The sequence below is a fragment of the Cryptotermes secundus genome, unplaced genomic scaffold (assembly GCF_002891405.2).
Source record: "Cryptotermes secundus unplaced genomic scaffold, Csec_1.0 scaffold1361, whole genome shotgun sequence".
In the NCBI taxonomy this organism is placed as follows: domain Eukaryota; kingdom Metazoa; phylum Arthropoda; class Insecta; order Blattodea; family Kalotermitidae; genus Cryptotermes; species Cryptotermes secundus.
The window spans coordinates 434,127-547,948 of NW_019733337.1; the positions used below are offsets into that span (position 1 = coordinate 434,127).

Sequence of the window (113,822 nt, forward strand, 5' to 3'; positions counted from 1 at the left end):
CTTGTTCCCTGAATTTTTCCGCCCTTAAAAATTCGACGACCTCCGCCGGGTATTTGAACCCGCATACTACAAGTCATGAGGTGGGAACGTTACCTCTAGACTACGGAGGCCGCTATAATAATTTAGTGTTACTTCCAGCTACAATTTTGAGATCATCCATGTTGTGTGGAGAGATAGTTCTTTGCACTGGGCACTTTGCATCTGTGGATATACTCAGAAAGCATAAGCAAGTCCATAATGGGCTGACGATGTCTCCTTGAAATGTGCTTCTTTTAATATTTATACCCCCTATTTCAACATTGCACCGATCAAAGTGGCTGCGCAGTCTCAGGCATGAGCTGTTTTTGCCCGTTTCAACACTGGGATTGTGGGTTTGAATCCCACTCGAGGCATGGATGTCTGCGTGCATTTATTCTGTGTGTAGGTAGTGGCCTTGCAACAGGCTGATCCCCTGTCCAAGGAGTCCTACTGACTTTGTATAAATTAAGAAACTGAAAAGCAACAAAGATCCAAAAAAACAGCTGTAGAGCCATAGATGGATGGATGGATTTCAGCATTCCTCATTGTACTGCACATATTCATAATTTTTATTTTTACTATAATTAGATGAACCTTGTACTGTTCATGACATTTACTCAGCTGTGAATGAAGATTTCTATGTATAGCATCAATTCTGAGTTATTACAGCCTAACAACATATTCAGAGCAAACTCATGTTGCTCCATTGCCAGAATATTATTTTCATTCTTGTCGAGACAGCAGTAAACATTGAGATTTCCACATTTGTGTAAAGCGTATGCTTATTTGCATGTAAGAAATTACAGGATTTTTATTAGGATTTTTAAACCTGTGAAATCAGAACTTTTTTTCTTATGCATTGAGGTCTTTTTAAAGGCCTCCTTAAGATCTGTCTTGTACTGTCATTCAGCTACCCTGAAAATGGAGGCAGCGGGTTACTCTGAAACATTGGTTCCTGTCTGCTAAATCACACAGAACAACACATCCCAGAAGAGTTCAATGACAATGCAATGCCACACAACAAATGGCCGTTATGTATTTTTTTTCTTTGCAGAATGACGTAAGTTTGAAATTTGTCTTTTTTGATGGCGAGGAGGCATTTCAGCAGTGGGGTCCAACCGACTCGATTTATGGGGCACGGCACCTGGCTGCAAAATGGGAGCAAAGTGCATATCCAAAGGACAATGCCGATGGCACCAACCAGCTCCACAGAATAGTGAGTGGCATTCTGCTTGGTTCCATACCATGTTGTAGGTGAAGTTGCGTCCAAGATGAATTAATAACCAAGACATATAGATATATGGGGGAGTCTGGATATAAATCTCTGCATTGATAGGCTCAGTGCTAGATGAAGGCACATGATCAGTTTAATGAAAGCTGTCCCTGTTCTTAATGAATTCAGTAGCATGCCATGAAGATGTAGGGGAAGTGAAGGTAATATGACCTTAGCACTAGGAGGGGGTGAGTGGTCAGCTTCACGCCCTTGCCACTTTACCCTCGGGAGAAAGCTGCTGCTATCCATTGGATAGGAGGCTGGATGTGCCCTAGAGCTGGTCTGGACACTGTGGAGAAGAGAAAAACCTTGCTCTTGCCAGGAATCTAACCATGGCCATCCATCCCCTAGCCCATCACTTCTGTGGAAAGAGCCTGTAATAATGATTTGATAAGACGGTTACCCTAAAGCTGGTCTGATCATGGTGGTAAAGAGGGGTCAAACAGCAGTCACTTAGCTCTGCATGTTATGCAGTCAGAGCTATTAAACCATATGTAAATCAGGAAACTGTTGGAGCTGTCCCTGCTCATTACATGATTAACACAGGGAAATGTTCTCATAATTCTGTTGAACTAGAATGACAGGAAATGAACTATATGAATATGTTAATATCTAAAATTTAAAATCTGAAGTACAACCAATACTTGGTAATTAATAACTATCAGTTTACCTAAAATCCTGTATTACACACAATGAAGAAACTTTATACAGTATTCTAATTATAAATGTTTTTCACATTTCAATCTAATAATCAGTCATGATGATGACTGCTGCAGGCAAGACATGTCCTGATGTATCTTGCTAAAGCTGTATAGTTAGTGGTATAAATAGTAAACAGCTGAGTGTATTTTATTCAGTTTCAGTCTAACAATATACTCATATGTATAATTCTATGGTAACTAGACAGTTTCTACATTACGGCATGTTTTGGCCATCTTCATAGTTATAGAATTATACATATATTGTGAGACTGAAACTGAAATAAAATATTTTACACACAATATGACACTGAAATATAATACTGCTGTTAACAACTTCTGAGTCTAAATGGCACTGATGTTGATGATGGTGATGTATGTACAACAGAAAGACCATTGTTTTTGACAACTTTTGAGTCTTCTGTTGATGAAAAATGTATTGCGTTTGTAAATGAAGGCTCTACAGCAAAATTGTTTTATTTATTTTCATCGGCACTACTTATGTCATTAAATTTTCCGTTTGTGTTCTAAGTTTTTTGTCTTTTAGGACTACTTTATGCTTCACTAATCCAAATTATTACTTACTGTGGATGACCTCTCCCCCCACTTAAGCAGGATTAACAAGGGTTTTCTATTATTCTGAGCAAAATTTGTTAAGTGTGTATACCATTCACTTGGAAAACCCTATGTACACATCTGGTGATTTTCGTTTTCTCTTGAGACTAAGTAATTGCAATATTTATAGATTGTCATCATGATGTAGTGGTTTTAGTTTGACCTTTTATAACGTCATAGCTTTTACTTTGAACCAGGAAGTGAATTCATAAGTGAAATTCCAAAACACTGATTCAATGCCTAATTTAATCATTTTTTATGAATACTTTTACTACTGAAATTTCAGGGCTCCTGCCAGAGTTGATGGCACCTGTTTGCTGAAGGTCTTGTTACTAACCAAGGTTTTGCAATGAAGGACACAAACACATTCCATTACTTTTTTTTTCACTTCCTGTTAATGGTAATTATGTTTGTGATAGATAACCAGCTGCTGAGGTACAATTTTATATATATATATATCAGTCCATAACAGTAATGTTATGTATGTCATCGCTCATATGAGTCTACATAACACACAGCGACTGTTACTGTTTTCCACTTGTTCTCTTCAATTCCAGTCTCGAATATAGTGCAAAATCATCATCATGGAAAAATGGCTGGTCCAAGCAGTAGAATTCCAGCACAAGGGGGTATGGTAGTGAATGTTTTAAGTTATTTTAAGTTTAGTTTTTAATTTGAACTTATGGTATTTACAGTTGCAAATAAGCGCTGCAATCAGGATAAATACAAATCCTTTAAGAAACCAGGAAGTTCATACTTCGTCATCTGTCTTTGATGCCAGTAGACAGATACAAACACAGACACAATTCATTTGTAAGTGTGACTGCAGATGCACTGTCACTGTTTACAAGTGTGTTTTATCTTTTTTTAGGACATTTTAGTCTTGCTGGATCTACTTGGAGCCCCAGATCCAGTATTTTACAGTTACTTTAAAGAAACAGAAAACTGGTATCGTCGGATGATGGCAGCAGAGAGAAGCCTAGCCAGACTGGGGCAACTGGTACAATATTCAGTAGGCAAGCCTGATCAGTATTATTTTCAACAGATGTCGAGACGTGGCGGTATTGAAGATGATCATATTCCGTTCATGATTCGAGGTACGTCTGGTTTCATGACTAAGAAAGGCATTCTATCGAGGATCTTTCCCATATTTATTTATAGAAAAATACAGAATATTGGCACATTATTCTGGTGCAGTGTCATTTACTTGGAGGAGGCCCTGAAGTAATAATTATAAGTGATACAGTAATTGACCAATGTAGATGAAACTTGGCAGGTGCATACCTTGTTAGGTTGCTGTAATTGGTTTCCCTTCACGTGGACACAGAGGCCCACATTGTNAGCATACCTTGTTAGGTGTGGAGACAACTGGGTTATGGAAATGCTGTAATTGGTTTCCCTTCACGTGGACACAGAGGCCCACATTGTGCTCCATGTGTGCAAATGTTGCAGCTAGAATGGCCAGAGAGATTGCAGCAATTGTAGATATGATGTGATCTGGGCACGCAGACAGTGGGTCAGTGTTTCAAAGTTCACAGCATTGCCAAGTTTATTTTTCTTTAGTAAATCATTGCATGATTTTATAGAAGTTTTGACATGCACAATATCTGTCAGACATTTACTTTCTGCATAAATGAATTGCATTTTTACACAATCTTCATTCATGTATATAAGTCAGATCCATTTATTTGAATAAAACAACGAAACCCCGTATTTCAGTACGTTGAATGCAGTATCTTTCATTATGATGCTACGTTATAAAATATTGGCTATTTATTTCCAGGTGTCCCAATCTTGCATCTGATTCCAGTTCCCTTCCCATCGGCGTGGCATACAGAAGACGACAATCGTAATGCTGTTGACATAGCAACAGTTGAAAATCTGAACAAGATTCTAAGGCTCTTTGTGGCAGAATACCTTCATTTGCAGGTCTAAATCAAATCTGTTGTAGATTCACCTACTCAATCTCTTCAGCAAGGGGGTGAAGTTGAGGGTGTTGTATGATCAAAGCAATGTCCTTCTCATGTTAATACGCTGACTGCCATGGGAGGCATTTTCTGTGCTGTCGCATCAATTATAAATGTCTTCTGCAGACGCACCATCTCACAGCCATGGAGGATACTGGTGTTCACTGTCTAATGTCTGGATAGTTCTCATGTCACCACCATGTATCCATTGGTTCTATTTAAGCTTCAAAGTAATGCAGCCACTGTGGGTTGTGGGTACTGAAGTATTGTGCAGTGGCTGTGACGATTCACATGTCTCAACATGGTGGCCTGGAACAAAGTACAAAAATGTCAGTCATTGCATTATCAGCTTCACTACCAGCAACTTTGCTGCTGGCTTACCCCCCAGTCCAGCGATTTTTAGCTCTACATTAGTTACTTTCAATATTTCATGGTAACATAGTAAACAATCTACAAATACTGAAAGACTGTACAGGTTGGTGTAATGCTATGAACTTGTATTTTGGAAGCATTTTATTTGAGTCTCACCTGGGTTATCTTCTGTTCTGACTGAGGCTTTTTGTGGTCTACCCGAGTCCCTACAGGCACTTCACATTTTGTACATAATTATAATGAATTCATGTATAAACCCAAGAACATATATAAGTTTGGAAAAAGGGTGTTACAGAACAGCTCAAATGTATACAATTTTTTATGGTTTTATATTTAAACCGTTGTCTTTTAACCTCAAGTATCAAAGCATAATAATACATAGCATATTGCAGTGGTGCCTAAAAATGTATGCACCAGGGTTTTAATTTGAGAGATCTGAGGTTTTCTTGGTGGTGACTGTTAAACTAAATTATGGTCTCTGTTGATGCTGTATAGTTTGGTAGGCTGGTGTAAACATTTTGGAAGATCCTGCTGACTGTCTTCAGGGTAGAAGAATGGGTACCCACAAGACAGAGGAAGCAGGATCTCAGTGCTGTGAGATCCTAAACTATATAAACTTTCAATAACATATTTTGAAGTAGCCTTGAAAGAATCAAAACATTGAATACTTCAGTTACCATTTTTATATATTGCCTTCATATTGTTTACATGGATACTGTAAATATTCTAGTATATATATATATATATATATATGGATGAGTAAATAAAATATTCTTATATATAACTAATTACTTCACATTATTAAAATTATGATAATAGTAAATCTTGATTCTCATTTTGTCACTGTTTAAATACATGTATATAGAAACTTGGATTGCTCAGTTGGTATAATGAGAGCTATACAGGCTAGACAGCAGGGGAATCGGGGTTCAATTCCCAGCAGGGACAAGAGATTTTTCTCTTCTCCACAGTGTCCAGACTGGCTGTGGGGCCAACCCAGCCTTCTGTCCAGTGGGTGTCCAGGGCTCTTTCCCCAGGTGTAAAGTGGCCAGATTGTGAAGCTGACCACTCACCCCCATCTAGTGATGAGGTTGAGAACACATGGAGCTATACCTCCATTCCCCATACATTTTCATGGTATGGTGCTTAATTAATTAAACAAAGTGACAAATTACCTTTGATTTTATAATATAAAAACAGTGAAATCCAAGTGCAACAGATACTAAAACCCTTGAAGCACAAAGATCACCTAAGTAATGTCTGAAGACTGTTTGTACCCAGCAGAATGTGCACAGGTCTTCATTGCAAAGATCAAATGATGTTTAGGGAAATAATCACTACTCAAAGATTCATATATAAGACATGACTGTGTGGGCAAAATGAAGAGTTTCTGAATGTGCAAGCAGGTTGTGCACTGCTTTAAGGGGTTAATATTTTTTTATATAGTCAAGATAATTGGATGCACTGTTTGATAAGTAACTTCCAATACAAAGTCTCATTTATGGCAGAAATGTATTTTATACCAGCAGAACTAGGGTTCATCATTGATTTTAATAATGACACGTTATGCTTTTTAATGCTGAAAATATTCAGTTCCCATTACACAAAAATTGCCTTTCTGTTCTTTTAGAAATGTGATGAAAATATAATTGTTAAATGCAGCTCAAATGTTTGGGTGACATGTTTACACAGATCACAAAAAATTCCTGTTTTGGATTACTGTTCAAAATTTGACGAGCTTATTTCTCTGTGCATAAATAAAATTTAATAGATTACATTGAGAAAAAGGTATCAGTGGAAAGAATGAATGTTACATGTCATATGAAGAAGTTAACCATAACAACAGCATTTATAGGCTACGTACTTGCATATTTAAATCTGACAACCTTACACTAAATGTTAACTTACTCCTATATTAATTATGCAGTTACTGGTGCTGTTTCTAATACTCCATACCAGACTTCCACTTATCTCTTTCCAGATCCCGATAGTGACAATGGGGGCGAGTTCTTCACCACTTCTCTTCCTGTTACCACTGCTAACTCCTTCTCGTGTTCTGCTAGCCTATGCATAAGATGCCTGCGTTCATCTGGTCAAGCCGATCTTCATGAAGCTTCAAATCTTCATTTCCATAAATTCAAAACGTGGAATAACGGTACACTGAAACCAACCTGCTGTTTTCTTGACATTCTAAAACCTGTTCATCTGTTATGATACTAGTATTAACCCTTTGAAGCATGAATGTCTTCTGAATAATATTTAAATATTTGCTTCCTACCTCACAGTAAACTTATTATCTTCATTACAAAGACCAATCAGTAAATGCTGTTTAGGGGAATAATCACCGTTTACTGTGAGAGTCATAGAAAACACATAAATACACTGTGTGGGCAAAATGTAGAGTGTTTTTGGTGTTAAGGCGGTAAATATAGTTACATGCCATCATGGAGGACAGCAGTGTATGTGCAAAATACTTACCATGTCCCACAGCAGTCACTGGTCTGCATTCTCTTGGATATGTTTGTGTGCCACTGCTGTGTGTCTACTAGTTGTGCGCGCGTTTGGGGTGGGGGTACTACAGCAGTCATCAGTTTCTCTGACAATTGACAGTAATGTAAAAACAATATACATTTCGACACAGCTGGTGAAAACAAACAATGTAAAAACATTTAATACGGCATGGGGCAAAAGTTGTAAAAATCATAATGACACTCATCATGTTCACGTAAATTAATTCTGTGATGCATTTATGTGAATATCATTGTAAGCCACCAGTGTTAGAGTAAGTAAAGGTATCCCTGTAAGAGGCCGTGGAGGCCCATAGGGTTGTGAGACATGGAGGCTCCCACATTTTCTAGACAATCTGCTCATAGATGGCAGTGAGGTTGTCAGCCTTACAAGCTGGCCAGCTGCTCTTTACCCCAAGCAACCAGTCTTAGGGAATGAAATTGCATATTAAGAACAGTAAAATTGTGTGATATGTAGAACATGGGAAAAATACTCGGTTTGTAAGATACATCTTTCACTCCATATTGATATATAAAGTTGCTGGTATACTAGTCAATTTATCAGAGTTTGTACCATGCCATATGCAGCAATGCCTGTTATACTGAGGTCATGCAAAGGAGTCCCATGGATCTGCCCTCTCCTAATCTCCCTCAAGCTGTTATGCATCCCTGTCCAGTATAGTTCCCTGTATTCCCCCACCTCTCATAGAGCTGTTCTGTTCAAATGAATGTCTGTGATAACATTTGCCAGTGAAAAGTGATTTGGACAAGCTGACATAGGCCAGAGGGTCTGGGGGGAAATACAAGAGTAGGAAGAAAGGGATATCATCCCCAACATCCACAGTACTTCTTTCTGTGGCCTTGGTGGATTAAATTTGGCAATTGCTGTACTTGCATTTATACTCATTTTACTAAAGTAGGAACCATTCATTTAAATCCCATCACATTGCTGAAGTTAAAATCTAGAATGCATCATTCTCCACGCATTTAGGTTATTCAGCGACTGTCATATTAATGAGAAGAAATATTCCCAAAAGCATTTCATATGAGACCAGCCTTATATAAAGGTACAATGAAGGAGGCTGCCGAGGGCAGATCACAGAAGTAGGCCTATTTCTCACATGTGGTTTATCACGATTTTCTAGAGCCTCTCCAGACAGTTGCTGGAATATTTTCTTAAATTACGCTGTGATGGCATTCCTCCGCATATTTTCCATCTTCATCCGTTTTTACGTTTCATATATTTAAATACGTAATGATGCCCCACCATTCATGTCCTCGGCACTACATGGAGTTGAGCGCTCAGCTTCCTTTACCCACGGGGGCAACACCCCCTGCTACCACTGTATAGGCTCAGAAGTCCCAAAGCTGGTATACGTCGGTATGCGTACGATGCGTACTGTGGGAAAGAGAAAAGAATAGATTCGTCAGTAGCCGAACCTCCTACTTCGTCATACAAACGCCCAATCCGAATGACGACTATCCGATAGGTCGAATAATCACATCCTTTACACCTCGCGAATACGCATCCAGCCACAGCTAATCACTTCCTTTTCCTTACAATTAAATGAAAACAGTACTCGTCATACGAAATGAACGTCAATAAATAAAGCTGCTATGAATAAAATTATGGAGACTGTCTAATTTAATATAAATGTCTGTTTTAGATGTGGAATTGTGGAAATACTCAAGAAGTACAGCGATGAAAACGACAGTTCATTTGGTTTACGAGTAGCGCAACTTGATGCGCATTCGTTTTTGTGAGTTGTCAAAACATGGCGACAGATTTGGTGTTTGGTGGGTGGATTAGGCTATGTATTTGTCCATATATTGTAGTATGTGTGATGGTACATGTTGTTAATGCGGAGGGATGATTCTGTTATGTTGCTAAATACGCTTCTTATGTTTTTCCCTCAACACCTTGCCACTTACGTAATCTGCATGGAGAGAAATTTTTGCAATGCAGAAACTTGTTTGTAAATAGGATTTTAGGGTTAGGCAAACGATTACGTTAGGGGCTGTAAGAGTTTGAATTGTGATAAATAATATGTTTATGCTCTCTATTTCAGGGTCAGTACCTCCGTATTATCGTGAAGTTTTTAATATTATTTCACCATCTTCCAGTAATGTCAGTAAGGAACTGTTCACAAAGTTGCTTGTCAAATCAGGACTCCCATCGCAGACATTAAGTTTGGTAAGTCTTGAGGAAGTATTTTAAGCGAAATCAGAGATACCCCAGATCTGAGGGGGTGAACTCGGGTGTACCACTGTTATCTCGTTTTGGTATTGAATACTCCTACCTCTTTCCTGCTGTCTCTGATGTTTTTTTTTTTATTAATAATAGAGTCCTTTTTGCAATAATGGACAGTTGTGAAAGTTGAAATATTTGTATCGGTGTAATAATTTGAGGCGTAGGCTTTGTGAATATTATAAACAGAAATACAGAAAATAAAGGATTGTGTGTTAGAAATATGAGACATTGAACACAGTTTTATAGAGCTCAGTTGTATCATGTTTCATTTGATACGTTTGTGTATATTTCTAGATCTGGGAGCTTGTAGATACAAAGCAAGGGCCACTTTCTCGTAGCAGTTTGTACAAGGGTTTGGCATTGGTTGCCTGGGCGCAGCAGGGCAAACAGCCAAGTTCAAAACTTCTGGAGAATTTCTCTGGGGAAGGTAAATATTATTTCTGAAGTAAGTACTGGTATATAGGTTTCATTACTGCACACTACACAGTTTTAGTTGCATGAAATTTGTTTTACTACTTTGTAGAAATATGAAATAGGTTTAAATATTCTACTGTTAATCTTTTCCCATCTATTTCTGTTCCATGGATGTGACGTTGTAGTCACATTTTTCTAACCGTATTTATTATTATTATTATTATTATTATTATTATTATTGTTATTATTAATTATAGTGAAATAAAATTGTATAAAATATTTGTAGGATTAATGTGAAATTAAATTCTGGTAATGAGACATGGTAAAAAACCTCTCACAATATTTACAACTGTCTCAAATTCTGAGGCTGAGAAATTGTGTCCTGCTATTCTGACTGGATTGCCATTTTGTATGTGACTTCAGAATACTGAGTATGTTGAAAATGAAGATTTATTGAGGCCACAGCCTTATCATGAGCTTGTGCCTTCTTCCTTTAGCTTAGCTGACCTGCTTTTCTGTAGGGTACTCAACTCACATGCAAATAAGGACAGATAGGAAAAAGCATATGCCATAAATAAGGCCATGGTCCTTAGGGGACCATAGAACGAAGGGGTATGTAAGTAAATAAGTAAATGACATCGCCCGTTGGTCAGTTTTTTGGTGGGCCTACAGAAGAGGTGCCATCTCTGTGGGCTGCAGTGTGAGTCGGTAAAGGCCTCCATGCACGTACATTCAGTTGGTGCCTCAAAGCACGGCCGTAACAGTATATACTGCCTGCTTGAACATTATAAAGCACTGCATTTTGCCCAGTAAGTGTATAATTCTCGTAGTAAACAGCAAGCAGTTCTTTCCCTAAACAGCATTGACTGGTTGGTCTTCATAATGGAGACGTGTGAGGCAGGAACTGAATTTGTAAATATTATTTAGATGAAGTTTGTGCTTCAGATGTGAAAGTTTAGGTGTGATTGTGTTGGGTTATTATAGAGCTTCCACGACCAGATTTGGGTGACCTGTCAGACCTTTCACCAGCAGTGACAACAAGTCTGACACAGATTGGTCTACGTTATCCTGACATCTGCCAGATGGATACTATAGAAGTTGACTTGGTACCTGAAAAGAAAGGGCTGTTCCTAAAACATGTAGAATATCAAGTGTGCAGCAAGGTAAGAACAGTTGGGCTGTTATCAGTACAAATTTCTAGTGCCCATTGTGTGGGCTGCTCATCAGGTTTTAATCATATTGTGCCAGCTCTCAGCAAGTGTACGCCGGGCATACCCACCAGCCCAATCAGTTTTAGCAGTACATGGCTGTTTTTGCGGTTGCGGGACTTTCGATGCTTGAATAGACAATCACACATGAAACTATTGTAACAAATGCATATTGTTGCATTGGAGCTGTCATGGTCTGCTCTGATCAGCTGATGCTTGATTCCGTGTGGGTTTCTCCCCCAGAGTATTCTTCTACAAAGAAATGAATAGCAAATTGTCTGCGTACAGTCAAGGAATAACGAAAGGTAGCTGTCAGTACCATCTAGGGACAGGGGGAAGAAACTGCCCAAAGTGCGCTGTGAAAGAGAAATATTTTGTCTTGTCGCAGTTACTATCTCACCTTGGTTGGATATGGCAGTGTGGACAAAGCATTAGGTAACAAACATTCAGAATAGGAGAGCAACAGAGTAAGGTAAAGATAAAGTTATCCCTGGGCTCAATTAATTACCATGCCATGAAGGTGTATGGGGGACTGGAGATATAGCTGCACCTTTCTTAACCTTGGCAGTAGATGGAGGCCTTTGGTCAGCTTCATGCCTCTGCTGTTTTATCCCTGGGGAATCATCCCGTGCCCCGCATTGTATGGGGAGGAGGCTGAATGGGCCCCAGAACTGGTGTGGACGTTATAGAGAAGAGAAAAATCTTCCTGTGCTGCCGATTGAACCCCCGTTACATTTGTCGAGACCCTAACCTGGTAACTATGTCAACTGAGCTATCCTGGTTGGAGGAGCAAAACAGTTTGTGATAAAATGGAATATTTTTAGAGTAACAGTGGGTGCATTTGACTTATGGAGGCAGGTTTGAGCTTGTAATACAGAAATATGGGAATATATTATGCAAATTTAATTCATGTACTCACATGTCTGGAAATGAATTGACGATAAAGATTTCACTACCTCTTGTGGACTAATGATTGAATTTTGTGTTTTTATTGGCAGAGGTTTGGTTCTCTTGTAAGGAGGCGGTACAACGATTTTGTGGCACTTCACGAGCTCCTTCTTGGGAGATTTCCATATAGACTTATACCTAAGCTGCCACCAAAGAAAATGGTTGGAGGTATATATTGATTACTTGGGAAATGTTCATCAAAAACAATTAAAACTGATTTAATTTCTATGCATTAATCTCAGAGCAATATCGTGCCAGTGAATTGTTAAATGGTTTATTTCCAGCGGATTCCCACTTCATTGAGGAGCGACGCAAATCCTTAAGGAGATGGTTAACACTTGTAGCTCGTCACCCTGCGCTGAGTGGTGACCCACTGCTCAGCTTCTTCTTGACGTACTCTGGTGGTGACGTCCAACACAAGATCCGAGAAATATTCAGGCGGGTGCCCGATGAATTCACCACTTCAGAACTTGCTGCCCGTGCAAAGGTATAACACTTTGTATATTTTATCTATGGTTTATGAGAACCTGAAATTTTCCTTCATCTAAACTATATACAAATATAAGGTTGTTATTTATTTGCTATCACAGACATAATAGAGAACACCCACATACTGAGAATTTTTGGACTTTTTACATTGTCCAGTATTCTAGAGAGTAGAAAACATGATAAGATATCGGGTTTTCAGACTTTATCCATCGTCCTGGTTTTTAAGATAACTAAGAAAAACACGACGTTCCAGAAACTGGATCTGTTTCCATCCTAGCACTTTCTAAGGGACCCAACAGAATAGGTGTTTTCCCTCACCTGAGGACGGAAACAGATCCAGTTTCCGAAACGTAGTGTTTTTCTTAGTTATCTTAACCAGGACGATGGATAAAGTCTGAAAACCCAATATCTCTGTGTGTTATACACCATCGTCAGAATCCTATAGCAAGAAAACACAATGTTTGGAAACTGGATTTGTTTCCATCCTCAGGTGAGGGGGGGGAAGACACATACTCATTTGGGTCCCTTAGAAAGAACTAACCTCAATCAAGTGATCCAGTTTCCAAAATGTCATATTTTCTACTTTCTAGAATATCAGAAACCTAGTAATTCTGAGTGTTATACACCATCATCAAAATCCTTTAGAACCGGCCGGCACCCAAAGACGTTATCACATACAGCTGTTAAACACTGTGCAAGTGTTATAGAGTTTTTGTCTAGGATTTGAATCTTTATTTGCAATGTCATTTTCAGTTACACAAATAAACTTTTAACTTCATAACTTGCATGTTATTTCTTTGAAGTATTAGCTACTGTACGTTGCGATATTGACAAGGAAAGTCGCAGTATCTTACGCAAAGAACCAGTACTCTGATGGTTCTGAATATAATTTGTAGATTAAATGCTTAGCTGCTTCGTCTTACGTTGATTTTGACTTGTACTTTAATGTGTGAGGTGCCATGCAACTCCAGTCACAAACTTTGAGTGTCAAAATTATGAAGAATGAACAGAAGAAATGGAGTACATAACTGATAAGGCAACAGACGCATTGACGGACTAGTGTTATGAATAAAACTTCATTGTATAATGTTAACCCTTTCCCGTTCTCTGTCAGAAGTCTTCCAACATGATTTGCCTGTTCAGGCCTAATGTAAGAAGGCTTCCTCCACTAACTTTACAAAGTACGGTTATATCTTTGCTCTTTACTTTGAGATTTTGTCTGATAGTTCACCTGTGGTTCTGATGGCTGTTGCCACATTTACGTCAGAATTTAGTTACCAGTAAGAAATGGTGGAAGTTGTGTTGAGGACTTATGAGATACGACACTGTGTAGTTCAGTTCGTAGGTACCAAAATTTTGGATGAACTTGCTGCAGCCATCTTCAGGGTAGAAGAGTGAGCCAAGTGAATAAATAATGGTATGAGGTGTAGGGAAGGAAGGACTAGACCATGGCTTTGGGCAAGCTGGTGGGAGCCATCGGCTCTAAAGAGGGCTGTTTTCGTAATGGGAAGGGGGAGAAAGAATAATACGAGGGTGTACGTGGCAAGAAACGAAGGGAAGGAAGGGATAGAAGACAGGCCCTTATTAGCAGGCCTTAATGAGAGCCGTGTTAGCGATACTAGATCATGGCATATCTCCTCGGTCATTCTTTCCCTACATCGGGCATCAATTTCCTCTGAAATGTTGATGACAGTCTGTGATGCTGCATGGTGTCACTTTCCAGGAGACGGTGCTATTCATTGTCACCAATGTCAAAACATCAGTCCCAGAAGTTTTGAATAATCAGTATATATTCCTTTACCAGGAATTGGTACCTCCTGAAACACACAGCGAATTTGCCAACAGTCGAGACCAGATTAGAATTATACTTAATGGTATATCTCGCCTGAAGCAGATTGCTGATGTCTTGGCCTTGAGGTCACATGGGTAAGTATTTAACCCTTTGTACTACGGTTATCATCAGGAGCCGGTGTAGCTTGGCTGCTGTGGGCTGGTTGACCAAGAAATTGAAGTTAGATTCCTGGTAGGGGCTACAGATTTTTCTTTTTTCTGTAGCATTCTGACTGGCTCAGGGGTGCACCCAGCCTCCTTTCCATGGGTACCAGAGTCTGCCCGAGGTTGAAGCAGCATGACATGAATTTGACCACACACCTGCATCTAGTGCCAACATTAAGAATGGTGGAGCTATACCTCCACTCTCCCATATGTCTTCACGGTGTGATCCTTAATTAATTAAGCTGTGGGATAACTTTACCTGTAAAAGGTAAAGGTAAAGCTATCCCCGTAACAGGCCATGGAGGCCCATAGGGTTGTGAGATGTTGAGGCTCCCACATTATCTAGACCATTGGCTCACAGATGGCGGTAAGGTTGTCAGCCTACACACCAGCCGCCCTTTACCCCCAGGAAAATTCCTGGTACTCATTTCTGTTAGAGGCTGAGTCAACCCCAGGGCCATAGTGCAGCTGGAAGGATTAGGTCAATTGAAAAAGAATCAAATGACCTCATCGGGACTTGAACCCGCATAGTGCCTCAACCAACTACACTACCGCGTGCCCCAACTTTACCTGTTATTGCCCAAAAATGTTATACTCATTGCTTAGGTTTTGCTTTTTTAAGACATATTTCATGTAAAATGATGTAAGCTTTCTATCAGTTTTCTGCCTGTCTTTTCTTCCTTGCTGCAGACTAGAGAAAATCCTAAAATACCATGAAGTTTACTCTGTCCTGCTGTCAGTATGCAGAGTGTTCATGGATGTTGAAGCAAGATGCAGTACTGTGGCAGAGTTTGTGTGTACAGTTCAGATCCTCATTTCCAGTCATCTTTGTATTACCTGAGTAGATATTGTCTCAGTTTGAGTGTTATTCCTTCTAGCTGCTACATATTGATATCTAGGCAAAGAAAGTAGTCATTTCCTGGGCAAAGGATGGGTACTTCTGCTTCTATTGATACTTACACAATAAACATTTCAGATAATATGATTATGCGGTCTAGAAAACTGAAATTAACAGCCGTGAGGATCCGTTGCGCTGACCACGACACCTTCTATCCACTAAAGTTGTCACTAACTTCGCCGACAAGCAGTGGTCGCTCGGTTGCTATAGTTCCCTTGCGGACTACAGGCCATGGAGTTTGTTTTGATAATATGATTGTGTCTGTAATCTTGACATTTTTTTTTTCGTTCAGTTATGCAGCTGATATGGCTGAACTTGGATCTCAGCTAACCAGTTTAGCGAATGAACCCCATGGATCCTCAAATTGGGCTACAGGTGGTAACAGTGTCTGGGCTGACATGAAGAAAGGATTTCATATCATATCTAAGTGAGTCTATTTTTAAAGAACTGTCAACTTTGACTACAGAACATATTTTGTTGCAGTGGGTTCAGAGGAACTGATGCATGGCCATGAAGATTCATATGATGAGACTTGAGCATCTCACAGTAATGAATATTAAGATTATGGTCATCTGGGATGTGATGTATTTGTATTCATTTATTTGTGGTCCATTTAGTAACACTGTCAGCCAGTTTATTAAATGACATAATGAATAGATTAATGAATGATAAATTGGAAAAGGATGTAGAAAGCCATGGCCTATTTCAAGATACTGTCCTGGCATTCACCTGGAAGAACTAAAAAGAAAGAAAAACATGAAATATATGAATGAAGATAGTCAGTGTCCAAGCTGAGATTTGAACGAAGCATTTTCTGGATATAAGTCAGAACTGTTATCACCAACCTGCCGGCTTGCTTTGTGACACTGTGCGCAAGATAGGTACTGACATTTCACAGGAATGTGCAGAGTCCATCTTCAGGGACTAAACTACACTCACATCCCACAAGATCATACATAATCTTAATTCTCACTGTGGTCTGTCTTCTGGCTTAGGAAACTGTGTGGTCTTTTACATGTACATCTTGCATCTAATACAATTTGTTTCATTCCCAGAGAATTTGGTCTTCTCTCAAGCAAGGCGATGCAACAAGCTATAAGGGAAGAGGATGAGGTCTGTGAGAGACTGAACCTTTTGCTGGATATCCTGGTCGCTCATAGAGAACTTTGCGAGAGGCATGAGAAGGGTGTTGCGCAAGATCATAACAAGGCTTTAGCAAAGATGCTTTCTCTCAAGAAACGACAGATGCAAGGTGTCATCAGAGGCACAGATGTACGTACATTTCAACTGTAGTGTTTGAAGTGACTAAGAGTAAAGCCAGGCAAGCAGAGCTTGTTTTGTGCTGCTTCTTGCTTAGATTACTCTTCAACCCTGAAGATGGAGACAGTACATTCCACTGAAACGTCAGTGAACTTGTTACCAGATTACATAGCATTTTATCCCATAAGACAATATTCTTCTGCCATTGATATGTAAAACATTTTTCAGTGTGTTAATGGTTGAGATTTGCACAGTGGTGAGTATGAAATATAAATACTATCTTCTGGAATGTGACACATCATAGTCTGGTAGAAAGAAGTTCACCATTTCTCTGTAACATTTGTAAATTCATACCAGACTGTACAGTGTCACATCCCAGAATATAGTACTCTTCATTTTTCCATTTTAAATTTTATAACCATTTTATATCTCATAAACAGTCTGCATTGTGATATTGTATTGTAGCATTGTATTTTCACTTTTAATTCTATGGTCTTATGTGGAACAATTTATTGAAAGTTAAAGTGACTAGCTTTCATTATGTTTTAATAAATTGTTGCATGTAAGACTGTAGAATTAACTAAAAACACTAAGTATGCATTGTAAGCTGAGTTGTTTAAAGAAACTAAATTGTTTTTAATTATCTGCAGATTGTTTGGCTCTGGCTAGTTCTTATTGTAAAGGATTTCTACTTGATTCATTTAATAACTTGGCTATAAAGAGTACCATATTCTTGTTTCTTGCTGGTTTCCTGGTTGCCTCATTCTCTGACCCTGAAGGTGGAGTCACCATGTTCTTTTGAAACAGTGGCAAACTTCTACCGGACTGCATGGCATCACATACGAGAAGACAATACCATTCATAGTTACCAGTGTGAAAGTGTCAAATCCTGCCCAGTCCTGTTAAACATTGAGACATTCATGAGCCCAGTATGCAGCATCGTGTGTTTATGTGTTTATGTATGTATGTATGCTCAGAAGTACTAAAAATGTGTACTTTTCTTTCAGGCTGAATCTGTGGAACAGTTAGAGACAAAGATGATGGAACAGGAGTCTGTAATTGCCAATGTCGAGCTCCGCAATGCATTCTCTCTGCATTGTCTCCACTTAGAAACTCAATTGGTACATGCACATCTGGAGATTTTAGCAGCTGTACTGGGAACTCTAGTTGCTGTACAGATCAGGGGGCACTCTGAGGTAGGCATCACTAAGAAGCAGTGGTACAGGGGAGACTAAACTTATGTGGATGTTTGTTTATAATATTTACGTTATTCTTTGAAAATGACAAGTTTAGGGGACCACAGTGAAACTCCGAATTATTTTTAAGGGATAGATTTGAACATTAAACTGAGAAAAATTTTAAACAGAGGTGTTTTAACACTGAGATCATTGTCTTGGGGCCACTGAAATTGAGCATTAAAGGATGGAAATTCTTAAATTTGGGAATATTAAATGGGGGTTCATCTTAGAATAATTTCTTTATTAACAACCATATTTTTGGAGGGTGTTTTGGGCATGAATTTTTGGCAGTTTCATGAATGTGCAGAGGGGCCAGAAGCTTGTGGAAGGAGTCTATATCGCCAGCTGCTTGTGGAAATACAAGTATTTTTTGTGATTGGATTTGGTGCATGTGGAAATAAGTAACAATCTATTACTTCATGCAGTTTTGTCACATTCTTATTAACATTTTCTTGGATGCAATACCATGCAGCTATGTGGATATGTACTACACATTTTGGAAGAACCTGTGGATGTTCCACCGAAACAATCCGCCTACCAAACTTCACTGCACAAGATTGCAGCCTTTATAATTATCATGATGATGAACTTAAATCTTGTATACATTGTTACTTTTAAAACTATTTTTCTATTTTCCCCACTGTGTTCAGTGTTGTACCACTTTTGAGTCCATTATAGTCTGTATTTTCTCAGTTTATTAGTCCAACATCAGTGAGCCTCCATTGTGATGGTATTTGTAATACAAATTAATATAGTGGGTTACTAGACTCAGATGTCATTGTCCACTTACTCATAGGAATTCTAATTCCATACTTTTGAGTGAAAACTGGTCTGTGGAGGACAGCAGGAGGGAATGTAATGTACAGAGTGTGGAAGGTGTTGTGATCATGAAAACCAATTCAGAGATTTTTCGGCACCCCTGAATATGAAAAAGTATCTTTTAGAATGCCCTGTATCTGTACGTACCACTTACTAGCACCTAAACAATTGGGCACATTACTTTCATATTCAGTATTTTAGAATTCACCCATCATAAGTTGACTCCTGGTGAATATGAATATACTAGTTAAAAAAAACAAACAATTTTTCTTGAAATATCTATAAAGATTTTGATTAAATTGCAGTAATTTATGGAGTTTATGTGTCCTTAAATAAAACTATGTGGGTGGTATTTTCAGGAACATAATGGTGCATGCACTAGGGCAGTATCTTTGCACAGGATTTTTATGCATATTTTATGAAACGAATTATGTTTGTGGAAGACGTATGTAATATAAATTGAATGTGCAATGTGTAATGTTTGTTTTATCTTTATGATCTCTCAGGACACTGTTTGGACATGCAGGTTAGTATATGGTGTTACTACATTTTTAAAGGTTTTTAATTTGTCTTGACAATTTTGAAGATTAACTTTTAATTCATATGGAGGATGTTTCCCCACACATCCAGTATAATTTTTTTTTTATTTTGAAGGTTAAAAACATATGTAATAAAATTAAGAGAATAATATTGTCTTGGATACACAGAATTACTGGGGTTTTGGACTTTTTCCATCGTCCGGAATTTTAAGTAATAGAGGACATGACGTTTCAGAAACAGATCCAGTTTCTGAAATGTTGTGTCCTCTATTACCTAATATTCCAGACGATGGAAAAAGTCCAAAACCCCTGTAATTCTGTGTGTCATCCATTGCCAGAACCTTTTAGAATCTAATTGTCTTGGATGTTAGTGTTTGTAATATTCATCCTTTCATATACTTATTATTCAGTTTTTGTAATTTTATATTCTACATATAATTAACTTGTATTTGTAGATGGCGGATGTTTGGCAGCTGATCCAGCCGACAGTTGCAAAATGCTTACCAGATAAGAATCTGCAGGATCCTGTCAATGGAACTTCTCCACATGCAGACAAATGAATACTCGTAAGAATTGGTAAACATGATATATCACTGAGGAAGTGGATGGTCGCATGTTGCAAATTTGAGTTGCATTCTGTTGATGACCTGGGAACCGTAACACTTCTTGTAGGTTCTCAGGGCAATGAAGATGAAAATGAAGATTGCTGTCTTCCAGGATAATATGCTGTGTAGTCTTCTAGAAAGTTGCCAGTTACTTCTGTCGTTGGGGTAGAAGAGGCCTTCTGCCACAAAGATGAAGGCAACATGTTCCTCCAAAATGATGGAAGCTTTTTACCGGAACACGTTGCAATTCATTCTGGAAGGTGGCAGTCTTCATGCCAGGTATTTGTTATGTCTGTTGCAGCGAATAAATGACATTGAATGTGAAATGTCATTTGGTCAAATGAGCGGTAATTGACTTGTCAAGCCACCAATCGTGTGCTGATTTTAAACTGTTATTTATAGGAACTAATTTACTAAACACAAATATCATAATGTTATAGCAAGTTGTTATGGAGCACCTTGTTCTTACCTGGTTAAAGCCGTTGTCTTCTGTTATATGCATGTAGTTGGTCAGTTTTCAAGTATTTCCAGATGGACTTTTTTTTGGGGGGGGGGGTCAAAGCAGAGATTCAGGTACGTATCATAATAGTGCCATTATAGTGGTTGTTTCACCCTCTGAGATTATCAGAAATATTTTTATGTCAAACTTTTTATTTGTGGCATGTGAAGAGAATGCATCACATCATAAAAATATTAACGATTATTTTCTTTGCGTGTTAGTTTATAGTGAGTGTGATCCTATGACAATACTGTATATAATTCAAGGTGCAGGACTGCTGGAGGACAGATCAATGACAGATATAGTGCAAGGGCCATTAAATGATCATGTCTTTTAATCTACCTATCTAGTTTTAAATCAGATTAAAATAGCACTCTTGTTTAGTGATACCAGCAGATGGCTAATGTTAGTATGGTAAGCATTAGTTGCAATCAGAAAGGATGTAGCTGTGATTTTAATAACTTTGTTAGATGTGACATAAGCTATGGAATATAAGTCTGTTGTCTGGTTTTAAATTTTATAAGTTCGTTTACTGTAGGCCTGAAACATATCTATCGAGAGACTTGAGGTTTCAATTCAATTCAATTCACTTAGTTCCCAGCTCACTCACAGTTACTAATTATAAGATGAAACATCCATAGCTGTATCCTCTGGGAATTGAATGTACACTCGTGATATTTCTGACTGGGAATGACCTAAGAAATAAGAATGCTAAGTATTGATGTGAAGTCACTGGACACCTGCTGTATGCATCCATGGGAGGGGAGATGCAGCCTTGTCGGGGCAATACACACAGCAAACAGGAACCTTGATTTTTTTTATTAGAGACAGTGTCACATAACTTCGAACAAGGCCACGCATTCCCTGCATTCCTTCAACCCACCCCCTTGTTTGAAATTTTTCTTCTGCGCATTCAAGGTTACTCTTGGCGCTCTTGGCCTTGTTCGAAGTTTCGTGATACTTGCTATATCCATATTAAGAAGGCCAAGTTTGAACTAGAACAGTAAGCACAGACTTTTGCATTTCTTTATAAGATTTTATATCATGGAACAGTATTATTAACGTGCATTTACATGACATCCGCAGGGTAACATCACATAGAGCTAGTTTTATACCAAAACTTTCTTCTATGAAGAGAAAACATTTTATAAATTAATTATTTAATGTATGTATAGCAATTGATTTGAAAATCTTACATTCTTTTTCATAATAATGGGGTTCTGAACCAAACAAGATGTGAGATTTCATGTTCTACCCCCTTCTGGGATGTGACCTTATGTAGTCTGCTAAAGCATTATCAGTGTTTCAGAGGAGCCTGCTGTCTCTATCTCCTGACTAGGAATTGTTGGCTTTTTGGTGTAGAGTGTACAGAACTGTGTAAAAAGTCAAATGAGTAGATTTGTTTTATTGCAGTGTCTAGTCTTCCTATTGCTGCAGCGTACTCACTAATTGTAAATATTAAATTATGGGTTATACCTGCACCTGTGGGGCTGGACAACCAAGGAAGGGGTTTGATTCCCAGCAGGCAAGAGATTTTCTCTTCTCATTGCCCAGACCAGCTCTGGGCCACTTTCCCCAAAGGTAAAGCAACCAGGAGTGAAGCTAATCACACCTTTACTGATACTCTCTCTGTCACATATCTTCATGGCATGGTGCTTAATTAAGCACTGGAATCTTTTTACCCCATGTAGTTCATAACTGCAGGGAATGCGAAGGTGTCCAGCTGTCATGACTTGATGTCTTCCTGATACATCTTGTGTAGTGGTGGTTTTAATGAACAATCCCACATTTAAATGAATAACATACTGGTAAATGGCTAAGCAAGTTAGCAAATCCGTGCGTAATGTTAATGATTCTGACATGTTCCCTCAGTTACGTTCACTTATCTCAGAAGAGATAAGACTTACAGAAGAAATGTTATTAGGCATAAAGTACATTTAATTTTTATCTACAGACCTTGTTTGAAAGAGTTACACTTAAGAAGGATGCAGATACACATGTAGGTCTTCACGTATAGTGTCTGTTTTTGTTGTTGTCTGCTTTTAACCTAAACTGGAATGAGTTAACACATTTTTATTAAAGCTGTCCAGTATCAAATTTCATTTTTGTTCTTGAGCTCTTACATGTTGATGGATAAACAGATATGGCAGAGCTAATAGACACATTTCTGCAACTTCTCACTGCAGACACAGCAAAAATGTATGTAAATGTAGACAGGAAGAGAGGAGGTATGTTAAACTGTGGTTTGGACAAGCTGCACAACAGAAGTATCGTGATAAATGTGAATCTGATATCAGTAGGCAATGGATGGAAGTTAGCATTAAAACTTTAGCTATTATCAAATAAATAGAATGCATGGATCCTAAGAACCATGTTTCTGAACTTCATTGTATAGTTATGAACACTTGTTAGTTGAATTACATTCCGCAAAATGACTGATTTTGTTGTTAATTATGAATACATTTTATGACTTTTGCTATTGTGATGGTACTGTAGTTTCTACATTCATCTGTTGCAGTTTGTGCATATATAAATGTATAAGTCTTGTTTGTGGTAAGGTTTCAGAAGCTTTGACAGGCTTTTGTGTAACTATTGCACTTGAATGCAGTTTAACCTTTTTTAGGAACTTGACACAAATATCTTTACCTTAGCTATGCATTCCTTACTGACAACAGAGCAGTTGTCATGGGATGTTGCAAAATTTCTCATTTATCTTCCAGGCATTCTATCGACAAGATGTAAACATGCAAAACTACTGCCATTTCTTAGATGTACATGTGATGAAATACTCTTGCAACCAATTCGGAAAACTTACCACTTTCTTTTTTTTTTTTTTTAATATTCTGAAAATACATGACCTGACAGGTTTGCCACATAAAATAAATACTCATATGTAAAGGGGTTAAGTGCCTTTTTGGCTGTACTTTAATGTTTGAGACTATGCAGTCATAAGGTATTAGATTTATCCTTGCTTTAGCACCATTGAATAGGGGATCTGACTATATTTTAGGTGTTCAGGACTAACAAAGTGTTGCAGGATTTTGTTAGAGCCACCATGTTAAATTAAAAGTTTCTGAAAAATGTTTGTAGCAGATGGAATATATGCTGTCTTTAGAATCTCAAATACATATATCTAAATGACTCACATTGAGAATCTCAAGTTTTATATATCTTTTGCAATACATATTGTCAATTTACAATACAGGGTGGCACAAAAGTAGCAATACAGTTAAAGTTTTCAGTTGCCATTGCAAATGTTTTCTTCCTGGGTTTATGGGGCCATTAGTGAGTAAATGGTGTTGTGATCTATATGTGAGTGTGTCCATGAAACATAAGCACTGTGTCAGCAATTTTCATTGGTTTGAATAACTTTGAAATAGTATGTGTAGTGTATGTAGTCTTAAAAATGTAGTGCTACTTTTGTGCACTCCAGTAACCTGGCAGGAAAACATCTGAAATCATAAGAGTGCGCTAGATCATGTATGAAAGGTACTGTAAGACACTGAAATATTTATGCGCAGAAATTTTTAATTGTGCTTAGTAATTAGTTTTGTAAGTACATAAATCTGGATTTGTGGTTCTTATAGCTATATTGCATCCACCTTCAGGGCCCTACTAGCCTTATGTAGAAAATAAAAAAGTTGATTTGGTATAGTAAAATATAAGCATTTCCACCATTTATTCCTGTATGTGAACTACTAGAAGGTAGGTAAAAGTGTGTAAACAGCCAAAGGATATAACGTTTAGCACACGATAATGTGGCAGTAAATTTGTGGTGTTGGAAGGTTCCAGCAGTGGCCCAGCATGAGAAAATTACATCAGAAGCTTTCTGAAAAGGACAGAGGAAAGGTTTAAATACTATGTTTTAGTGCTTCAGGAAGGACACTGTTCATTTTAGAGTAACAGTGTTCTGCTGAATTAGACACATCTAGAAATTTTAGACTTTTATTATACCCATGCGCTTCACTATTTATTCCTGATATTTTTATAATTATTCAGTGTTTTTAGTGACAGAATACTTTAAATTTATGAAAAGTGTCTTTGAGTTATTGCAATTGTTACTTGATAATTTAAGTTCCCTCTGAGATAATATACGTAAAAGAGTTCATGTTGATGTAGATGCTACCGCCTGACCTGTGATTGTGTAACTTATGAAGCAATACTTTATTTATTTTTTGTCAATTAATACAACAATACGAAGACTTCATTTTATAAATTAGTAGTCAAACGGTGGTTATAGTTGATTTAGGGATGTGACAGAATATGTACTGTGGAAAAAGCAACATTCCTAGTTACTGAAGAAAGCAGTCTTCTGGGATTTGGCACCATGTATATGTGGTGTTAACCGACGTTTCGGAGGAACGTATCGCCTCCATCTTCAGGGTAGAAGGAAAAATATAAGAAATCCGCAAGTGAAGGGACCGTGAGAACCGGTAAAAGTAGACCAGTCTGCTTCTACCCTGAAGATGGAGGCGATATGTTCCTCCGAAACGTTGGTTAACACCACATATACACGGTGCCAAATCCCAGAAGACTGCTTTCTTCATAGTCACCGCCATGAAAGCCTAAAATCTTACATTCCTAGTTACTATTCATTTGGAATGTCTTTGAGGGTATTTCATACCTTGAGTAGGGAACCTTATGGAAGAAAATTCCTGTGTTCAGTGAATTGCCAGTATAGCAATTTTCATTCCCATCAGCTGTTGAAAATAGAATGTAGTCACACATAATTACAGGGTTTTTGGACTTTTACCATCATCCGCTATTCTAGAAAATAGAAAATGTTTTGGAAACTGGATCTTTTTCCATCATCAGGTGGGGGGGGGGCACTCAGTCGGGCCCCTTAGAAAGAGCTAATCTCAATCACTGGAGTCCGAGTATGTCTCCCCCCCCCCACCTGAGAATGGAAATAGATCCAGTTTCTGAAATGTCATGTTTTCTATTTCCTAGAATTTCGGATGATTGAAAAAGTCCAAAACCCAGCAATTTATGTGTTATACATCATCAGAACCCTTTAGAATCTAGAATGTAGTCATTTTATGATGATGTGTGACATGCCCTCAAAGATGTTTTATGTACAGTTTAATTCTGCCTGACTTGTGGCATATCACATAATGATAATATATTGTATCCTTGTTTTATGTATATTTTGTACATGTTTACAAATTGGAGCCATCATGACGCATGGGTTAATGGTGGGGCTTGTTCCGATATATTTTGGTATAAATTATAGATATTTTTACAGAGTACTGGTAGAAAGATCTGGAAACAAATTAGTTTAAATTCTAGATATGTAGATGATTATTTTGTTTGTATATAATTATTATATATGTATATATTTTTAATGTATTGTTATTGCCCATGGCATTGAATATTATATTTGTTGTGCATTTAATTTAACTGATTTTGGAAGGCATGAACAATGAATATTTCCAAAGGTTTGCCTATTTCTATCAGTATGTACTTATTTAAAATTAAATAAAACAGTTGTCTCAACTAAATTCTTGCAGCCTGACTTTGAAGCACTAGTATTTTTTATTCTCCATGTATATCCCCATGAGCTGTGAGTTTTCGCAGTAGTGAATATTTAGATTGTGGTCTTGTGGTATTATGGCACCATGTGGTGGTTATCAGTATTTTGGAACTGTGTCTCCACTGACCGCAAAGATGGAGGCAACAGATTTCTTCAAGTCATTGCTGCTTAACTTCCAGGCTGCATGGTATCACATCCAAGAACACTATCTTTACATTCACAGCTGTGAGAACCTCAAATCACATCAATATCTCTGCCCAAGGAGAGCACCTGGATGTGACCTAATGTTCTCTTATTTGTTGTTTACAACAAAGATAAATTCAAATTAAATTCTGATGTCTATAACATGAATACTAGACAAAAATATAACTTCCACCTACCCTCATCAACTTTATCAGTATATCAAAAAGGAGTCTACTTTACTGGCATAAAAGTGTTCAACAATCTGCCACAAAGTATTAAAAACTTGGGCAATGATACTAAAAAGTTTAAATCAGAGTTAAAGAATTATCTACATGCTCATTCCTTCTACTCTTTAGATGAATACTTCAATGTAAATAGAGAATGATGTAAAATTAAGTTATATTAATTTTTAAGCTAAAATTGCCTGTACTTATGTATGTAACCTTTTGACTTGTTCTGTATCCAAAGGTACTAACCTACTTAGGATTTATAGAATGTAAATAAATTCAATTCAATTCAATTCAAAGAAAGGTGAAGAAAAGGCACTGTCCATCTAACAACTATATGCAATGCAATTATTAGAACAGGATATTTCCAAGTTCAGTGGAAAGTCATGGAGATCATAATGATCCCAAAACCTGGTAAACTGCTAGAGGAAGACAGCTCATGCAGACCAATCAGCCTACTCCCGACAACGAGCAAGATCTTCGAAAAAGCTATGCTGAAGAGGTCCTCCCAGACCATAAGTTTGGATTCCAATAGAAACTCTCTACCCTAGAACTCACTCATGATGCTGAGCCCTTCTTGAGAAGCTGACAATTGTGCAGCTACTCAAGAACTTCCCAGCATTTTATGGAACCCGAAGGTTCATTACCATGTTCACAGGAGTCCTCCAGCGGTCCATATCCTGAGCCAGATCAATCCAATCCATACCACCCCATTCTATCTCACCGAGATCCATTTTAATATTCTTACACCTGTACCATAGAACAAGTACCCAAAATAACGGAGATAATGAACGGAACCTTAGAAAAAAGAACAGTACCGAACGGCCATATAATTTCAGCTATGGGGGGGGGGCCTCCAATTATATCGTAATCCTCATGCGCTTGCAATCCAGACTCTCCAATCCATTCTGAACGCACCTTGATACATAACCACAGGACCCATTAAGATCTGTAAATGAACACTGTGCTCAGTGAAATAAAAATAACTGACCACCAAATACCAAAAATTAGAAAGTACACTAATGCACTAGCAGTGAACCTACTAGACAAAAGCGAAACTACACGTAGACTGAAAAAATACACCATCCTAACGGGTCCTAACTGTACGGGCGACGGCACACCAAGGAAACTGGCAACTGCAATTACGGAGAACGGTAATCAGCCTGAGTTGAACATATGTTACTGCATGGAGCAGCGATAATTGAGGAAACTGCGTTACGGTTGCCAGTTTCCTCGGTTTCCCCACCAGACATACCTGAGTAAAACCCCAGTACAAGAATTAAAATGATGCATAAGTGGACAAAAATGAGGAATATATGAGTTACGCCACTGGGCATAACTAATTCATGAGCCGGTACTTATTGATTATATACATTTATTGCAAATTTTGCAAATTATGTATAATAAATGTGAAGAAATATGTACACCGTGACTTCTTCGTGAACGCAATATCCTGTTGCTAGGTAATAATCCGTGCTACGGAACGACAAAGACGACAAAGAGAAGTCAGAAGATCGAGAAAATGGCTGTGCTTGCAGCTGCAGCGTTGCTTGATGAGCTTATGGGCAGAAATAGAAACATTGCCCCTGATGATAAAGGAAAAGAGTTGAACTGGGAAGACCCTGAGGTAATTCGTTTACTTGTAATGTTCTGTATTATTATATTGACGTTGTGGTTTTGTGTGTATGAAGGCAGTTATAGCTTGTAACTCTACGGATTCAAGCCAGTAGGGAGCGCTATTAACTTGTAATTTTATTATATTTTCAGTATTGCAAACTATACTTGGTGAAATTTTGCCCACACGATCTTTTCGTAAATACGAGAGCAGACCTCGGGCAATGTGCCAAGATTCATGATGATGAAGCTAAATCTTTGTACGAAAAGTCCCATAGTTATAAAAAACAGCAGTATGAAGATGAATTTATTCGCTTCTGCCAGAGCATGTTGAATGAAGTGGAAAGAAAAATCGTCAAAGGAAAACAGCGGCTTGCCCTTATTGGAAAAGCTGATGCTGTGAGTATTAATGTTACGAGTTTTAGCTATCGGTGAATATAGAATTATGTTACTACACACTTGTTCATACAATATTTTAGTAGGAAAAGTGAAATAAAATAGCTCTGTAGTCTACATTCCATATTTTTAAAACAGTAAAAGGAAGTTTATGTGATGACCTTGCTATATATCACCCCTCCTGTTGCAACAAATTACTCTCAGATGATTTGTTGGACGCGGTGCTTTGTGTGGAGTCTTTGGTGTATGAAATAGTCAATATGTGGTAAAAGGATAATAGATGGTAGTTCTTCTCAAAGTTGCATTGGTATATAAAAAGGAGGGGGCGGGCGACCTGTAGCTTTATTTCCCTGTTTGGGCATGTGGGGTTGTGTCGTTTTTCATCAGTTTTATTGGGTACAAAATATGATCTTTGTCTCTGTACCATGCCATTTTCCTGGATGATTTTTGATTACATAGTGCTTCTTTGGTGTTTGTACGTGGTTGCTTTGTTTCAGAGGAGGTAGAAGCTTTATTTTATACCTTTACTTGAATTTTTTGTGTGAACATAGATAGTTTGAGTGGAGTGCATTGTGGGATATAGCTGGTTGTTTGAATCTGATGAAGCCTCTGCTTTGTTTTGTTGATACATTTCTTTTCAGTGCTGCTCAGTCTTAGTTACTGAATGTCAGGGGGAGGGGAAGGGGGTTTGGTTATATTAGGGACGTTTCTGTGTGGGATAGCTCATCTGATGTTGAAACTTCCTTGCTTCTGCCAAAATAAGTGGGAGGGAGTTTGATGGGGTAACACACACACACACACACACACATATATATATATATATATATTCCATCTTAACGATTTTGTTATTTTTTAACTTAATTGGAAGAAATTTTCAGTGGGTTGTGTTTTTTTGTTATTGTGGGAACCAGTTTGTTAGGTTTAGGAGTTCACAAACAGTAACTGTTAAGGAAGAAACAATGTATTTTAAACTAATGAGAAATAAGAATGAATTTGAAGTAAATTAAAATGTAATCTGGAATATTGTTTTTGCGTACTTCAGTTCATTGGGGAGTTGGTATAGTGATCAGCTACCGGCTAGGTGGCCTGTGTTCGATTCCTGGCAATGCAAGATTTTTTGCTCTTCTCCAGAGCATCCAGACTGACTCTGGGGCCACCCAGCCTCCTATCCAATGGGTACTAGGGGCTCTTTCCCCAGGGGTAAAGTGGCAAGGGCGTGAAGCTGACCACTCATCTCCATCTAGTGCCAAGGTCAAGAGCACGTGGAACTGTACCTCCACTTCCCCATATGTCTTTGTGACATAGTGCTTCATTAACTAAGCAGGAGGGAACTTTTCCTTTTATTTTAACTTTTTTTTTTTTTTTGGAAATTATCTTCCTTTTCTGTCTATAATATTTTGTTGTTACAGATATCTCTTTCACCAGCTCAGACACAAAGAAATGAGGAGCAGATAAAGTTTTTAACAGAGAAGATTAATAGTTTGGTTGATGAGGCTGAGCAGATGGGGATCCAAGGGAATGTGGAGCAGGCACAGGGTCTGATGAAGCTGTGTGACCAGCTGAAAGAGGAGCGAGAACAACTGCGTGGCAACAACGAGAACAGTCACTGGCAGCAGGTGAACATGTGATGCTTTGTACCGTAACATTTGATATTATCATTTATTTGTGGTTTATTTGATGATTGTTTAAGTAGATGACATGAAATGGTAGGATGTTTAGTGAATTATGAATCATTAAAGGTTGTGTAAGACAGTGGTTCTGGCCTAATCTTAGATACTGTGCCAGAATTTTCTGGGAGGGGCTGAAGAGAACCAAGAAGTCCTCATTGTCCTTGAGATTTGTGCCAGGAACCACTCAGTGACAAAGCATATTTTTCTGCTCAAACTGACCTGTGTGTTAATAACATTATGTTTTGTTATAGTTCAGTTTTCATTTTCTCATGCACATTACAAGAACATGCTGTCATGTTTTGAGCCCCCTCCCACCTCAAATTAAAAAAAGAGTGGTGTTTGGAATGCCATTTGTCTATTTTTGAATGTATGGATATGCATCTTGACATCATCTATCAGCAAAAGTTGGCACTAACTTCAACAAGCGGCACTTGCTTGATCGGTATTGTTTGCTTGCGGACAAAAACCATGGAGTTTTTATGGATATGCATCTCATGCCTGAACAGTTGAATGGATTTTATTCATGTTCAGTATTTAAGAAGATGTGTGTTATAGGTCAGTGCCTGTTGAATATGAACATTGTAGCTTCAACAAAAAAGAAAAATGGCACCCAGCTCTGTAAGGTACCCCCAGGATGTTTTCAGGAGCATTTCCAACTCCCAAGATGGTGTGTTCTGGAAACTGCCTTAAACATTTTTGAAGGCGTGTCATCATGGCATATAGTTATGTCATCATTACAAAGTTCCCAGATTCTGTATGCAACATACGATGGGAACGAGAGCCCCCCACTGCACTGGAAATTAAGTTGAGCGCACAGGACTTCCATAACAAGGTTGCCTGCTCAAGATATAAGGCATGCTCACAGATGTTTCAGTCAGGCAGTAATGTCAGTATTGTGACGTGTGCATTAATGCGTTGTTATAATCTAAAGTTATTTTTACAACTTCTTGCTCCATTTTTTAGACTGCAGAACTAGCAGCTGCCCAAGAGAAACAGATGGAAGTGTGTGATGTATGTGGGGCATTTCTCATTGTTGGTGATGCCCAGCAACGTATAGATGATCATTTGATGGGGAAACAACATGTCGGCTATGCTAGGTTGAAAATGGCCATGGAAGAATTGATAGTAAGTCTAATTTCTTCCTCAAATGAAATCCACCTGTAGTTAAGAAACCTTTAGGCTTCTTTTATTGAGTTATTCCTTTTTATCATAATAAAATTGTATAATTTGTGTATGCATGTCTTTATGTAGTAACCCAGTGTGGCACAAAAACTGGCTTCTCACTGTAAAGGTCCAGGTTCAATCCCAAGGAATTACGAGTGGTTCTAGTGCAGGTTTTGCTCTGATCACTTCATTTCTTCCTAGCCACACAGTATGTGGAGCACTTGGTCTGACATCACCCCAAGAATGGAAGAAAAGTAATTCTGGAGTAGTAAGCTATAGAATGAGACTTGTTCTGATGTGTATTTTAGACTAAAGGGATAGGACTTTCAAACAAGCGGAACAAATTTGACAACTTTCATTAAAATTAGTGGCAGGATCAAGCAGTTCAGAAGTTACTTTGATGCCAGACTTTGACATGACAGCCATGAAAACTTGGAATTGAACATAGATTTGTTAAATTTTGGATGGTTGTAGTCATATAACATGTAGAATTTTTTAATGGTTTGAAGTCAAGTTTAAACTACAAAGACAAAACAACTCCGTCCAGTGTGACTGTTGAAGTTTTTACTACTTGAAAGCTTAACACCCTTACATGTTTCAGTCCCTATAGACCATCATCAGAGGGACATGGATACTTTTTTGGAAACTCTATCACAATGGGTGTTTTGAGTGTTAAAATACATATACATACAGTGTTTGTAATGCACAATATATACAAAATCCAACTTTTCCACCACTACAGCAGCTTTCTTGGTATACTAAAGTTTTTAAAACTTTGTTATTTAAGTTAAAATTTATAAACCAAGTAGGTTCGTGTCCTTTCTCCTATTGTCTTTCTTGACGGGGCCTGAACTTGTGCTGCCTGTCTCTCTTGAGAAGGAGATTCTTGGTATCGTTCTGTGTTTGTTCATGGCTTGCACAGAACAAAACAAAAGTCTTAAAAACTTTAATATACCAAGAAAGCTGCTGTAGTGGTGGAAAAGTTGGATTTTGTATATATTGTGCATTACAAACATTGTATGTATATGTATTTTAACACTCAAAACACCCATTGTGATAGAGTTTCCAAAAAAGTATCCATGTCCCTCTGATGATGGTCTATAGGGACTGAAACATGTAAGGGTGTTAAGCTTTCAAGTAGTAAAAACTTCAATAGTCACACTGGATGGATTTGTTTTGTCTTTGTAATTGTTAGTGTGACGGACCAGAATGAAACAAATCAAATTCAAGTTTAAACTATTTTACGTGTATTGTTATATTTTTCCCTCTGATAATGAAATTAAAAAATGTGTTGTGTTCCATAGTTTATAAAGTTTGTAATCGTGTAGAAAATTTTGTATCCTGGTACAATTTTTAATGTTACTCATGAACTAGGAACCCAGTGGTTGGAGTCACTTTGAAACAGTTTGCCTGTAAAGTTTACTGTTGTCTGGGAAGTGATGCTGTGTTGTGTGGTTGAAGTTCACTGATGTTTCAGAAGCACATAATGCCTCCATCACCAAGACAGAGCTCTGCTTGCTGGTTTCTTGCATGGCTTATTCTTTGACCTTGAAGATGGAGGAATTATGTCCCTATGAAATGCCAGTGAATTTAAATCAGAGCACATGGTATAACCTCCAAGAAGATTGTAATTTTCATAGTCTCTGCTGTGAGAACCTGTTAAATCGAACATTTTACCTAATAATCAACTGTTACACATTATTTTAATAGTGTGTGCATTTGGAGAGTGGGTGTGGGAAGGGGTTTTAGTCAAAAGAAAGCCCAAAGAGTATCATGGTGAAACTTCATAAGCCAAAGATGGTATTCAAGAAATTGGCAATATAAATTGGTTTATAGTTCTGTAGCACGCCCGTTCATGTTATTCTTCTGTTGAATATGTTAGGTAGCTACTTCTGGTTATCATATACCTTATACTGGCTGGAAGGTGCATCTTCTTTGTATGCTGTCCAATTTCTGTAACATCATTGCCAGCTTTCCGCATGTATAATCCTTTTCTTTATTAAAGAATAATCGCCAGAAGTCACGTGATGACAAGGAGCGGAAAAGAGAAGAAGAGCGCCGGGAACGTGCACGTTTGCGAGAAGAAGAAGAACATAGGAGAGACAGAGAAAGAGACAGGGAAAGAGAAGAGAGGAGAAAGAAAAGAGAAGAGGAAGAAAGACATAGGAACCGACCAAAACATAGATCCAGGAGTCCACGGACACATCGTCGTAGTTCGAGTCGTAGTCGAAGTAGTACAAGAAGTAGCCGGGATAAGGATTATAACAGAAGAAGTGTGAAGAGTTGCGAGGAAAGAGGAAGGTGAGTAAATAAGTCTGATAAGTTCATTATCAGCAAATGAAGACTGTTTAAATAAATAGTATCAGTATTAGAACACCACTCTGTTTCTGTTAGTGCCTCCTCCCCGTGGTGCATGGTGCAGAAGACACTTTGTGTTGTTATTGGTCAGTGTGACTGTAGAATTCTTTTCATCTTCGAGCACCATTTCTATTTTATACAGATCCATGTACAAAAAGTCTCCATTCTCTTATTATCACAATCTTCGCATTTTCAGTTTCTTGCCAGTTCTGTCCTCTCTTCTTGATGTCTTCCAGTTTCTCACTAAACCATCTTATTCTAGTACACCCCACAGACCTCTTTTATTTAACTTTTAATATTAATGTTGTCAGTTTCCTTCTTTGTTATGTTTTCCTTTTACTTACCCAAGCCATTGTAATTGTTTCTCTTCTGACTCTGTTAACAAATAATGAGTTCCAGTGTTATAAAAGTTTTGTTTTTAATTCCACTTTTTTTTTTTTGTTTTTCCTTCACTGTTTCTAAAAATTTTATATCGATATCTTCGATTTTGCTATTGTTTCTCTTTGTAATTGCTGGTATCAGTTTAAAATATACATCATAGATTGTGACTGCAACGTTATATGTGATAATAAAATTTCCCTGAAGAAAACTGGTCACAATTGGTTCTTAAAAGTAAGTTGCATTCTCAACTGCAGTGCATGATGGTACATCTTCCCTGACAGCTTGTAGGTGTCTTTGACATGGTTAGAATGAGCCATACGTACAGTTTTTTTTTTAACAAATGGAAGCATGATTGATTTAATATTAATATTGATTTACAGTGCCAAAAGTTCAAAATTATTATTGTAGCATAAATCCAATGTTAATTTATATTGCAGGTCCTCTCGTAATAGCCGCAGTAAGTCAAGAGACCAAAGTCGAGATCATAGACGGAAAGCTGGTGATGAGCATGATAGGGACCACCATCGAAGGTCTAACAAGGATCGGGGTAAGCAGTCAAAATATTCATTGAAATCTAATGCTGAAGGTCAGACAAGGTTTTTGAATTCTTAGGGTTGGAGTTTAGTGATGAAATAGAAAAAATGTAATTTTTGCATTCATCACGTTCTTAATGAAATGTCATTAAAACATACTCCACATTAATGCATATATGTTATATTACCTTAAGTTATATTAACCCTTTCAATGCTAGGTCTTTTACTTACGTGACCAGACCAGAGCAGTTGCTTGCTGGCATTTCCCTGCACTATTCGTGGCACCATAATATTCTTGCACTATATGTATATTTGTTGACATACTGTAGGTTTGAATGGAGATTATGGCCGTCGTTCCTCGCCAAGTCAGCGACCCTCTAGTCGCCACCATCAAGACCCTAAGGCAGGCAGGAGCAGTGGTGGTCGAGAGGTGGGGCATGGAGATGAGTAGCCAGTTCGCTCACCCACGTCACAGGCACCCACATTTAGAATCAGTGAGTGACACTGGTGTACAGGTATGTCATATTGTTTCATGGGGAAAAGTATACTTCTGTTCTTAATTTTATATTTATCCCACAGATATGAACATTCCGAGGTAAGTGGCATATATCCCATCCCCTGTACACTTCTCGACTTTGAAGCTGGAGAATTTTGTGACTTTTGTGGCTGCGGACCCCGGATGCCAGTTCTTCTGAACTAGTTTTTATCACTTTCTGTGGTAAAGTTTTGGGTTTCTGACAACAGCTAGCATATAGATATAAATGTTTAAATTGATAAACATTTATTCTGATTGCTTCGTGAAAAGGTCTTTTGGTGTTAGCTTATGACTTGAGAAAGTAAAAATAAAATCTTCACAATTGTAGTTATAACGTTTGTGTTAATGAAATCATTGCATAGCCTTTAAAGCTTAATTTTGGGTCCACACATCATAGAAGCAAACTGTAAAAGACACATGAAGTACAGTTGATGAAGTTTGTAAAACTGTACAGCTAAAATTTTCTAGGCTTCAGCATAGCCACCAGTTTTTGTGGTACATTAGTCAGTATTATTTTTCGGCACATTGGAAAATTTTTTAGTTAACGTGTGGTGGATTCATGATTTCCATCTTGGGGTCCTGGCCCAAAGTGCATTTATCTGAAGAATTTGGTTTCGATGAGTGAAGAACAGGTCTAACATAGTCCCATGAAGTGAACTCTGATGCTGTTGATGTCAAAACCTAAATGTTTTCCAGTACCAAATTATATTCTAGAATAATGGAATTTAGTAGTTAAAATTTACCTTTCTTTTCTCTCAAAATGTTGATGGAAATGGTGAAGAATGCGACTTGTTTTATTCTCTGCTCTTATCTTAGACGTTACTTATCTGGCAGTGTATTATTGTGTGTGAAGTTGGTTATGCATTGCTGTGTATCATGGTGTTAAGCATTTCTTAATGTAGAGAACGAAATGCCTATAATTCTGTGAAGAATGACTTGATGCAGGTACCACCATTTTGTTCCTGCTGTTTGTGTGTTGGAACTCTTGCGTAAACATAGGGGATGAGTAGGAATAGATGGTATAAGTAGGGTAGAGCTGAGCTGTCCCCATATTTAAATGAGCATTAAACCATGAAGGTGTATAGGGGAGTGGAGGTATAGTTCCTTGCTATGTTTTTGTTAGTTGGATGTAACTGGTCAGTGTCATGACCTTGCCTGTTTACTCTGGGGAAAGCCCCTGGTCCTCACTGGATAAAAGGATGGGTAGGATCCATTGTCAGTTTGAACGAGGTGGTGAAGTTTGTGAGTTTTATGTTATACAGTAATAGGATCTGTTAGATAGAGCTAGCCTCAGTCACTAGGACCAGTACGATTGAGGCTAACAGACACCACTGCATATGTACCTCCCCAGTTTTTCACTTGAATATGAATGGATGCAGTTTCTGAAATGTTGTGTCCTTGTAGGATGTTAGAAGATGGCCAACGTGTAGGAGCTGAGTAATCCTTAAGGTAATACATCATTGTCCAAACCCTTTAGAATTGGTACAGATATTACGTTTTTGGACATTATCCATTGAATGCTAGAAATACATCATGAAAGATTGTTCGTTCCAAGCATGCTGCTTTATTAGTAACGCCCTGATCTGTGTGGGTGTTGCGGTTTTTAACTCAAGTGTCCAGAGCTGGTCCACTTAGTATGTGGCATACAAAGAGTTAATTATTTTGAATAACATGCTTTAGTAAGGGTCTTGTATGAACAGAAAATGAAGTTACTTGTGGACTGATATATTCTATCCATTATTTGGATAAAGGTATGTTATGTCTTGTCTGGGAAGCTTGCAGAGGAGAGGCTTGTGTGTTCAGTGGGGTCTTGCAGTTTGATGCTCCTAGGGGTCAAGTTTGAAGAATTGAATACTAATGCTGATCCCGTGTGAAGGCAGTGCCGAATAAGCCCTGCAAGTCATAGGAGGTGACGAAAAGGGACGTCTCGAATCTGAGACAGTAAAATATGGTCACAAGTCCCACCAGACTTGGACTTGAGGGCTGGCGAGGGCCAGCAGCAATTATAAATGAGAATCATCCTCTCATCAGAGAGAGCGCCCCACGTCAAACCGGAAGCCCCAGATGGGTGCTTTATTCCAACACAGACTGGCAGACTGATTGTCGGTCGTAACATAAGACTCGACTAACATTGATCAGATCTAGAATGTATTTACATATGTAAATGTTGCTTCACAGTGAATAAATTGGCATGAAAGTGACTGTAATAAGTTAACGTTGAAAGAACCATATGTATGGTTTTCTGTTTATTTCTCTTATATAACGTTCTTTCTTCTGTTATCTTGGCTGCAAAAAGTAGTAGTGTGCTAGCCAGAGGGTGGGTGGAGCCACTATCAGAAGAAAGTAACATATTAATATAATTTCATAATATATGTATATACAGATTTTAAAGTCCCTTTAAACAATCAAATCTGCATCTCTTCTGTCTGGTGAAAGAAGTATTTTCTCTGTACATATATATTTGAATATCTTGCCAGTGTATGAATACTGCAAGCTTGTTGAAAGTAGGATCAGTAACTTTCTAATGATGCACCCACATTCAAATAATAGATGGTCTTAGTAATGGCTTCTGAATCTGTGCATAATGATTTTAATGATGAAATTCCATTCTTCACGAGCTTTATGGGCTGTTTATCTACATTACGAAAGCTCAGATGTATACTTTCCATATTTCATCAGAGCAAAACACAATGGCGTAATGTTACACTGTGCAATGTGTCGGGTTACTGTAAGGCAGTTTAATGTAATTCATTGGTAGCTTTGATTGATGGTGCACCATTTACTCCACTAGCGATGCATACTTCTGCTCAGCCTGCTTGTGATTGGTTGGTTTAGAGCGTGCCGGTGTTTACAACAGGATAATGCTCAGTTCCAGGTGACCCCTATAGCTAACTTAGTTTAAGGCATCTCATTAATTTTGTTATTGGCCCTTAATGAGCAAATTAAAGACAGAAGTGATAAATAATTTTGAGGATTTCATATGTAAATTGAAAGCATAAAAGTTCTATGTAATTTGGGGTACCTTCGAAGTCTCAAGTTTCATTGTAGTTACTTGAAAGATCAAAAGTGTGTACACATGTTTCTGTTTTATGGTATAAAGATTCCTGTCTTTTGGGATGTGATACCTTGTAGTTTGATAGATAGGTACCAGTGTTTTGAATGAACAGGCTGCCCCATCATTGGGGCTTGCTGCCATGAGAATTGAGATATTGCATTTTGTTTGAGTAGTATAGGACAGCAGACCACCTCTGTGGTCTAGTTGTCAGAGTTCCTGGCTACAGATCCAGAGGTCATGGGTTCGATTCCCGGTGCTACCAGATTTTCTGAGAACTAGTGGGTTTGAAGCGGGGTCCACTCAGCCTCGTGACTATAACTGAGGAGCTACTTGAATGGAAAGCGGCCTCCGTAGTCTAGGGGTAACGTTCCCACCTCATGACTCAAGGTACGCGGGTTCAAACCCGTTGGAGGTCATGGAATTTTTAAGGGCGGAAAAATTCAGGGAACAAGTCCTCCGGGAGGGACTTTAAGCCGTGGGTCCCGTGTCGTAGATTTACGGCACGTAAAGGAACCTCATGTCTCTAGGAGACCTCTGAGCTAAATTTGGCAAAAAGTTTCCTGCCCAAAGTAGTTTCCAATGCCTCCGGTAGATGGGGAAGTATTAGGTACCACTGCCAGAGGAGGGGGGACCTCTCTGACAGAAAGGGACTAACTATTAGATACCACTGCCAGTAGAAGGTTGGCACCTCGCTGGCAGAAAGGGGCTAATAGCGAGCACCAGTACCGATAGGGTATGGAGACAGTAGAAATTAAAAGGGGGATGCACAATGGACCAATAACTGGTCTAAGTGCATGGGGAAACCCACCCCCTCTATATACTTAGTACTCAATAGTAAATACTTGAATGGAAATAGTGGCTCTGGCCTACAAAACCGAGATTAACGGCCATTGGGATCTGTTGCGCTGACCACGTGGCACCCCTATATCTGCAAAAGTTGGCACTAACTTCGCCCACAAGTGGTGGTCGCTCGGCCAGTTGGTATAGTTTGCTTGCGGACTAAAGGCCACGGAGTATAGGATAGCACTAGATAGTATATGAAGTATACGTAAAGGTAACAGTTTGAAGATTTCAAAATGATTATTTGTACATTTTTTCTTCATTAAAATGTGTGTGATTTGTGGTTGTAGAATTGATGCTTTGTATTTATTGTTCAGGTTTTTGGTCAGTACTGTACCAATCATCAGTTCCATTGGTAGTTTGTACTGATTTTTTGGAAAGTTCATAGTGAAAGTTGCAAAAATGTGTCTGTTGGCATCACCATGTCTGTCTGTCTATGACAACTCTTAACTGCTGAATGGATTTTTGTCAAATTTATTGTTGAGAAGTTTGCTAAAGTCTGAGAATACATTCTGATTTTGATTAAAACCAAACATTGTTAACTGACAAGAAGACATATCTGCAGTTCTGCATACATAGTGAGAACAACTCATGTTAATAAGCTAAATATTTATTGTGCCAAAAATGTTTTGCACAAAAGTTCTGGGGAGAAGTGATGCACGATCTCTGTGCCTAGTACACTTTTTCCATCTTACAGTTTTCATGATAAATGAAAGGAAGTAAACACTCCAGAATTGCTGCTCTATTTGTTGTGCAGGTCCCAGCTTTGTAAGATTTGAGGCTTTCACGGCGGTGACTATGAAGAAAGCAGTCTTCTGGGATTTGGCACCATGTATATGTGGTGTTAACCGACGTTTCGGAGGAACGTATCACCTCCATCTTTAGGGTAGAAGGAAAAATTTAAGAAATCCGGTTCACACGGTCCCTTTGCTTGTGGATTTCTTATATTTTTCCTTCTACCCTGAAGATGGAGGCGATACGTTCCTCCGAAACGTCGGTTAACACCACATATACACGGTGCCAAATCCCAGAAGTCTGCTTTCTTCAGGTCCTAGCTTGTCAGCATTTCTGCCACATTAAAATGAAGTGAGAATGTTCTTCTGCATTCCACTGAATTTGATTTTTATTTTTCAGCATGTTTACATTTTAGGTGGAGAATGTTTGAAATATATCTTATTGAATCAGTGATAAATGTAACATTGGGCTGTAGGTCTTGGGGACATGATGCCATGTCATCTGGTGGATGGTTGCCAGCAGTATGGAAGAACCTACCTTCATCTTCAGACTACTACGTCTGCACTGAAAATGGAGCCAGTAGGTTCCTCTGAAAGTAACCATGTACTAGACTAAATGGCATCACATGCCAGAAGACGAACCACTGTGGCAACCAGAGCTCACTTGCCAGTAGTTACCAAATTAGATAATTGTAATCAGTTGTTACAGAAACCTGAGACTTGATGAAGGGATTGGTAATTTTTCAGAAAATTCCCACTGTAACGTAACAGTGTCACTGATGGGAGACAGTATTTAAATCAGCTGTTTTTGCTTGGTTGCTCTCCCCTCCACCCCTTTTTTTCCTTTTGATTGGTAACATTTTAAAATGCTGAAATGGAAATATATGTGATACAAAATGCTTGCCATTCTTGTTGAGGGGTGTTTGAGAGTTTTTTTTTTTTTGATGTTTCAGGTTATTGCTTTTGAATGCTGAAGTAACTTGAAAATAATAATAAATCTTGGCTATAGCTCGCACATCCCTAAATTTTGTGTTTGTTTTACTGCAGCTTAGTGTTTTGGGGTAGATTTTGGTATTTTAATTCCAGCATTGTAGACAGTCACTCTCCGATAACAGTACGTCTGCACTGGGGGAAGGAAAATATACAGCAACATTTTTCCCCAATGGTGTGTTAATGATGGATCTCTTTAGAGGTATTTATCATTGCAGGATCCCTTCATTTGTTATGCAGATTGCAAAATAATTATTTTTGACACACACAAACACATTTGTCCATAGTTGACTGTGTATTTGGGTATTTATTGAACTCACCTTAACTTGGCCAGGGATTATACTTTTTTTTACAACTATTTTGATTTTGATTATACAAAGAAAATTTCTCCTATAATTTATGCTCCCAGGAGTTAATATGGATGTGTTTGAGGACCCCAACATTCATTGAAAGTGAAGTTACACTTACAACAATGCTTGTTGGCATGATATGGCAGTGAAACAGTATGTGGTCTGTATATGCCATTAATTTGTTTGGTACTGTGTATGACAGAATAATACCTTGTCAATGTTAAAAATCTAAGTGGGGAATGTAATTAAATAAAATTATAGGAATATGAGTAATGTGGCCTTTTTATGTTCTTGAAACTTGTGTTTATATGTCATAAGTCATAAATGTGTCTCATTCATTTTGTGGGTCATCTTTATAGTAATTTCTAAGAGGACTTAAGAATCTCACATAACATGAAGATTTCTCTGGTCAGTTAGTTAAAAATGGAGCACATTTTGAAATACGTCACTGTCCAGTTCTCATCAGTTGCATTTAACACTGCAAACTGTTAAGACAACAGGATATGGTGGTATGAGAACTGTTAGACAGTTCAGGACTTCGAGATCAGAACATTTTCTTGGCCAAGTTAAGTATGTTGGCAGTAGCAGAATGTTGTTCATTTTAGATGGACATTTGCTTTCTTCTTTACATATATAGAGTGTGCTTACTTCAGAGTGAAGTAAATTTCACCTTGCATAACATTAAATCCAGTAAACTGATTTTTTAAATTAGGATTTACAGAAGCAGTGATTTTTAATTCACTTATATGTGCCCATGACCACTTTTATTAGTGTGTGTGTGAAATAATAGTGTTTTGTTTTGAACTTAAGAGTTAAGTGGAAACACTTTCATCCGTTAGTATGTTAAATTTCTGTGCCATTCTTTGATAAGGTGTTTGAATCTGTAATGTATAGTCACAGTAAAGTACAAAATGAGTAAAGCTGTGATATAAAATTTCAAAGTTGTAAGCTCTAATTAACTTCAAAGGTAGCACAATTGATATTGTCACAAATATGAGTGACTTTAGATGGGGTTTGGCGAATGGATTTACTGACCACTTTTACACACCATTCTGAACTACAAGTAATTACAGCATTATCGCTGATTTCCACACTTTATAAACCACTAGCACACACTAAGTCTTCTCAGTCTTCACTAGTCATATCCTGGTAACAGATTTTAACACAGTAATTACAACAGTCTCACTCTGACTACAGCACATAAACTCTTATTTTCACAGCTGTACTCTTGCAGCTAAATCTTTTCTTCACACCCAGACTTTTAACTCTCAACTAACTTATAGTTCCATCTTCTCAGCCTCCCATGCAGAGCCCAACTGAACTGCAAACCCACAACTAACTTTATCACCTTAATCGTATTCCTTATAACCCCTTTGCATGGACTGAATAGAAAACACTGTTCCCAACAGTAACTCCATTGTAGAGGCGTGTGTATTGATCCGTTGCTCAGAAACACCACTCACTTTATCACCTTAATCATATTCCTTATACCCACTTTGCATGGACTGAATAGAAAACACTGTTCCCAACAATAACTCCATCATTGTAGAGGCGTGTGTATTGATCCGTTGCTTAGAAACAGATTGTATAACACCGTTGTACTATTGTTGTATGCATATATGTTGCGGATGTTAGCATTGGCCACTGTTTACAGGGTCACCACTTATCAACAGGTCTATACGCCACAGTATAGACTGAAATGTCACATCACACGTGGAAAGTTCATTAATTTGGAAGTGTCACCCCCCCCCCCCCCTTTTTTTAANGTGGTGATGGTGATACCTGTTACATAGACGATGCACCATATGTGTGTGAAATATTCACATAACTCAGATGATACATTTTCCCATGAATAATATATAATTTACTTTTGAGAACTGTAATTTTAGCTGAAAATTACTGTTGTCTGGGGTTTAATGTTATGTCTTTGGTAGATAGGTATTAACATTTCAGAGGAACCTTCTGCTTCCATCTTCAGGGTAAAAGATGGAGGGAGGTTGCACATTCCTCAGAAACATTGTTACCTATCTACAAAACTACAGGGACTGTAATTTTTATCCAAGTGGCTGCTACCATAGGAACTTCAAATCTAATATAATTTTACATGTTTTGTGTGGGTTTCCCACATTTAGAGAGTAACGTGGATTGAAGTGAGGAGATCAAAGTGCTGAGTATAATATCTGAACCAGAGAGAGAGAATGAGAGTGACAGGAAGTTCATAATCTGTGGGCCAACTACATCATCATGTTTTGAAGGATGCATACTTGAATTGTGTGTATTCATTACACTTAAAACATGTGAAAGCTCCTGGAAGCAGTTGCTTTAACATTTTTAATTATTGTGAAATACTCAGGTCTTCAATACATTTTTTATATTTCCATTTTATCTTGTAGGAAAAGTTACATTGCCTGATATGAATAGGATAAACTAGCCATTTAGATAGTGCATTACACGGAGAATGACTAAGTCTGTTGTCCCCACCTGTTCCTGAAGTAAGCACATGATTGTCCTCCAGAAAAGGGTGTAATGTTGTTTCAGCATGAAATTATTTTTATTTTGAATCTTTACAGCTTTGTAATTCTGGTAGGTGATGAGCCTTTTTGAAGAATCGAAGTCAAGTTCACACCAACAACATTTAACTGAATTGACAAATACCGCTCTTCCGATCTAAACTGCGATTTTGGGAATGCAACTGGAGTCAAGATTTGGCATTGGCCGTTCATCATCGTTTTGTAAGGTGAATCTAGTATTTAAGCCTTGACATTGTAGATAGAATTCAGATATTTTGATGTGAAGAAAAATTTAAATTTACACATTCCTAGATGTCTTTTTGAAGTAAGTGTAGCAAAATAAATAAGTTTTGTTAGCTGCAGTGCTTGGATGCGTAAGTTTTGCACGTTTTCGTCCTCATTGCAATTGCAAGGAAAGATATCTTCTCTGGCATCTGTTAGGCTATATTTTTTTTTCTTACTCTTGAAATGTTTAGTTGCACCTAGCATACCCGCATAGAACTCAGCGAGTTTGCGTTAAGTTTTTGTTAAGCTGTATTTTATGTTCCAACATTAAAAAATTATAATAAAGCAAATGTGTTATACAAACTTGACTTTGGTGCAACTTTACATCAGGAGGCCTCCCAACAAGAGAAAGGAGGGGAAATGTGTATTCTGCAGTAGAATTCTTTCCTGGATATAGCTTCAAATTTCGAGCTACTTTTGTGATGTCATCATGGAGTTCTTCTTTAAAAGGTATGTTGGAACCCTAGTTAAATGACACAGTAAACTGAATTTTTGATGTAAATGCATATAATAATGATTTAGTTCCATGTTTGGTCCATTCCTATCCCCTTCAAGGTCTGACAAATGACACAGCTTATACTCTAGAAAGATAATGAGAAATCACATGCCTTGAATGAGTGAAGTCAGATTCTGACTTTATACACGGATTCCAGTTATTCGGTTAAACCTGGAAATTTGATGATTCCCTCCCTCCGTGTAAAATAAGATGTCTCATGTTTTCAAATAACAGATTTGTAATGGATAGTTTCTTTGATGAAGAGCAGATTGACATGGGCTTGGTGTTTGATTTTGGCACTCGCTTATTTGACCTCAGAGACCGGTACTTCTTTTGGCTTATTTTTGACTTCAATCACTTCCAGTGATTGAGACTAGCTTTTTCTAACGGGCCCAACTGAGTAGGTTTATCCTTCCCTATCCGCCTGAAGACGGAGACAGGTCCAGTCTCCGAAACGTCGTGGTCTTTTGTCTTTTACATACCAGACGATGGGTGAAGTCCAAAATAAGCCAAAAGAAGTACAGTATACACCATCATCAGAATCTTTTCAAGTCTATCTCAGAGACCAGATTTTTTCACTGGAAACAGCATTTGCTTTTCAATTTGCACCATTTGTTTGCCTAAGCAGTACATTAATAACATTTGTAAACATTAAAATTATTTCAGAATAAATTTGTCATTAAAAATGTGGTGTGCCACAAACTTGTAAGAAGAAGAAGAAAAAGACAGTGCAATGTAATGAAGTAAGGAATCCGAATTACAGTTCCCCAAGATAATATAGAATAGCAGTTTCATATGAGTCTAGTGCATTCAGCTAAAGGGAACAAAACAGTTCCATACTAAACATTAAAACCATTGTGGAGTCACAGTGGAAGACCCAAGTCTTGTGACTAAGTCATTGTTTTCTCAGAAGATCTGGTTCCTCCAGCATTCTTTCTGGAAGATTAAAGGAAAATCTTATTTTGTGTTTCTTGGCGAGAAGACAGAAAAAAAAGCTGAATCCCAAGACCTGTTTGCCACAAAACAGATGAATCTTGTTATCACATGATCAAACATGCAGTTGCTGCACAGAACATGTTTTTGTTGTTAAATTGTCAGACCTTGTACAGCAGGTTTTTTTCTTTTCTAATGAATTTCAGAACAATTTATAGAAATTATTTTTATTTACAATACTGCCTCTCGCATAACAGTCGTAATTGTGAGACATGAGGTTCTCATATTGGTGACTACAAAAGTTGCTGTCTTCTGGAATGTGATGCTGTGTAATCTGGTTGATCTGTACTAGCATTTTGAAGGAACATCCTGCCTCCATTTTCATCACAGAAGAGTAAACCATGTCACTGTTCTACACTGAAGATGGAGGGAGCTGGTGCTGGCAAAATATTTGGTAATTTTATACCAGATTTAATGGGATCACATCCCAGAAGACAGTGTTATTTATAATTTGAATTGATGATCCATTTAGTAAAATATTTTTATTGAAATTGTTGAAGCTGTTACTGCACTTCCTCTTCATTTAACTACATTATTATATCCATGTGTCAGTGTTTTGTAAGATTGTCATTAGTCTTAATGTGCCTTGATGGGGTTATTTAGTAGTTCAAAATTAGGGTTGTAATTGTACCACTCTCAAATTGAAGCTGTGTAGTACTTTCAGATAACAGAGGAGAAACTTAGAAATGGTGAGACAAGAACTTGACATTTAGATGATAATGCATTTTCTCAAAATTTGTTACGGTAATATTTATACTTCAAGTTTGCATTTCTGGCAGCGAGTGTAATTGCGTTTAATGGTTTTTCTTTTTTAAACATTAGCATTAGTTACTGTCAGTACTCATTTCAGTATCTTATATATGGTTAGGTTAGCTTTTTAGTTACTGAGACATGACTCTTGACAGTTCTTGTCTCACTATTTGCTGATTTGAAATCATTTTAATTTATGAGAACACAGATAATGGTTTGAATACAAAGAAGCACATGTTCTGTTATTAATTCTGTGAGAAAATGATAACAATAAAGAATTATGATATAATCCCAGTATTTGTGTCAAATAATTAAATTGTGTGGTGGAGACATGGGCATGCCTGGGGGGGGGGATAGCCACATAATTTGATAACAGATTTAACGTTAAGTTGTTTAAAAACAGGAGTATTAGTACTGATTTGTCCTAAAGTATTCAGGACACCAAAATAATATTTCTAAATGCTTTAAATTTTTTGTATTAATTTTTCTTTCTTTTTTCAATGTTGGCTTGTCCTCTCACCTGTTGCCCATGAATGAAAGGTCTACTTTTGTGAGTTTGTAGTTTCTTGGCGAGTGAAGGAATTTTGTACTTTTATGGAACATGAGAGTTCTTGCAGTGTTCAGCTGTGTCTTGAATCAGTCCACACCCAGATACCCAATTAAAAATCGGCTTTTCAGATGTATGCTGGTATTGTGTTTGCTGGTGTGTGCTGAGTACTCTTTACTTCATGCCATGGTGGTCTGTCTGCTGTGTGATATGTGGATACTCAGACATATTTTTGCCAGTTCCGTGTGATTTATAAGGGAGAGTATGCTGACGGTTCTGCAGCATTCCTCAGTGGCCATAATAATTCACTAGTGTGAAAACATGTGTCATTTTTTTGACCACAGACAAAATATAAAAAGATCACAGTGGGGGTCAGTATGTTGATACTGGGGTATTATAGGTCTTTCCCTGTAGGGACCATTGTGAAGCAGAGTGGACAATTACATATCTGCATGTATGAGTACAGGAACATAATGTAGTAACTGTAGTAAGTAACTGAGCAAATTTGCTCAAGTGATAATCCATCTGACTTGAATTATGGTGGTGACTGGTTTGAATCTTGGGTGACACCTACTGTGGTGATTGAGTTATTTTCTGCAGTCCATACTCCTGGGACAGTGCATGGAAATAGGTTACGACTGCTTCTACATCTGTCCCAGTTTGTCATCCATTAATCATCCTCCTGTTTCATACTTTATAATATGAGCTGCAGTGTCATTAATTAATGTACGAACTATTGTAATGAACAACGTAGTGAAATGTCCATGTTAAGTTTATAAGAATTTCCATTTTACAAAAATGTCTTAACTGCTTGTATGTACATGAACTAGTAAGTCTATTTGAGACGTCACCACACAGAACCATCATGTCTTCGTGTTCCTTATATTTGCTGCAGCTAAAATGCACATCATAAAGTGGAAAGTGGAGGAGCTGGAAGGGTATACTGGGTTTGAGGTTATCACAGCTGTGACTGTGAAGAGTGCTGTCTGGTGGATTTTTATCAACATTTCATACCGCCTCCATCTTGAGGGTTAAAGAGTAAGCCAGGAAAGCAGACAAAGATGGAGGCTGTATATCCCTCTACAGCGTCAAGTGAATTTTATACCAGGCTCCACAGCTTCACATCTCAGAAGAGGGAAAAAAGTTTCATCACTGAGGGTTACAGTAAACTTCTGTCTTTTTCTTTTTATTTTCTATCATGTCGTGGTGTGAAATCGTAAGGGTGATGGAGAAGCATGACATGTCATGTTACAAAGCCGAAGCTCACAGCATTTCTACAGCTAGAGGTATAGCTAATAGTAAGGTCCCTCTGCTTATGCATCACGTGAAGATACATGGGGGAGTGGAGGGGGTTTAGCTCGATGAGTGACCAGCTTCATGCACCAGCTACTTTACTTCCTGAGAAAGCGCCCCCAAGCTTGGAGGCCACACAAATGGTCTCTTGTCCATGCTTGGTATTGAACTGCCAGTTTCTCAGTTCTACAGCCTGCGTCTGAATTGAGGTGTATTCAAATTATGTCTGTTTATTCACTGAACGGAAATGAAGCTTATACTCTTAAAAAAATTTATATGAGAAGTTAAGATTTTTTCATTTATGATATTGCTGGACTTTATCATCAGAGATCATTGCAGAACTTAACAACATTCATCACTAAAAGAAGAAAATGTTTGTATAATGCCAGCGATACTAAGTTTGTAGGACTATTTGTTCTACAGGACAAGACATTTTGAAGAGTTCATGAAGATATTTGTTCAAGGCTTTTTTCTCTGCCTGACAATTACATGGATAAATTGAAGGGGTGGGTGCTCAGTGAAATCATCATCCTTTAAGATTCATTGCTGCAGCAATCCTGCACCTCAAATGAAATGTAGTACTTCACCTTTTGGTAGGCATGTGGCTTCATGAAATGGAGTGCCAGCTGATGAAATCACAAAAGATGTGTTGAAGCTGTATATCTCTTATTGTGCAACCTTTTGCAGATGAAGCTCTTTACCCATCCTGGTTTAAGTAGTCTTTTCAAGTTGACAGTGTCCTGTAAGTAGTCAGACGCTTCATCTCATTCCTCTTTGGCTCTGTTTTCATGGCTCTTCCTTAATACATAATTCCTGTAGGAAGCTATTCACAATTTTTTAGCCAGGTGTGGATTTAAACAGTATTTGTGGTGCTGTTATACAGGTAAAAAAATCAGATTCCTCTGCACTTTGTGGGAAGCAGTATCATTTAGCAGAATATAGGTAATTCTATGTTATTTGACAACCTATCTTACATGCACAAATTGAAATTTGCTTGAATTTCAGGTAACTGACCAGCCTTTCTTGTGATTACAGTTCTAACCATCCTCTTATCTAAAATCAGTGTGCTTTCTTCTTGAGACTTGGTGTGTCTGTCGGTTAACATGCCAACTTTACCAGCAGATGTAAGGGACAGTCAGTACTCCATAGTAAAGAAGAAAGCAAAGTTTACCCACAGCCTCATGATTGGATTGGTGTGTGATCTTGTACTTATATTATCACTTTTATTAACTTCACATTGTATGTTATGCAAAATTCTTAATGTGAACTCCATGTGTAGTTTACAATTAATGACTGTCACTGTAGATTTTGAGGTGCACCAGCTAGTGACCAGATATTCTGTTTTTGTAAGTTAGAGAATAAATGAGAATACAATTTGTGTTGAGGGAGCAGATGAATCTTTTAGATTTAGTTATGAGGGAAGTATCCTACAGTATTCCATTAAATGACACATGCCAATGAAATGATATAGCATAAGAAAAGTCTGTGAGGGTAAATATTTGTCTGATTCACTTAAAGGTTTGAATGTTGTGAACCAAGATTCTCTAATGATATAACTTTTAAGATTGACTTTAATATTGTGCCATTACAAAGATCCAAGAAACCTGTCCACAGTTGGACTCGAGCTGCTCAGTTATGCTGATGATGGCGGATGAAAACAAAACTATAAAAGTACTGAAGTTGTGTTAGTTATTGGCATGGAGCTGGTTCGGGAAAGATGCAGAGACTTGTAGATGTTCATATCTCATGATAAGTAACAAACTCTTCAGAAAATTATACGCGATTTAAGACTGAAAGGTTATGTAAATGTACGTCGAATTCTAGTTCGAGTCTGCACCCCTTAACAGGTTAACGGATTTCATTTCTTTGGTTCATACTTCATTGACGTGAACATTGAATGGCTGGGTTACAACGTACTTTGAAAACAAAAAACCGGATAGTTATTTATTTCGTCTCTATAGATCATTGTTACATGATACAAGACAAGTCAGTTACTGCACATTGGCGTATTACAATAATAGAGAAAAGTTACAATACTTACAATTGTTTACAGTACATTACTGTAGATATGTAGGTACGTGCACGCCAAAGGTATTCTGTCAAAATGTTTCTCAGTTCTATTTGAGATACGGACCCTCGCACCACATCAATCATTATAAGAGCCATAAGAGTATGGTACCATCGTCCAGGATGTGACGCCGTATAGTCTGGTCTAGGGTAGAAAATAAGCTAAACACGGAATATAACCAGTTCTTGTTGGTAAACTGTGGCCCGAATTTGACGGAATGTTTGTTGTCCGTGGCCGGTACAAATCAGTGATTTTACATATAAACAGTGAAACTCTGAATGCTCTGAATGTACGTAAAACGTGCTCACTTGTTTTGAAGATTGCAGTATTTAGTTGTCCGTGGTTTTGTGTGTGAATCGTAGTGCGTTGTGAGGCCGGTAGGAATACGACATTTTGGAGGTATAAATGTAAGGTTAAAAATGATAAGGCATTTTTCTTTATGTAGTGTTACGAGTTTTGAAAGTGAATAAGAATTGAAATTATCTAATAGAAGTACAAATAAAATAAAATGGCACGTAATTTAAACATTTAATTGACATGTTCTTATTTCGCAGATGGCTGCATTAAGCGAAGTTTCAAGCAACCGCAGTTTTGGAGGTTATCAGAAGGTGTTTTCTCATGACAGGTGATTGCAATGTGTATATGGTACTCTAAATGCTGATTTTAGGCTTTAGGTGTGATAAATTTCGTGCTCATGTTGTTATGCCGGCAACGGTACCGACGTTTCGGAGGTACAACCATCCTCCGGAAACTACATTACATACTTGACCATGAGTATGGATGCAGTCCGTACTTCCAGAACGTCGACAGCGTCGTCCATCGATAGTCACCTACCCAAGAAGAAGAAGAAGAAGAAGATAGTTTTGTTTTTAGCAATATAGTACAGTGAATTTTCCACTTTTTTGTAGATGATTTTATGACATCAGTATCTAGACTATATAGCATCAAATTGTAGGATGACCGACTAATCTGAGAGAATTTAAAAGGAAACTCATGGTGTAATCTAGGCATGATCTAGTCATTTAAATGGAGAAACTGAGGAAAGCCACAGAATACCTCTGTCAGGGTACCTGATGTCATGACTGAAATTTGCATTGCGTAGCCACCTAGTAAATGCCTAGGGTGGAACTATGCGTTACTGTTTTATTTTTAATGCTAGTGCGGTGGGACTAAGTCCCCTGTACTGTGGCCATTTTGGGCCTATTGTACCAGGCCCAGATGATAGGTGAGGGTGATTATGGAGCAATTGGTGGAATGAAGATTGGCAGGGGAAACCGAAGTACTTGGAGGAGAGCTGCCCCAGCGCCACTTTGTCCACCACAAATCCTACTTTACCAGACCCGGGATCGAACCCGGGCCGTTGCGGTGGGAAGCCAGCGACTAACCGCTTGAGCTATGGCGCGGCCCCTGCGTTAATGTTTAGCGTGACTTGATGACAGGAGCACTCAACACCTCTTTTGCTTGAATGTGCTGTGGCAAAGATGAAACACAATAATATTTATGGCTGCATGTGTGTTTTGTGTGAAATCAACACCCAGTTTTGTAGATTCTAAAGGGTTCTGACGATTGTGGATGACACAGAATTACTGGGTTTTTGGACTTTTTCCATCGTCCAGAATTCTAGGTAATAGAGGACATCTATTACCTAGAGTGTCCTCTATTACCAAGAATTCCAGACGATGGAAAAAAGTCCAAAAACCCAGTAATTCTGTGTGACCCAGTTTTGTGCTTGAACCAGACTTAGGTATTCCTCAGATTGGAATAAATGAACATCACAAAGTTTGAATGTATGGTGTTCAAAGATCAGCCAGATTTTGTGTGTGCTTTAGACATGGCCATTCTTACTAGTAGATTTGGCTGAGTTACCTGAGATAAGATTTGTGTGATGTGTATGGGTTAAAATGGGCCTTAGTTACAGTCCTTAGTCCTTCTCTCCCACTCACAATGCAGCTGCAGCCATTGTCCCACTGCTTCTTGCCATACTTTTCCTCAGGTACATCCCAGAAGCCAGGTTTAAAAATATAGCTGTAAATATTGTAACGTGTTTTGCGTTACTGATCCCACTTCTGACACCAGTGTAACGTGTTTCGTTACTGAAGACGCCGTAGAGATGGTTAATTGGTTTATTTAACAATCTACAACTATCGGCTACAGTTGATTATAACAATGTTACGGGTTTCCACACTTTACAAACCCTAGAACAAAATCTCTTAACACTCTCTTCGAGAGTCTTCACGTACTAATAATGCGGGAGCTATACAAGTCTCCCTGAATTACACACTCCAGATATGACTGGTTATCACTGGTTATCGCACACGCGGCTGTAGCTCGTAACTTGCGAACTGAGAAGTCGTTGATAACGCCCTCGGCGACTGTCACAGTACAACTGAAGTCGCCGACTGCTACAGTAGAACTGACTGTGAATAGCCTTCGCTGCTCCTTATGTAGACTCGACCGGACAATACGGCCACGTAATAGGCACCCTTCTTGCCTGGCGCTGTGTTGCTAGCAACGCAAGCGGTAGTAACCGCTGTTACTACCGTAACAGTCCGGTTGCGTCACCGTTACGTTACCGTGCGGAGGAGGGGGAGGGGAGCGCTGACTCACCCGCCACGTCACTGCTGGTGGGGGGGGGTTCCCTTTTGCGCAACATGTCACAATATGTTTGTTTACAGACAAGTTTTTGTATCCTGTGTGGATTACATTAGCAGACTGCATGTTGCTTGAATACTGTGATGTTCTCTGAACTCTGAACCTTTATTTTGCAGCAAGGAGCTCAGATGCAAAATGAAGTTTGCTGTGTACTTACCACCTCAGGTTGAAGATGGAAAACTTCCAGTTATTTACTGGCTCTCTGGCTTGGAATGTACAGAACAGAATTTCATAATGAAATCCGGAGTTCAGCGTTATGCTTCTGAGCATGGGATCATCATTGTTGCTCCAGATACCAGTCCAAGTGAGCATAATTTTGTTTGAGATTATTGTGAAATGCATTAGCTATTAATTTTTTGTTACCGGTTTAGTGGACATTGCATAGTTCGCATGGTTTGTGATCAGTTTCTGAACTCAGAAATCTGGGTTCAGTTGTAGGGTAGTCTAGTGAGATTTATAGTGGACAGAGTGGCATTGGGTTAGGTTGTTCTCCAAGTATTTCAGTTTTACTATGTCAGTTATTATTCTACCAGTGCTCGATGGTTATCTATTACCTGGTTCACTAGGCCCATTGAAGTGATGCACTTTCACCCCACTCCTACAGTAAAAATAGAAGACCACTGATCAACGGAATACTCCCTCCAGACCAATCCCAGTTTCATGAAGTACTTGCCAGTTTTACACCGGGCCTGAGGGTTCAGTTCATTTCATCTGGGAGCATATGACTAAGTTGTCAGATGGTAAGGCTGATTCTTTAATTATTATATATTTCCTGTGTCCCCAGTACAGTTCAAAAGCACATTGGTCAACATTCTTAGTTTCTTTTATTATTTTTTTATTTCTAGTGGGGTGGGACCAAGTCTCTTGTACTAAAGATTATATGAGTGACATTGTTAATTATAAGTTAGACATAATTTACTGATGAAGAGAACTTTTATCATTTCCGTGTAAAATAATCAGTTTTCTTGTTTATATTTTTGTAATTACCACATTACCACAACACCCAGCCTCTTTGATTTAGCAGTGTCATTAAATATGCATTTTATTTTATTTTTAATGGGTTCCAAGTGGTTCTTGTTGCATCAGTTCTTGTGCCACGTAGTTGTGTGTTAATATTTAATCTTCATCTAGGGGGATGCAACATTCCTGGAGAGGATGACAGTTATGATTTTGGTACTGGAGCTGGATTTTATCTGGATGCTATCAAGGAGCCCTGGAGTGAAAACTACCGTATGTTCTCGTATATAACGAAAGAACTTCCAGAAGTTATCAATTCAAACTTTGCCACAGTAGAGGAGAGTCAGTCCATAATGGGACACAGGTATATTACAGGTTTTGACTTCATGTTTTGTATCAGAATGACTGATAAGTAGCTGTTAGATTCACATTTGTGAAGGTTCAGATTTTGTTACAATATATAAAGAGTTGCCTTTTTTCAGTGTTGAATCAGAAACACTAAAACATTTTTACAAGAAGGAAGATATGAATCTAAATGCAAGAATGTATGTTGTGGCACTGAAGTATTTTTCCCTTCTATATTACAGTGAAACCCCCACTTAAGGTTTATTTTGGGAGCAGCGTATTTGATCTCTAAACTGAGAACATTCATAAATGGAGGAACATTAGTAATGTGGGTTCCACCGTATTTAACTGAATCTAGTACTCCATTAGCAGTAGAGCCTGACTGAGATTGAAGAACACTTTTCTGTGTTGTGATGCTGTGTAGTCAAGCAGAAGTTCACCAACATTTTGGAGGGACATCTGCTTCCATCTTCAGGGTCAAAGAATAAGCAATGTCAGTAACTGGCAAGAAGCAGGTGACAAGAGCAATGAAGTTCTACCAGACTACATAGGCACAATAGATCACTGTGGTCGCGGTGCAAGGGCCAAGAAGGCCCACCCCTTATACATTCATTCATACCAGACTACATGGGGCATCACATCACAGAAGACAGCCTTCTTCATAGTCACAGCTGAGAGAATTTAAGATCTAACCTAACTGAGGCTTTTTGTCATTTTCCTGTCTCTGCAAGCAAATGCTGGTACAGTATCTTAAATAAGGCAATGACTTCTTTTCCTTCCACATTCCTCCTGGTTCATTAATCACTGATCATCCTATTGTTCAGTGGCATATAAAATATTAAATAACCACCTCCCCCCCCCAAAAAAAGAATAATATGAAAATATTTGGACTCATATGAATATATGTAAGATTTGAGAGTTTTGTGCATGTCCACATGTGCTGTGAAATTGTCTGTAGCATTGTCTTCCCGAAAAAACTTCCAATGTCTTTAAAACAGCAGAGAGACAGTTAACAGTGGTTTGGCCTATGAAATAAGATTGGATGAAACAAAGATAGATTTAAAATTTGAAGGAATGATATTTATTAATGGAATGGCCAAAAATGGAATTGTTCAGCCAGGTACTGGAGGACTTCACACAACTGAGCATAATATGATTTAGTATAAGTATATATATATATAATGTTGCTGTAGGTTGGAATTGTAAGAGTTGCAAGTCTATATGTACTCAATTCTTATTATATGAGGAAAAGCCAAAAATGATTATTTGTGTTGTAATAAGCCATTGGATATCTTCTTTGGTACTCTAGCATGGGAGGTCATGGTGCTTTGATTTGTGTCCTGAAGAATCCAGGAAAGTATCGCAGTGTTTCAACATTTTCTGCAATTTGCAATCCGAGTATCGGTGCCTGGGGACAAAAAGCATTTTCTGGTTACTTGGGCCCTGCAGAATCTGCCAGCTGGGCTGACTGGGATGCTACTGAGCTGGTAAAGAAATACAGTGGACCACCTCTTGAAATTCTCTTGGATCAGGTAATTGTATTAATTTGTTTCATAATACTGTGTTGGAACAACACTACAGGGTAAACACATGGATTTTTATACCTGATGCCCTAATGAATGAAGAAATATCATTTCAATACATTGTGCGGGTGAATGGGGAAGGTGTTCATTCAAGAATAGGGGATCTTAAATCTGGTATTACAGGGCTGGTGGTCAGATTTTAACTTTGGGATAATGGGATCAGTATTGACAAAATGCAGTGATGCCAGGCATAGCTGGTATTTTTATAGTATACAGTTTTTCAGATTAGCATTAAGAGTTTCATTGTGGAATTTCCCTAGGAAAATGCTGAAATACTTCTCTGGTGTAGTGGTCTCCAACCTGTTATGGTAAATAAATAAATGAATATATTATACTGTAAATTTACAAAACTAGAGGCAGACTCATTTCAGCCATTATACAACTGGTTTTCTGCAGTATGTGGTATGTCCTGAGTAAAATATTTGAAATATTAGCAACAGTTTTTAAAAATAAAATGTCTCAGACTTTCATAAAGCATGCTTCCTGTTTGGGCTGTCCCAGATTTGAATCTGGGCCCAGAGACTGGTTATCCTGACTGATGCATGTCATGGGTTTCCTTGCTTCCTGGAGACAAATGCTGGGCTAATATGTTAAATTAGGCAATGATTGTTTCCTTCCACATTGAACCCATCGTTCACTATTTGTTTTAACCAAACAGTTGAAGCTACTGATATTATCATTGAATAAATTGAATAAATAAACTGAGACTCTCACATTATATCATGGTATTCTGTGGGGTAGTTCCTACTGTACTCCATTGTGTCCCCTTTAGAGTTAAGCAGCTGTTAGCATGACACTCCATTATGTTAGTGCACTCTCTGAACTGGATGCATAGGCAGTTAATTCAGTATCCTTCTGATCATCATGCTTTCATTGTAACATTGTCTGCTTGCTGTATTCTCATGGCCTTAGTAGCCATGCATTCCAATATTGCATTGGTCCATGTACATAGTCCAGGTGGCCAGGCATTCCTTTTGTGTGTGTGTGTGTGTGTGTGTGTGTGTGGAGGAGGGGGATTTTGTTACACTGTCAGTAAATTAGGTAAAGCTTCCCCTGTAACAGGCTGTGAAGGCCCATAGGGGTGTGAGAGGTCAAGGTTCTTGCATTTTCTAGACATTTGGCTCACAGATGGTGGTAAGGTTGTCAGCCTTACTGACTGGCTGCCCTTTACCCCCCAGGAAGATTCCTGGTACTTATTTCTATTAGAATCTGAGACGACTCCAAGGCCATAGTGCAGCTGGAAGGAATAGGTTAACTGAAAAATTGAATGACCTCATCGGAATCGAACCTGTGACCTTCTGGCATGTAGTATACTGCCTCAACCAACTATGCTACCGCGTGCCCCATCAGTAAGTTAGGCAATATAGAATTGAATGGTAGAATGACAGATGAATGATGAATTGGAGATGATTTGAAAGGAAGCAGTTGTGACCTAATCAAGGTACTATTCCAGTATTTGCCTGAAGGGACCGAGTAAAGGCATGAAACATCTGTGAGGATAGCTGATGTGCTGGCTCATGATTTGAACTGAGCATCCCCCGAATGCAACTCTGAAGTGGGACCACTGCACTTTTTCAGTATTAATACTCTCCCTTCTGAGTGAAAATGTGACTGCCAGTGGTACAAAACCAGGAGATTTGAAGTCTTTGTTCATGGGCATTAAAGGTTGGCTCAGTGAAGTTTAATCACATGGAGAAAGTCGTCTTCTGGGTTTTGGCGCCGTGTATTCTTCGTTTTGGCTGACGTTTCGGAGGAACGTCAGCCAAAACGAAGAATACATGGCGCCAAAACCCAGAAGATGACTTTCTTCATAGTCATCGCCATGAAAACCTCAAAACTTACATTTAATCACATGGGTTTGTGGTATTTGACTGAAATGAAGAGCTTCTGTACCTTCCTCATGTATAAAATTTCTTGTGGTAAATCTGTAATGTGAATGAATGAATGTGTAAGGGGTGGGCCTTCTCGGCCCTTGCACTGCGACGTATTGTGCTTTGGTACATCTGTAACAGAAGTGGCAATGTATTATACAGTGTTATGCCTGTAAAGTTGTGAAAACGTTTATGTTTGGTTTTAATAACAGGGAAAGGCTGACCCAAGATTGGAAACAGATCTCTTTCCTGAGAACTTCGTAAACGCTTGTAAGGAATCTGAGATACCTGTGATTCTTCACATGAGAGATGGCTATGATCACAGTTACTATTACATAGCTTCCTTTATAGAAGAACACATCAAGCATCATGCAAAATATCTCAAGGCCTGAATAACATGTAACAGCAATGCCATTGTTAACCATCAGTGAAAAAATGTTATGTACTGAACAGTTATTAAAGCATCCGTTCATAAGAACTTGCAAATTTATATGGAACACACATGAAAATTATGTATAAATGTTTATCCCATTTATTGTGGAAGAAGGGTGCATCCTTGTCAGTGATGTATATGTTTACATGTTACTAGAAAGGTACCAGATTCTGTTTCCAACATACTTTGTATATTTATATGATGTTGGGAAGCTCAAACATATGTACACAGGATTTTTGTTCTATAAGGTTGTCTCCATGAGGTAGGCTACTGTACCTCAATTTGTACACCAGATGGCCTTACACATACGTCATGTCAACTTCAGGTGGATATATTTGCACAGCATTTATTCTTTCACAGAGATATCATGTAATGACTGCTGAATCATATTTAGAATAAAATTGAAAGGTGATTGTAGTTATACGCTGAGCATACATTAACTGACAGTACTCAAGTACTTTGGCCACCATTGTCTGGTGCTGAAGTTAAATAGGTATCTCTACAGCCCTTGTATGACTTTGTCACATGATTCAGAGGCAAAAGCGAAGCTGTGATGCAACTACAGATGCGCTTCTCAGCACATCAACAGTTTTCTTTACTATTGCAAGCCACACTATTTTGTGTGTTCCTGTGGGTCTGAAAGAAATGTTATTAAAGCGGAAACTACCTATATATGATGTCTGTTCTTCACAGTGGTGAAGGTTAATATTGTGGTCTTCTGGATTATGTTACTGTATAGTCTGGCATGTTACCCTGAAGATGGAGGTACATGCTTATGAAATGAGGCAAAAGAGGGATGAAAAAGGTTTTATGAGATTTCTGGCTCTCACAGTGATGGCCATGAATATTACTGTCTTTTGGAATGTGATATCATGTAGTTTGGTAAACTAGTAAACATGTAATGCAATGTAATATAATTTAAAGTAATGTAAAGTACTCCTGTTTTGGAGGAGACTGCAGCCTTCACATTGGGGGCAGAAGATGGAGGCAACAGGTTTGTCCAAAAAGTTGGTACTTGTCTGTCAAACTGCAAGATGTCACATTTCAGTGGACAGTAATATTGAGAAAATGTTCTCTTCATGACTGACGCTGTTTCACTTACTTGGAAGATGATCAGAGTGTGCGTGTGTGTGGGAGCGCGGGCGCGCTCACTGCTACATGCAGGTGACAGTAACACAAAAACTACTTGTCCTTAAAATATCTTTAAACTGGATCACAATCCTCGGTTGAAAATGAGAAACTCAGATTTGTCAGTTTGCTTGTGAAGGGCTGAGTAAAACATCCAAGTTTCATTTCACTGCAGTAAGATACGGTGTGCCCGCATTTTACCCAAGTGATGTGTTACAGAAGACCTTGTGTAATTCAAGACAAGTTTTCTCATAGGAATAAATGTATTGCCAATTTTTTTGGGATTCACATTATTTCAAACTTGGCATATCAAGTAAGAGTTATATTTTTCATATCACACTTTTTCAAATTCACATAAAATGTGACCAGGGCATGTGGTAGTGTAGTTGGTTGAGGCACTATGCTACAAGCTGGAAAGTCATGGGTTTAAGTCCTGATGAGGTGGACTTTTTTTTTTTCAATTTACCTAATTCTTCCAGCTGCACTATGGCTTTGGGGTCAACACAGCCTCTAACAGAAATGAGTACCAGAAATCTTCCTGGGGGGTAAAGGGCGGCTGGCATGTAAGGCTGACAACCTTATCACCACCTGTGAGCTGACTGTCTAGAGAAAATATGGGATCCTCGACATCTCACAACCCTATAGGCCTCCACAGCCCAATACAGGGATAGCTTTACCTTTTACCTTTTTATCAAATGTGACCACATTGTACTAGAAATAATTTGAAGTTTGTATGATGGTGAATACTAAGAGTACAAAGTTCTAGGTGTGACATTGTATAGTTTGGTAAATAGTACCAGTGTTTTGGAGGGATCTGATACCTACATCTTCAGGGTAGAAGCTGGACTGTTTACTCAAGATGGAGATGGCAGATTACTCTGAAATATATGACCTGTCTACCAGGAGCTTCTCAAAATGGAGCCTGCTAAACATTATTCAATGTTACAGTAATCTTATTTTCAGAAACTGATATTTTACAATTAATTGTGATCATACCTCCTTTGAGTGTGCACAAATTTTGTTTGCATAATGATACCCTTGTGCACTTTGTAATTTTGGTTTTGATCATGTCTGATCTGATATTTTGCACAAAATGTTGGGATTGTTGGTACAAATCCTGAAGCACTAAAAAACGATGGTTGCGACCTTCAGTATACATTTGCACTTTTCTGTAGTTTTTGATTGCCCGTAATTACGTTGGTTGTTTACGACTATGGATAAGAATTTATATTTTACAATCACTGAGGGGGTTTCTTGTGAATATATCTTAACATTTGATTGCATGGAAAGATGGAATGTGGTGAGCTGAGAGACTGTTAGCTTCTCAAGAAAGACTGCTCCATGAAGTCAACATCAGTGTGACAGTAGATGTTCCGAGTTCACCGGTTCTAACTGAAAATTTCTTGGAACCAACATACTTCATTTTGAAATACCTTTAAAAGTTTTTGCCTTTCCACAGAATGAACTACAGAGTTCCTTGTAAACAGCAGGTAGGATATTTAAATTCATATTTTTAATTTCACTAAGAGTGCATAAAATTTCCTGAATGTAATTCTGCTTATGAATATGGTTATTCTTCAACGCCATTCGTAAGCACTTCAATTTTGCCACATGATTTATATAAAATTTTATGCTGGTATTTTATAGGATAGGAATGCATTCATTCATTTATTTTCCATATACCCACACAGGTAACAAAACTAGGACGAGGAAATGGTCCCTTTGAAAACAGATATATCAAAATACACATACAAAATTATATGAGTCACTTAATCAACCAACAAAAACAATATAAAGTAAAAAATTTAATAAGGTCTTAATTAACAAATATAATTTAAAAACAACTTACTATAAAACTTGAATTAATACAATTTTATATAAATTACCTATAGTAACTGATTTAAATACATTACAACTTTACACACTTATGACCAATTATGTTGATAATATTCATTCATGGAATAAAAAGAATGATAATATAAGAACCTCTTCAATGCAGATTTAAGACCTCTCTCATCAGTAGCCAACATTTCTATTGCTTGAGGAAGATGATTAAAAACTTTTAATACCTGATATATACGCACCTTTACTGTATTTTGTTAGGTTAACTGCAGGTAAATATAAATATAAATATTGCTTTTCAGGCTTGTTACATCATTGTCATTACTGCTTTCACGTATTTACAATTTCACCCAATAAAAATTATTAGCATGCTATGTTACAGAACTCGCAAAGCACAATACTTCATCGAAGGTCGCATTGTTAGGGCCAGTTTTATGCCCCACCCCTCATATTCATACTCGTCCAGTACTCGAAAAGGTTATATATGTCTTTATATTGTAATACATTTCAGGTAGTTTTGGGGGATATTTCAGATTCAGTTATGTTATATTCCTATGTCGCTGCCAGTTCAAGCTAAAATCACTGCCATAATTATTATAAGCAAACAATTGTTTAAAAACAAACACAGCTGCTTCCTAGTTCCCGTATGAGTAATCCTTGCTTATACGATTACAGTACGTTATTACAAACCATGATTCAATATATTCTGCTATAGACATTATTGGCAGCTGTCTGAGACGTAGCGTTAATCGTTTTAATCACTCCAGTTTCCCCGTTTAGGAGAAAATCGTCGAAAATCTGGAATTTTTAAATTATATCTGATGTCTTAAATTTTCAATATGAAAATTATCTCGTAGGTCTGCATTACTAGCCATGAAGAAACGTTCCGTACACTATCACGGATTACCTATAAGTCTATTTTCGGCGTAGTTTATTCCTCGATGTTCTCATTCCTATTTGCTATTAATCAGTTTCGGTCTAATCCTAAGGTTATTTTGATCATTTTGATTTTCATTCTGCAAAGCTGCAAAGGCTCCTCTACCGTCGCGGTCGCAATCGACCATAATGGACGAATAATAAGGAAGTCGAAGTAGGGTGGGCATGATAAGTTTTCTTTCATTCGATTTTTAGAATTGTAATTTTTAGTTCACTTGCCTACCTCACGATCCTTAAATAGCAGTTGAATGAATGAATGTATTAAGGGCTGGGCCTCCTCGGCCCCTGCAGTTACTAATTGTTTTTATTTGTAATGAATGCAATCAGCTGATAGGCTACTAACCTCCCCAGACAAAATGAACGTAACCAAACGTTAATTAAATTTTATGTATTTGTATAATGTTTCAGCTTTGAATAAGGGTATATAATATTACATGAACATCGCAGAATGGTGGCTTCTCCAGTACCAGTTCCCCTTAAAACAAATTATGCTGATACATTTTGGTGCACTTACTGTGTATCAGTTATTGCAGCGAGTATAGCAGAAGTGGGTAAGGATGTATATAAATTAACTTCCGTGTAATTATTGTCAAAAATAATAATCATGTATTCAGTCAGGTGTATATAATTTTTTGTGGTGGCACATTTTTATAATTTTTATAGACATAATAAATAAAAGCGAGTGTATTTGGATTTAAGGTTTATATCACCATAAAAATTCGTCTGAAGTATTTTGTCATTTTTTTAGTAGTTCAGTTTATGTAAAGGGCGAATTCGCTGTTGGCTTTGGAGGTATGTTTTTATTCACACAAGATGTAGAACAGCAGGAAAGTAATTCACACGTGGGGCCAGACTTCTCAGTACTTGAAGGGCCACAGAATTACTAGATAATCAACTTCTTCTCTGGTAACAGGTCAGAAAGGCTGAACAACGCTAATACCAAATCCTGCCATTTGGCATGATCCTCATCCAGTTTCATCTCCCCACCAAATCCTCACAATCCTATAAATTTCATGTTAATGTTTCACTCCACATCATTCTTCATCTTCCAAGTGGCTATTTTACTGTCCCTTAAGGCTGATGCCAGGATAATACCTCAGATTAGATGGCACCAACATCCTTTCCACTTCATTAATCATTAATTATCCTATCATGTATTGCTATATAATCTAACTTCCGACAGCATTATTAAATAAGCGATCGGAACAGTTAATAACAGTGACATGAAACTGAACAAATGTCTAACGCTGGGATACAGCAGAGTGCTATTACAGTTTCATAAGATCCCATCCAACTTAGTGTAAGAGGCTTTATAGATTGATTGTTCGATTGATTTGTTTATTTGGTACTGTTATAGTATTTTTCTTTTCTGGAATATAATCGGAGCCCCATTCTAGTCTTTTTTCAATTTCATATTTCTGTGTAACTTTTTTTGTTGTGTTGTTCATATTTCTCTACCATGAAGATGGAGGCAGTAGGTTCATATGGAATGGTAACAGTATACCAGACTACATGGCATCACATCCCATAATCTTCATAAGCATGACTGTAGAGACCCCAATCCTTGCTTGTTCAGATAATTGCTAATGTTTAATGAGTATGAATTTTGAATCTGTAGGTACTGGATAGGAAGAAATTGTGCCATACTTTAATTGTGCAGTTCTTTGGTCATAAACCCTATACATGTGGTCTGCAGATGGTAAGGTACAAAGCCAGCATACATGGGTTCAGTGTGTACACATTCCACACTCAATATGGACTATCTAGAATGAAATGTTATATTTACTGACTGGGTTTATAAATGGAGTGTTTTTAACCCCTTCAGAATGATGCAGATATGGTAAATAGGAGTGAGTCATTTGTGTATTGTTTATTTAACAATACTATCGTGAAGTAGCTCTTGACTATATAAAAAATTGAATGGTAGGGCAATAAGTTGATATTGAATTCGACATAATGTGGAATGAAGTGACTGTGACAAAACTTGACATGTTATCCAATAGCGTATCACTGGAGGGTATGAGGAAAGTGATGAAAAACCTTAGTGAGGTTAGTCAGTGTCTGGCAAAGATCTGAACAGGGCATCTCCTGAAAGTCCAAAGCATCAGCATCTCAGTCAGCTTGCGTGCTATGAGTTTTTTAATTGGTTGTTCAGATATGCCAGAAACCTTGAGTTCTGTCACGTCCTTTTCGTTAAAATGCTGTCATCATGAAAAATACATCGGCTATGTTGTTTCTTTGTTGATCTGTTTACTATTGAGACATTGCCACAACAGTAATCATTATGGTGTAGAACAAGCCTTTACTATAATACACATTTGAAGCAGGGATAAATTTTTGTCACTTAATTGTCTCCATTAATATTTATTTTACGTTTAACCTTTCAAGCACAGCAGTAACTATATGTGCCACTTACAGTAACATCAAAAAGCTGTGTGAATTTTGAAGATTGCAGTCTTTTGGGTTGTATCACCATGTAGTTCGGTGAGAGCATTACATTTCTAAGATGTATAACTCCATCTTCAGGGTCAAAATGTAAGTCAAGGAAGAATGAGCAGAAGCAGGTGACAGGCTGCTTATATGCTCATCTGAGCAGGTGGCAAACTGCTTGTATGCTCCTCTGAGCAGGTGGCAAACTGCTTGTATGCTCCTCTGAGCAGGTGGCAAACTGCTTATATGCTCCTCTGAGCAGGTGGCAAACTGCTTATATGCTCCTCTGAGCAGGTGGCAAACTGCTTGTATGCTCCTCTGAAATGTTGGGCACTCTCAGAACTGTACTGTATGAGAACCCATAGTGTTCAGCACAGTGAGAACCTCAAATCCGCTCATATATATTTATTTGTTTTCGATGATTATTGTACATAAATTTTAGCACTTGTTCTCCTATCATCCCGTTGTTATGTGCATTCACAGGTTGTTGTGAACAGATGCTTGTTATCTGCTGTTATGTCTTCCACCTCTGGAAAAAAGACTATCCTGCAGTTAGTGGCACCAGCTAGTGAATACTGTTATTTTGCCAAGTTACTATTTTAGTATAAATGTATGTCTTGCCAACTTTTGCAGTTATTGAGGTTACATTTATTTGACACACATTGTTGGTAACAAATCCCCATTGAGATTTCAGTGGGCTTTGTACAAGTTTTCATAATAAAGAGCATCAGAGCATTATGATAATTGATATCTGTTTGCAGTTGCGTTGTATTACATACAGTTCATAATGTGATCATGTGGATTATGATATAAATTGTCTGGTAGGTGTGCACCAACTTTTTATAGGCACATATCCCCTCAGCAAGAAAACAACAATATGAATCCTTACTCACTGTGAACACATGAAGTCTTGAACATTGGGGGTTCTTTACTGACTCACATTCAGTTCTAGGCTGTGAAAACTTATACAAATTGTTAAAATAATACATTTTTTTTTGTTTAAATGTTCTTTTTTCTTTGTGAACAGACTTTAGTCATCTGTATAGTTCAGAACAATTCATTTGGTTTGTGTTTGTGACATTTACTGTTCTATATTCCAGTTACTTATCCCTTGGATCTTACAAAAACACGACTTCAGATTCAGGGAGAACTAGCTGCAACCAAACATGCCAGTATGAATGTAAGTATTGAACTTGAAGTGTACATCTTAGTCCTACAGCCGAGGATGTTAACTGTTTCCCAGCTTCTCACAGTAGGCTTCCATCTTTGTAATATGCCATACAGTCATACTGCCTGAAGTGTTTCATCACAGATTTTACATATTTGCTATTATATTATGATTGCATCTTTAGTATTATATCTTTGTTCTTTACATTCTTTGACATCTCTTCTAGAGGATAGCTGTGAACATATTGAATGAGCAGTTGTGGATAGCTGACAAAGGGTGGTCCTCCAGCTTGGGCTTTGTACATGAGGCTAACATCTCCCCACTGTAAATATATACTTGTTAAGAAATGTCAGAAAGGACTTTGGGTGGATTCTTTGGATAAATAACATGGTAATGAACCTTCGGGTTCCATAAAATGTTGGGAAGTTCTTGAGTAGCTGCACAACTAGTGGCTTCTCAAGAAGGGCTCAGTTCCCTGAAGTTAGGTTTTATCAAACACCTTTATGAAATTTTCAGTGAATTCATCCTGTTATGTATCATATATTATTTCTTACTGAAAACCGTCACAACACAACAATCAGTAATATGTGTAAGTAGCTCTAGGAGATACTTTTGCTAGATGTTTCGGCCTTCAAAAGGCCATCGTCTATCTCTCTATCAGATAGGACATTTACACCATTGAGTCGCCCGTCAAATAATATCAAATATTAAATAATAACATACAACATAACAGTGCGCCTCTGAACACTACATCAGCCATTGTGTATATAATATGTCCGTGTAAACATTACATATATTAAAATTACAACTGCCAACACATATACAACTTTTAACTGTACTTTTGACTATGTATCTGGTTATTTTAAGACTTAAACTTTTATTGTAATTTATATCTTATATATTTACTCATATCAGTTTATACCATTGTATGCACTTGGAAGTTTAGTACTGTATCCTATAATTGGCATGCAATTCAATAACGAAAAGTTTAATGTATTTGCTTGATGATGGCCTTTTGAAGGCTGAAACATGTAGCAAAAGTATCTCTTAGAGCTACTTACATGTATTATTGATTGTTGTGTTGTGACAGTTTTCAGTAAGAAATAACCTTTATGAAATATTTGAATTTTGGGAGGAATACTTTGCCACAGAAGATGGAGCCTGTAATTCATCAGGAATGTTGGCACTTATCTGCCATGCCACAAGGCATTGCATTTCAGAAGACAGTAATGTCAGTACTCATTGCTAAGGAAGCCTCAAATTTCAAACTTAGAAGAGTTTTAATGGTTGACATTTCTTTGTTTTAGTCTACACCATATCGAGGTATGGTACAAACTGCGTTGGGTATTGCAAAGGAAGAAGGGTTTCTCAAATTGTGGCAGGGCATTACACCTGCCATTTATAGGCATGTGATATATTCTGGTATTCGCATTGTCAGTTACGAAACGTTACGAGATAAAGTTTTGAAGAAGGAACCTGATGGTTTTTTCCCCTTGTGGTAAGTGTAAGGAATTATATGCTGCTGATATGAGTGAAACTCAGATCTGTCCCCCAGTTCATAATAACTGCATTCTCACACCTACCCTCGTCTGCTGTATGAGTATTACTATGTTGGACATTATTATCTGATGTAAAAGGTAAAAAGGTAAAAAGCTAAAGCTATCCCTGCAACAGGCTGTGAAGGCCCATAGAATGGTGAGATGTCGAGGCTCCCACATTTTCTGTAGACATTCAGCTCACAGATGGCGGTGAGGTTGTCAGCCTTACATGCTGACCGTCCTTTACCTCCCCAGGAAGATTCCTGATGCTCATTTCTGTTAGAGGCAGAATTGCCCCCAGGCCATAGTGTGGCTGGAAGGACTAGGTAAATAAAAAAAATCCACCTCCTTGAATCCGCGACCTTCCGGTTTGTAGCATAGTGCCTCAACCAACTAGATTACTGCGTGCCCCCTTATTATCTGGTATATGTTTGATATAGTGTGTTCTATAAATAAATCTGTATCCATCATTGAGTGTAAGGCAGGAAGGGATTCTAGTCTGTTGGGTCTCATAGAGGAACATGATGTTCCAACATAATGTAGCTGTAATGAACTGGTCATCATCACAGATCTTTATGGAATCATTATTTGTTTGTGCTGTTTATTTTTTACTCATGCCTACTCTGTAATCATTCATTAGCCTATTGAATCAGGTTATTAATAAATAGAGAACAGAAGTGAATTGACAGCATTCCACAGCACATGTACAGTGTATTGAAGCATGGTTGTGATATTTATAATTTGTTAAAAAGGCATGTAGATTATGGGTCCCTTGTAAGAGTAAGTGTAACCCTTTTTTCTGTAAAATTTATGTTGTCCTTCAGGAAGTCTGCCATGAGTGGGGTGACTTCAGGTGCACTGGCCCAGTTTTTCGCAAGCCCCACGGATCTTATTAAAGTACAGATACAAATGGAAGGAAAGAGGAGGTTACTAGGGAAGCCGCCAAGGTTTGTAATGTGATACAATGCATTAAATAAGATCAGATTATGATATAAAAGGTAAAGCTGTCCTTGTAACAGACTGTAAGCATGTAAGGTTGTGAGATGTCGAGACTCGCAAATTTTCTAGACAATATGCATCATGTATGTGGCTGGGAATTCTAGTAATTTTAGGTCTTAAACAGTGTATTTCTTTTAACCTTATCCTGTTCATATCACCCTTAGCCGGAAGTAAGAATACAAGGAACACAATAGAATGCAGACATTGAAAATGTTGGATGAAAAAGGAATGAAGTAAAAAGAATGCAGGAAATTATGTAACAAGAAACTTCATTATTCATTCTCTTCTCGTTGTGTTCGGGTTAGTTTAGGTGTCTTTTTTGTTGTTATTTTCTCATCTTTTCAGTATCCCAAGTGATCTTTTTCTATCTTTAATCAAAGTTTGGTGTACATTTCTTGTTCCCCCTTCTGGTCCTTATTACCCTCCATGTCCAGCCCACTGTAACTGTCTTGATTTCAGTACCCACACTATATAAGACGAAGAGTACAGTCTTCTTGGATGTTCTACCATGTAGTCTGGTAGATCATTACTGGTGTTTAGGAGGAATGTTCTGCAGTGGAAGAGTAAGCCAAATGGGGGAAAATGGTATGATACAGTGAAAGAGGGGCTGGAATCATGACCATGAGTAGATTGATGGGAAATAATGGGAAGTGGCTGGTTTGCTAATGGAGTTGTTTCACTCAACGTGCAGTCCTTCTTTTCCTATATTTGTACCACTTTTTCCCTAGATTGACTGATTCTTCTACCCTGAAGATGGAGACATCAGGTTTCTCCATTGATAATCACCTTCTGCTTTGCATGGTATCACATCCGAGAAAACAGTAATCTTCAAAATAATTCTACTTGAAGGTAATATTTGTCACTTTTCAAATGAGTAGGAGCTGTGATGATAATAGATACAGTGGAGTTTGTGGCAGTATGTCTTATCACAGCTGACCTTGTTAAACTGCATCAATAATGAAAGGTAAAGTTCTCCCTGTGCTTAGAATTTTTTCAATGAACCTAATCCTTCCAGCCGCACTATGGCCCCGTGGTTGACTCAGCCGCTAACAGAAATGAGTACCAGGAATCTTCTTGGGGAGTAACGGTGGCTGGCGCGTGAGACTGACAACCTTACTGCCATCTGTGAGCTGATTGTCTAGAAAATATGGAAGCCTCAACATCTCACAACCCTATGGGCCTCCACGGCCTGTTACGGGATACCTTTACTTTTACTTTACTATGTTTAATTTAGCTACAGACCACAAAGACTTACAGGGGAGTGCAGATATAGCTTGAGGCATACTTAATGGTAGCACTAGCCCTAGCCACTTTACCCCTGAGAAAAAAAGGATAGGAGGCTGGGTGAGTCCCAGAGCTGTTCTGGATACTGTGGAGAAGAGAAAAATTTCTTGCTCCTGCCAGGAATCAAATCCAGATTCTTCAGTCTTCGAGCCTGTAGCTAAAGAGTATAGTGACTGAACTATCCTAGCTCCCTGCATAGTTTACTGGCAGGGCCAATAAATAAGTGTTGTATGTTAACGGTCTTGTATTTTGACAAATAGTATAAGTTTACCATTTTAAGGCTGAATTTTCTTTGTAGGGTGCACAGCCCATGGGATGCTTTCTCACAGATTCTAGCCAGAGGTGGGGTGAGAGGACTATGGAAAGGTTCAATACCTAACGTACAGAGGGCAGCACTGGTAAACCTCGGAGATTTAACCACGTATGACACAGCTAAGAGGTTCATTCTTACACATACGTCACTCACTGACAATCACTTCACACATATCTTGTCCAGGTAGGAATTAGAACTGAAGGATATGCTTTACTGGTGTGGGCATAGTTACCAAATCCATCCATTATTTTCTGCTCCTCTCAAAGCAGATTCAGAATACTGCCTTCGAAATATCCCATGACCTCATTCCAAACCCATCCTTTCCTAAAATCCGTTCACGATTATCTTTATATAACCTGTGCAGTTGAAACTGTGTTGTTATATAACTTAATAACTGTAGTATGGTGATTTAATTTTGTGGTATGATATTGGACAGTTTTTGACACGCACCTGTGATTTTCTGTTTCTTGAAAAACCCAAGATTGTGAGTTCACTGCATTTTCTCTATTTTTATACTTGAATGCCTCAAAGTGTAGTAAGGGGTAAATTTTGTCTTTACACTGATGCTGAATGTACTCCTGTTCTTTGAACATTTGATTTTTCATGCCTCTTCAAGAAATGTTAAACAAAGAGATAAAGTGCTTAATTAATTAAGCACCACACCATGAAGACATATGGGGAAATGGAAGTATAGCTTTGCTCCTACTGGGAATTGAACCCTGGCTGTCCAGCCCATAGAACATTGCTATACCTACTAAGCTATTTTGCAAACCTTATTTCTAGGCAAAATTCAGACCATAACAATAGAAATACTAAAACTAAAAATGCTGACAAAATAATCTTGCCTGTTTGGCATATCAGTGCTTGAGAAATGTGGGTATGCAAGGGTTAAAGCCCTTTGTACTTCAGTGCAACCTGTTCTTACAAGTTAGTGTGGTGACCAGATCATGACAGAGCAATCATTACATCTGTAATGGGGCAACAGCCATGAAGTAATTACATAAGAACATATTTATGGCATTATGGTATGTGTATGGAGGAAATATCACTTCCAAAATTTGGATGGATTTAAGTTTAGTTTTGAAGTTTAATTTGAGTTGCTTAATGAGTGAACAGTCTCAGATGACCAGTATAATTTGTTGCCTGTAAACCTCTTTACCAGTATTGACATATAGCAATGATGCTCAAGCCATCTGGCCAAGTCTCACATTTCTTTCAATACTAATATCATTGCTGATAGTTAAATTATGGGCATTGGCCCCATTGAACCCACAAGAGGAGAGTTCCCCATTCCTGCTTGATAAAATGTAACCCAGATTTAAGATATGGCCTCAAGACTTATAGTAGCTTGCTTACTTACTTATTTACATACTTACGGAGCTGAGCCCTTCTTGAGGAGAAGCCAAATCTGCAGCAAGTTAAGAATTTTCCAGCATTTTATGGAACCTGAAGGTTCATTACCATGTTCACAAGAGCCTTCCACTGGTCCCTATCCTGAGCTGGGTTTAGTAGCAGGAGGTTTAAAATCCTTGATACTAAAAGGTAATGAATCATTCTCCCAAGAAACTTGTCCTTATACTAAATTATCAGTGACAGAATGCCATGGGCTATAAACTACTAGGTGGTTCAAATATGACCGGGACTGATTTAAAAAAAAAACATAATTGCCAAACACTTACTTGCACATGTCAGTCTTCAACGTACTCCCTTTTGGAGTCAACACATTTTTTCCAACTTTCTGGAAGCATCCTGATGCCCCCCCAAAAAAACTTGTGGTTGGCGGCATATCCACTCCCGAACAGTCTGGATGACGGTGTCGTTATCCACAAACCACATGCCTTGCAAGTCTGATCTGAGCCTTCCGAACAGGTAGAAATCACTTGAGGCCAAATCGGGACTGTACGGTGGATGTGTCAGAAGGTTCCATTTCAATTTCCGAAGGGTTTCCATTGTTTTGGCTATATGGGGGTGTGCATTGTCTTGAAGGAAGGCTACCCGCTTTCCACCTGTCTTCCGCTTGGATCGGATCTTACTCCAAGTTCCTTGATAGTGATGCGCCTATTCTCACGAATAAGCGTGTCTGCACGATCAATGTTTGGCTTGGTGACGGATGTTCGCGGCCGACGATCATGCGGTTCATTCTCCACGTGGTCTCTGCCCTCTCTGAAGCACTTACACCACTCAAACACATGGGTCTGTGAGAGACACTCTTCCCTATACTGTTGTTGGAGTCTGTGGTGAATTTAAGTGTACTGGACGTTTTTTCCAATGAGGAATTTGATCACAATGTGTTGTTCCATGCTCCGCAGTACCTTCTGTTCTCTCATCACTCTAGCAACTTCCAGACAGGACTGAACAGGTTCTAACCCTAACAGGAGGGAGGTTGGAGGTTGTGGCTTCACTCTCTCAAGGTCTCACAGCTGCTGCGCAGTGCGGCTTGTTTACAAAAAATCAGTCCCGATCATATTTGAACCACCTTGTAGAATCATAACTGATAAGTTTTGTTTACTGGAACAGCATATGTGCAGGACTCGTAGCTGCCACAATGGGCACACCAGCAGATGTAGTCAAGACGAGAATTATGAACCAGCCAACAGATAGTAAAGGAAAGTAAGTAACCGAGAACATGTACATGCAAAAATTAATAAAGTGATACTAGGACTCTGAACAAAGTGACTGTTGATTCACCTCACAAGTTTGCATGTCTGTTGTTATTACTGATCTTAGGAAATTAAGAAGTATGGCCTCTAATAGCACAACACTCATACCAAATTTTGTGAAAATCTGTTAACTAGATCAAAAGTTGAAGTGGAGGGCACACAGACAGCATATTGATTTCAAACGTCTACTTTATTTCATTAAGAGAGGAAAGCAAGCTGAGAATTAGAGATGTTATATTGCAAACTGTTTTTTTTTTGTTGGTAGTGGCCTGGTCTACAAATCTTCTGTTGACTGCCTCATGAAGACTGTTCAGAACGAAGGATTATTTGCGCTGTACAAGGGGTTCCTACCTGTGTGGATTCGAATGGCTCCATGGTCTCTCACATTCTGGTTATCCTTCGAACAAATTCGATTTATGCTTGGCGCAACTGGATTCTAAAGTGACCAAGAGGAACAATAATGAGATCTGTATTGTCTGCCTTCTATCATTGTTGGGCTCTGGTTTGAAACAATGCAGGATTTGAAACAAATAGCATAAATTAATTTGTTTACGTGAAGACAATGATTTTTCTCAATGTAAGTTACGGATATTAGTGCTGTTGGTTTCTTGTAGGATGTCTTTGCAATGTTGACTGAAGAAACAAAAGGGAAAATGTTTAAAACTTTGTATATGTATGCAGTCACAAAGTGCTTCATTGGTTTTCATTAATGTTACCACGAATGGCACATTGAAGTTGCTGTTAGTAACCATAGTCGCAAACGTAATTATGACTGCAATATGTACGAGGTGCATCTGAAAGTTCCCGGACTAGGTCAAAAAAGAAATGCTGGCATAACTTACTCAATTTTGGCTGCCATCTCCTTCAAAACAGTCTCCTTGGGAACGTATACAGCGGTCCCATCGTTTTTTCCATGCTACAAAAGCACCATGGAAGTTATTTTCCTTATTGCTGTTGAGTGCTGCTTGCGATTCCCTTTGGATACTGTTTCAAAATGTCATTCCTTTAGTTTCAGTTTCAATTTTGAAAACAAAGCAAAATCATAGGGGGCTAAGTCCGGTTAGTGGGGAGGATGGGGAACAATAATCATATTGTTTTTAGTCACAAACTCTGTGGTTTTCAGGGATGTGTGGGTGGGTGCATTGTCATGATAAAGGAGCAGTGCAGTGCATGTTCAGATTTCCTGTCAAACTCCATAACTGATCCCAACGGTGTGTGATCTCATGGATTGTTCCATAACAATCATTGTGGATGAGTTCTCAGATTTTTTCAACATTTTCTTTTGTTCTGCCGGTGCTTGGTGTCCTTTAATGTTCATCTTCAGCTGACACTTGACCAGCCTTGAAACGTGAATGTCATTCAGAAACATCTCTCCTGTTTAAAGAATGTTCTCCAAAAGCCTCACGAAGCATTTCAGGGGTTTTGGTAGTGGATTTACTGAACTTGACGCAAAACTTGATGTAGACACGTTGCTCGATTTTGCCATCATTGCAGACAAAACGAGATCATCATCATCATCATCAGTAATCTGTCAAGACGACAGGTCCACAGTCTCTTTCAAAACAATTCCTCCACTTAATGCGATCTAGAGCTTTCTCCTTCAAATGACAGTATCCTCTTCTGTCCCCAAGGTCATCCAGCATCTTCTTACGTCTTCTTCCTCGTCTTCTTGTCACTTCTATCCGCCCATCTATCTTTCCTTCGATAGCTTCTTTTAGAAGGCAGTTTCTGCGTAAAACATGACCAATCCAATTAGCCTTCCGTTTTCTTATTTCATGTAGGATATTCCTCTGCTCACTGACTCTAATTAACACTTCTTCATTTCTCACATAATCGGTCCAACTGATCTTCTCCATTCTTCTCCAACACCACATTTCGAAACTTTCCAGATGTTTCTGATCTACTGCCCTAAGTGTCCATGTTTCAGCCCCATACAGAGCTATGCTCCAAATGTAGCATTTCACTAGTTTCTTCCTCAAATTTAAGTCCAATTTGCTGGTAAAAAGATTCTTCTTCTTGCTAAATGCAGCTTTTGCCATGGCAATCCTGGATTTAATTTCACAAGTACACCTTCCATCATCTGTTAACAAGCTACCCAAATATTTAAAACATTTCACATTCTCCACTTGTTTTTGGTCTATCTTTATTGTGACTGGGGTTGGTTGTCTCGAAATTTTCATTACTTTTGTTTTCTCCACATTCATTTCCATGCCATAGCACCTTCCAATTTCAATTAGTCTATCAATCATGCCCTGTAGCACAGTTTCTTCCTTAGCCATTAACACAAGGTCATCTGCATATTTCACAGTTTGAATAATTTGCCCTCCTACTTTGAAGTCACCGAGCCCATCCAGAGCTTCCTTGGTAAGGCATTCGCTGTACAAGTTGAACAGAATTGGTGATAAACAGCATCCTTGTCGAACTCCTCTTCCAATCTGCACACTTCCTGTCTCCCCCCTGTCCAGTCGTACTCTAACTTTCTGATCCATGTACAATTTGCTAATCAATCTTCTTTCATGCCAATCGATACCTGTTTCTTTCAGGATCTGCATTAATTTGGTCCAGTTTACCCGGTCAAATGCCTTCTGCCAGTCTATGAAGCAAACACACAGTTCTTCATCTATCTCCAAAGTTCGTTCCGCTATAATTCTCATCATCCCAATTGCATCCCTGGTTCCTTTTCCTCTTCTAAATCCAAACTGATCTTCTCCAAGTACATCCTCTATTTTCCTTTCAATTCTTCTTTTAAGTATCTTTGCTATTATCTTTGCTGTATGTGCAATAAGACTTATTGTGCGATGGTCGCTGCATTTTGTAGCTTTTGTCTTTTTCTTTAAGGCAATCATTGTAACTTCTGTAAAGTCCTTGGGCCACTCTCCACTTTCATATATGGTGTTCATTAGTTTTGTCAGTGTTTTCAAACCACCTTCTCCCAGTAACTTGAGCACATCTCCAGGTACATCATCATCTCCTGTAGCCTTTCCCTTCCTCATTTCCTTGATAGCTTTTTCCACCTCACTTTGTAAAATATATGGTCCTTTCTCGTCTGTATCTACTTCTTCTTCCGGTTCAACTTCTAAGGTTTCTGGCCGATTAGGTCGATCATATAGTTCTGAAATATAATTTTCCCAAATTTTCAGCACTTGCCTCTGATCTACTATTCTATTCCCCTGGGAGTCTTCGATGCCAACATTTTGAATCCCATGATTCTCTTTCCATCCTAGTTCTTTTGTCTTCATGTACATCAAATCATAACGGCCTGTTCTTTGAAATTCCATAATCTCATTACATATCTTCTCAAGATATTCCTTTTTGGCCCTGTCCGTGGCTCTTTTCAATTCATTCCTCAGTCTCCTGTATTTCCTCCTGCCTTCTTCATTGTTGACATTCTTCCATTTCCTTCGCTCCTCCATTTTACTCATCATCTCCTGTGTAACCCATGGTTTTCTTGCTATCTTCTCAACTTTACCTACCAAATCACTGATAGTATCTAACATGCATTCTTTTATATCGTTCCACTGCGCTTCAGCATTTCCGCTTTCACCTTCAATTGCACCGAGTTTCTCTTCTAGAGTCTCTTGCACGCTTTGTCTTTGAGCATATAACTTCTCCAAATCCCATCTGGGTCTGCGCTTTCGAAATCCTATAATTTTCTTCAACCTGGTTCGGAACTTGGCAACCAGCAAGTTGTGGTCAGAGTCAATGTCTGCCCCAGGAAGCGTCTTCACATCCTTCACACTGTTTCTGAATCGATGTTTCACAAGGATGTAGTCCAGCTGATGCCTCTTCCAATCCCCAGGTGCCTTCCATGTGTAAATTCTTCTCTTTGGCTTCTTGAACCAAGTGTTGGTAACAATCAATCCATTTCGTTCACAAAAGTCAATAAGCATTTGACCTCTGTGATTCCGTCTTCCTAGTCCATGTGATCCAACAATATTCTGATATGGTTCATCTCCAACAATGCTGTTCCAGTCTCCCAATATGATGCTGTTTGTGTCTCCTCTTCCATCTTCCTGAAGAATTTCTTCAATTGTGTCATACACTTTTTCCACTTCATCGTCTTCATACTCTGATGTTGGCATGTACACTTGTATAATCAGTATATCTACCGGTTCTGCCTTTAACTTCAGAGCAATAATTCTGTCATTACAAGCAATCTTCTTAACAACACTCCTCACTACACTTTTATGCACCACTATTGCCACACCTCTTTCAGCCCGTTCACCTCCGGAATAATACACTGTATAATCACCGCTTCTTATTTCACCTTGTCCTTTCCACCGCACTTCGCTGACACCTAGAACAGACACTTCATTCTTCTGCATTTCCGTTTTCAAATTCTCCAATTTTCCTGCTTGATTCAAGGTCCTGACATTCCATGTTCCAATCTTGTATCCATGCTGTTTCTTCTGATCTTCGCACTTTTTCTTGTTGTAACGCCTGCATGACATTTCCTCTAGAAACACTCCCCCCCGGAGATCCGATTGGGGGAGTAGTTTACCTCCGGATTGTTTTGCCTCCAGAGGAAACATCTCGCATATATGGTATCTCTGTTTTTGGAAAGAGACTATCCAGGAAAAGTGATAATGTGGTAGTTTTTCCATTTGCTTTCCACATCGCAGTACAGCAGCCGTTCAAACCACTCTGGTCACGCCTGCTCCTATACGAACTTGAACCATCTCGAGCATCATTTGCTCTGTGCTTCAAGTCGCTACTGATGACGCTGCTTCCGGCATCAGTTCTTGATGTCTCTCTTCGTCTGATGCCTACCCTTTGACCTGTCCAGCAAGGGAGGCCCTGTCAGTAGCTACGCTACCGCTGGTATAGCTCTCAGGGTCCTTGGCATACTCAAACCCCCTCACCACGATAAGGTGGAGACACCAACGAGGGGGAAAACGAGATACAAAGTCAAAATAGCACTCAAGTAAAAACAATATGTGTTCACAGAGTGGTGTCACGTGGCAGACAGATGCAATAGACTTGCAGAAGTGTGACCTTTGCCTCCCTTCTCGTCTCCTTTCAGTGAGGCAGTTACAGCAATATCAGTCTGGGAACTTTCTGATACCACCTCGTATGATCATTTTGCAACCCATTTCATGTGGCTCTCATGACTGAATATGGTACCTAATTTTAATTAATTGTGTAGCCCTGTAGATATTATAGCCCTGTATTCTGATTGTTGTGTTCTCTCTGTAGCTAGAAAGTTAAGTGGTACAGCTGAAAGTGTTGTGCTGTTTCTGTATTGTAGAATGGAAATGATGTATGAAATTCACAATTACAGGAAATAACATGCACGTCAAAACTGACTAATAAGGTTCCTTTGATATCTTATATGTGAAAGGATTGTGCATTTTGCTCATTACACAACTTTGTTCATTGAATGGCATTTGTGTTTGTCAGGTCACATATTCAGATTCATGGTCATCTCGGCTGTGATGCTGTGTATTCTTATAGGTTGATTCTAAGGTTTCAGAGGAACGTTGCTGTCTCTGTCTTCAGGACAAAATTGAGTAGGGTAAAGAAAAATCTTTTTAGAGAGGTTTTTATGCCATTTTATATAATATTGAATTGAGCATGAAGTGCAGTAGTGTTTTTCAGTTTATGGGATCAGTGATTTTGTCCTTCGTGTTGCAGTCTGTATTGTAGTACTTTCCACATTCTAAAACGCAGAGCTTACGGCAGCAGTTTTCATTTGGGGGATGGTAGCTCTTCAGCCGGCACATCTTGGTATGGCATCACTGTGTCGTATGTCCTGTCTCCATTCAACATAGTTGCCATGGCTCAAGCCATATCTGTGTCTCTTTCTTCCATCTTTAATTTGTTCACTGCATTGGTGTGTGGTAGCAATTGGTTGTATCATTTGTGGTTTTATGTTTACTTATATTTTATTTTTTATTATTTTTTGCTTCTTGCTCTCTATTTTTGGGGGTAGGGTTATGTAGAAAGGTTGAAGGTATGTTCCTCCAAAATGGTGGAATGGTGGTACTCACCAGCAAGACTACATGGCATCACAGCGAGAAGACAGCGATCTGAACAGTCACTGCCATGAGAAGTTCAAAACTTAGATTCTGTATCAGTGCTGCTGCTGGTATTATTCTCTTTTCTCCTTTCCTTTTACAATGGTAATAATAATAATAATAATAATAATAATAATAATAATAATAATAGCAGCATCGACAACAACAACAACAACAACAATAATAATAATAATAATAATAATAATAATAATAACAACAACAACAATACAGTGTGCCATATTTCCTACCTACTAGGAATAATTTTCTAGTAATCTTTATAATGTACCCAGCAATACTAAAACATTGTACTACAACAGAATGATAAGGTTCCAGTTGTTACAACTTTTGAAGAGGAACAGTAATACCATAAACAGATGCATGGAAAGTTAAAAGATTATATTACTGAAAAAGTTAAATAGTTCTGTTCAGTATGACTGGTTAAGATCAAGGGACACCTTTACATCAATACAGTTAGAAGCCACTATTACAGTACATGTTCTAAAAGTTAAAATATATACATACAATATAAATAATATACAATTGGCTGTAAAATCTAAAGTCTTTACAATTACAGCAGCTGTTCCAATACTTTAAAATATTTAAAGTTAGTTTGTTAAGATTCTATTTAAATTTGTAAACCAATGGTTCGTGTTGTCCCTCTTATTATTTCTTTTGACGGGGCCGAATGTGTGTAATGTGTGTCAGTAATATGTTGTGACCCATCGTAATATCTGTAGTGTCTGAACCAGAACTGTTCAGTTGCCATATCTGTTATACGGCATCCTTTGAATTTAGTCATACTGGTCAAATGGGGCATGACATCAGAATAACCAATGGACCAATGAGGCCCTACTCCAACCTAGAAAACTATTTCAGAGCATACAAAATTCATTTAACTCTGGGATTACTAGTCTGAGAAGTGTAGTTGTAAACCACATCTCTTTTGGAAAGCCATAGAGTGCAGCAGCAATGCTAACATATTTAGGGTAAAAGTAAAGTAAAAAGAAGTAAAGCTATCCCTATAACAGGCCGTGAAGGCCCCTAGGGTTGTGAGATGTTGAAGCTCCCACATTATCTAGACAGTCGGCTCACGGATGGTGGTAAGGTTGTCAGCTTTACGCGCTTGCTGCGCTTTACTCCCCAGGAAAATTATTCAATTAATTCCTGGTACTACTGCGTGCCCTCAACATAACTCTAGAAAAAAATCACATGTATGGGAAATTGTTCTCCAATTTGGCTGCACCGTATTTGAAAGTTGTGCCATGTGGGAAAGGTAAAAACATTCCATTTTGGGGAATATGCTATGCCCCTTGGGGTTCCAGAAATGTTGGGATATTTGTACTTTATGAAAAAATACAATAACAAAGAATAACAGTTTTTCACTTTTTAATAACATTTATGAACTAAGCTTTTTTTACTGAAGTGCTGATCAATAAAATGACAGATAGTTGTAACAAGCACAATATTTTTGTTGTCTTGTATATTTTTTTGTATGAGAGATGTATGGGTTTAGATACCACATATTATGACTTGATATAATTATGTTAGATGAGAATAAACTTTTAAATCACTGATAAAACATCATATTCTCACATTATGGTTGACAAAATATTAGAACTCTAAAAGAAAAACATGGAAGTGGAAAATACCTGCTGTTTTTTCCTCTGTTTCAAAATTTGAAAATTGTGATATGCTGACAAAATATTTGTGTCAAGATTTGTACCAGCATATCAGAATTCATTTAAAAACTTATTTCTGTTTCATGTTCCATACTCCTGTTTAATAATGAGGTCAGAAGACACTGCAGTTGGATGTCTACCAACATTATATGTTCTCTAGTTTGTCCTCAAAGAGGCCACCCTGTAAACTGACCAGTCTTTTCAAAGTTGCCTTGCTAGTTGATGGGCCAACTAAAAGGTTAACTGAATCTGATACCTGATCTGATACCAGAACTTGCATTAATGTAGACAGTTGCTGAAATATAAGTACCAATTGTGTTCTGTCTAAATTTAAGTGCAGAAAAAATCTTAATGACAAAGAAGACCACACAAGATTTTGCACAACAAAATGCACAGTCTGAAAAGCAAGGGAATGGACTTGTATGAGATTACTGAGACCAGAAGAGATAAAAAAAATTGCTGATACATTATGCACATTTAATGCCTACATTGTTCTTTTCCATATTCTACTACCTTGGAAAGCCAGAAGGATACAACTACCTAGAAACAATGAGATCGGACTTGTAATTACTTCTTTTGGCCTTTCATTGTATCTAGAATTATTTTTTTTTTTGGTAGTACACAGGAGGTTAGATGTCCTGTCAGACCAGTTTTATCATCATGTAGGAGAATCAAGTAATGAGAACAGATAATTTACTAGGTTTTTGTAATCACCAATATCATCAGTTTTGTAGAATTATCAATGTATTTATTCTGGAAATATGCTTGTACAGGTCTCATTTTGGTCTCAGAAATAGTGTGGTACCTGGAAACATGGTTAGGCATGTTTTTCAAGGGTAAACGACAAATAATATTACATTAGGTCGTAACAAATGGAATAATCTGTTTTGATAGAATATATATTTGTTTCGGAATTATTTTTGGGATTTACTTTATGTGGTTTATATAGACAATAAATAATAAAAAGTTGCATATGTGTAGGTAGAATGCAGTGTTATATGCTTATGACTTTGGAAGATTTTGTTACAGTGGCCAAATATATTGCTAATCATGTGATTTCTATGTTGTAGGTGAAGAACAGATACACAAAAAATGGACCATACTTCAGGAGACATACAATGTTGTCACTTATTTTAAGTTTTTAAAGAAAACTCTGAATGTTTTTCTAATGTACACTTGTCAATATTGGAATGATACAGATGGTTATATAATTAAAATGACTATATTCCTTTAAAATGTTATTTGAGGAGAAGACTACCGTTACTCACACATTGTATGTGTTTGTATATGGAATTATGTTTGTTGTTAATTACAGTTACATATAATAATTATCTAGTCGTCCTGTTTGTGTAGTGTTGTTTATCGGGTATAATGGATGGAAGCAGACAAGGTGTTGCCTTGTTTTAACTTGTCATTTGAATCTTATTGTGGAAAAAACTAAAAAAAAAATCTGTTTGGATCAGTCTCTTCATGATTGAACTGAGAACTGTGACAGTAAACGGGAGAAGGAAGAAAGGTGAGATGGAATAGACAAAGTGTTGCAATTTTTGCTCACGTAAACTGTAATAACATGAAGCTTAACATGGTGGAAAGTAAATGCACCACATTGCAGAACCCTTCAGTTTGGTTCTCCTTGTAAATTTAAATTAAATTTCCAGGATTTAGATGCCAAACAACACATTCTATAAGTAATAGTAATAATAATTTGAAGTACATGCTATTCAGTTATTGTAATTACTCACCACATAGAATAAGATTAAATGATAAAAAAGCCATTACTGATACATTGCACAGAAAATATTTTGAGCCACGTTTTGTGTAAAATGTAATGGTGTTATGTTGATAATGTATTTATTTTATATATGGAGCTGTGATTACATCAAAATGAAAAGAACCAATTTAATTTTTTTTACATAAATGGCCTTCCAGCCCATCCAGTTATATTAGAATTCAGAAGATAGTCTGTCCAAATTTTAACTGTAAATATAGCAATTATTCACATTTTCCGTGGGGTGTAATGTGATTCTACATCTGTTTCAGTGTAGATGGCCCCTATCAATTTCTGGGTCAATGGATTTCCCCAATAGGATCAGAAAAACCTACACGATCCCATACGCAAACCCACTTTCATCCTATCCCACATCAGTTCACGTCGTTTATAAAGAAGTGCAGCTAAGTCACATATTTTATTTGGCTTATAGAGTTACTAATCCCACTATATTTATGCATGTTCAACAATATAAATTAATTTGTCGGCAATTGCAACAGTACGACTATTAGCATGACCTAACTGTTGTGCTGCTCTCTACCGTACTGCGGGTGAAGTATAGTTATCACAATGGCTTCCGTAAAAGATACAGCAACTTTCTTCGCTAAAGGAACATCAAATCAATTCGAATATGTTTTGAAGTTATATCCTGAAGCTCTTAAGTTGAAAGCAGATCGAAAAACAAAAAAGCCGGAAGAACTGATTAAATTGGATAATTGGTGAGTAGAAATAGAACAGGAAATTGATTAAGATTTAGGAAACAATGTCATTGAACCTTGCTTTGTATTACGCTGCACGTAGCAGACTACTCTCGATGAAGGAATGCTCCCTGGGACGGCTCGATCTTTAGCGCGGTCATTAAATGCCAACCGTGTCACGTGGGAATCAATGTCAACTAACGTGCCTCACTAATTTTTAGGAATAGCCTATAATTCCTTCCAATCTGCTGGGGTCTGCAGTCGGGGATGGGGTGTTGGTAGCGTCATGTCGACTATGGAGCTGACGTTTGCCTTGAAATTGATGATAGGTTTCGTAACGAATTAATCATATTTTCCTTACCAATACACAAATTTTGGAGGCCCGGAACACATTTTTATGATATTCCGAATGTATTTGAAGGTATACTAGTTAATTTCCTGGACTAAATACTGCGCTTAAAGCATAAACCACTTGATGCAACAGTATGAGATAAACCAAAATGGAGACTAGACAAAGCATTTATCTTACAGCAGCTTATTATGAAATCTAAATGTCACTGGTGCATTTTCATTATCATAACTTTAAGAGTATTTTCTTTGAGTTAAGGAAGACATTATTTTCTGTATTCCATGACTAGGGATGTGTTATGTATGGTCTTATAGCCAGAAGTTTTAGTCAAAACCACCAAGTTGTTCAACCATGACTGGTCAGCCTGGGAGTTGATCATGCTTTAATTTAGTGATGTTATGTTGTAGATTATGAGACGAAAATGAATTTTCAAAGCAAGTTTAACTGAAGGAATTGTTGCATAGTTCTGAATCTTTTTGTTTGCAGTGAGGCAGCATTCATTGCAACATGTGAACATCAATATTAAGACCAAAAATGTTATTTTCAGTTTGTTTATGCTGCTTTTAAAGTGAGTCTAATGTTTATCAACACAATTTTTACATCGTTTGAAGTTTTCATTCAAAAAACTTACAAGTGATGAAGAAGTAGCATTTGAACTGTTTGTTTAAATGTATTTAAAATCGTGTATTTCCCAAATGATAATTGTTTGGGGCTGTTTTGTTGATTGTAAGAGTGTTATTCAGTACTAAAAATTGCTGGAAGTATTACTTTGACTGTGAGTTATTGTTAAACAGTATACACTTAGAACATTCATTTGAAAGAAGACTATAACACTGTTGAATTACCGGGATTTCAGATATCAAAGTTAATGACAGATATGTCAGATATATTTTTTAGTTTATTAATGCTTTAAAATGACATCATGAAATATGTTTATTTCCTGTTTCATAAAATTATCTGACAGTAAATATATTTATTTCCTGTTTCCTTAAATTATCTGACAATATGCACAGTGAAGGATATTGTGATGCACAAAACCAAAATTGTCCCTGCTATTAAGGTGCGCACAAACTGGTTTATCTCATACAGAAAGTGTCAGTACTATATTATGGTTCATATCTTAGGCGGGTATCTCACTTTAGATTCCTAATATAATTTAGTATATGTGTGCATAATCAGAGTGCTTTGTATGCATACCTGTCAATTTTGAATTTAAAGCAAAGTTTATTAGTCATAATTAGGTGTTTTTGTTGATTTATGACAAGTGTCCAGCATTTTGAATTACTGTAGAACTTTGTCATCTTGAAGTCTTCCCATCACTCCTTCTGAATGGTTGTGAATGACACAGTGATGTTTTTGTAATATGCACATTTTTTGTGTTCAATTGATCTAAATCCTCGATCACTGGACTGTGTACTAGGCTGGTGGGGTTATGTAATACTCATTTTTGTTATCTTAATAATGCATGTGTCTGATGTATTCCTGTCATCGATGGAACAAGGCTAGATGATATCCCAGGTGATGATAACCCCCCCATGCTCACCTCCAGTGAAAACCAGATCAGCTTTCTTAAAACTACATTACAGTAACACAAATTTTGAAGGCGCTATAATGAATACTATCATTGGTGCCCTGACTGAGAACAGTTTTATGTAGATTGTTGTACAGCATATTGAGATTACTGCCAAATAATGGTCGCAATTTGACCAAAAGCCCCCTCGGTGTCTCCACCTTATCGTGGTGAGGGGGTTTGAGTATACCAAGGACCCTGAGAGCTATACCAGCAGTAGCATAGCTACTGGCAGGGCCTCCCTTGCTGGACAGGTCAAAGGGTAGGCATCAGACGAAGAGAGACACGAAAAACCAAAAACCAATGCTGGAAGCAGCGTCATCAGCGGTGACTTGAAGCACAGAGCAAATGATGCTCGAGATGGTTCAAGTTTGTATAGCAACAGGCGTGACCAGAATGGCTGTTGTACTGCGATAAGGAAAGCAAATGGAAAAACTACCACATTATCACTTTTCCTGGATAGTCTCTTTCCAAAAACAGAAGATCGCATCAAGTGGAGGAACTGTTTTGGAAGAGACTGTGGACCTGTCGTCTGACAGATTACTGATGAATGAATGAATGACCAAAAGGGCAGTAGAAATACATTTTTATTTAAGAAAAAGAAAAACAGAGGAAGATAGAAAAGAAAGCCTGTAAAGAAAGCAGTCTTCTGGGATTTGGCACCGTGTATATGAGGTTAACACCACATATACACGGCGCCAAATCCCAGAAGACTGCTTTCTTCATAGTCACCGCCGTGAAAGCCTCAAATCTTACACAACCTAAAACTGTCAAGCCGTGTCAATGTCGCTAGTTGTGTTTCATTTCATTCATNCTGATTTCTGTTTCCAAAGAAAACCTGTCTCAATAACCAAACGTTGGCCGCTTCCATGTGAAGTTACTTCATCACCTAGGGTAAATTGTGCCCTCACAGCAAGACCACTTCCACCAGTCATATATTAGATAGGATCATAAGTCACAGCGTGCAAAATATTAATTCCACATTAAGAAACAACTACATAGCATAATCCATTCACAAAATTAATGACAAGAATACCATTTTGTACAGTTTAAGATATTTGCCACACACTGGCAAGAACAGAAACACAGACATGTCTATTTCAAATAGCAGCACAAACATGAGTATTAATGAGGTTTGTTTTGATGGCTTGCTGGGTGTGTCTCAAAGGAAGAAATTGACAAGAATTTCATGCTAAACCCTGTTTCCACATTTGAAATTGAGAAGTGCAGACCAGTGAGAACCGGCTGAATAAGAGTTTGTGGGAGATTGCCCGCAAATAATAAAGATTTATTAAAACTATTGAAAATAAATTTTATTTCACTGTAAGGACCGATGCATATTTATGGTTCTGCATTTGGTGCAATGACTTTGACACAAGTTGATTGTACAGGATTTGTTTAGGCCTCACCAATGAATGCATGATAGTGCTGTAATTGCGTTAAATTTTATATGCATGTGTATACTTAACCAGTAATTCTTTTTAATGTTAATTTTATGGAATTGGAGTTTATGTGGCTCTGTATAATTATATAATCCGCCTAATGATGGTCACTTGATGACGAGAACATGCAACTACATCTGTATGGAACTAAAGCTGTAGCATTTAACTAACTGTAGTATTGCCTAACGTCCAGTTGGAGTGCCAGTGAGTTATGCTGTTGCTCAAAGCTTTAAAGCACAGTGGTCCCTATATGTACTACCTGTTTTGCTATAATTTTTCCCATACAGTGTGTATAGTTATATGTTCCATATGATTCTCAGAATAAACAGCGATTATTTCCTTAAACAAGACCAACTGGCCAGTCTTTATGATTGAGACATAATGTGTTTGATACAGGGCAGGAACAAAATTTTAAAATAATGTGTAGGTGAGCTTTTGGCTTCAAAGGATTAAACGCTTATGACAGATTATAAGGGTTTCTTGAAATTTTTATGAAAGAAATAATGTGTAATTATGAGGTGGGCAGGGCATGTAGCAAGGATGTGGGAGAAGGGGAATGTATATAGGATATTGGTGGGAAAGCCAGAAAGAAAGAGACCACTGGGAAGACCAAGGCGTAGGTGGGTGAACAATATTAAAATCAGTCTGCTTTTACCGGTTCTCACAGTCTCTTCTCTTGCGGATTTCTTATATTTTTCCTTCTACCCTGAAGATGGAGGCGATACATTCCTCCGAAATGTCATTTAACACCACATATACACGGTGCCAAATCCCAGAAGACTGCTTTCTTCTTAATATTAAAATGGGTCTTAGAGATATAGGATGGGATGGTATGGATTGAATTAATCTGGCTCAGGGTAGGGACCAGTGGAGGGCTCTTGTGAACACAGTAATGAACCTTTGGGTTCCATAAAATGCTGGGAAATTCTTGAGTAGCTGCAGATTTGGCTTCTCTTCAAGAAGAGCTCAGCTCCATAAGTACGAGTAAGTACTCGTAAGTAAGTAAATTAGTGTGTAATTTCCTTTAATCATGTACATTTTCTTTGGATCAAGAATGTTTTCAGTTAACCTGTTTCATTATATAAGACCTGCCATGTTTGAAGTGGCTTGCTCATGCGTAGAAGTGACAAGATCGGAGGGAAGAGGAAGTAGATGTGGATATACAAGTTCGGTTGTGTTCTTCTGGCAAATGTAGAAACTCTGAAGATGGAGGCAGTACTTCTTCTGAAACATTTTTATCTATGTACAGACTGCATATGTGCCACCCTGAAAATGGAAACAGCATATATATTACTCAGAATGATACCTTCCCACCTTCCAGACTACACAGCGTCATAACACAGATGACCACATTCTAGATCCTTGCCACAGAGATGCTCTCACTTTTAATAATGGTCTTTCAAGGCGCAACATTTAAATCACAATTAAAACAGGAATCGTATTCTGCAGTACAGAAATGAACTTAGAAGCTGTTCCCTCCCTATAATGGACTCTCAACTTTCCTCATGATACTTGATTGAGTATTGCCCTGATTGCTAGGCTGCTGCTGTCACCAGTTGTGTGGAAGTCCTGTGGGTGCAAGGAAGAACTTATGTTCAGTCCTGAAAATTACTTTGCATCAAGATTGCCTGCTGCTAAGAGACCACTGCATGTCAGCGAAGTTAGTACCAACTTTAGCAGATAGAGGGTGTTGTGTGGTCAGCACAACGTTAATCTCGGTTTTCTAGACCGGAATTATATAGTGCAGAAAGCTAACTAAGAGCGAATGAAGGTATGCACTTGCACATATTGTGTTGTTGCCTGTTGCAGGTATCAGAATGAACTTCCAAAGAAAATAAAGTCTCGAGGGAAAGATGCCCACCTGATTCATGAAGAACTAGTACAAACTATGAAATGGAAGCAAACTGTAAGTGAACATGCAAGTATTTTTGCTTTTTGGTACTGTTGTGTAACACTTCTGTGTCTTTAACTGACCAGCTTCCAAGTTTGGGATAGTTCCATGTAATTGTGCAACATGTTTTTATGTTTTTAAATTTTTTTTGCCTCTGCTTTGACGTTTATGAGAGGAGTAGCACACGTTAGCCTTTTCCTACCCTTTTTATTTGCAACTGCATTCCTGCCATGAATGTGTAATTCCTTTGTGTGACATTGAAAAGCAAGGCACTAGGTGACAGTGTTTTTCTTTACCCAAATTGATGTTTTTAAAATGATGGTGTCACATATAAGCAGTTCTTAAAGAAAAAGAAATGTTGCTGGATTGTCTAGGTCTGGTAATGGTATGTAGTTTTTGTTTTGACCAAGAGATAAAGCTTTGATTAATTGACACATTGATGGAAACTTTACCTGAACCAGTGGAGTCATAATGGAAATGCATCATACCTAATTTTTTGATGTTGTTGGGGCTTCTCATGAATGCCCAAAATTAAAGTAATGTGTTTTAAGTAAGAGGGGCAAGGTGAAACTTGTTTACTCTGAGTTCTTATTGTTGAGCATACTTATGTAAATGTGCAAAATATTGTCTGCATTTGAAGATCATGTAATTATAGAGGTGTGGCTTATACACCACTTCAGGAACGGACTCCTCATGTATAGAGAAGAAAAAAGTATATGACAACATGGGTCCAGAAATGCATATAATTACAGAGTAGTAATTGTGTCTGCACGCCGCTGAAAAGAATTGGCGACATGAGTGCTTTCTATCGGTGGGTCGGCCTTTCATGGGGATGACAGCCTTTCTACCAGTGGGTCGGTCTTTCACGGGGAGGACAGCCGTTCTATCAGTGGGTCAGTCTTTCACGGGGAGGACAGCCGTTCTATCGGTGGGTCGGTCTTTCACTGGGAGGACAGCTCTATCATTATCATGACGTCACCTGTGATTACTTCATGATAAATTTTCCTCTACCTGTTCTTTTCAGTGGTGTGCTGACACAATTACTACTCTGTAATTATATGCATTTCCGGACCCATGTCATCATAAACTTTTTTCTTCTCTCTATATGAGGAGTTCGTTGCTGAAGTTTTGCCGTTCAGTTGTGATACACCCTGTATTTGAGAGCAGCTGCTATTTTGGGTAGCTATGGTAAATCCGCCACCTTTTGTTCCTATATATGAAGTTGTAAGAAAGAGAAATAAGCAAGGGGAGGTTACAGACAGACTGAATTCTTGGCTGTTATGGAGAGTAAAGTCTGTGTTTAATTTAACACCATGCCATGAAGCTGTGTGTGTGTGGTTGAGGTGTAGGTCCACAAATCTTAACCATGACACCAAATGGAAGTGAAAGGTCACTTTCATGCCCTACTCACTTTATCCCTGGCCAGAGAGCCCCCAGTACTGATTTGTTAGGCCGAGCGGGTCCAGAACTGGTGTGGCTGCTGTGAGGAGGAGATAAATCTCTCTTTATGCTGGGAATGAACTCTGTGTTTCTATAACATAAGACACTGTATTAACTGAGCTATCTGATGAACTGAAGCTGCAAATGCTGAAGAAACATTCTGTAACTGATAGTGGGTGCAGTTGCCTTCTCAACAGTCTACCAATTTTATGTGTCTCGACCTGTCCATCATGTTCCCTTGCAGTTATGGAAGTGAATGTGAGATTGAGGTTTTCATGGTGTTGAGTATAAAAATTATCGTCCTTTTGGATGTGATGCAGTATAATCTGGAGATTGGTACCAGTGTTTTGGAGGAGCTTGTGGCCTCCATCTTCAGTGCAGAAGGTGGCAGAAGCAATTTCCACAGAAATGTTGGTACATATCTATCAAACTACATGGCATCACATTCCAGAAGTCCATAACCTTAATTAGCTGTTGAGTGATCATTTAAACAGTTTATAGTAATTTATAACTTGATCAACATTTCCAGCGGGGAAAATTCTATCCGCAATTGTCATACCTGGTGAAGGTAAACACACCCCGTGCTGTGATGATGGAAACCAAGAAAGCATTTCGTAAATTGCCAAATCTGGAACAAGCCATTACTGCCCTCAGTAACCTGAAGGGAGTCGGAACAACAATGGCGTCAGGTAAGAACTTGGGGATATAGATAATAACTCCAATATTTGACATATTTATTTTGTAACCAGGACAGAGGTGAGGCCCAGTGTAATGACTGAGGATGTGATACATGCCGTCTGGTTGAAGCTGTTACATGCCTCAGGGGGCAGTGGTGGAATGTTAATCAGCAGGGAAAACAGAAGAAACTTGGAGACGTCATCCATTACGAAACTCACAGAGTGTCACATGGAACTGAACTTGAGGCCCCATTTAGAAGACAGAGTTTAACGGTCTTGGCTGTGGCACAGCCTAAAATTTTCTTGTTCCCTTGCTCTGTGTTGATGTAAGACTACTCACAGGCTGCTTTACCCCTTGAGGCAGGTCAGTGAGTCACTTAATGTGTTTTAAGGTGTGTCAGCATCTGAGATCATTTGTGGATGACAGGTATAGGAAGATCAAGTTGTTTTGATCACACTTGATGCCGCCTATTGACAGGATTCTGTTCTACTTAACAAAGAAGCACTCTGTTTGTCTGAAGCAGATTTTAAACAGAAGTAACCTGGACCATTTTAGTTGATGTGTGACTTGCAAAGTGTTGTATTTCAATTTCCTACTTTGATGTTTAATGTCTTATAATATTTTGCATGTGGCAGCCCTGCTGGCAGCAGCTGCTCCAGATCAAGCCCCGTTCATGGCAGATGAGTGCCTTATGGCTATTCCTGAGATTGAAGGCATTGACTACACCACAAAGGAGTACCTCAAATTTGTTCAGCATATTCAGACCACAGTAGAGAGGCTTAACAAAGAGAGTGAGTACTGTACTGTGTCCTTATTCGTTATACACGTTTTCAGATCAGGTCACCACTGTGACTTTTCAGGTATGGGTTATTGATGCTTGGGTTAAGGGATTTCGCCTATATAGAAATTATGAAACATATCCTTGTAAAGTAAAGTGAAGTAAAGTAAAGGTAAAGGTATCCTTGTAACAGGCCGTGGAGGCCCATAGGGTTGCGAGATGTTGAGGTTCCCACATTTTCTAGACACTCAGCTCACAGATGGCAGTAAGATTGTCAGCCTTATGTGCTGGCCAACCTTTACTCCCAAAAATATTCTTGGTACTCATTTCTGTTAGAGGCTGAGCCAACCCCGGTGCCATAGTGCAGTTGGAAGGAATAGGTCAGTTGAATGAATTCACCTAATTGGGATTCGATCGTGCAACGTTCCGGCTTGTAGCATAGTGCTTCAACCAACTACTGCGCTACTGCATGCTCCAACATGTCCTTGTACTTCACAATATATAGACTATATATAAATTTTTCCTTAAAGAAAATTTGGGATAAATACATTGGAAGACTATTATAATGAGAATTCATAATAGCATGAAAAATCGACAGTATAATGAATACATTAAAAATGTAGTAAGTTATTTTCTTGGCCGCACCATAGCTCAAGCTGTTAGTCACTGGCTTCCCACTGCGGCAGCCCAGGTTTGATCCCGGGTCTGGTCAAGCGGTATTTGTGGTGGACAAAGTGGTGCTGGGGCAGGTTTTCTCTGAGTACTTCGGTTTCTCCTGCCAATCTTTATTCCACCAAATTCTCCATCATCATAATCACCCGGGGCACGTACAATAGGCCAGTCAGTGGCTGCCGTGTCGAGTGGACCCAGCAGGACTCCACCTCCCACTAAGTGAAGTTATTTCTTTATTTTTCAAATTATTAAATTCTTATTTGGTCCACTCTTTTTGGTGCTTTCTGTTACCAGATCTCACCAGCAGGATTAATTTTATTAACTGAACCCCCACCCAAATTCTCATGCTCATTTTGGTGGGATTTCATTGTGTTCAAGTAGAAATTGTCTCCATCTTTTGGACTAAGTACACCCCTTGAAATGTTTTCACATTAAGAAAGAGAGAGATCTCCCGTGCTGAAATGATATTATAAAGTGTCTGATGGTGATTGGTTAGAGTAGGATGAGCAGAGCGTTCCCAGCTGAAACTCTTTTTCTCTGAGTGAATCTGCCACGATTACCACACCAGTTTGAATCGTTTAACCACAGTCTTAAGTTTTCTTTTCTGTTTTGTTGTATGCCTGTGAAATAATATAAAATCAGCGCCTTGTGGATTAACTGCTTAAATTCCATAACCCCTTGGTTATTGATTGCAGCTTCATGTAATGGTTTAAATGTTCCCAGTGCCTGTTTCTGAGTGAAACATGTCACTGATACTCTACAGTGATTTGTAGTATGCTTTCCTGGTTCTCTTCACTTACATTCAGTAAGGATTGCTTTCTGTAGGTCTAAATGTTTAGTGGCCAGTAGACCATAATGTGTGGTTCATTACATGTTGTATTTATCCTCACAAAGAGTTTTAATCAAGTGCACTGTTTCTCCCTTCTATTACTGCAGATAATCAGACATTTACTTACTGTATCAGTAATTAGTAGTACTGCCTTTTCCAAAGAATTTTACAGGTTTGACTCTTTTTATCTCTATACATCAATTTCTTCATTTTGTTTCAGCTAATAACGGGACGTGGAGCCCACATCGGGTTGAACTGGCATTATGGACCCATTATGTTGCCTCAGAAATGAAGCCGGAATTATTGAATAGTATCCCAAACCCAACAGAAAATGGGACTTCCCACCATGATCAAAAGAATGGAGATTCCACCCCAAAACCACAAGTACTGGAGCATTCATAATTTAAAATGAATTAATTTATTTCATTCATACTAACAGAGGTTAGCCTAGTCTATAGCGAACTGTTGTATCTATGTTTTTGGCTTTATTTATTGTCCCTCTCATAATTATTACTGTCTGAAATATGTCTCAATAAAATTTTGTAATTTAAATATTTGTATGACATTTTTGGAAGCCCATGATGCAGTTAGGAGGGAAGTATTTTACAGTATTCTCATAGAGTTTAGGGTATCCATTAAACTAGTTAGGCTGTTTAAATTGCATTTAAAGCAAACGTGTGGTGAAGTCCATATAGGTAAACATTTGTGTGATACTTTTACTATCCACAATGTTCTAAAACGATGAGATGCTTTATGACCAGTGTTTTCAAATTTGCTTTAAAATACGCCATTGGAAAGGTGAAGGAAAACCAGGTGGAACTGAAATTAAATGGGACATATCAGTTGCTGGTCTAAGCTAATGTTGTGAATCTGCTGGGAGATAACATTGATACCACAAAGACACACAAACTTTAATTGGCGCTAATAAGGAGGTTGGTCTAGAAGTAAACACAGAGAAAACTAAGTATATGTTGGTGTCTCATCACCAAAATGCAGGAAAAAATCATGAAATAAAGATAAGTAACTGATGTTTTGAAAATGTGGCACAGTTTAAATATTTGGGAATGACAGTAACAATTCAAAATTTGATTCAGGAGGAAATTAAGAGACGATTTAATTTGGGAAATACCTGCTACCATTCAGTCCAGAACCTCTGAGAACAGGGTGTTAGGAGAATATTTGGACCGAAGAGAGATGAAGTGATGGGAGGTTGGAGAAAACTTCAAAATGAGGAGCTTCATAACTTATACTCTTCTCCGAGTATAATTAGAATGGCCAAGTCAAGGAGGATGAGATGGACAGGGCATGTAAAATGAAGGGGCGAAGAGGAATGCCTGTAGGATATTGTGGGAAAAGTCAGAAGGAAAGAGACCACCAGGAAGACCAACATGTAGGTGGGTAGATAATATAAAAATGGATGTTAGATGGGATGAGGTAGTATGGACTGGAGTGATCTAGCTCTGGAAGGGGACCAGTGGAGGGTTCTTGTGAACACGGTAATGAAACTTCGGGTTTCACAAAATGTGCACAAGTGGCTGCTTCTCAAGGTCTGAGCTTCATGAAGTTACAAAATGCATGATAAATAATAAGTGTTCCAGGTGACAGCAGCAATTTTTCAGAAGATTGGTTCCATTTATTTTTATTGTTTGTTGAGTCATAACATTTTGGTGGCAGAGGGGAAGACAAAGGATTTTGAACTGAATGGTAGCAAACATTCCCCGAATTGAATCTGTTCTCAATTTCTTTTTGAATTGTATTCTAATTTGCTGTTTTCATTGCTAAATATTTGACTGTTTTGTACTACATTTATGTGACAAGACATGAACATGTAGTTAGTTTTTGCTGTGTTCACACCTAGGCCAGCATCCTTACTAGCTTACTTACTCATGGAGCTGAGCCCTTCTTGAGGAGCTGCCAATTCTTCAGCTAGTCAAGAATTTCCAAGCATTTTATGGAACCTGAAGGTTCATTACCATGTTCACAAGAGCCCTCCACTGGTCCCTATCCTGAGTCAGATCAATCCAATCCATATCATCCCATCCTATGTCTCTAAGATCCATTTTAATATTGTCCACCTATTGGTGGACAATATTGGTCTTCCCAGTGGTTTATCTAGCATCTAATGTAAATTTTAAAATATACAAAATTATTTCTTTACTTGTTTTATATGCTTGTGCAATTTGGCCTCTAACTCTGAGGGAAGAACATGAGATGGAGGGTGAGATGAAATGCCGAAGAGAATATTTGGACCTAACACAGGAAGTGTTAGTCGCACTGCGACCTTCAACGATCTATAAGCGTACAGTACGAGTAATTTAGTATACTCTAAAGATGAACCTTATTAATGTGACATTCCTAATATTGTTAGATGCGACTAATTCAAGATTTTTGAGGTTGTGTCATTGTCAGAAAGTCTCTAGATTCTATTTTCAGCATACAGTGGGAACAAAAATTTTCATGCCAGATACATGGTTGGACACACAGGACTTTTTTGTAAGGTTGCCTACTGCAGGCATGATGTACCCTCGGGTGTTTCGGACAGACTGTAGGATATTGCCAAGTTATGTTCTGTGTAACATAAAATAATTTGTGAACAAAAGAGAAGTTTGTAATTAACTCCTCCTGGTTAGTTGCATTTGACAATCTTAATATTATTTATATAATTAAGTGTAGTTCTTTGCAGTCTAGATACCATCACAGTTGAGAATGTTTATTGTCAAGCAGGATGTTGACATGAAGATGGCCCAAACATCATCAGTCTGCTGTGGACCTTGTTACTGTTATAATGTCATGTGTATGAGTGACTGAATTTATTGACCACTTATGCACACAATGTGTAACTATAAGTAACTTCACCAGCCTCACTGGTTTACACACACTAAAGATCCCTGTAACTACGGCACACACGAAGTCTTCTGTGTTGTTACAAGTTGTTTCCTGGTAATGGCTTCTGTCAGGGTCCTCTGCTTACATCCTTACTGGTTGGCGAATATCCCACAGTAACTAAACTATAAACTTTGTCTTGCTCATAACTCTGTAGAAAACACCATTACTCTGTTGCTGTATCCATTGTTGCTTTCACAGTCGTTGGTTGGACTGCATAGAAAACACCACTTTCCAGTCAGTCCATTTGTATGCTGGCTGCTGCCTAGCAACAACCGTTGTCTTGTTTGTTTCGCGATCATTGCCTAGCAGCGGGTCTATACACCACAGTAATGATTATCTTTTATTCTTTAGTGCTTACTGCAGTCATATAGACACAGTGTACCAACATTTTATGAAATATTGATATGGTGTTTTGTTTGTGTCATCGCTAGGAACCTGACCAGAGCTCAGATGAGAGTACCCAAGATTCAACCAACGGAAAGCATCCTGCAGCAGTTCCGACAGATGCACTGGATGATACGACTACATCATTCACAGAGGATTCATTGGACAAACCCTTAACACCGACAGCAGTCCCCCCTGGTGATGAGAACACCAATGACTCCATTGCCACTTCTGACTCTGCAACCAACGATTCAACGGCGATCGCTACAGCAATTATTGCGTGTAACAACAAGAGAGACGAAGAAGCTACCACTAAGGCAGAGACAGAAGAGGAAACAACAAGCAGCCTTGAAGAGCCACCAACAAAGAAAACAAAAGTGGATGACGAAAAGTGACCGAAGTACCATTTTTTTTATTAAAATATTTTGAACTCACGAACAAGACAATGTTTTCACCCATGCAAGCAATTTAGTTTTTTTTACAAGTATTGTTGTACATTACATACCAGGATAGGGAACTGTCATGTACAGTTTTTTTTTGTAACTGCATGCAGAGGGGAGAAATGACAATCATATTGATTCAGTGGAGATGGGAAGTTTTTTTTTTGTGGCGTTTGGTGGTATGTACCGTCTCTGTATTATGGTGGTGACTTTTGAACACCACTTACTGCCTACTGTCTTGTGATTGTGTGAGCTCTCCTGTCTGTAAGCAGTCTCAGCCCGTTATTTTGCCCCGAGGTACCAATTCAGTAAGTAAAGAGATGCTGTACTCAAATTGCGGGACTGAAACGTGAAATATATTATTCATGTCTTATGTGTTGGTATTTAATTTAAAAACACAGTACTTTTCATTTTTTTTTGCACTGTAATGTGGATTTACAGTTATTTTAATACAGTCAAGAAAAGCTGTTTATAACAGTGGATTGGTAGCACGCCACTGTGATGGTGGCATCGACATATATAGATCAGAACTTGCTGAAGCAGGTTACTGAGTGAGAAGGCTCTTCTTTTCCTGAATTGTGGATGGTGTGTTCATTCACAGATCACAAGTGCTAATAAAGATCGGAGTTCCATTCTCTGGATATGACGTGAACAATTAATAAGTTTTTCCTTCTTATTATTTTTCTATCATGAAAAAATTCAAATTAAATTTAAGCAATGTTGAAAAATAAAGTTTCTAGTGCATAAATGTTTGGACATATGTCTGTACGTACAGAAATTTTCTTTTTTCAGTTTATATTTTGCTTATACTCAACATTCCAAGATATGTTGTAGAGAAAAGATGTTTCTTTGATTTAGTTGTTAGACATAAAAGAATGAACCATTGGATGCAAAAGTGAGCTACATTTATAACTGCAATTTTGTTAATTCTAAGAGATCATAAATAAGACATACAAGTTTGTGATGATGGTATATTAATACAATTATTGTGTTACTGGACATTATCCATCATCCTGTTTTATTTATTAAAAATGTTTAGGAGACTGGACAGTGTTTCCTTCCTTATGTAAAAGCCTGCACAGTTAGGCCCAGTCAATACAGCTAGTCCCTATCTGCGGACACCAAAACCAACACGACAGGATATGTATGTCTTGTGTTTGTTCTGAATTGTGATGATGATGATGTAGTGCCATTATGCTTTCTGGTTTCTGGAGCTTGTCTGTCGTTTACTGAACAGGGCGCTACATTTTGGAAAAAAAGTTGTTTGCATCCTAAGAGAAAATGAGGGGAGACCTCAATTAAATTGGGTCCACAAGAAGCTGTGGATCCAACTGACTGAGCGGCTCCCCAATTGTTTGCTTGAGGACTGAAGAAGATTAGGTTTCTGAAACTTTGCATTCTGTTTGAAATACCAGACTTGGCTAAGGAGTTACTAATCACATTCTAGTGGCATCGTTTTTTTTTACCTCAACTCATTTTATATAAGAACATGAAGCTGATGTTACACATTCCAAAGCATCATTTGCAGGCTTCTTGAAAGACTCGAGTACCTTATATTGAAATTATGCATGTATCTGTTGGCTTTCCATGCAAGTACTTCTGAGTTTTAACAGTTTTGTAAGATAAGGTGCAATGCATTGCTACTACTATGTGGGGCATTGTACATTTGTAGCAATAACTTCCTCACATTGAACTTTGTTACTGAAAATTCTTCAATTTATGCTTTATTTCAGTGCATTTTGTGTAGCTCAGATAATGATTTAGACTGCAAGGTGAACATGGCAGCCTTGTTCGATGGTTATAAATGTAATCAGTTTTGCATTCAGAAGGTTGTTGCGCAGATGATGTAAAGTCTCGATGTGTTCCAGTAGTTATCGTGTACCCACCAGTACCAAGTTGCATGTCCAGTGATTTAATTTAACTATTTAATATGAACTACTGAAATATGAATTTTATCTGTCCTTAGTTACAAGGAATCAGTGAGGTAATTATGTTCTTGTTAATAATCGATGATCATTTGTAACAAATGTTGCACATTTAATTCAAATTCCCTAAACCCCTACCCAATTTTTAATGGTTTTGTGAGTATTTTTATTGAAATTGATTGGTTAAATTTTGGTCTCAGTAAGATTGGTAACATTATGGGTTTGCTGTTTTCAAGACTTGTATGATAACAGTAAATTTGAAGACAAAATTAATGAGGGATGTAATTCTGTACAGCTATTATTATTTCATTAGTTTGTTTGTTTTTTTTATGTGTGTGTGTGTGTGTGTGTGTATACAGACATTTCACAGGAGTTTGTGAAAGGAAGTTGAAAGAACTTTTTTTTGGTAACTCTTCACAAGTGTTAAATATGCTTGATGAATGATTAAACCAAACTGATTCTAGAGGAGGGAGTATCCTAAGTGATTGGTGTCATCAGTGGTTTTACTGGCAATTAAATGCCTTATTTATTACACTGTATATCTGCTCTTTTTTTTCTCTTCCAGTTTTGATGAGGAATGTAATTAATTGTTAATGACAGAGATTACAGTTTTCCTGAACATTGGCTTTACTAATACTGGTATAAAACCGAGACAAGTTTGTGTGTATGTTATCGTGCAGCATTGTTTCATAATGTTTTCAGTATATTGGTAAAGCAGAAAACACTAAAGAAAAGTGCACTTGGAGAAAAAAATGTCATGGGACAAATCATTTCTTCCTGTCTTTTTTGTTTTTTGTTTTAAATTATGTATTTTTCCCTCCCCCTCTTTTGTGGGGCCTGTTAAATAGTTGCGTCATGCTTGAATGGGTGGGTCTTTCTTGACTTGGATGTGTAAGTAGGGAAACTGTTGTATAAATACAATTCAGATCTACTAAAAGCATGACATTGTGTCATTAGGAATAAAGCATCAGCTATGCAATCTTTCCAGAAATGCCACTAAAATACCGATTGATTGCCTTTTTTGTAGACATGTATTACAACACGTGCATACCTCTGAAAAGTGAGAAAAAGAACTAACAAAACAAAGTACATATAATTTAAATAAGCTGTAAAGAAGTATTTAATTGTCATCGCCTGACTTTCATGATGAAAACCAAAACAAACGTAAGAACAGTACTATGTGCTATTTTTTATATTTTATGACTTTGTAGGTACAACATTAAAATATCTTGTTCAATAAATTATGATAAACATAGTTATTAATTGTAGTTAGTGGAATGATCAGACTATGATCATGTATTCACTCAATGGCCTTAAGACTTGTCACAGATTTTAATGTTTCACCGTTCACTTGCTGTTATTTTGTTTAGTAACTTGTCATTTAGAATGAACTACGGAATGTAGTGGGAGTGGGGAGAATTAGGGCGTCCCACTGAAAACACACTGAAATGGTGATGAGAATATTAATGCAATTGTTATTATGTATATGTTGTAGTACCTTCAAATTGAACATTGGTGATTGCATGAACCTTGCTTATTGTATCCTCTTTTATACTAAATAGCAACTTGTTAAAATATTTCCTTGACGTATTTGATAGTTTTCAAGAATGGGTCATGATGCAACAAGCATCATCAAATTTACAGGTGCCCTGCAATTTCCGGAGGCAACCTTGGACCTTATGTTTGTTGATAATTTTTGGGCAATGTCAAGAAAAATTCATTTGCACTATTTAAATACCAATAGAGAATCATAAGTTTTACATCACATTATAATCAGTTTATGAGAATGGAGTTTGTGGTGATCATATTTTTAAGAGTCTGAAGAAATAATTCTTTTGTTCTCAAGAGGATAAAGTTTTAAAGGGCAGTGAATGGTCGCAGATTCTGTGTATAAAATCTTATAGATACTGACAACTGTTTCCATTGCCTTAGCTGCAGGAAGCAATCTTGCTTTGATGAACAGATTGGATTATTTAATTCTTTGTTGTCTAACATGATACTGTGAGTGGTTTAGAATGTGAAGAACCGTTCTGTTTGGAAACAAATAGATACACCTTTCCCATCTTTTTTGTTTCTTTCATTCCTACCAGCTACAAATTAACTTGCATGAAAATTTAAGAAATAGGTGATTTGGTATGGGAAATATAAAACTTGTACAGTCTGTTGCTCATATATGCCAACTGGTAGAAGAGATACGAAATATATAACGAGCAAAGTTATATCACTCTGCATGTGTTCATACTGTGTTGTAAATTCATGAAGTTCATTGTGAATGGATTCTGACGGTGAATCTGTAGGGTCAAATTATAATGTTGGGAATCTTCTGACAGAAGATAGGAAAGGGGCACTGACCATAGTAGTGTGCAGGTTTGTATTTGTATTGTCAAGAAATTTCCTCTTGATTTTAGGCTGTATTATCAGTATCAACCAAATTCAGTTCTGAGAACGATTCTGTGCTTAGATATGTACAATTCCTGCTCTCGCAGACATCCCATTTCACATTATACATTCATAAGCCTGCATTCACCTCAGTTCAGGTAAATTCTCTAATGTATATTTAGATTCTCTGTTTTAGACAGCAGGAGTAACCCTAAATGACAAACAGTGTTTTGTGTAAGGCTCAGGTTGTAATTATTGGAGACTGGATTTCAAGTTTACAGTAATATGTTGGGGGAAGAACCATTCGGTAGTTTTATAGATTGGTGCAGAGTTAATTTCCTGCCATGGAAAAGTGTGATCAAAGCTTTTTACCTAGATAAGATGTCAACTGTATATAGATATACAAATACCAAAGGTAAAGAAACCTGATTTCACGCAACAATTTATAAGTTAACACTAAAAATTTTATGAGATTTGAGGTTCTTACAGAAATGATTGTGAGCATTAATGTCTTCTGGCATATGCTGCTCTGTAGACTGGCAGAAAGGTGCACAAATGTTTCAGAGGAACCTGCTGTCTCCATCTTCATGTTAGAAGATGGTAAAAAGGTAAAGGTAAAGCTATCCCTGTGAGAGGCCATGGAGGCCCATAGGTTAGTGAGACGTTCAGGCTCCCACATTTCTAGAAAGTGGCAATGAAGTTGTCAGCCTTGCGCACCAGCTAACCTTTACCCCCAGGAAGGTTCCTGGTTATCATTACTGTTAGTGGCTGAGTTGGCCCCAGGTCCATAGTGCGGCTGGAAGTATTAGGTCAATTGAGAAATCATATGACATTGGGATTTGAACCTGTGATCTTCCAGCTTGTTGCATAATGCCTCAACCAACTATGCTACTGCATGCTACCAGACAGCATGGTGTCATATCCCAGAAGATGGTGATGCTAAAAAATTTGTCTTCCATTTGTGTTTGCGTGCAGATTTCTGTTCATTTGAATTTTGTAATACTTCAACAAAAGTTCTGCTTAATGCTAATTTGGATCCTGTTTTGTGTGTAAAATGTGTAGTGTGTTGCTGTCTACATCTTTGTCGGGACTGGACACAAAGGTCTGCAATATGTTGACAGCGCAGCCCGCGTTTACACCATGTGGCATCACAAAAAAATAGTGTAGGCCATGACACTGAACCATTATGAAAACCTGAAATCATTTATAACTTTGCTTCAGTTTGTAACATTTTTTTCTTCTCCACAGTGCAGAAGGTAGAGCTGGATTAGCTCAGTCAGTATAGTGATGGATTATGGGCTGAATGGCCAAGGAATCATGTTCAAATTTCTGGCATCAGCAAGACAGCTCTCTTCTTCATAATATCCAGATTTGCTGTAGGGCCTGCCTAACCTACTGGAAAATCAGTACTAGGAGGGGCTGCTTCCATGGGGCCAAAGCCACTGGGCCATACAGCTAAACATTCCATCTAGTGCTGAGGTTAAAAGTAAATGGAGCTGTACCACCACATCCCCTTACACCTTCATGGCATGGTGCCTAATGAAGTACATGACTTATTTAGTGTTTTTTAACTTTACAATGCCAGAGGTTGGCAGCATGATTGTACGTACTTACTTGAGAACAAGACAAGAAAGATTGAGGAGACTCAGAATTCTCTTCAGTTCGTATTACTGGGTTTCTGGACTTTGTCCATTGTCTAGAATTCGAAACAGGACATAACATTTTAGAAATTGGATCTTTTCCTGGCCTCAGGTAAAAAGATTGGGAGGCATGTATTTACTTTGGTCCACGAGTCACTGAGCCTGGAATGGGACATTTTGTTCTGTTCAGAATACTAGACGATGGGCAGAATCCAGAAACCTAGCACTAACCAGATGTAATATAGATCCTTCCCAGGTTACAAAAGATTTAATTTATCTGAATCTGACTTCATATAAAAAATGTGTTTTTTTACCTTGTTGCATATGTATATAAGAAAGTATTGTGATGAAAAAATTGATTTCAAGATTTTGATGGATCTATACATTTTTAGACTTGCGAATATGAAGATGTGGTTTTTGGAATGCCATTTGTATGTGTATCCATGTAGTGCATCTCATAAGTGCTTAGACAGATGTATTCATGTTGGGTGTCTGAGAGCATATTCATCACAGATAAAGATGAACATTCTGGTTCCACAAATAGGGGCCCTGCAGACAAGACACAAAACACTATGAAGTGATGATTTTCTAGAAAACAGCTATGATTGATTACATTTCAGAACTTAATGGAGACCGTCTCCATAAACGAAACTGCATAAGTGGTACCCTCATGTAAATAAACGTACACTAGGAGCCCAAATGAAACTTATTAAATCTGGCTTTGCTGGTCAGAGAGGCTTCGTTTTAGTTTGGTAATGTAATCAAGATTAGTTACCTATGAAGAAGTATGTGCAATATCTCTGCCAAGGACTATGCCATGAAGGAATATGGGGGAGTGGTATAGCTCCACCATTCTTGACCTCAGCACTGGATGGAAATGAGTGGGCAGCTTCACCCCTGCAGAAATATCCCTCAGTACCCATTGAATACGAGGCTGAGTGGGCCCCCAGAACTGGTTTGGATACTGTGGAATAAAGAGAAATCTCTTGTCCCTACAGGGAATTGAACTATGGCTGTCCAGTCCATCACTGTACAGACTGAGCTATCCCAGCTCCCGCACGACCTTCGTTTCTACCTTTATTTGCTGTATGCATCAGTTTCTCTTCACAACATGCGAATTTAGGTTTGTTAGTTACATGTTGATGTTAAATTACTATGCTATGAGTCTCAATGTCTGACAACTCTACGGGCCTTCACAGCCTGGTACAGGGATAGCTTTACTTTATTTCGATATAGTGACTAGGGTATGGGCTGGATGCCAGCAGGGGGAAGAGATATCTACTTCTCCACAGTGTCCAACCACTCTTCTATCCAAGCAGTACCTGGGCAGGAAACTGATTACTTGCCTTCCATCAAGCTCTAAGATCAAGAATGCATGCAGCTATATTACCAAGCCCCATTTTGGGAGGGGGCGGGATACGTGCTTAAATAAGTGCAGGGACAGTGTCACTTCACATTTATGAGATCTGAGGTACAGCAGTGATTATGAAGCTGACTGTTTTCTTGGATGTGATATTGCATGATGTTGTAGATTGTTACCAGTGTTTCAGAAGAACCTGTTGTCTCTGTCTTCAGGGCAGAAGAATTACTCATCCACCCTGAAGATGGAGAACAGGAGGTTCCTCTAAATGGTAGTGATGTACATGGCCACACATCCCAGAAGACAGTAAGGTTCATAATAATTAACATTTATTTATTTTCTGTAGCCTGGGGAGTATTAATAAGAGTAAGTTGGCCTTGGAAACTTGCAGAATTAAGTGCAAATTATTAATTGGTCCATCTGTAATGCTGTATAGAGAAAGAACAGCGGCTTTGGAGAGTATGAAAGTGGCTAAGTAAACATGGACAACTACAAGTTATAATTTTGAGACTGGAGAAGCATCACTTAAATTATTTTTATCACAAAGGTTTTGGTTAATGTAAATCATGAGAGATTAAAGAACAAAACTGATCCAGTGCAGCTGTGTAGAACAGCGTCTTAACTAGGTAATAAATAATTTGGATCCACTTGATATTTTTTTCTGCCATGATCGAACAGACACCTCCTTATATCCACTGTTCCAAACTGCTCATGATTGTCACCATATCATACTCTGATGGGGACTCATGACTGAAACTTTGTTATAATTTATATGTTGGAGTTGTGAGAAGGATTAAGCTTATGATGATTGTTAAAGAATTATGCATCAGTGTAAATGAGAATTGTGAGCTATCTGAAGTTAATGTTCCAGGATTTCCTTGGAGAGACTGAATAGAATCACAGTTCCCTGGCACACACTAAACAGTTCTGTTAAAATTACTGTTTATGTAAATTCTGATGTGAATGAATTAATCTGTGCTTTCAGCATTCAGTTTATAAAACACAACTTACATGGCCTGTGTTTTATGTTGACAATCTGTTGAAACAGTGTTGGTGTTCAGTGCCTGCAAATGCTTGAATTAGCAGCTTTTGTTATAAATATTTTGGTTTACAGTACTAGGATGTTAGCCAACAAATTTCAAAATAAGATTCCAAAAACATTTGAAGCTCCTCTACAAACATCCAAGGCCAAAGAAAAAAAAAGACTATTTTTAATGTGGCGTAAATGTTCACAAACAAGCACTTGAGAAAGTAGATTACTGATTTAAATTTCATTAGTAAATGAGATGGACTATAGATAATTAAACACAGTAAATATTTATTTTCAGTAATACCACAACATTGATGGACAGAATTGCTACGTCAGTCTACTATATAGAATGTGTGTATGTGGTTGTATCAGTACATAATTTAGCAAAGGGAAGTTGGGTGATTGTGATATTTTTTTGTGACGTGGAATCTTTTTAAAGTTTTTGAAAAATTGTCATTGCAGAGATAATGATTGGTGAAAATATACAATTGCCTGAAAATGTTTTTTTTTTTTAAATTTTGAATGTTCAGTTTATAATACCAAACAGAGACTTGTTTTCTAACATAATTTTTTTTCATACTGATTGCTTTCATCCCAGGTCATTTTGTGGCATTCAAAAAGTGACTGTAAGCATTCTTAAATTTGCTACAAATTGAATGGTAAATACAAGTATATTTATTGCATTATGCTCATTATGTGTTGAAAATCAGTGGCGATAATTTGGTGCCAAGTATGAATTATTAATGTGCCTGAAAGGTACTTCACTGGATTAATAATTGGTATGTGAGGTTATATAATGTGAATAAGGTCGAGTCTGCATTTATGCAGAAAGTATTGATGCTACAGTAGTTAAATGGTAGCATTTTGATAAGCAGTGAGTGTGGTCACATTAATAGTTTTCGATTTCATTGTCATTGTCAAGGTTTGGTTTTTCAGCTTCATTTTGTCCTCTGTCCAAATAGGTTGGTCTCTCCACCAGCCAACAAGTCTTGTTGCTCTATACACAATTCATTAGTTGTCTTGGAGTGTATAGTGAGGTTATATTCTGACACATGACATGTCTGGTTATTACTTTTATTCCTAGTATTATATTGATACATATAATGCCATCTCATTCGTGCAAGAATAATAGAAAACACATGAAAAATACTGGGTAAAAATTTGTAAAACTTAAGTAGAAGACTAAACTTCTGTGGTGTATTCTGATTCTGTGTATCCTCTCAGGCAGTGCTCGCAGAGTTCTAGACACACGAACTTAAAACATATGGCGCAGAAATATTATGCTTTCATGTCCTCTCTTGGGCATTCATTTCATTTTTCTTGCTTTTCTGTACTTATTCTCCCTCAGCTTCCCCTCCTGTCACTCAGATAACATAAGTCTAATTATGATGGCTCCGTGGTGAGCCGAAACATGTAAGGCAGGTGGTGACGAGGTGGAAAACTTATAAAAGTGTCACATTTGACGGAAGGAACTTGATTATTAACTTGTTAGTGTGACGGACCAGAATGAAAGACCTTAAAAATCCTTTATAAAATTTCAGGATTAATTTTACCATGGCATAAAATAAATGCAGTGATTGAACACACATTCAACATACTACGAAGTGTAATCATTGGCCGGTACCAAAGAGTTTCTTGCTCATTGGTACTTCACACGCATTTTGTTTACTGTATCAGCACTACCTTTGATCAGTTCACGGAAGGTTATGTTGTCAAGCTTCCTGAGATGTCTTGTCTGGAGTCAACTCAACCTCTAACAGAAACAAGTTCCACGAATCTTCATGGGGGTAAAGGGCAGCTGACAACCTCACCATCATCTGTGAGCTGATGTGGGAGCCTCGTCTCATAACCCTGTGGTCCACATGTTACAGGGATAGCTTTACTTTCTTTTTTTCTGGTTAACATTCCAGCTAGATAAGGAGTCCTATCACTACAATCATTGTGTTCCTGGACATCACCCAGCCTGTTTTTATTTAAAGTACAATGTTTCAGAGACTTGATTCTGTCTCCATCTTTAGGTGGAACCTACTCAGTTGGGCCCAATTGATAGAGCTAACTCTTGCAGATGGTTTATGCTGTGCTTGGTTAACATATCTTACCTTGCGTTGGGGCCGGTGTCTAGAGGAGGTAGGGACTAGCTCTATTGATTTGGCACCACCAGATGATGGAGATAAGAGTCCAATATTTGAAATGTGTGATTTAATTAAAAACAAGTTGATGGTTAATGTCCAGAAACACAATAATTGTATTATTATACCAAAGTAACATATTTTAGATCTTAGTGCTTTCACTGCTATGGTTACCATTTCTCTCTCCTTGATATTTTCATTTCATGCTCTATACACATTTATTTCCAATGACATTTACAGTGTCATCACTGATGAAGTTGCTTCAGTGCTCTAAAAGAGATCTTGCAGCTGTTCAAGTTGTGGGTCACTATGTTGTGAATTGGGTTCTTAAATTTCCCAGTGGCTTAGTTTTTCTCCACTTAGTTGTACCTTGTAAAGAAAAGTAGTCAAGGTTTTCCTCGTTCGTGTGCATCCACATACTGCAGGAATGAAAATGAGTACAACAGAGCTACAATGAAGAAAGCGACAGGAAGGTACACAGAATGCAATGCATCTGCTCGCACTTCTTAATGGGAAAATGGAAAGTAAAATAGCCTGATTAGTATGGTCTCCTGGGTTGTAACCTCATATAGTTTTGGAAAGTTCTGACCTTTTGGAGGAGCATATCGCCGCCATTTTCAGGATCGAAAAACATGCCAACAAGAAACGAAATGAAGAAAGCAGTCTTCTGGGATTTGGCACCGTGTATATGTGGTGTTAACCGACGTTTCGGAGGAACGTATCGCCCCCATCTTCAGGGTTGAAGAAGTATAGGTAAATCTGCAAGCGACAACACCGTGAGACACGGTCAAGCAGACCGATTTACTTATACTTCTTCAACCCTGAAGATGGGGGCGATACGTTCCTCCGAAACGTCGGTTAACACCACATATACACGGTGCCAAATCCCAGAAGACTGCTTTCTTCATAGTCACCGCCGTGAAAGCCTCAAATCTTACAAGAAACGAAATATTTGCAGGACTGCTGCCTTCTCAGTTGGCTTGTTTTATGACCTTGAGGACGGAGACCGTCTGTTACCCTGAAACATTGTGCTTTCTCTGAACTGCACAGCGTTACAACTCAAGATGACTGTACTTTTCAGTTTTGGCCACGAGAACCGCAAATCCAACGAAACAGCAGGGCTGTCATACACATTGTGCATGTCTGCAGGCTTAGAGATATTTCTGGACCTTCCGGTGCAAGAAGTAATGAATTCCCTTGCTGTTAATAAAAATATCACCAAGAGAAATACCATCTAAAACGTCTAAAAAGACTTATATTTTGATTTTGATGTACCGCATAAAACAACGAGCTACACTTATTTAAAACGCATGGCCCCCATATTGTTACGTTGCCCACCAATAGCATTACAGTTACATTTTTCTGTTGTTTATGGGCGGTCACAATTGGATTTGTAAGTTTTGATCTGTAAGTCAGCAGGGCGGTGGGATTGTGGAGTTTGGTTATGTTAACATTGGTATAGATCGGAGGATTTCAATTATTTAGTAATATTCGGTAATATTTACGTACGGTGAGGTAGTGTGACGTTGCATGTATGATATGTTTGTAATGTATAAATATTGTTGAAATATTTCTGAAAGTTCTTTGCGTTTCTGTGTATACTGTGAGGACCTTTTTTTTTTAATATATATTTGTTCAGTAAGCAGGAGATGAGGGTACTTGACAAATATTGTTCATCGCATATCTTGGCGAATATATAAATTTGAACCATATAGACTGTTAATAGAAGGGCAGTTCTGCAGTTTGTGTATGGTTGAACGTGTCTGTGCTACAGTTCTGAGGTGATAGTAAATGTAAGCCAGTTACTGTGACCGAAAGAATTAACAGTCACAGTATGCCGTGAAAATAAACAGATATATCATGTGATGACAAAGTTATAGCCCCTGATTTTATGTGCAAAATAATGAATACTCTTAATATTCGTGTTAGCAACTCATAATTTGAAGTATGTCATTATGGGATCGTATACTAGAGAGAGTGGAATGACTTTTTAGAAATGTTATGCGGGTTTAAATGATTCGGTATTTGTTAGAAGAAAAGATTACTTATATTACAGGCACTTACGAAACAGCACTTCAGAATATAGATGAGTTCATATTTGGCTCATGAAATTTGGTGTTGTAGGAGAGTTTAAAAGTAGATACAAATTTTATGTTAAACACTTTTCTGTATTGGTGTGTATGAGCGTGGTCATAGTGAATTGTAAGTAATGAAGCTTCACTTTTTGAATTACTTTCTCTGCAAATAATTTTGCAGTATGAAATTTTGTGTTGTTTCCCATCGTTTTTCTATGGCTTGCACAGTCTTTTGAGTGGTTTGTAGCCATATTTTAGTAATTGTTGAGCAGACTGTTAACACTGTTTTTGTAATGATGGAACTGATACATAACTCAAGTTGTGGGGAAGATCAGCATTTTCATTTTATGAGCCGATTGTGCTTGAATATTCTTGTTCCATTTTGTTTCTGGTTCTTTTAGAACAAATATTTGATTCCTGATAATAATCTGATCTAGATAATTGCATTTTATAAAAGCTGTACTGACATCAGTTTGTGAAACAGTGAAAAATTACAAGTGTGGCNCCTGTAGTAGCTGAAATGTAGAGGACAGCATTATATAATTATTGACTGGGAATTTTGGTTGGACAGGAATGTGGAAATGGAAAATAAGCATTAGTTTATTTAATGAATTTTTTGATGTACATGTATAAATAGTGCAGTATTGCATGGCTTGCATTTGTAAGGGAATGGAAATTAATTTCCCATTTTAAAGGGTGAAAGTCTTCACTTTTATGCATTTTTATAGAGTTGTAATATGGCGATATCTGTGAACAAAATTTACTTATTATATAAATATTATTAGTACCTTTTCTTTAGACCAGTATGTATACCAGCAAATACTTGATCTGTATTGACAAACTTGGCAGAAGTCTCACACATTTACCATTGCATTTTATTTTACAATTTTGAGGCAAAAACTGAACATGTTTTTAGGGGGGGAAAGTGCTAAGTATTATGCAGGAATGTTAAGTAACCATCATTTTTGTGGCATTGGAAGCCACATAGAAGTTTTACATTTTGTTGAAATTAAAAGTGCATCAAGTTTGAAACCGTACATACAGATTCGCATGCAAATCAGAACCTGTTTTTTAATGCTATTCATGTAATTGTTTCAGGCCTGCGACTCACCAGCACGAGACCTCAAGTGACTCGTCTGCCATAAGAGGAAGGAGTTGTTACTATACAGTCATAACGAGCAAGTTACAGCATTTCTCTGACGTCCATTATGCTGTCCTATCATCCATGCATGGCTCTTGCAGATAGCCTTCTCTCTTGCCGTTCTGCCACCAGAATCTGTGCCTGTCAAGACTGAAGTGAAAGTCTGGGCATGTCAAGACTGAAGTAAAAATCTATGCATGTCAAGACTGAAGTGAAAATCTATGCCTGTCAGGACTGAAGTGAAAATCTATGCATGTCAGGACTGAAGTGAAAGTCTGTGCATGTCAAGACTGAAGTGAAAATCTATGTATGTCAGGACTGAAGTGAAAATCTATGTATGTCAAGACCGAAACATGACAGGAAGATACTATTACAGTATTACAGGAAGAAATGTCAGTTAGATATGTTCGACCATGTCAGACTGATACTTATTTGTCCAACAAACTGCCTCTCTTGCTTTACTATATTTGCATGAAAGAGAGTAATACATATGCATGATATCATCTGACTTTGGGGTTTGCTTTGATGCTGTCTTTGTGAAATGTCAATTAATATTCACTTGCTATTCTTTATTGCCACTACATGTTTCAGCCTAACCGGCCATCTTCAGGTGTACAGATTGTGATGAAGGAACCTGCTGCTTACTGTAATGCTGTTCTGTTTCTGTTATGTAGAGGCCTTTGATTGCATCTGGTTATGTGGTTTAGTCATCTGTTTTTTGTTCAGGTGTTCGCTTCATGGTTTTGTTTGGTTTTGTTGGCTGTGGCTGTCTTGAAAGTTCTTGCTGGGGGGGCAGAGTTTGTTGTGTTGATGGCCAACCACAGCACAACAAACACATGCAGCTCCGTGAGACCTAAATAAAAAACATGACTACCCCACATACCCCAGATGCATTCCGAGGCCTCTACATAACAGAAACAGAACAGCATTACAGTGAGCAGCAGGTTCCACAGTCACAACAAACTGTACACCTGAAACAGTTCTTCATTAGAGTCCGTCGCAACACAACAATACAATGGTCAAGGCTAAAATTAGCTTAGCTACATTTTTTGGATATTAAAGCCATCATCAGGCAAACACATGATTACCATATTCACACACTACTGAACTGCAATTGCAATGGTGAAGCTGGATACTTGATAATTATTACATTATAAAATACATGGTATAAAAATACAATTAACTATAAACTTATTATAAAAACGAAAGTTATGGCTTCAAATGAGGTTAAAATCTCATCATGTGATATTCTATATCATGAAGTCAGTTTGTTGCAATCTTGTTATATTCCCGCAAGTTCCGATCTATATTCCATATAGAACGGACAAAATACATTGTAAGATGAGGCACCAGCTAAAACATTAATGTCAGAACTATACTACATCTATACCATGGGCCTCCAAGCAGTTTATTACATGTATATATACACAAGTCTAGAATGTACCATTATGTCCGCGGGAATATAATAAGATTGCAGCAAACTGACTTGATGATACAGAATATCACATGAAGAGATTTTAACCTCATTTGAAGCCATAACTTTCGTTTTTATAATAAGTTTCTANAAAAATTCCTGAAGAGAATAAAAGACGTTACACAACAAATAATTTTTTAGCTTCTTTTTAAAAACATTAAAATTATTTACACTTTTTAGTTCAGTCGGTAGGCCATTAAATATTTTGGTTCCCATACCAATCACCCCTCTTTTGCAGCGCTCAGTATTGCAAAATTGAACATACAGATTGTGTTTATGAATAGTATTATAGCCATGTACGTCAGAATACTGGGTAGTATATATCCTATTTTTTATTATAAAACATAAAATCTCAAATATATATAAGCAAACTGCAACAAACTGACTTGATGATATAGAATATCACATGAAGAGATTTTAACCTCATTTGAAGCCATAACTTTCATTTTTATAATAAGTTTATAGTTAATTGTATTTTTATACCATGTATTTTATAATGTAATAATTATCAAGTATCCAGGTTCACCATTGCAATTGCAGTTCAGTAGTGTGTGAATATGGTAATCATGTGTTTGCCTGATGATGGCTTTAATATCCAAAAAATGTAGCTAAGCTAATTTTAGCCTTGACCATTGTATTGTTGTGTTGCAAAGGATGCTAATAAAGAATTGTATATGATAACACAACAGGATGCACAAAACGAAAATGTACACCTGTAGATGGCTGGTAAGGCCGAAACATGTAGTGTCAACAAAGAGAATTATGAGAGAATAGTAACCAAAGTTGCACACAGATGGCATCAAAGCAAAGTGAAAAGTCAGATCTAAGCCATGCAACAGGATGCTGCAATGTAACATTATGCCTGATATCAGTTTTTATGTAAAATTCATTCATGGTCTTCTGGCTTATGGCATGGTTACCAAAGCTTTCTCCTGGTCTGTTGAAGCCAAAGGCAGTATGTTCGCTGGTAACCATCTACCAGGCATCACAGAGTCATAACTTAGGAGACCAGAATAAGACTTTCCACCATTGCAAAAGATTAAAATCTGATACTGTATAAAATTGTTTGTATTTTCAAATCTTGTGGATACTGTAAGGAAATAATCATTAAACCGTAGTAGTTCTGTTTTTCCTTATAAAGGAAAGAACTTGTGAGATAAAGCTATCCCTGTAACAGGCTGTGGAGGCCCGTAGGGTTGTGAGGCGGTGAGGCTTCAGCATTTCCTAGACAGTTGGCTCAGAGATGGCGGCGAGGTTGTCAGCCTTATGTGCTGGCCGCCCTTCACCCCCAGGAAGATTCCTGGTACTCATTTCTGTTAGAGGCTGAGTCGATCCCAGGGCCATAATGCAGCTGGAAGGATTAGGTCAATTGAAAAATCCAGTGACCTCATAGGGAATTGAACCCATGACCTTCCAGCTTGTAACATCGTTCCTCATCCAACACTGTTACTATGTGCCCATGAACCTGGGAGCTACCACAGTTAAAACACAGCTGGCTCAGTCAGTAGACAGTACTGTCACTTGAAAGGGCACCTATTTTAACTGGGACTGGTAGATAGCGCCCTCTGTGAAAGGTGCCGTGACATGGTTCACATGCCCTGTTTGTGCCTGAAGTTGTGACTGAATTGTGATTTTGTTGCATGGGACTCCAATTGAAGGAACCAAATGACTATGAAATGGCCCCATTAGGCCAAGCACTGTGCATTATTTGAGCTGCAGCATTGCTAGTTAAAAACAGTGTAAATAGGTTGTAGACTGTCACAGTGGAAGTGTCACTTCTTTTCAGCTCCTTTAATCCAATTCTGTGTATAAGGTTAATGTTCATTAGGGCAGCTGGTAAATAGATTCTAAAGGGGTCTGACGATGGTGTATAACAGAATTACTGGGTTTTCAGAAACAGATCCAGTTTCCGAAACATTGGGTTTTCTAATTTCTAGAATATTGGATGATGGACAAAGTCCAAAAACCCAGTAAATCTGACAGTTGATAAAATTTGTAGAAATTGTTTTTTGACCTTCGGTTCCAGTTTGATGACATTAACTACTGAACCGCTGCAGCTAGACATGCGAAATTTGGTACAGAGATAGAGCATAAAACATACTTGCATGTCATGTTTATTATGATGACGGAGGTAGTGTGGAACTCTGAGACTATCTAACAAGTTAATGTAATCAGTCTGTATTTAAGTAACATGTTCTTCACGAATTGTGATGATGATGACAACAGCAGGAGCAATAATAATAATGACTAACAATAACAACAACAATAATAATTCAATTCAGTTCTTTATTATTTATGTGCTCAGTCAACAGCCGCAAGGCCAATTACAGACAGAGCACAGTGTAGATAAAAGTAATTACATTATAGACAAACACATTATAAAGTCAAAGAAAGATTACAGGCAATCACTTGGGAAAACACAATAATTTAGAAAAGTAAACAAACAAACAAATGATAATATAGCAGTAATAATAATTTAATTAACGTAAATCTAAGTGTTATTAGAAGTGAGATATGAAACATATAAATATTAAATTAAGAAATGAAAAGTATAGATTTTCAGAGGGTAATAATAATAATTCAGTTTGTTTTATTGTACATGTAAATAATAATACTAACAATTATACCATATTTAAAAATCGTTTGGGGAAGACATTCCTGGCTCCGAATACGTCAACATCCCTGCAGACAACATTAGTAGCTGCTGCGCATCAAGCAGAGGGACAATTCTTAGATGAGGAGCAAACACTGAACAATGCAAAATCTCTGATATACCGAGCAGGAACTCTGAGACCAACAATTTCCAGAACAGAAGGGCAGAATTTTGAGCCAAAATAAACGTCAATAAGAAAGAGAGCATCAAGGCGACGTCTCTTAGTATGTAAAGTATG

General features: G+C 37.9%; 6 protein-coding genes and 3 long non-coding RNA genes across 15 annotated transcripts in view; 6 read left to right on the top strand and 3 right to left on the bottom strand.

Annotated features, from left to right (window-relative positions):
* LOC111868097 (glutaminyl-peptide cyclotransferase) overlaps positions 1-7,390 on the top strand; it is a 10,459-nt gene extending 3,069 nt beyond the window's left edge. Inside the window, exons 4-7 of the mRNA XM_023858484.2 lie at positions 1,073-1,234; positions 3,476-3,701; positions 4,388-4,533; positions 6,925-7,390. Of these exons, the coding sequence (XP_023714252.1) occupies positions 1,073-1,234; positions 3,476-3,701; positions 4,388-4,533; positions 6,925-7,017 (627 nt within the window). The 3' untranslated portion in view covers positions 7,018-7,390. The remainder of the gene's footprint in view (positions 1-1,072; positions 1,235-3,475; positions 3,702-4,387; positions 4,534-6,924) is intronic.
* The window catches only part of LOC111868103 (sorting nexin-8), a 30,836-nt gene extending 9,328 nt beyond the window's left edge, over positions 1-21,508 (top strand). The window contains exons 2-12 of one of the 3 annotated variants that reach the window (XM_033752927.1): positions 9,520-9,644; positions 9,996-10,128; positions 11,100-11,278; positions 12,322-12,439; positions 12,556-12,758; positions 14,565-14,686; positions 15,946-16,080; positions 16,709-16,925; positions 17,921-18,109; positions 19,477-19,496; positions 19,965-20,071. In XM_033752927.1, the coding sequence (XP_033608818.1) occupies positions 9,520-9,644; positions 9,996-10,128; positions 11,100-11,278; positions 12,322-12,439; positions 12,556-12,758; positions 14,565-14,686; positions 15,946-16,080; positions 16,709-16,925; positions 17,921-18,109; positions 19,477-19,496; positions 19,965-19,986 (1,463 nt within the window). In that variant the 3' untranslated portion in view covers positions 19,987-20,071. Of the gene's footprint in view, positions 1-9,158; positions 9,248-9,519; positions 9,645-9,995; positions 10,129-11,099; positions 11,279-12,321; positions 12,440-12,555; positions 12,759-14,564; positions 14,687-15,945; positions 16,081-16,708; positions 16,926-17,920; positions 18,110-19,476; positions 19,497-19,964 lie in introns of those variants that run through there. The other 2 variants (XM_023858490.2, XM_033752926.1) reach the window with 2 other exon arrangements.
* Positions 3,737-4,022, bottom strand: LOC111868099. Its single transcript, XR_002843455.2, has 2 exons — positions 3,953-4,022; positions 3,737-3,888 (listed from the first exon to the last, which is right to left on the bottom strand). It is a non-coding gene; the product is annotated as an uncharacterized LOC111868099 (long non-coding RNA).
* A 1,601-nt stretch (positions 21,509-23,109) lies between the features above and the next one.
* On the bottom strand, positions 23,110-27,603 carry LOC117282600. The gene is made up of 2 exons (XR_004513402.1): positions 27,475-27,603; positions 23,110-24,442 (listed from the first exon to the last, which is right to left on the bottom strand). It is a non-coding gene; the product is annotated as an uncharacterized LOC117282600 (long non-coding RNA).
* Positions 27,604-28,055: 452 nt separating this feature from the next.
* LOC111868091 (luc7-like protein 3) lies at positions 28,056-44,048 on the top strand. The gene is made up of 8 exons (XM_023858476.2): positions 28,056-28,183; positions 28,324-28,569; positions 29,976-30,182; positions 31,200-31,361; positions 33,406-33,701; positions 34,577-34,686; positions 35,002-35,187; positions 43,747-44,048. Exons 1-7 carry the CDS (start codon positions 28,079-28,081, stop codon positions 35,121-35,123), a joined length of 1,248 nt encoding a protein of 415 aa, XP_023714244.1. The 5' UTR covers positions 28,056-28,078; the 3' UTR covers positions 35,124-35,187; positions 43,747-44,048.
* Positions 44,049-46,736: 2,688 nt separating this feature from the next.
* On the bottom strand, positions 46,737-50,269 carry LOC117282601. Its single transcript, XR_004513403.1, has 2 exons — positions 50,092-50,269; positions 46,737-48,790 (listed from the first exon to the last, which is right to left on the bottom strand). It is a non-coding gene; the product is annotated as an uncharacterized LOC117282601 (long non-coding RNA).
* A 158-nt stretch (positions 50,270-50,427) lies between these two features.
* On the top strand, positions 50,428-59,364 carry LOC111868104 (S-formylglutathione hydrolase). Of its 2 annotated transcripts, none has more exons than XM_023858493.2 (6): positions 50,428-50,517; positions 50,673-50,743; positions 52,887-53,074; positions 53,902-54,091; positions 55,382-55,604; positions 57,739-59,364. In XM_023858493.2, exons 2-6 carry the CDS (start codon positions 50,673-50,675, stop codon positions 57,916-57,918), a joined length of 852 nt encoding a protein of 283 aa, XP_023714261.1. In that variant the 5' UTR covers positions 50,428-50,517; the 3' UTR covers positions 57,919-59,364. The 2 variants fall into 2 exon arrangements, with proteins under 2 accessions (XP_023714261.1, XP_023714260.1); XM_023858492.2 differs by having other exon boundaries at positions 50,432-50,525.
* Positions 59,365-60,994: 1,630 nt separating this feature from the next.
* LOC111868096 (mitochondrial uncoupling protein 4) lies at positions 60,995-81,194 on the top strand. 4 transcript variants are annotated; one of them, XR_002843454.2, is made up of 9 exons: positions 60,996-62,024; positions 62,274-62,416; positions 65,396-65,475; positions 66,771-66,961; positions 67,826-67,948; positions 69,583-69,780; positions 72,115-72,207; positions 72,523-72,834; positions 81,024-81,194. XR_002843454.2 is itself a non-coding variant. In XM_023858480.2 (8 exons), exons 2-8 carry the CDS (start codon positions 62,314-62,316, stop codon positions 72,695-72,697), a joined length of 963 nt encoding a protein of 320 aa, XP_023714248.1. In that variant the 5' UTR covers positions 60,996-62,024; positions 62,274-62,313; the 3' UTR covers positions 72,698-73,710. The 4 variants fall into 4 exon arrangements, 3 of the variants coding, with proteins under 3 accessions (XP_023714251.1, XP_023714248.1, XP_023714250.1); XM_023858480.2 differs by lacking the exon at positions 81,024-81,194 and having other exon boundaries at positions 72,523-73,710; XM_023858482.2 differs by lacking the exon at positions 81,024-81,194 and having other exon boundaries at positions 60,996-62,019; positions 72,523-73,710.
* Positions 81,195-82,291: 1,097 nt separating this feature from the next.
* Positions 82,292-99,767, top strand: LOC111868101. The gene is made up of 6 exons (XM_023858488.2): positions 82,292-82,440; positions 87,590-87,686; positions 89,641-89,800; positions 90,425-90,580; positions 92,289-92,452; positions 95,386-99,767. The coding sequence occupies exons 1-6, from the start codon at positions 82,292-82,294 to the stop codon at positions 95,731-95,733; spliced, it is 1,074 nt and encodes a 357-aa protein (XP_023714256.1). The 3' UTR covers positions 95,734-99,767.
* Positions 99,768-113,822: the final 14,055 nt, after the last annotated feature.

What these genes read in the sequence shown, in the direction of transcription:
- LOC111868096 (XM_023858480.2), top strand. Translation starts at nt 62,314, where the DNA reads ATGGTGGCTTCTCCAGTACCAGTTCCCCTTAAAACAAATTATGCTGAT. An exon ending in GATGGTTTTTTCCCCTTGTG is followed by an intron (nt 66,962 to 67,825) that starts GTAAGTGTAAGG and finishes GTTGTCCTTCAG; the next exon opens with GAAGTCTGCCATGAGTGGGG. An exon ending in CCAACAGATAGTAAAGGAAA is followed by an intron (nt 72,208 to 72,522) that starts GTAAGTAACCGA and finishes TTTTGTTGGTAG; the next exon opens with TGGCCTGGTCTACAAATCTT.
- LOC111868104 (XM_023858493.2), top strand. Translation starts at nt 50,673, where the DNA reads ATGGCTGCATTAAGCGAAGTTTCAAGCAACCGCAGTTTTGGAGGTTAT. An exon ending in CAGTCCATAATGGGACACAG is followed by an intron (nt 54,092 to 55,381) that starts GTATATTACAGG and finishes TTGGTACTCTAG; the next exon opens with CATGGGAGGTCATGGTGCTT. An exon ending in TTGAAATTCTCTTGGATCAG is followed by an intron (nt 55,605 to 57,738) that starts GTAATTGTATTA and finishes TTTTAATAACAG; the next exon opens with GGAAAGGCTGACCCAAGATT.
- LOC111868101 (XM_023858488.2), top strand. Translation starts at nt 82,292, where the DNA reads ATGGCTTCCGTAAAAGATACAGCAACTTTCTTCGCTAAAGGAACATCA. An exon ending in CTGATTAAATTGGATAATTG is followed by an intron (nt 82,441 to 87,589) that starts GTGAGTAGAAAT and finishes TGCCTGTTGCAG; the next exon opens with GTATCAGAATGAACTTCCAA. An exon ending in CGGAACAACAATGGCGTCAG is followed by an intron (nt 89,801 to 90,424) that starts GTAAGAACTTGG and finishes TGCATGTGGCAG; the next exon opens with CCCTGCTGGCAGCAGCTGCT.
- LOC111868091 (XM_023858476.2), top strand. Translation starts at nt 28,079, where the DNA reads ATGGCTGTGCTTGCAGCTGCAGCGTTGCTTGATGAGCTTATGGGCAGA. An exon ending in AGAACAGTCACTGGCAGCAG is followed by an intron (nt 30,183 to 31,199) that starts GTGAACATGTGA and finishes TCCATTTTTTAG; the next exon opens with ACTGCAGAACTAGCAGCTGC. An exon ending in AAGGTCTAACAAGGATCGGG is followed by an intron (nt 34,687 to 35,001) that starts GTAAGCAGTCAA and finishes GACATACTGTAG; the next exon opens with GTTTGAATGGAGATTATGGC.